The 144,179-nt window shown below is 43.3% G+C and overlaps 2 protein-coding genes across 2 annotated transcripts in view; both read left to right on the forward strand.

The window, feature by feature from the left end:
* The first annotated feature begins 34,436 nt into the window (after positions 1 to 34,436).
* On the forward strand, positions 34,437 to 110,271 carry LRP12 (LDL receptor related protein 12). The gene is made up of 8 exons (XM_075825838.1): positions 34,437 to 34,546; positions 42,744 to 42,824; positions 86,070 to 86,126; positions 86,954 to 87,089; positions 89,590 to 89,792; positions 100,236 to 101,328; positions 103,086 to 103,218; positions 103,922 to 110,271. The coding sequence occupies exons 2-8, from the start codon at positions 42,755 to 42,757 to the stop codon at positions 104,771 to 104,773; spliced, it is 2,544 nt and encodes an 847-aa protein (XP_075681953.1). The 5' UTR covers positions 34,437 to 34,546; positions 42,744 to 42,754; the 3' UTR covers positions 104,774 to 110,271.
* Positions 110,272 to 134,947: 24,676 nt separating this feature from the next.
* Positions 134,948 to 144,179, forward strand: part of DPYS (dihydropyrimidinase) — a 69,145-nt gene continuing 59,913 nt past the window's right edge. Inside the window, exon 1 of the mRNA XM_075825839.1 lies at positions 134,948 to 135,410. Within this exon, the coding sequence (XP_075681954.1) occupies positions 135,156 to 135,410 (255 nt within the window). The 5' untranslated portion in view covers positions 134,948 to 135,155. The remainder of the gene's footprint in view (positions 135,411 to 144,179) is intronic.

Raw genomic sequence — 144,179 nt, forward strand, 5'->3', positions numbered from 1 at the left:
AACAAGTTGTGGTCTCAGCTGAGCTTTACGTTAACCATAAAAGAGTCTAAGAGAGTCAGGTGTTCCACTTCTCTGTACCACATTGTGAGCTGGAACCAAAAACATAAATAAAAATAAATTTGTGCAGAACACACAGGATGTGATCTATTACTTTGGACTATAAATTGTCGTTATTTAGATAAAAGTGGAAAAATCCTGCCATCTTATCAAGACAACACCCTTTTTTACAAATAAAGCCAGCCCGAGGATCAGCTGATCCAAATTCTTGGCAAAGTTGTGGCTGAAGTCGCCAGGTTGTAACTGGACATACAGGTAAAATATACTATACTTAGGGCGGATTTACACGAACGCGATATACGTCCGTGCCACCCGCATGTTTTTCACGCGTGTCGCACTGACCTATGCAAGCCTATGGGGCAGTGCAGACTGTTCGTGATTTTTGCGCAGCGTGAGTCCGCTGCGTAAAACTCACGACAGGTCCTGTTTTTCTGCGTTTTTCACGCATTACGCACCCATTGAAGTCAATGGGTGCGTGAAAATCACGCGCACCACACAGAAGCACTTCCGTGGGACGCCCGTTATTCGCGCAACAGCAGTCAAAAGTATGTTTGGAAACAGAAAAGCACCACGTGCTTTTCTGTTTACAAACATCCAAACGGAGTGTCATAATGATGGCGGCTGCGCGAAAATCACGCAGCTGCACATCCTATGTGATGACACACAGAGCTGTTAAGTGCCTTTTGCGCATGCAAAACGCAGCGTTTTTTGCGTGCGCAAAAACGCACACTCTCATGTAAATCATACACCATACGCCATACACACGAATGTGCTTTTGTGGCCGCAATTGCACACGACCGTGGTTTCCACTGTCCTTGCATGGCCCAGGAGCCTGGACCGCAGAAAGAATGGACATGTCTTATTACGGCCGTGATCTGCGGTCCGGGCTCATAGAAAATAATGGACGCGGCCATGTGCACAGCCCGCGATTTGTGGGCGGCTCGCGGGTGACACTCCGCGGCTGGCCGACCCGAAAATCACGGCCGTGCACATAGCTACGGTCGTGTGCATGAGGCCTTAAATAAATGACTGAGCATGTAATAACTTGGCAGGCTGAGGCATCATCCACACAACCGTAATTGTTTTTACTGTCCACAAATACGGATCCGTAGTCATCCGCAACTCATCCGCATATACGGATCGCTGTCCACAAATACAGTACGTAGTTCATCCGTATTTACGGATCCGCAAAAAATAAACCAGGGAGGAATCTTGGGTAATCCCTTGGTGTCACATAGCAATGCTTCTGCAATTACGGACAGCTAGGGATCCAACTCCGTAGCTGCCCGCAATTGCGGAAGCGCCCATAGACTTCTATGGGGAGTTCGTACCGCAATTGCGGACAAAAATAGGACATGTTCTATAATTTGCGGATCATTTCTATGGCATGGACACACATTCATATATATACTTAAAAGGTGTCTGTGACCAATAGGAATGAATGGATCCACAATCTCATCCGTAATAACGGATGAAAACTACGGTCGTGTGCATGGGGCCTAAGGCCCCATGCACACGAACGTGCTTTTGCGGCTGCAATTCCCCCGAAAATCGACGGGTGAATTGCGGCCCCATTCATTTCTATGGGCCCATGCACACGACCCTGGTTTCCACAGTCCTTGCATGGCCTAGGAGCCTGGACCGCAAAAAGAATGGACAAGTCTTATTACGGCCATGTTTTGCGGTTCAGGCTCATAGAAATTAATGCACGCGGCCATGTGCATGGTCCGCAATTTGTGGGCGGCCCGCGGGTGACACTCCGCGGCTGTCCGACCCGAAAATCATGGCCATTCACATGGCTACAGTCGTGTGCATGAGGCCTAAGTCTGCAAGAGCCACTCTGTTAGTAGCTCTCTGCTATGGTTAACGGGGACTCGAGCGAGGAACCCACTCTATGACATCCATATGTCCTGTTAGAAATACAATAGGAAAAAACGGGATACACGGCGCTGCTTAATGTAATTAATGTGATTAATTTAATAACGGAGAATGCTGCGCGTTTCGATGCCGGACCGGCGTCTTCATCAGGCATATAAACAGGATAGTACAAAAAAACACATATATATACACAGATGTAGAAAATGGAAAACAAATTCATTGGGCCAATTCAGACCAGCCTCCTGGCCAAAAAACCGCCAAAACCAGCAGGTCAAAGTTCAGCAATGTCAAAAATGTCAAAAACAAGGTAAACAGTAAAAGAGGGGTGAATACAGGTCACAAATGGGTTGCTAACAGACATTAATTGACATAAAAACGTTAACAGATAAGCGCTATGGAGAATGATCCGTTCAGTCAGAGAAAAAGGGGGTTAATACACATAATAAAAACATTATATTGTACATAAAAGTATATTATATGTGATATGTGAGAGGAATATACGATCTGGTGTTGTCAGGGAGATAATGAGATGATACGATGCCAAAAAACAGTACGGGATCTTAATAGAACGCATAGTGGAGCGTTGTCATGGTGACCGTAAACACAGACATACCGGAAGAGAGGGGAAAGGGAAAACTACCCCTACCCTTTACGGTCACCTTGACAACGCTCCACTATGCGTTCTATTAAGATCCCGTATATTCCTCTCACATATCACATATAATATACTTTTATGTACAATATAATGTTTTTATTATGTGTATTAACCCCCTTTTTCTCTGACTGAACGGATCATTCTCCATAGCGCTTATCTGTTAACGTTACTAAATGTGGCTTTTTATGTCAATTAATGTCTGTTAGCAACCCATTTGTGACCTGTATTCACCCCCCTTTTACTGTTTACCTTGTTTTTGACATTTTTGACATTGCTGAACTTTGACCTGCTGGTTTTGGCGGTTTTTTGGCCAAGAGGCTGGTCTGAATTGGCCCAATGAATTTGTTTTCCATTTTGTACATCTGTGTATATATATGTGTTTTTTTGTACTATCCTGTTGATATGCCTGATGAAGACACCGGTCCGGCGTCGAAACGCGTAGCATTCTCCGTTATTAAATTAATCACATTAATTACATTAAGCAGCGCCGTGTATCCCGTTTTTTCCTATTGTATTTCTACTACCTTGGCAACCCCGTGGGAGTTTGCGTTGGGATTGGCAGCAGCTTTTCTACTACGAATTACATGCCGGTAATTTACAACCTTGGAGGTGAGCATTTATGTGCGTTATCTCCGCTCATTATTTATTGATTCCGCAAGTTTTGGCGCCGTGTCCTTTTTGTTTCATTTTTCAATATGTCCTGTTAGGACATATCGTGAGACAACCCATTGAAGGCTATGTACACCTTCACAACCATTTTCTTCCTATTATTTCAATGCATCTAACATAAAGCAACTTTGCAAATATTCTTTAATAAAAAATATCCTACCGTTGTGTCCCTATGCAGACCTATGCGTCTCCATGGTAACAGACCACAAACCCTGTGCAGTCTGATACTATTTTCTTATTTCCTTCCATCTGTCCCCTACTTCTGCAAACCTATTGAAAGTGAGTTGCCATCGAGAAACATAGGTCTGTATAGGAGCTGTAGACACAATATGGAAGGATATTTTTTTAGTACAGACCATTAGCAAAAAAGTTGCTACTTTTTTTTATTATAAATGCATTGGAGCAATTAAAAAAAATTAATGCAAAGATTTTAGTGAGTGGCCATCGGGGCAAGCCCAGGAGCAAACTAAAATCACTTATTTAGTGGTGTATTGTATTATTTGGAAATTGAATTGCAGTATTACGTGGGAACTATATGGCAGTGTTATGTTGGCTTTTTAAGGGGAGTATTATTTGGATGCTGCATATTATTTAGGCACTATATAGTAGTATTATATGGGCTGTATAAGACAGTATGATGTGGGCTTTTTAATGAAGTATTATTTGGATGCTGCATATTATTTAGGCACTATATAGTAGTATTATATGGGCTGTATATGGCACTATTTTTATGGTACTATTTGGCAGTATTATGTGGACTTCAATTATGAGAAAAACCGCCCTCCTTTGCTTGTTGCCCAGGATCCCATCATCGTTAACCAGCTCTGGACATTGGACATCAAAACATTCTAGCCCAATGTTCAGCCTGAAAAATACAATACTTCTTTAACCCTTTTCTATGCCAGGGGCTGAAACCCAATTTGTGTTTAAGGTTTCACACTGTCTCACTTTCTACAATAACATAAGGGCATCTTGAGAACTACTTTAAATCGTGGAATCCTTTTTCCATTTCCCTTTTTGCCCATAGCCACTGAAAGCTATCACTTAAGTCTATTCTCTCAAAATTGCAGTCTAAAGCGAACACTATTTGGAAGGATAACATAAATTCTATTGTAGCCAGCCGCTGTATGGCTCGTAAATTAAAAAGAATGGAAGCGCTTCTATTAAGGCTGGTAAATCTATATAAACCACAGAAGGGCAAGTTCAGGACATATCTCACACTGTGTTCTACCGCTGCATACAAGAGAGCAAATCCTCTCATCTATTAAAATAGATTCAGTACAATGTTACAATGACATAGCATAACCTTAAAAAAACAAAGGCTGCATGGGATATACATAAGGCTCTGTTCACATCCATCGCAGATTCCATCATATTTTCCAGACAACAGAGCGCAGCATGCATCACTATTTTGTCCGGCAAAATGCCAAAACCTGACAGAACCTATAAAAGTAAATGGTTCCGTTGGGCGTCCTTGGTGTCCGTTATGCCACAGACGTAGCGCACAAGTTATTTTCATTGTTCTGCTCCTATTATCGAGCAAAACAATGGAAATAATGACGCAAATGTGGACAAAGCTTACACTCACTATTATGTGTGACACAGACTTTAGTTAATTCATTACTGTTGTTTTTTCTTAGGATTCTTAGTAGAGTGAAATGTCTTCCATCCATCATTTAAAAGTCCGTAGAATCCAATAATCTGCCACTTGTTTCCAGTGCAGAACTGCAATATAAGGTGCAATTCCATAATATGAGAAGCAGAAGAATGAGCAGAGGAAACCAATTCAACAACATTACACTTTTTAGAATAATGTTTTTAAAGGTCTTCTTGTGTTTTGTGATATTGATTCAGCCAGGGCCAATTTAATCATGAGGCAAAGGATGCACTTGCACCTCCATGGCAGTGGCACCATTGTCAACTGTATATGTGTCCACTGACTCCCTGCATCGCTATTCTGTATAGTAGGTCTGATGAAGCAGGTGTTTGGTTGCCTAGCAACCGGATGCGGCTGTCAGCGCTAATCATATAATAGTGTAGTAGCTCCTTGCTCCACTATTCACACTGACGCCTGCCGAAGGCCGATGCTATACATTGACGCCATTGCACCTGCCTACACCAAGCAACACACAGAACAGACCGGAGGTGACCTGCAGAGAGATCTCCTCCATTTGTCAAGGAAACGGCGCTAGGTGAGAATTGAATTATTTTTTAGAAAGCATTATGGGGATATTCTACTGTATGTGGGGGGCATTATACAGTGGGGCACTGGGGTTATTACAGTGTGGTGAGGCACTATGAGTCAATAAACTGTGTGGGGGCACGATACTATGTGTAGAGACCATATGAGGGCTTAATAATGTGTGGGAGCACTATGGGGGCAATATACTGTGTGGGGAGGCACCATGGGGGCATTATACTCTGTGGAGGCACTATTTTGCCTCTTGCCAGAGAGGTCCACTTATGACATCTTTGAACTGGGCAATCAATGTGTTAAAATGGCCCTAAATTCAGCTCTCAATAAAGTTCCTGGATTCAGAGTAGCATTTGTCCTTATGTAAATGTCGAAAAAAAGAGGCGCTAGTTTTCCAGTAACAAGCTGTACACAACCTGGTGTAGCTCAGTATCGTGCCGTATTTTGGTATCCTAAATACACGAAATTTCCACAGTGCTCGTTATGTGTCTCAATGTGTTCTTTCCTGTTGAGGATTCGGCACACCAAAAAGCAGAAAGAAAGGGCCACATTGCTCTCTCTTTATCCAGGCGGGCTTGTCTATATGTGCAGCCGTGTTTGGTACTGTAGCCTAGCCCTATTCACTTAATATTGCTCATCAGTTGTGGTCTGAGGGGCAGACCCACACTGATCACACATATTAAGGATAGATCATCAATGTATATTAAAGAAAAGCCCCTTTAACCTAACACATAAGACTATGTGAACATTAAAATAAGCACAAATTCAACTATGTTGCTAAATCAGATACTGTTGCGTCAATCAATACAAGCGTACTGGCATACCTCCCAACCGTCCCGGATTCAGCGGGACAGTCCCAGATTCCGGGCAGTGTCCTGCTGTCCAGGGCGGCCGGTGGTATGTCCCGGTGTCAACTGTATCTGTGTCCTTAGGATGCAGATACAGTTGATTCTAAAGCTCTAAGAAGGGAACCGCCAGCTTAGTACAGAGAGGAGGAGCAGAGGAAGCTTCTCCTCTCGTTGAGTACTCTCCAAGTACAGCGCTACTTTAAGCACTGAGCCCGGGGAAGCCCTTGGCGTCACTGTCCATATATGGACAGGGATGTCGGGCTTTCAACTATTGAACCCCCGGCTAGAGCAACGCAAGCTCTCTGGCTGGGGACTCCAGTCTTTGGAAAGCCCTTGACATCACTGTCCATATATGGACAGTGACATCTGTGGCTCCTCCAGGAGCGGAATCCCCGGCCAGAGTGTTACCGACACTCTGGCCGGGGATTCCGACATCTCAAAGCCCCTAACATCACTGTCCATGTATGGACAGTGATCTCATGGCTACTTCCCGAAGCGGAATCCCCGGCCAGAGCGTTGCTGATGCTTTGGCCGGTAATTCCGCTCTCGGCATCACTATCCATATATGGACAGTGACGCTAGGGGCTCCATCCGGAGCGGAATCCCCGGCCACAGCGTGGCCGATGCCCTGGCTGGGTATTCTGCTGCTAGAGGGAGTTCCAATGGTCCTATCTACAGGGGGGTGTAGTGCTATCTACAGTGGGTGGCACTATCTACATGGGGACTGTGGCACTATATGAGCACTTCCTACAGGGGACACTGTGGCCCTATCTACATTGGCACTGTCTGCATCGGAAATGGCACTTTATATGTGGTCTCTGGCAGTTAAGGGGGATTGTACTGTATGGGGGCAACTATGGGGCATTATACTATATGGGGGCAGCTAAGGGGGCATTATACTGTATGCTGGCAGCTAAGGAGACATTATACTGTATGGTGGCAGATAAGGGGACATTATACTGTATAGGGCTGCTTTAGGCGCATTATACTGTATGTGGCTGCTGTGGGGGCATTATAATGTATGTGAGCAGCTATGGGGCATTATAATGTATAGGGGAATTTGTGTGGGCATTATACTGTATGAGGGAATCTGTGTGGGCTTTATACTGTATGGGCAGCTATAGGAGCAATATACGGTACAGGGGCATCTGTGTGGGCATTTTACTGTTTGGAGCATCTATGTGGGCATTATACTGTATGGGGCAGCTAAGGGGGCATTATACTGTATGCTGGCAGCTAAGGAGACATTATACTGTATGGTGGCAGATAAGGGGACATTAAACTGTATAGGGCTGCTTTAGGTGCATTATACTGTATGTGGCTGCTGTGGGGGCATTATAATGTATGTGAGCATCTATGGGGCATTATAATGTATAGGGGAATTTGTGTGGGCATTATACTGTATGAGGGAATCTGTGTGGGCTTTATACTGTATGGGGCAGCTAAGGGGGCATTATACTGTATGGGGCAGCTATGGGAGGCAGCTATGGGGGGCATTATGCTGTATGGGGCATTATACTGTATGGGGAAATTTGTGTGGGGATCATACTGTCACGCTGCGGGGTGTGGATGTCACGATGCGGGGTGTGGACCCACTGGGCCGTACCGCGTAGCGGGGATGGCAGCTGGCCAAACCGGAAGGTACACAGTTCAATGGTTCAGCGAGAGTACCTGAGACAATCGTAAGGCAGTGGCGAGGCGGACACGTCCAGAACCAGGCGGTGGGAAGTCGTTCGGTGAGGTGTAGCAGGGTAGCGTAGACTGTAGCACAGCACGGCAGGTAGCACAGCACGGCAATAGCACTAGGTAGCACAGAAACAGGATACGGGATACGGAATACAGGAGCAAGGTACACTGGGAGGCTGGAAGACACTGGGAGACCATAAGCAAGACGAACAACGGGAAAACTAACAACGCTCTGGCAAAGGGCAAGGGGGCAGAGCCCTTTTTATAGCCCAGGGCATCCTGGGCCAGATTACAGTCTTTTACAAAAACGCGCGCACTGGCCCTTTAAGGCCGTGCGGGCGCGCGCACCCGCCGGAGACACTCGGAATCCGGAAGAGAGTGCCGGCGCCTGACTGGGGGACGACGCTGCAGGCAGGTAAGCTGTCCATGGCCACGGCCGTCGGGGTTAACGACCGGTCGACGGGCCGTGGCCATAGACGTTACAGTATCCCCCTCTTACGCCCCCTCTTCTTGGGACCAGAGCGAGAGAGAAACTTCCTCACAAGAACAGGGGCATCGATGTTCTCCTCTGGCTCCCAAGACCTCTCTTCTGGGCCGAACCCCCTCCAGTCCACCAAATAAAATGTCCTTCCTCCCACCTTCTTGGTGGCCAGAATCTCCTTTACCTCGAAAGTCCCAGATGGCCCGGCAGGGACCACTGTGGGACTAGGAGTCCTGGAGTAGCGGTTCAGGACCACCGGTTTTAGCAGGGAGACGTGAAAGGAGTTAGGAATCCTGAGAGTGGGGGGGAGCCGCAGCTTGTAGGATACCGGGTTAATTTGTAGCAGGACTTCAAAGGGGCCAAGGAACCTCGGGGCAAATTTGCATGACGGCTCCTTCAGCCGGATATTCCTAGAGGACAGCCAGACTTTAGTCCCTGGAAGGAACTGCGGAGGCGCCCGTCTTCTTGTGTCTGCCTTTCTCTTCATGCGGTCCACCGCCAAGAAGATAGAAGATCGGGTCTGTTGCCATATCTGTAGAAAGTCCCTGAAGGTGGAGTCGGCTGCAGGCACCTGGGACATAGTAGAAACAGGAAGAGGTATACGAGGATGTTGGCCGTAGACGATGAAAAATGGACTGGATGTGGTCGACTCACTGGTGTGGTTGTTATAGGAGAACTCTGCCCACGGGAGCAACTGTACCCAATCATCATGGCGCCTGGACACAAAGTGACGTAGGTAGTTCTCCATAATCTGGTTAACTCTCTCGACTTGCCCGTTGGACTGGGGATGATAGGCCGAAGAGAAGTCCAATTTCACACCAAGGAGCCCGCATAGTGCTCTCCAAAACTTCGAGGTAAACTGGACACCTCTGTCCGAGACAATATGCAGGGGCAATCCGTGCAGACGGAAGATGTGCTGTATGAAGAGGTCAGCCAACCGCGTAGCAGACGGCAGAGCGGTCAACGGGATGAAGTGAGCCATCTTGGAAAATCGATCCCCCACCACCCAGATCACACTGCAACTCGCAGAAGGAGGAAGATCCGTGACGAAATCCATAGCGACATGTTGCCACGGGGCAACGGGCACAGGCAGTGGTTGGAGCAAGCCCGCAGGTCTGGAGTGAGCAACTTTATTTGCTGCACAGACTGGGCACGAGGAGACAAAGTCCATGACATCTTTGGGCAGCGTGGGCCACCAGAACTGACGGGTGATTAAATCTTGGGTCTTACGAGCACCCGCGTGACCTGCCAGCTTAGAGTTGTGACCCCAGCGAAGAATTATTCCTCGGTCAGCCAGACGCATAAAAGTCCTACCCGGAGGAATGTCTCTGACTTGCAGGGGATTCACAGAGAAGATACAGGATGGGTCAATGATATTCTGTGGAGATTCCATGGCGTCCTCAGTTTCGAAAGATCTAGACAAGGCATCGGCCCTCACATTCTTGTCGGCGGGACGGTAGTGGAGTTCGAACCGGAACCGAGCAAAGAACAACGACCACCTGGCTTGACGAGGATTCAACCGCTGGGCCGTCTGTATGTAGGTCAAATTCTTGTGATCCGTGAAGATCAGGATAGGGTGAACCACGCCCTCCAGTAGGTGTCTCCACTCCTGCAGAGCCAGTTTGATGGCCAGTAACTCCCGGTCCCCAATCGAGTAGTTACGCTCTGCGGAAGAAAACAGCTTGGAATAGTAACCACATACCACGGCCTTGCCTTTCGGTCTTTTCTGGAACAACAGTACACCAGCACCCACCGAGGAGGCGTCCACCTCTAACGAAAACTGTAAGGACACGTCCGGATGGTGCAGAATGGAGGCAGATGTGAAGGCTTTCTTTAAGGATTCAAATGCGGCTTCAGGCTCCGGGGTCCACAACTTGGCATTCATACCTTTCTTAGTGAGGGTGGAGATAGGTGCTGTCAAAGATGAGAAGTTGGGGATGAAGAGTCGGTAGAAGTTGGCGAATCCTAGAAAGCGTTGGATGGCCCTTAAGCCTTGGGGGCGTGGCCACTCCAGGACGGCCTTTACCTTCTGGGGATCCATCTTGAGATCCTGATCTGAGATAATATAGCCCAGGAAGGATAGAGACTTCTTCTCGAACACACACTTCTCCAATTTGGCGTAAAGTCGATTCTCTCTTAGACGGAGCAACACCTGGCGGACATGACTTCGATGAGTTACTGGGTCTGGGGAAAAAATCAGAATGTCATCGAGATACACCACAACACAAACATACAGGAGATCACGAAAAATGTCATTGACAAATTCTTGGAATACTGCGGGAGCGTTACACAGGCCGAAGGGCATGACTAAGTATTCGTAATGCCCATCTCGAGTATTAAAGGCAGTCTTCCACTCGTCACCTCGACGAATCCGGATCAGATTATAGGCCCGCCGCAGGTCCAGTTTAGAAAAAAAAATTGCCCCCCGTATGCGATCAAACAGTTCCGAAATTAAAGGCAGAGGGTACCTGTTCTTCACCGTGATCTGGTTTAGGCCTCGGTAGTCGATACATGGTCGGAATGATCCATCTTTCTTTTTAACAAAGAAGAACCCTGCTCCGGCCGGGGATGAAGATTTACAAATGAAACCCCTCTCCAGGTTCTCCTTGATGTAAGCCGACATGGACTGGGTCTCTGGCAAGGAGAGAGGATACACTCTACCACGAGGAGGAGACGATTCCGGAACCAGGTCGATTGGGCAGTCATATGCCCGGTGTGGCGGCAAGGTCTCGGCCTCTTTTTTATTGAAGACATCGCCGAACATAGAGAAACAGAGGGGCAAACCTGCCAACGACTGAAGAGGAGCGGGCTGTGGCGACTGGATGTGACTCAGACAGCGGTCAAGACACTTCGGGCCCCACTGGAGAACCTCTCCAGAGTTCCAATCCAGGACGGGGGCGTGCAGACGAAGCCAAGGCAACCCCAACAGCACGGGGTTGACAGCCTTGGATAGGACGAACAGAGAGATGATCTCAGCATGAAGGGCTCCCACTTGGAGTTTCAACGGCTTGGTTATGGATACAACTGGGTCTGGTAATGGCAGTCCATCCACCGAGGCAACGATCAACGGCCTTTCAAGCGGGATAATGGGCAACTGTAGGAGATCCACAAGATCCTGGCAGATGAAGTTGGCTGCAGAGCCGGAGTCCAGATATGCGGAGACCTGATGAGACCTCTCGCCAGCAATAATGGTTACAGGAATAAATAGTTTGGAGGAGAGTTCTTGCTTTAATGTGTTGACGCCCAGGGTTGTCTCTCCAACCAAGCCTAGGCGCTGGGTTTTTTTGGCTTGTGAGGACACAGACGCACGACGTGGCCAGCGAGGCCGCAATATAAGCACAGTCCAGAGTTGCGCCTGCGCTGTTTCTCCTGGACTGATAATTTTAGTCGGTCAACTTGCATCGGAACCTCAGGCAAAGCGATAGAAGCAGGCAAGAGGGGTTGCTGAAAGTTGGGCGCCAGTCTAGGACGCCGGTGCTCCTGACGAACTTCATGGGATCTCTCCCTCAGCCTTATGTCAACCCGAGTGGCAAGCAGAATCAAGTCGTCCAACGCGGGAGGCAGGTCTCGAGCAGCCAGTTCGTCCTTGATCTCGGGCGACAGACCATGCCAATAGGATGCCACAAATGCCTCATTGTTCCAGGATAGCTCTCCTGCCAGAGTCCGGAACTGAATAGTATACTCGCCCACGGAGTTGTCCTCTTGGCGAAGGTTGAAGATTGCGGTGGCGGCTGATGAGACTCGTCCTGGTTCCTCAAAAACGGTTCGGAAAATTCGTGCGAACTCCTGGAAGTCTCGGGTCTCGGGTCCCTGACGTTCCCAGATAGGGTTAGCCCATGCCAGGGCCTTGCCGGTCAGGAGGGAGATGATAAATGCGATCTTGGCTCCATCTGACGGAAATGCCCGAGAGTGCAGGGTAAAATGAATGTGGCATTGGTTCAGGAACCCCCGACAAGCACTGGCGTCTCCATCGAACCGAGAGGGCAATGGCAGCGAGAACCGAGGGTCCATACAGGAACTGCCAGGAGGAGCAACAGGAGGGTCGGCTTGAGGAACTTGCACAGAAGCAGGAATGGAGGCAACTAGCGTCCCTAGCTGCTGCGCCATAGAGTCCACGGCCACGAGGAGCTGGTCCTGCCTAGCTCGGAGATCCAGCAGATCCGCCTGCATGGCTTGGGAGGGTGACAAGCCCTTGAATTGGCCAGCGGGGTCCATGGCCAGAGCGTACTGTCACGCTGCGGGGTGTGGATGTCACGATGCGGGGTGTGGACCCACTGGGCCGTACCGCGTAGCGGGGATGGCAGCTGGCCAAACCGGAAGGTACACAGTTCAATGGTTCAGCGAGAGTACCTGAGGCAATCGTAGGCAGTGGCGAGGCGGACACGTCCAGAACCAGGCGGTGGGAAGTCTTTCGGTGAGGCGTAGCAGGGTAGCGTAGACTGTAGCACAGCACGGCAGGTAGCACAGCACGGCAATAGCACTAGGTAGCACGGAAACAGGATACGGGATACGGAATACAGGAGCAAGGTACACTGGGAGGCTGGAAGACACTGGGAGACCATAAGCAAGACGAACAACGGGAAAACTAACAACGCTCTGGCAAAGGGCAAGAGGGCAGAGCCCTTTTTATAGCCCAGGGCATCCTGGGCCAGATTACAGTCTTTTACAAAAACTCGCGCACTGGCCCTTTAAGGCCGTGCACACGCGGGCGCGCGCACCCGCCGGAGACACTCGGAATCCAGAAGAGAGTGCCGGCGCCTGACTGGGGGACGATGCTGCAGGCAGGTAAGCTGTCCATGGCCACGGCCGTCGGGGTTAACGACCGATCGACGGGCCGTGGCCATAGACGTTACACATACTGTATGGGGCATCTGTATTGGCTTTATACTGTATGGGTGGTTCTATGGGGGAATTATACAGTGTGGGGGCAGCTATTTGGCATTATACTGTGTGGGAGGCACTTTGGGATATTATACTGTGGGGGTAGCTATAGGGGCATTTTGCTGTGTCGGGAGCTCTATGGGGGCATTATACTGTGGGGAGGCACTATAGGAAAATGATACGGTGTGGGCAGAATCAGGAGTGTATGGGCAGGGATTGGGTAGGGTTACTGGTAGGCTTAAAAGGAGAGAAAATTGCAGCGCTACACTCGCCGCATCGGTTGTCCCTCTTTGGGATATTTCATAGTTGGGAGGTATGAAACTGGATATTTACATTATACGTTGAAACCATCATGCAAGATAGAAGTCCGGTACCTGGTACTAATAGGATTACAAAGGAGAAGTCTTGATGTTTGTTGGCAATCCCGCACTTTTTAAATATTGCTTTTCCACCTAGTGTATACGAGTCAGACTGGGAACATTTTCACCCTTGACAGTGTGAAGCCTCAGAGATTCTGTAGAATTGATTTGCTACAATGTATCAATGTAGATAAAATGTATGAGCCTGGAGTCAAGGCTACTCATAACTCAAAGAGGATTGTCTAGCCTAGATACAACTGTAGCAAACCCTCAGCTGTGAGGAGTGTTAGCTCTACGCAGGTTTTCTGTTTTTGGATGCAGAACTTTTCATTATACAGAGATAAAGCCTTATTTGCAATAAACTGGAAACCACTATACGGCAGTGTAGATAATACCCTAATATATCACCTGGTATACCTCCAAACCAGACATTTAAAAGCAGATTTTATAAACGAATTGCAGTTGTTTACCCGGCTTTATCCTCTACTAATATGAGAAATACTGAAGTTAATAAACCTAATTTCATACTTTATACAATTTATTCTCGGGTTCTTATTTTATTGCTCATCTCTTAAATGCCTGAGGGTTTAAGTTGGCGAAATCCATTTAGTAAAAGCAAGACCGTGTGTACGATATTAGAATGGATACGGTTCTTCCCCGGACTAAATATTTTTGGAATACCTTTGCTCAAATTGTTTGTTTATTAGCTGTATTAAATTGCAGACAGGTGATTTATTAAATTGCCTCCATTTCCAAGCGGTGATGTAACATAATTAACAATGAACGGATGATAGTTGCCCTGATTACACAGGGCAATGATCGGGAACGAGAGTTCATATGAACGCTCGTTTGCCCGATCATTGGCCAGTGTAATAGGGCCTTTAGGATAGGTCCCAGGGGCGTAGATGAGAGGGGTTGGGCTAGCATGGCATGTATCCAGTTTGTTGAGTCCCAAGAGGGGCACCACCGTACCTCTGTGTGCCTCCAATTTGATACAGAATTCAACAGAAAAAAAACAGTGGCATGCTACTTCAGATTCCATAAGGAGCTTTTCTAGGGGAGAATAAATCTGTAATATGGCACCATACAAAATGCCTCAACTCTATAGTATGTATGTCATGTGTATGAGATCTTAAAATAATTCTCTCATTCTAAAACTCTCATTCACTTACATTTAACTTCTGGACACAGAACGTTTTTCACAACAAAGAAAGTTCTAAACATATTTATCAAAATCATAGCCTACTTCTAGGGGAGAATACAGGCTTGTCCACACAGAACGGAATTGCTGCGTATTTTCCGTCCGGTATTGCGGATAGAAAATTCGCAGCAGATTACATTAGCAGCAAAGTGGGTGAGATTTAACAAATCCCATCCACACGCTGCATAAAATTTCCAACCAGAAGTTCACCTGTGGAGCGTATTTTTTATTTCGTACCGCAGCATGTCAATTCCTTCTGCGGAAAATGGACTGAATTGCTGTGTTTTTAGAGGAGATGTCACCATCTCCCAGAATTGATACAAACAGCGTAAAATCTGCACCATTTTCTGCAGTAAAAAAAACGCAGGAAATGATGCGGTTTTTCACAGCGGAATGTCTGCTAGTTTTAACGAAAATGCTGCAGAAATTTTCTGCAGCAATTCCGTTACGTGTGGACAAGCCCTACAATACATAAATAGTAGTTTAAAGGGTTTGCCCCTTCAGGACAACCCTTCTCCAAATTAAAGCTCTTTCCACTGAAATCCCCAGCCATCAGTTATTATCACCAGGTGAAGTTGAAGGCTGCCACAAGTTTCATCTGCAAGTCGTATTTCTGAAGTGAATGAAATAAATGGTTGCACCAAGTTCTCTAGAGCTCAGGGGTTGTCCTGATGAGTTCACCCTTAAAGGGGGTTTTCCCAGAGTCATTATTTTTCATTTATCCACAGTATAGGTGATAAATATCTGATCAGTAGAGGTATGACCGCTGGGACCGTCACTGATCACGAGAACGTGCTTACCTTGACAATCCTGGGAGCCCCATAGGAATGGAGCGGTAGTGCGCATGCCTGACCACCACTCTATTCATTTCTATGGGACTGCCGAGTGCTATCTTTGGCAGCCCCATAAAAATGAATGGAGCGGTGGCCGAGCTGGCACACTACTGCTCTATTCCTCTGGGGCTCCCGGGAATGGCTAAGTAAGCCCGTTCTCATGATCAGTGGGGGTCCCATCGGTCAGCCCCAATCGTTTAGACATTTATCACCTATCCACACAAATATGAATCATGGGAAAACCCCTTTAAAGGCTACGTATACTTTTTGAAAGCAGAAATATATATTTTTTAACAAATCAATGTTTTATGTGATTTGAAACAACTTTAAATTGACTTATTAATGTTTTTTTTTTTTACATGTTTTAAGATACAGCTTCTATATGTCTTGCATACAGAGAAGATGTGTCATTCCGTCAAAGCCAATTCCGTCAGTTCAGCTGAAAGCTGGTCTTTCAAGTCTCAGACACACAGGATCCAGCTAATAACAATCACATCATAAACTTAGATTGTAATCCTTATTAGCTGGATCCTGTGTATCTGAGACACACAGAACCAGCTTTGAGCCGAGCCGTCAGTTTAGCTAAACTGACGGCCACAGCTTTGACAGAATGCAGGATACATAGAAGCTGTATTTGAAAAAGTAAAAATTTTTTAATAAAAGTCAACTTAAAAATAGTTTCAAATCACATAAAACATTGATTTAATAAAAAATTAAAAAATTATTTTGCTTTCAATGGTCAACATAAACTTAACCAGGGGCGTAGCTAGGGGGGCAGGCGGGGCATGTTCCCCGGGCGCAACTAAGAGGGAAGGTGGTGGGCGCCAGGGCCGCACCGTCCATCACGGCGGCATGCTGCCTCTCTGAGGGGGTGGCGGCGCCACTGAACCAGCCGCCGCCACCCCCTCCTGCACTATATGCGAAGAATGGCCGGGTACGTTCCATGCCCGGCCACTCAGCACCTTTCAATGGCCCAAGCGGCGCGATTATTTCTTTGCACTGCTTGTGTCGTTGAAAGGTGCTGATTGACAGGGCAAATCATAGTGCCCTGCCAATAAGCGCTTTTCATAGAAGCAAGCGGCACAATGACGTCATCGCGCTGCTTGCGTTGTTCAACCCCAGTAGACCAGCTCAGAAGAGAGCAGGTCTGCATTGTCACCAGACGGCGCAGATACGGAATTAAGGTATGGAATTTTTTATTTTTTTTAACAAAAATGAGTGACATTATCTACAGGGGGGACTCTATCTGCAGGGGGGGCTATATACAGGGGTGGGCTAAATGTGGAGCACTATAGGGGGAACTATATGTGATGCACTATATACAAGGGGGCTATATACAGGGGTGGGCTATATGTGGAGCACTATAGGGGAGCTATATGTGAGGTACTATATACAGGGGTGGGCTATATATGGAGCACTATTTATAGGGGGATATATGCAGGGCACTATCTACAGGGGTGGGCTATATGTTGGACACAATATACAGGGGTGGGCTAGATCTATGGGGGGGCTATATACATGGGTGGGCTATATATGGAGCACTATAGGGGTAGCTATATATGAGCCACTATATACAGTATTGGACTATATTTGGAGCACTATTTATAGGGGGAGATATATGTAGGGCACTATCTACAGGGCTGGGCTATATGTTGAACACTATATACAGGGGTGGGCTATATGTGGAGCACTATCTACAGGGGGGCTACATGTGGGGCACTATTTTCAGAGGGGGCTATATGTGGGGAACTATATACAGGGGGGCTATATGAAGGGCACTATCTACAGGGGTGGCTATATGTGGGCACTATCTACAGGGGAGGCTATATGTGGGACACTAGCTACAGAGGGCTGTTTGTGGGGCACTATCTACAAGGGCTCTATGTGGGTCACTATATACAGGGGTATCTATGTAAGGCACCATCTACAGGGGGCTCTATGGGGGGCACTATCTACATTGGGCACGGTGTGTGTGTGTGTGTGTGTGTGTGTGTGTGTGTGTGTGTGTGTGTGGGACACAGTGTTTGGTGCTATTATAATTAGAGGCACTTTATCTTTGTTTATAGGTGCAGAAATGTTTGAAAAGTGAGAAGCTGATGACATCTGAGTTGCAAACTGCAGAAATGGGCTGTGGCCAGGAGAAGTCGTCATAGAGGTCCGGACCGGATAGAGAAGAAAAGAGAAAAAGAACAACTAGAATCTGACGTCACCTGTGAGTCAATTAATGTAAATGTTTATTCTGCCTCTAATCAGTACTGTAGTCACTGTATGATCTGCAGTGAGATGATGGGTGGTATGATTTTTTTTTTGTGAAGCAGCAACTCCCAGCATATCCTTACCATCGCTTGAGACATGCTGGAAGCTGTATACAATTTAGTGCAAACCTATACGGAAGGGGTTGCACTAAATTGAGCTGTATTTGCGCTGGAGTTGTATTTATGTACTGAGCTTTGTTCTGGTACTGTATATATGTATTGAGCTTGGTTCTGGTGCTGTATATATGTACTGATCTTGGTTCTGACACTGTATATATGTACTGAGCTTGGTTCTGGCACTGTATATATGTACTGAACTTGGTTCTGGCACTGTATATATGTACTGAGCTTGGTTCTGGCACTGTATATATGTACTGAGCTTGGTTCTGGCACTGTATATATGTACTGAGCTTGGTTCTGGCACTGTATATATGTACTGAGCTTGGTTCTGGCACTGTATATATGTACTGAGCTTGGTTCTGGCACTGTACATATGTACTGAGCTTGGTTATGGTGCTGTATATATGTATTGCACTTGGTTCTTGTGCTGTATATATGTAATGAGTTTGGTTCTGGTGTTGTATATAGAACTATATTGCTTGCAGAATGTATAAATGGCTTTATGCTCGAGTTACATAAAAAAAATGTGGAAAAAAATGACACCTCATTGATCGGTAGAGAAAACAAACATGGCGAGGGGAAGGAGATGACGGGAAAGAGGTTCGGGTAGGGGGGCGCCAAACTGAATCTTTGCCCCGGGTGCTGGAGAACATAGCTACGCCTCTGACTTAACGTTGATCATTGTGATGTCATCACAAGTTGGGTGAAATGACGAACTCAGCACTAGTATGTGTCTTACATACTTTTATATGGTTCTAAAATGAGTTTTTGTCTCATACATCCATCACTTGCAAGGACTAAAAAATACCTGCATCCTTACCAGCCTACCACCAAAACTTCTGATGTTGCAAGAATACTTCCCTTCTCTATACCATTAAATAAGTGACTAGTTCCCTCTATACTACATTGATTTCCTTATTTTACTTTAGGACACAAATTGGTGAGAACTTACAATATAAAATTAAACCCCACACGTCATTAATTCTTGCTTCATATTTGTGTCGGTCCCTTGAAAATTACCATATAGTCTCCGAAATACAGACAATAATTTTGTCTTTTAAGGCACCCTCTTTTTGGAGGTTCATAAGGCTGTAGTAAGGACGCATTTAGGCATCTGTATGATGCTGGCAATACCCAGACCTCCTACAGTCGTACTAAACCGAGCTCAGATCACCGGTGATGTAAGTCCGGTTCAGTAGAACTGCTGGAGGTCTCACACTGCCCGCAAAGCTTTAAGGCTCCACAGTATGTGAAAGCACCATCAAAAAATGACCTCTGATGTTGTATTTATATGTAAATACTTTTCGCAGCTATGCAGGAATGTATGTTGGGTGAAAATACTCTTTAGTTGATGAAAGTTTAGATTTTAAGGATTTTTTAAGCTATTCAGATATTTGAGCTGCCTTAGGCAACATTGTGGGACAATATCATGGTTACCTGAATATGTGTCCATAGCTGTATATGTAAAATGTCTTCAGAAACCACATCAGATGAGAATATTGCTTAAATGTCAGCTTTGTTAATCCCTGCCAAAAGTAAGATGAAATCGCATTGAAGGGCACTGCAGTCACTCAGGGACGGAACAAGCTCTTTTGTTGCCAAGGCAAACTTGGCAAAATGTGATACCTCCCAAATAATAAACCAGCCCCAGTTCCTCTATAAGTATGCTAGACACAGTGCCCCCAATAAAACTGTGAACCACAGTGCCACCCATTGTAGATCTGTAAAATCCTCCATCTTTCTGTATGATCGTCAGTAGCGCTGTGTGGGGGCTTATGTCGATCAAGTTGCGGGTGCATTTTGATGCTCCTGTTAGGCAGCAGAGGTGACGGAGGGTGACAGCTTGTCCTTGATACCCCCTTGTCCTAATCTATCGCTTTTTCCGCTGCCCAAATTATGGGTAATTAACGTTTTTCTGAAACATCTTGGCCATTATGAAGGCTTTTTAGATGCTACAAAATAATAGAGTCCCTATGTAGACAATGTTTTTAAAGCCCCCAGCCCTGGGAAACTGATGCCCCCTCGCTGCCTTAGCCCGATACCAGAGGCACTGGTCCGTCTCTATAAGGGTTAGACCACCACAACTCTCCATGATTCTAGTAACCACTTTGGCCATACATATCAAAAACTTCCATCCATGGCATCTGTATAATGCTCCTCCTGGTCATCTCTACACACTTACTACCACATTACCATGCTGTGCAAAGTCTTGGAATGATCTTCTGAGTAACTGGACCGGTCATTAAATCTAAGGGAAGATAACCTTACATTTCAGGATTTATTTCAATATATTTAAATATCTTTCTTCAGCATATTGTTCTCCACATAATAATCACCCAGAAGACTCAGATGGAACATTTGCCATTGGAATAATATTTTCAATGCTGATAACATTGTAAGGGCCTGTTCACATCACCGTTCGCTCTCCGTTCCGGGGTTCCGTCGGAGGTTTCTGACGGGTGAACCCTGCAACGGAAAGTCAAACTGAAACCACAGCTTCCGTTTCAGTCACCATTGATATCAATGGTGACGAAAACATTGCTAATGGTTTCCGTTAGTCACCATTCTGGCAGGTTTCCATTTTAACTACGGAATCAATAGCGGAGTCGACTGCGCTATTAATTAGCAAACCTCCGACGGAACCCCGGAACGGAAAGCGAACGCTGATGTGAACAGGCCCTTAGACCGTTTTGAAGGATACTGCTCCTGAGTGGATGTAGCTCAGCATGTCATATACTATACTGTCTCAGCAGACCTTGACACAGTACAATAGCTTTATGCACTACCGCATGTTGACATAACAAGGTTATATTGCATTTCATTTAAAGTGCAACTGTTCCTTGTTATGGTCCCTCTTTTTTTTTTTTATTCAGGACTGTGTACACCCATGTCCCTTGAGTTGCATAATGTAACTAGCATGCTCGAGGAAGAAGGGGAATAACATCTGGGTAGGCAATGGTGGCGGGATGCATGGTCTGTATTGGGTCCCAAAAGCACGACAATGGTCAGTAAATAAACTTCTTCCCCGACTACTGTCATTGTCACATTGGTGGTTCAGTAAAGAGACAGTAGGAGTGGCATGAGACTAGCACAATTAAAGGCAAATTTAGATGGCACTGTTATGCGAGGGCACTATGTCTGGCAAGTGCATGTGAATCTGTGTTTATGATCCTATTCCCCCTATTGACGAAATCATGCAAACGCCTGTAACAAAACATTGCCAAGCACCTATTTACCATATCCAGCATCTTCTTTCAGCCATTTCCAGAGCTGGAGCTTCCTCCAATGGACGGGTGAGCTACCTCAAGTGGTCAAATGCAGTACTACATGCCGGTAGCGTACAGCGTGTGGAATTACCTCCAAACTAAAAGACCTCACTTTGTGTAAAGTGATTAAATTGAATTGCCTTTATAAGACTTCCTGAGGACTGACAGGTACCAGAGAATTAGGTCCCTTCCTGACTCCAACATCTATGTTTTTCCACAATACTTATCAAATCTAAGTTGACTAACTTACATTTGATCGGTATTAGGAGTAGACCGTGAGTCAGAGGCACACAGGAGCAGCTGTCAGCCGAGCCATCAGTCCAGCTCACTGACAGATTCGGCTTACAGCGGCGTTCTGCAGCTTTTATATAAAGAGGATACATAGCGGCTGCAATCAACTTTTTTTTATATAAATGTCTATTAGAAAAATGCTTATAATCAACATATACATAAATTAGAAAAAAAAAAGAAATGTCACCAAAGGTTTCCATAAATGTACTTCCTACCCTCTCGTTCAGTGTATCATTTACTGGCTCTACTTCTCTTCTCCTTGCTATTGGGGTTCCCCAGGGATCAGTCCTAGGTCCGCTCCTCTTTTCTCTCTACACAGCCTTTACTGGACAAACTATCAGCAGATTTGGCTTCCAGTACCATCTCTACGCTGATGACACCCAATTATATGCCTCTGCCAGTGACATCTCCCCCACTCTAATACAAAACGCCAGTGATTGAGGAGGCCTAATGTACGGCTTATCTGTGTCAGAACACATACTGGCTCATACATAGTTATTTGTCTCTCACAATTTTGTACAAAAGATGGCTGGACCATTGCACTGAACAAGCACTTTTTACATTTGTATTTCCTCATAGATTGTAAGCTCTTGTGTGTATTCTTGCGAGCTCTTCTTGTATGATTTGTTATTACGTTTTGTCACCATGTAATGTCTGATATTGTCTGTACATGTTCCCGCTGAGTTGTAACGTGCTGTGGAATATATTGGCGCTATATAAAGATTATTATTATTATTATTGTAGAGCTGAATTAATTATTAGATTAGATAAATGCTTTAACCACTTGCGGACTGCCCATAGACTATAAACGTCCGGGCGGTCCGCAATTAACTCGGCAAAGCCGTTCTAGAACGTCCTGCAGAGTTATACTTTTTTCCACTCTGTGGTGGCATTGAGCTCCATGATACAGCTGTCTCCAGACAGTTGACATCCTGGAGCTCTGCCCAGGGAACAATCAGCGTGGTCTCTGGGCATGTGATCATTGTGAGAACCTGTCACAATGATCACAATACATGCCCCGACGGCGGCGCTTCCCCATACTCGTGGCAGCCCCCGTGATCCCCTCCTCGTGGCACCCCCATTACTGAATTACGGAATGTAATTGCGGATCAAAATACGGACCCATTCATTTCTATTGCCCATGGACGCCTTCCCGTATAGTTATGGGAAGGTGTCCGGGCCGAAGAACTAACCCGCAAAAAAAAGGACATGTCCTATTTTTTGATTTTACGGACCGTGCTCCTGATTTTACAGTCCGCAAATGCACGTGACTCAACGGCCTTGATTATCGGCACGGCCGTGTGCAGGGGGCCTTAGACTGGGGCTACACGGCAAATTTGGCAGCGACACTGGTCGCATACACTGATCGCTTTGGAACCAGCTTTACAAAATTTGCTCTCCAAAAGCCAGTTTGCGCACCATTGATTGTAAGCTCCACCTTGCGCCCAACGTGTATGAAATGCCCACATATTTGATATCATTGAAGTCGGCAGAAGTTGACAAATATGTATTTAGGTGTGTTTACCCAGTGGCATGCACCAGATGTCAGAAAAGATCACCTGAATTCACATATTTGGGAAAAAATGACAACTTCAAAAATAGAGGGCTAAAATCTTTTATATGTCACTAATCAAATACCTTGGGGGGGGGGTCTAATTTCCTAAAAAATAGTAAAGCCTCTGATCAGGAAAGGTTAAACAGCAAATCCATTAATTGAATGAAGACCACAGTAATAATAGAGTTAGGGCATGTCCACACGTAACGGAATTGCTGCAGAAAATTTCTGCAGCAATTCCGCAGGAACTAGCAGAAATTCCACTGTGGAAAAGCCGCACCATTTCCTGCATTTTTTCCTGCAGAAAATGGTGCGGATTTTACTGCGTTTTTCTCAATGCTAGAAGATGGTGACATTTCCTCTGAAAAACACAGCAATTCATTCCACTTTCCACAGCAGGAATGGAAAATACGCACTGCAGGTGAATTTCTGCACTGAATTTTTTGCAGCGTGTAGATGAGATTTGTTAAATCTCACCCACTTTGCTGCTACTGTATTCCGCTGCGTTTTTTACGTCCGCAATTCGGGGTGGAAAATACGCAGCAATTCCGTTATATGTGGACAAGCCCTAACTAGGAAGATCAGGCAGAACATGTTGTGCCAGGTCAATGTGGTCATGTTGAAGGGGCTGTACACACACACAATATAAACAGTAGATTATTTTTAAAACTAGTCAGACAATCAGCGTAAAACCAAAAAATTACTCCAATAATAAATTATAGATGCTTGCTTGCTAAAAAGTTTGCAAAAGTGACATAATTTAAAACCATTTTTTCTTTGCAGCTTACTTCCTGCTGAGCAGCTGACCAGGGGGAGGGGTTAGCTGGTCCCAGGTGGTATAAATTAGGCCTCAGTACTCTGTAGAGCCTGCTCTGTGGGCTTGTAAAACAAGTGGTTTGTATATCAAGTGGAGTTACAAAAACCAGAGTTACAAAAAGAGGAGTTAAAGCCCTAGTAAGTACTCTTCTATTCTTTTTGCATTAACAACTGTTCACAGTTTTTTTGTAACTGGGATAATGGCCAGCAAGATTGGAGGTTTTCTTCAGTGCACAGTTTGCCATATGTATGCACAACTGGAGCCGGAGTTCCAGGGTGAATACCTCTGTGGCAGATGTGAGCATGTTGGTCACCTGGAAGCTCGCATTAGTGATCTGGAGGAGCAAAATGCAACACTGAGGGCAATAGACAATCTTGAGCGAAGCATGCTGCTCACGGAGCATGCAGTTAGTGGGTTAGAACTGGAGGGTGAAGAAATGGGTGAGCAGGATCAGGCAAGTAGCTGGGTAGTATCAGGCAATGTAGTTAGGGGCAGTAGAAATGGGTCAAAGAAAAGGAAGGCCGATCCGGTTTCTGACATTCCAAGCAAAATTGCCAAGTTGGGTGATGATGCGAGGGTGTCGGTCTCAGAAATGGCAGCCCTAGTGGATACTGATCTCCCTAACAGCCGGGAGAACAGCCCAGCTAGTAGTCGGCGGGATGGCAATGCAGGTAAGCCAAGGCAATTGATAGTCGTAGGGGATTCTATAATCAGGAAGACGGATAGAATAATTTGTCGCCAAGATCACCTCAACCGAATGGTTTGCTGTCTCCCTGGTGCCAGGGTTCGGCATGTGGTGGAACGGGTGGACAAATTGCTGGGAGGGGCTGGTGATGATCCAGCTGTCGTGGTCCATGTCGGTACCAACGATAGAATACATGGTAGGTGGAGGAGCCTTAAGAATAATTTTAAAGAACTAGGCTACAAGCTGAAGGGAAGGACCTCCAAGGTTGTATTTTCAGGAATACTCCATGTGCCATGCGCATCACAGGAAAGACAGCGGGAACTCAGGGAGTTAAATGCATGGCTTAAGTCTTGGTGTAGAGGAGAAGGCTTTGGGTTCCTAGAGCACTGGGCTGACTTTTCATTGGGGTACAAACTGTATTCTGCAGATGATTTGCACCTAAATGGAAGGGGGTCCACTGTGCTGGGGGAGAGAATTCTAGCTGGGGTGGTGGAGTATTTAAACTAGGGCTGAGGAGGGAGGTCAATTTAGAAAAAAAAGTGGTAGCCAGGTTAGAGAGGGGTCAGACTATATTGGTGGGGGGAGAAACAGAATGTGGGGAGAGGACTAGGCAACAAGATAAGGAGATCCTTTTGTTACAAAACATCAGTGTAAATAAAAATGCCCAAATAATGTCAAATCACATTTCTGATAATAAAAGTGAAAAACTGACAGGCAAGTTAAAGTGTATGTTCACAAATGCCAGAAGTCTAGCAAGCAAAATGGGGGAGCTGGAGGCCTTGGTACTGGAAGAAAATATAGATATAGTGGGTGTTGCTGAAACATGGCTGGACTCTTCACATGACTGGGCTGTAAATCTACAGGGTTTTACACTGTTTCGGAAAGACAGGACAAATAGGAAAGGCGGTGGTGTATGTCTGTATGTGAGAAATTATATGAAGGCGAGTGTGAAAGAGACAATAGTGGGTGAAGACTGTGAGGAGGTTGAAACCTTGTGGGTGGAACTAGAAAGGGAGGAAAAAACACTGAAAAAATTACTTTTGGTGTAATCTATAGACCCCCCAATATAACTGAGGAGATGGAAGGTCAAATATATAAACAGATGGAGCGGGCTGCACAGGCGGGTACTGTAGTGATAATGGGAGATTTTCATTTACGGGATATGAATTGGTGTCATGGTTCGGCTTCAACTGCAAAGGGGAGACATTTCCTCCACCTGTTGCAGGAACATTTTCTGGGCCAGTTTGTGGAAGACCCGACTAGAGGTGAAGCTCTGTTGGATCTGGTCATTTCTAATAATGCAGAGCTTGTTGGGATTGTCAATGTTCGTGAAAACCTTGGTAACAGTGATCATAATATAGTAATATTTTACCTATACTGTAAAAAACAAACGTAGGCTGGGAGGGCAAAAACATTTAATTTAAGAAAGCCAATTTCCCCAGGATGAAGGCTGTAATTCAGGATATAGACTGGGAAGAACTAATGTCAAATAATGGAACAAATGATAAATGGGAGATTTTCAAATCTACTTTGGGTTATTATAGTGCAAAATGTATTCCTATAGGTAACAAGTATAAACAACTAAAATTAAATCCCACATGGCTTACACCTTCTGTGAAAGGGGCAATACATGACAAAAAAAAGGCATTTAAAAAATACAAATCTGAGGGTACAGCTGCAGCCTTTGTAGATTATAAAGAGCTTAATAAAATCTGTAAAAATGTAATAAAACTAGCAAAAATACAAAATGAAAGGCAGGTGGCCAAGGATAGTAAAACAAATCCCAAAAAATTCTTCAAGTATATAAATGCTAAAAAGCCAAGGTCCGAACATGTAGGACCCCTAGATAATGGTAATGGGGAGTTGGTTACAGGGGATCAAGAGAAGGCAGAGTTACTAAATGGGTTCTTTAGCTCTGTATATACAACTGAAGAAAGAGCAGCTGATGTAGCCAGTGCCAGTGCTGTTAATATATCAGTTGATATACTGAATTGGATGAATGTAGATATGGTCCAAGCTAAATTAAATAAAATAAATGTGCACAAGGCCCCGGGACCAGATGGGTTACACCCTAGAATTCTTAAAGAGCTTAGTTCAGTTATTTCTGTCCCCCTTTTCATAATATTCAGAGAATCTCTAGTGACAGGTATAGTGCCAAGGGACTGGCGCAGGGCAAATGTGGTGCCTATTTTCAAAAAGGGCTCTAGGTCTTCCCCGGGTAATTATAGACCAGTAAGCTTAACATCCATCGTGGGGAAAATGTTTGAGGGGCTATTGAGGGACTATATACAGGATTATGTGACAAAAAATAGTATTATAAGTGACAGCCAGCACGGTTTTACTAAGGACAGAAGTTGTCAAACTAACCTAAACTGTTTTTATGAAGAGGTAAGCAGAAGCCTAGACAGAGGGGCCGCTGTGGATTTAGTGTTTTTGGACTTTGCAAAGGCATTTGACACTGTCCCCCATAGACGCCTAATGGGTAAATTAAGGACTATAGGGTTAAGAAAATATAGTTTGTAATTGGATTGAGAATTGGCTCAAGGACCGTATCCAGAGAGTTGTGGTCAATAATTCCTACTCTGAATGGTCCCCGGTTATAAGTGGTGTACCCCAGGATTCAGTGCTGGGACCACTATTATTCAACTTATTTATTAATGATATAGAGGATGGGATTAATAGCACTATTTCTATTTTTGCAGATGACACCAAGTTATGTAATATAGTTCAGTCTATGGAAGATGTTCGTGAATTGCAAGCCGATTTAAACAAACTAAGTGTTTGGGCATCCACTTGGCAGATGAAGTTTAATGTAGATAAATGTAAAGTTATGCATCTGGGTACCAACAACCTGCATGCATCATATATCCTAGGGGGAGCTACACTGGCGGATTCACTTGTTGAGAAGGATCTGGGTGTACTTGTAGACCATAAACTAAATAACAGCATGCAGTGTCAATCAGCTGCTTCAAAGGCCAGCAGGATATTGTCGTGTATTAAAAGAGGCATGGACTCGCGGGACAGGGATGTAATATTGCCACTTTACAAAGCATTAGTGAGGCCTCATCTAGAATATGCAGTTCAGTTCTGGGCTCCAGTTCATAGAAAGGATGCCCTGGAGTTGGAAAAAATACAAAGAAGAGCAACGAAGCTAATTAGGGGCATGGAGAATTTAAGTTATAAGGAAAGATTAAAAGAATTAAAACCTATTTAGTCTTGAAAAAAGACGACTAAGGGGGGACATGAGTAATTTAAATAAATATATTAATGGCACATACAAAAAATATGGTGAAATCCTGTTCCATGTAAAACCCCCTCAAAAAACAAGGGGGCACTCCCTCCGTCTGGAGAAAAAAAGGTTCAACCGGCAGAGGCGACAAGCCTTCTTTACTGTGAGAACTGTGAATCTATGGAATAGCCTACCGCAGGAGCTGGTCACAGCAGGGACAGTAGATGGCTTTAAAAAAGGGTTAGATAATTTCCTAGAACAAAAAAGTATTCGCTCCTATGTGTAGAAATTTTTTCCTTCCCTTTTTCCGTCCCTTGGTTGAACTTGATGGACATGTGTCTTTTTTCAGCCGTACTAACTATGTAACTATGTTTTATGTATTTGTTTTTATATTTCAAAACAAGTATCGTACAGTAAATCTGGCTAGCTCCCATATCCTGTCTAGAGAAGAGAAGCTTTGAGTACAAGGTTTTAACCATCAGTGAGCGGAGCAGGTATAAGAAAGAGTATTCGCAGGGTGACCTATATCCGCAGGCCCGTGCCTAGAAGCTGCTCTGTGAGAAAGTGCACCTGGTCTTTAGGGTCATGGCCAGTATAAGACACTTGGTTCTCAGTTACCCAGAGAAAGAACTATACTGGACCACACATTTCACACATAGCACCCCCTTTTTTCTGAGACTTTGTTTAGGGTCTTGGGGTGAATTTTTTAACCTTTCTTTGCCAGTTTTCTGGCTTGAAAAAAGCGACATTATATTCTACAACGCTGGTGCCGGTTCTGGATGCAGGAGCGTTGGAGATGAGCAGGACTCCCTGTCTCCTACTGCAAAGTTTTGAGCCGCCGGCAGAGTTAGAAGCTTAATCGCAAATACAAATTACTTTAAAAAAAAGAAAAGGTAATTGTGCACACTGCAGCACTATAACGTTTTTATAAACAATGTCTGTATAATTGAAGGTACCCTTTAATGTCATAGGTTTGGAGACCTGCAGTTCTTGAGTCAGCAGAGCGTTGGCGACTTTTATGCACTATGTTTCTCAGCAGTCAGTGACCCCACTTTGTAACTTTACGTGGTCTTCCACGTGCGGTTCTTCGGCCGGAATTACCCTGCGGTGACCAGGGCGGATACACAGTGTCCTTTTATGCACCGTATCCATCCTGTGTGAACATACTCTTAAAGTGAACTGACTGTGGGAGATTCCCATAGAAATGTCCTTTGTTTCCATCAGCTGTTACATACTGTAGTCTATTCAGATCAAAATAGTAAGGATGCACTCCAATTCGTTGGTGCTATTCAGGTTCGCATTACCAGTCTATGAAACCCCTGATGAAGAACCAGCGAAACGCGCGTCGGGTCTGGCAGCGGTCTCCCCTCCCGGTCCTGATCTCCTGCTCATTTTTCACTGCGTAGGTGTAGGTATACTGTTCATTATTTTGCCTATGACTGCACTTTGCATGTATTTTATTAGGTATCTATCTGTGCAAATGTATTATGCTTAGCACCTGCCTAAAAATATTTATGCACTTTAGCTTTTTGTGGGATCTTGTGACCATTTTAACATCTGGGGGGCCAGGCTGCTTTCATGTTCGGATTCTATCTCTTTATGAGGGTTCATCTTTTTTACTGTGTATAGTTGTAATGTGTGTTTTTTCTGTGTCTTATTGACTGAAATAAAGATTGTTTGTAATTTTGCAAGTACTTGGTCGTGACTTTTTTTCTTTTTCTGGTTTACCAGTCTATGAATCTACAAGCACCTGATCATAATGGCCATATGTACCTATCGTTGAAGCATGTCCTGCTCTTCATGCACGATATCTAAACTTACATATATGTTCATCGTTGTTACCCATTGGGATCATTCCTTTAAATTGAAATATAGAATGTATCATTGTTATAATTTTCAATATTTATTTTTTTGTCTTATACAATATGATATATGTGATTTTGTACTATTTGCTTTTCTTATAGCGATTGTGAGAAAGGCCTTGGTTGGGCCGAAACATTATAAACGCCTATCGCTTGCATTAAATAAATTTTGTTCCGTACAAATACCATTTTGGAATGAATGAAAATAAATAATTCTTCCTTGGAAATCAATTCAGTCGAGTATCTTTGGAGTGCTTTTGGGTTTATTCTATATATACATACTCTAGTCTAGACTTCTGCAGGCAACAGCAAAAGTAACATTTGTCATAGAAACCCACAAGACCATTTGCTTCCAGTATATAATGTGCTGGCAGCATCAGAATGAATAGGGGCTATTAGCCTGTTTACAGCGTAGCCCTCATGGTAACACGGCGCCCCCCCCCCCCCCCTCTCATTTTTTCCTCTTTTTACTATTCAGTTTATTATTATGGTCTTTGTTTAAATGTGGTTTGCTGTAACCCTTTTTCATTTGGTACTTACCTGTATCAAGTCAAGTTCAGGTCAGCGGTGCCCCCCTTTATTTTGGCACGCGCAGGTTCTGGATAATTCCATATTGTGGCGGGAAAATCCTGTGTTTTCAGTTTCCATTGGCTCCCTTTGGTAAAACGGTGGGAATATTCCTAGGTTTTTGAACGGTTTGGTGCCCGTCCGAGATGGACAAAGAAGAGGATCATCATCGCAGAAGAAATTCATCTGCTTCAGAATGGAAGAACTTCTGAAGGAATTAATTCGGAAGGCAGAGGGTTGCGGTGGCGAAGCTTGGCTCTGTAATTGTCTTAAAGCAGCTCCCGGCGCAGTGGAGAAAGTCGGACTTGCGTCACAGTCGACTACGCTATTGATTCCGTCAAAACAACGGAACCCTTGCAAAACTGAGACAAACAGAAACCATTGGCACCGGATTCGTCAGCATTGAATTCAATAGTGATGGAAAGGGAAACCTTTGGTTTCCGTTTGTGTCAGTCAGCGTCCCGTTTCGACAGAACGTCGGAACAGGACCCTAGCGCAGATTTGAACAAAGCCTTAGACTATTTTTTTATTATTTGGTCCGGTGGATTCACAAGTTTGTTTTAATCTGTTAAAAAAGTTCATACTAACACGGCGCCCCCCCCCCCCTCCCTCCTTTTTCCTCTTTTTACTTTTCAGTTTATTATAATGGTCTTTGTTGAAATGTTTTCTGGTTTAACCCTTTTCCCCTATTTCATTTGGTACTTACCTGTATCAGGTCAAGCTCAGGTCAGCGGTGCCTCCCCCCCCCCCCCTTATTCTGGCACGCGCAGGTTCTGGATAATTCCATATTGTGGCGGGAAAATCCTGTGTTGTCATTGGATCCCTTTGGTAAAACGGCGGGAATTTTGGGTATATATTACTAGGTTTTTGAACGGCCTGGTGCCCGTCCGAGTTAGATAAAGAAGAGAATCATCATCGCCCCGCCCACCATCCATTATATTTGTCCCGGTATTTTGTTAGTGGGGGTTTAGTCGCCCAGTTTATGGGTGGACAAGGTCATGAATTATTGGTATATTATTTATTGGTTTTTAATATTTATTAAAATATTTGGTATTTATTACAAGTTTATTATTTATTTATTATGTAACCCCTTAATAAATATTGCGGCCATTTTATTCTATATGCGGTGTCTCTTCGTTGTTTATATATTAGATAAGTTAGGGTGCGTGTGCTTTGTATGTTGGGTGGCGCTTGTGTTACCATGTATAATCACCAAAAAAGAAAGAGCTAATATATATCATTAAGATATGCAATCACTTTCTGACCAATGGGGGTCCTACTGCCAGGACCCCGAATCCCAAGAATGAAAAACGATTCTCATTGCCCACCGTTACTCGAGACCATGGTCTGTGCAGGAAACTGTAGCACGGCCCCACTAGAAATATTCACTAGAATAGAGATGCGTTGTTGTTCGCTGGCCAGGAGCGCCGCTGTGCAGGGAAAAACCTTCGTACTTTGGATCGGTAGGAATCGGACTGCCGATATGCCATCACTTCCTGTACCTTATAATTTAAAAAAAAGCTTTTTGTCGTTAAAGTATCCATGCACCATTTCTTAGTTATATCTGTTTGTGGGGAAGCTGAGTGACAAACAATATGGTCACCATGACTTCATCCACAAGGACTGTTACCCAGTTTTCCAGACTCCTTATTGACAACTCTGCAAAGTTTTGCAGCAATGAGAGCGAGTAGCGAATATATCGCTGTATAACAAAGCAAAATGAAAATACTGTGCTCCTTTGCAAATGAGTCCTCGGTAATGAATTCAATGAAGCGTAAGAGCAGACAATCTATTAATTGAACTAAGTTGTGCCTAGTGCAGGGCCGGAGCAGACGGGATCTTAGAATCTCGGTGTCATGCTCCGCCCCCTCAGGTCTAGGCATAACAGTGTATCAGTTTTGCTGAGTGTTCTTTTAAGGTTACAGCTCCACAGCAGCGTGGCTTGGGACCCCCTCTATTAGCCACAGTATTGAGGTGCTATCAAGCAGCAGCTTTTGCAGAACCCGGTCCATCCCAGTATTACATGGACGGCCATTCATCTGTATAACGACATGTAATAGTGCATGCCACTTGTATATCCAGCCGTATATATATCTCTGCCAAAATGTTGGGGGGTTTCAGGAGCCAAACGTCTAAGGCTATGTTCACACGGAGTATTTTGCGTCGCAAAACTCGGCAAAAACGGCCCGAAAACGGCACCCATTGATTTCAATGGGATGCATCGGCGTCCTTTTCCCGCGAGCAGTAAAACTGCCTCGCGGGAAAAAGCAGCGACATGCCCGATCTTCGGGCGTTTACGCCTCTGACCTCCCATTGACTTCAATGGGAGGCAGAGAAAGCGTATTTCGTGGTGTTTTATGCCCGCAGCGCTCAATGGCCGCGGACGAAAAACGGCGCGAAAATCGGCGTGCAGGGAGAGGAAAATCTGCCTCAAACTTCCAAACTGAATTTTGAGGCAGATATTCCTCCTGCAAAATACTCCGTGTGAACACAGCCTTACGATAAGCTGACCGTCATAGTGGCTCTCAAAAGGGTAATCTGTGAAGATACAACGCCTTAAGGGTTTAATTCCAACTCTTGAATTGTATAGCATACCAGACTTATTATAAGGACTTATTCAGAAGAACGTTGAATAAGTCTGCGTGACAGCTGTTAAAACAATGGCCGTCACACGGACGCTTGTATTTCAATGAGGCCGTTCCCAAAGGACCATGTGAAGGGTCTGTTGAAACATAGAACATGTCCTATTTTCACGGATCCCTCTATAGACTCGTCTATGGGGATCCGTGAAAACAGGAGCCGCACGGGGACAACGCGAAGGTGAAAAACGGCTGGTTTTCACATCCGAGTTTCCCCACATTCGTCTGAATAAGCCCTAAAAGTCAGATCAGTGGGGGGTCTAACAGTAATTGCAAGGCTGGATTCACACGAGCATGTTCAGTCTGTAAAGGACGGAACGTATTTTGGCCGCAAGTCCCGGATCGACCACACTGCAGAGAGCTAGGATTCCCTGCCTCGCTGCGGGACAACTGTCCCGTACTGTAATCATGTTTTCAGTACGGGACAGTAGTTCCACGGAGAGGCAGGGACTCCTAGCATCGTACATACCTATGATGCCCGGAGCCCGGCTCCCTGCAGTGTGTTCGGTCCGGGACTTACGGCCGAAAAACGTTCCGTCCTTTACGGACCGAACATGGTCGTGTGAATCCAGCCTAAGGGTGAAATAACATGTGGCGTACTGTATTAACCCAGCGTAAAATGCTGTGGAAGCCACACTGGACAGTACACTGACCCGTCAATGGAGCTATTCACACATCCATTTTTTGCTTTTTTACGGCGCGTGTATCCGTTGTGAGAGACTCTCATCATGCCCTATTTTGGTCTGTTTTAGCGGACCAGACTCATCCATTGAACTCTATGAGTGTGAGAGAAAAAAATAGCACACGGACGACATCCATGTGCTGTTCGTTTTTCGTGCATCAGTTGCTATAGAAATGCAGAGGGAAGAAAAGTGAAACCAGGAAGTGATCGCAGAGAAGAAATACGGATGAGACACGGACACCACACGATCATTCATATGCATGAAAAACGCTCCGGTTTTTTGCAGATGCAAATCGTAACCGCTCATGAAAATAAGGCCTAAGGTGCAAATGAAAATATGAAACTGCAATCTTCATCATTTTATACGGATTATTTACAACGTAGAAATGTTACACTACGTAGATATATATATGAAATAGATAAGATGTATCTCTGTATATTAGATCATATTATATACCGCAGCCCATGCGCCCGCCTGAGCCCCTCGCACTGCCCCGAGCCCGCACCCCTGACCTCCTGACTCCACTACAGTAACAATGCCCCAGCACTCAGTAACCTTCCCTCATTAGCTTTGTGTTCCCTATAGCCTTATAGTTCTACCGACCAACCACAGCTCTCCTTCCATCCTCCAAAGTGCCAAATGCAGATAAGCTGCGTTCTTCGATTGGTGGATTGCGTGCCCCTCGGTCATTGGTCGTGAGTGGGCAGATGGGTGGAATCAGACGCAGCAGGGAAGTGCTTTTGCAGGGCGAGTGTGTATCGCTCTCAGCATCCGGTCTATACTCCGTGCTCATCCGTTACCGAGCGGCGGACCGACCGCAGGACACGGCTGGGAGGTAAGTGCTGTCACTCCGGAGAGACGACTGTGTCTTATATATAGAACCCCATTGTTCCCCTAGTGCTGCAGTTCTATAGAGAACCCCATTGTATTCTGATATACAGCCAAACACATAGCACCTATTATACTCCAAACACAGAGAACCTCATTGTAGTGTCATGTCCAACCAAATACACAACACAATTGTCCCCCCTGTACCTATATACATTGCACCCCATTGTTGTTGTCCCCCTGTACATATATATATATATATATATATATATGTGGAGCCCCATTGTCCCCACCTCCTGTACCTAATATATGTGGAGCCCCCTGTACCCATATACATGGAACCCTGTTGTGTCCACTGTACCCATGTACATGGAGCCTTGCTGCCACCTCCCTGTACCTATATACATGGAGCCCAGTTGTCGTCCCCCGTCGTCTCCCCCCCCCCCCCCCCCAGGGTACCTATATTCATGGAGCCCCGCTGTCCCTCCTGTGTCGGTCGGTATACGTGGAGCACCGCTGTCCCCCTGTACCGGTCGGTATACATGGGGCCCCGCTGTCCCTTGTAATGTATGAGGTTGATACATATAGTATAGATATATCATCGTGTGTTCATTGGACCCTGAATGGGCTCCCTCATATGCCATTAGAGGGAGGGGGGGGTCCAGCATCTGGGGAACCTTGCTGATCCTACTGATAGTTTTCACCGAGACCCACAAACTTTTGCTGGGATCTGTTCTGGGACTTGTTCCTGCATAACCAGGCGCCATGGAGATGCCACTCTGCCCCTGCCAGGGTGTTACATACAGTGCTTGGGCAGTACAGTCATGTGAAGGAAATCCCAGCTACGGCTCTGGTCAGACCCCCCCCCTGACGTGTCTGATAGACATCTTATAAGTTATTGGATAATGCTGGAAGCCGCCGCTATTACTGATCAAAAATAATCAGATATAGGACATTTTGGCGTGTCCGATTTATTTTCTGACCAAACAAAAATATTCAGTCAGAAGCAATTTCCTTATTAGCATTGAATGGGAGCGGGTACGTGTAATGATTGCGTCGCGTACGTGTGCGCCCTGATGTCATCTTCGTGTATTATTTGTGCCCTTCTGTGGGTTTATCTTATAATAAATTGCTTTGTGATTCGCTGAACGGTCAGATACATCGGTAAATTGATTCCCCAGGATTGAGATTCATTTTAAAAGAATTTATATTGGAATTTATAAATCAACGTTAAAATTGAGAAAACAAAACAAATTGCATTTATTTACCTGAATTGTTAATGTGCCGTTCCCGCACCGCTGATCTCCGGTCCTTCCTGTTTGCTACCTGTACACAATAACGTGATGTCATGTGACGACATCTATTGGTGCCACGTGACCTCAGCATAAACATGGGACCATCAGGGTGGATTCACCCACGACACTGATTTGCCAACAGGGAAAGCGCTGCAAAATCCACATGTTTTCCATGCAGACCTTGATTTGGACTTTGTTGCGAAATCCGCAACTATTCCGCGGTAAATCCGTATCCAAATCCACATGTGGATTTTGTGGTGGATTTTCTGTGGCGTAACCGTGTAGCCTCTGGGGGAAGCAGGGACAAAGTGGCACAGCACTTACATCCCACCGCTGCCTCGTCCTACAGTAGTTGGACCCGTGCTGATCGGCTATTGATGGTATATACTAGTGATATGCCCTCCATGACTCCTGAGACAACCAACCCCTTTTAAACGTATTTATAAATCCCAGAAAAATCCTTTAATGAAAATCAGTCCTCGCATTGTACTCTATGGACTGGCAAATGTGTGAATGGGGCAGAACTATTCGCTGCTCTCTCCATCAATCTTATGTGAAGTAATGCCATCCTGCGTGTGGTGCCAACTCTTATATAGCAGTTCTGTGTATGAAAAGGCCGTCTTACGTAGCTTTTATATAACCAGCTCTACCGTCCTGATTATCAGCTACATCAATGTTTAAGAGTTTTGTGCCCAGTAACGCAACCTTGGTGTTTTAAGTTTTTATTTGCTGGTGGTATAAGTTTATGGTGCCCACTTAATAAGCTTGTGATGGGTTATTATCCGTGTTATGCTGCATTATGTATAATATACCTAGTTGTCCCAGATAATTTTTTACACTTGTGTGTTATTTTTGCCTTATGTCTTATTCTGTGATGCTACCCACTGTGATCTGATGTGCCCAGCAGTGCCACTCAGTATATAAGAGCCTTATGTGCTCAGTCATGCTGCTTAATATAGTGCCAGTGCTAGAAGACTAATGATGCCGTAGTCTGCGTTCACACAGCCATAGAGCCAAAAAGATGGATCAGTCCCTGTTATGTGTGTCTATATTTTTTTTCTTTTTAATTAAATAAATCTATCTATATCTCCATTAAAGCATTTGATCAGGCATTAAGCCGACCTGTTAGTTTCTGGATCATCAGGCTCTCCGGACTATCAGACGGTCACATAAAAGTTTAAACCATTTACTGTCCAGGAACAGACAAATAAGTGGGTCAAAATAAATCTTAACATGCTTTGGAAATTCTCACGTTCCCCTGTTGTTGCTGTCCAATTCCCCTCCCCGGTCCTCTGCGGTTCTCAGCCAGACTATTGGAAGAGGAGGGGAGGGGGGGTCCCATGACCCTCATATAGGGCGGCAGATGCAAATAAGAGGAAATGCATGTGTGCAGCTCTGTCCATTAAGAATGATGGAATACAGTACTAGCCGAGTGCCTCCATAACTCCCATAAGCCTCAGTGGTGAGAACTCCGCACATGTATCGCGCGTTTTTTGTTTTTTTTTCCTGCTGCAAAATGGGTTTTACGCTGGGTTTACACGACCTATTTTCAGGCGTAAACGAGGCGTTTGATGCCTCGATTTACGCTTGAAAATAGGGCTACAATACGTTGGCAAACATCTGCCCATTCATTTGAATGGGTTTGCCGACGTACTGTGCCGACGACCTGTCATTTACGCCGTCGTCGTTTGACAGCTGTCAAACGACGACTCGTAAAATGACTACCTCGTCAAAGAAGTGCAGGACACTTATATACATTATATGCGGGACACTTATATACATTATATGCGGGACACTTATATACATTATATGCGGGACACTTATATACATTATATGCGGGACACTTATATACATTATATGCAGGACACTTCTATACATTATATGCGGGACACTTATATACATTATATGCGGGACACTTATATACATTATATGCGGGACACTTATATACATTATATGCGGGACACTTATATACATTATATGCGGGACACTTATATACATTATATGCAGGACACTTCTTTGCAACGTAATTTGAGCCGTTTTTCATTGAATTCAATGAAGAACAGCTCTAAATTATGGCCGTCAATGATTACGGAGCTGTTTTCTCCTGTAAACAGCTCCGTAATTTCAGACGTAAATGCAGTTTACGTGTGCACGTACCCTTACAGGACCTCCGTTTTACCTAGAGGTGGGACCCCGAAGTACTAGACCATCTGTGGCATATCGGGCGGTTATGTCATGCTTGCATTGGGTTGTAATACCCCTTTAATTTGGTCTATCTCCCACCATTACGATTAGTAGTAGGTTGGTGGAGGGAAAAACAGATCTATCTCGGCGCTGCTTAGTGGTACAAGTCGGTGGAGAAACGAGTAGTCTCTTGTAATATTGATGAATGTTTTTATTGCAGTAGCAACGCGTTTCGACGCCGAACTGGCGTCTTCATCAGGCATAAAATTGTTTTAAAACAGGACAGTATAAATACACACCACTGAGTAGTGATTGGCCCAATTCAGATGAGGCAGAAGTTGACATAAAAAAACCGCCAAAAAACTTTGGGGTCAAAGTTCAAGATAAAAAAAGGCAAACAGAGAAAACAATATATACTGAGATTAAGTAATAAAATAATAAAAACAAACGGTACTTAGTTAAATACACAATTATAATGTATAACGGAGGATAAGCTGAAAGTGGATACGCGTCACATCTGGATTTGCGCAACTAATGGGAACGCAGCCTTTTATTGAAAAATAGGATATAGTTCCAAAAACAGTGTTAATAAACTTGGTACGGCAAGATGTGTGTTTATTGTTGTTTACTTCTCAGAATTAGATATTTAAATAGTGTGTCGGTTTTAGTTTCCTAGTGTTTGAATCGTTGTCAAGGAGACCATGTAAACTACGGTGGCCGGGAGGGACCAAAGTTAGAAGGTGGGGCGCATGTGGTGGAACGCATGATGGCCCGCACGTTGACACGCAAACCACGGGGGTTCGTGTGGAGGTAATAGGAGAAGAATGAAGAACCTCTGCTGGGGATACGTAGGTAAGGGGGATACATTGTAATACATCGTAATACAGTAATATATGTGTATATGGGAAATAGTTGTAGAGATGTTTTTACTCCAATTAACTGGAATTTGAATAACGGGAACAACGTAAGTTTTACTAGTAGTGTATTTATAACAAGTAGATGGCTATAGAATCGTGAAAGCATGAGGGATAGATGCTGCTGGTAGGGTTAGTCCAAAGCTGATTCCGATATGTCGTTCAGGCCCCTTGGATGTAGTGTGTCCATTTTAAAAATCCAATAATTTTCCCGTTGTTTTAGTTTATTGAACCTATTTGGAACATCTGGATGGATGTGTTCTATAGGAGTAATACTGATTAGGTTAAATTGGCATTTATGTATCTGGGCAAAGTGGCGAGATACACTGTGTTTCACGAAGCCGGTGTTGACATTGAAGCGGTGGTTATTGACCCGGGTTCTCAGGCATTGGGTGGACCTGCCAATGTATTGTAGTTGGCATGGGCATTCAATAAGGTAAACAACGTATGAACTGCCACAATTGAGGAATGTTCTGATAGGGAAAGATTCGTTGGTGACTGTGGATGTATATGTGTGTTTTTTGTTACTAATGATATTACAGCATAGGCAACGGGAATGACCACATTTATAGGATCCTTTCAGATCGGACAAGAAATGTGTGTTTGATGATACTTGCTTCTTGATTCTACTAGGGGCTAGAATATTTTTGAGATTTAGGGACCTCCTAAAAGTGATACTGGGTTTAGCCGGGATCAGGTCTTTCAGAAAGGGGTCACTCTCCAGACTATGAATAGGTCGTCTATATATCGTCTGTAAAGTAATATATTATATTACATCTGTAAAGTAATATAATATATTACTTTATAGACGACCTATTCATAGTCTGGAGAGGTAGCAACGAAGAAGCTTCCCAGTTCATTGAGAACCTCAATAGCAACAATTACGAACTAACCTTCACACACACATTTTCCCCTGTCTCCATTGACTTCCTTGACCTTACTATCAGCCATGATAGAGTTAGCAACCAATTCATTACACAAACCCACTTTAAACAAGTAGATGTTAATAGTTACATCGATTTCAGAAGCGCCCACTACCGCCCGTGGCTTTTAAACATACCTTTTGGCCAGTTTAGGAGAATCAGGAAAAACTGCAGTACAGATAATCATCACCAAAAAGAGTGCAACGTACTAGAAAAACGTTTCATCGACAAACACTTCCCCCTAAAACTAATAGAAGGTGCAAGAACTAAGGCCACTGAACTAACACAAAACTCCTGCCTAAATCCGCCCCTCAAAAACTCAAGACCTGCTAAAAACTTCAACACCAACTTCATCACCACGTATAACAAAGGAAACAAAACTATCAGGACAATTTTGGGCAAACATTGGCACATCATCAAGAGTGACCCCTTTCTGAAAGACCTGATCCCGGCTAAACCCAGTATCACTTTTAGGCGGTCCCTAAATCTCAAAAATATTCTAGCCCCTAGTAGAATCAAGAAGCAAGTATCATCAAACACACATTTCTTGTCCGATCTGAAAGGATCCTATAAATGTGGTCATTCCCGTTGCCTATGCTGTAATATCATTAGTAACAAAAAACACACATATACATCCACAGTCACCAACGAATCTTTCCCTATCAGAACATTCCTCAATTGTGGCAGTTCATACGTTGTTTACCTTATTGAATGCCCATGCCAACTACAATACATTGGCAGGTCCACCCAATGCCTGAGAACCCGGGTCAATAACCACCGCTTCAATGTCAACACCGGCTTCGTGAAACACAGTGTATCTCGCCACTTTGCCCAGATACATAAATGCCAATTTAACCTAATCAGTATTACTCCTATAGAACACATCCATCGAGATGTTCCAAATAGGTTCAATAAACTAAAACAACGGGAAAATTATTGGATTTTTAAAATGGACACACTACATCCAAGGGGCCTGAACGACATTTCGGAATCAGCTTTGGACTAACCCTACCAGCAGCATCTATCCCTCATGCTTTCACGATTCTATAGCCATCTACTTGTTATAAATACACTACTAGTAAAACTTACGTTGCTCCCGTTATTCAAATTCCAGTTAATTGGAGTAAAAACATCTCTACAACTATTTCCCATATACACATATATTACTGTATTACAATGTATCCCCCTTACCTACGTATCCCCAGCAGAGGTTCTTCATTCTTCTCCTATTACCTCCACACGAACCCCCGTGGTTTGCGTGTCAACGTGCGGGCCATCATGCGTTCCACCACATGCGCCCCACCTTCTAACTTTGGTCCCTCCCGGCCACCGTAGTTTACATGGTCTCCTTGACAACGATTCAAACACTAGGAAACTAAAACCGACACACTATTTAAATATCTAATTCTGAGAAGTAAACAACAATAAACACACATCTTGCCGTACCAAGTTTATTAACACTGTTTTTGGAACTATATCCTATTTTTCAATAAAAGGCTGCGTTCCCATTAGTTGCGCAAATCCAGATGTGACGCGTATCCACTTTCAGCTTATCCTCCGTTATACATTATAATTGTGTATTTAACTAAGTACCGTTTGTTTTTATTATTTTATTACTTAATCTCAGTATATATTGTTTTCTCTGTTTGCCTTTTTTTATCTTGAACTTTGACCCCAAAGTTTTTTGGCGGTTTTTTTATGTCAACTTCTGCCTCATCTGAATTGGGCCAATCACTACTCAGTGGTGTGTATTTATACTGTCCTGTTTTAAAACAATTTTATGCCTGATGAAGACGCCAGTTCGGCGTCGAAACGCGTTGCTACTGCAATAAAAACATTCATCAATATTACAAGAGACTACTCGTTTCTCCACCGACTTGTACCACTAAGCAGCGCCGAGATAGATCTGTTTTTCCCTCCACCAACCTACTACAAATCAGCGGTTTCCCTCGGTAACCGGATTGGATCTGGCAGCAGCACTCGTGGTTTACCCGCTTTTAACCTATGGCAATCTGGTGAGCATGGTTTTTTATTCCTCCATCAGCCTACCTTACTGAATTACACTATGTGGCGCCGTGGTCTTTTCTCTATACCCCCCACCATTACGATTAGTTTGTGTGAAAACCTCATCAGAATTAACTGGATCTGCCAATGACTATCTTATGTGTGGCCGCCTGAAGTGCTCCCTAGGACAGAGGCTTGGCGTGCCCGCTGCTATGCGCTTACATCATTGATGTGACTTGTCATTTGTGTTGGTTGCATATTCTTAACAACTCATGTGTACGGCTAGATGAACCCAAATAATACTGCGCCCCACGTACAGCAAGCATAATATATGGCTGCAGATTTTTTGGTTTGAGTTCCCCTTTAGGTAAAATACTACTACTACTTCTACTACTTCAGTTCTTGTTTCTCACTTGATGCTTCCTCTTGTGCCTTTTTCAGGACTGGAAATAATTAAAAAATATTGGTGACCTTCTAATTCTCCTCTACAGTCCTGGAAATTGGCAACTTCCCCCTCAGTAATACAGACCGCAGTAATGTTGGTTGTGTGACGTTTATTTCTGCTATAATGACTACACTGGTCTCCCGTGGAGCATGGGGATCCGGAGTAGTCACCCATTTGCTGCAACGCCTGTCATTGGGTAAAAGTCCTCAATTATCTGTGCTCTCTCTGGTAAACATGGCTATTCATTTTAAAGAGCTTGTTTTTAGAAAGATACTCCTGTCCCTGTGACCTTTAGGGACCACGCAGGAGCGCCCATAGTATTAGATCAAGCGGGCTGACCAGCACCTTTTTTGTGTACCACAGTATGTATTCTAACAGCCTGTATATGATCAGTGTGACTTTGCTATCGGATAGTGTCTAATGGTTTGTTCTCCGACAGGCACATTTGTCATGGGACTGGCTGAGCAGTCTCTACAAGGATGGGTGTCCTGGCTGCTGCTGTGTCTGCTCAGGATGGCTGGTGAGTATGAATCCTGCTCTGTCATCTGGTTATGATCCGTCTTCCCATGTGTATTTATGGCCGGCGTTTAATGAGTGTTGTCCATAGCAGATGATTAAGGTGCTTTGGTTGCAGTGATCGAGTAAGGGTTCTGGAGCTGGCATCTCCATCTATGCCCTGAATGAAGGGGGCGCCGCTATGGGTACAGGTCTTGAGGAGTCTGGTGACTCTAATAGACTCATTGAATTCTGTAGCAAATCAAAGTTTTAAATGAGGCACACAGGGTTACCCCCCCCCCCCTTACCCAGTGCCAAGATCCCTTTGTTTAGGGCGTGATCCATATTCTCATATGGCTATAGGTGACCACTGCAGAACTGACAGCTTGGACTCCACTGATCATGAGAAGAAAGTATCGGCTGTATTTGGTGGAGAGATGCAACACCTTTTTGCTCCGACCTGGCACAGCGCCCCCTTTGTCTGCATTCTGTGACTAGTATTGCAGCTCAGGCTTATTTAAGTTTTGTTTTTTTTCGCTCTTCCTTGTTAGGGAGACCAGTTCTGTCACATATACCTACATTGTTAGTAAACCAGACTAGTAAGGAAAATGGGTGATACACCTGGAAGCTCAGAGGCATCCTTGTCCTTGTAAAATCCACAGCCCTGGACAATCAATGCCACTCTCCAACATGATGCCCCTTTTTAGATGGCCAGTGCCAATTATTCAAAACCGTGGCCTACAATTTAAGGTTCACACGGGGAGAATGTCATCAAATCATAGTGAGAGTTTGTTCTCGCTTTCACTTGGGTTTATCACGGTTTACGATTTTAGATTAAAGTGGCGCTGTCTCAAAACTGAAAACTATTCATAGATTTACTCCTGTGATTACATCTGTTTTGCCACCTGGCACAGTTACAGCATCGAGTGGCGTAATATTGTTTTGCAATGTTATGTCTTGGAAATATTGGAGTAATTATTTTAGCATGTTTTTTGATTTTTTTTTTTTTTTTCAATAGAATTGTCTAAACAGTGTATGAAATATATCCAATAATCCTTATCCATACACGCCAATGTAGAGGTTGTACGCTTTGGCAAACTTTTTGTTAGAAGGGTCCAACGACTATAATCTGATCACCACAATCCTTTGTGATCAGCTGCAATCAGCGGAGATACCTGGCAGAATATGTTCGATTACCCTGCACCGCCACCACAGGAGAAATGAAGAATTACACAGTGCCAATTCAAATCAATAGGCTGTCTTGTGTGATTCGGAGGGAGAGATTCCCTATGAAGCTGCTGTCTGCTCCGTTAACTGTTGGATGTCTCGAATGCTAAACTAAGGGTTTTTTAAACCAAATAACTTTTCCAAGGCTCGTTGACACTACCATGTGATATGGATATTGTTGGGTCAAATGATTGACCGTTCGTGTAATACGTAGTTGTTGGGAATGCCACGGTAGAAGTCACGGATACTTTGCTCTCTGCGCTTGCTCGTAGACGGGGTAGCTAGTGTGAGAGCCTCTATGTCGTTTATTTGCCTTAATAGGCCAAATGGAAAGGGGTTTCCTCACGATGACTACCTCTTTACCTGTGGCCAGGTGCACATAAAAACTGCCTAATAATGTGTCTAAACTTCTGTCGTTGAATCATGCAGCATTGCCAGTCCATTTGGACCGCATTAGGCCACATTCACACGGTAGTATTTTGGTAATTATTTTTCAAGTCAAAACCAGTTGTGGGTCCAAAACATGGAAGAGGTGCAAATCTTTCCATTATACTTCTGGTTTTGTTCCACTCTTGGTTTTTGCTCTCAAAAACATACACAAAAAACAAACATTGTAGTGAGTTTTTAAAGTTTACTATAGACTGGTCTGCAGTGTGAAAAAGACCACAAAAAAGCTGCGTTTTTCCAAAAAACTGAAACAACCCCAAGGCTCCATGCAGATGACGTGTATTACATGTGGCTTTTCTGCGTGGATTTGCATGTGGTAAATCTGCAGCGTAATACAGTACCAGCCTAGTCCATTAGATTCCAGGAAATCTCATCTACACGCTGCAGTATTTTTCGGGATGTAAATTGACCCACGGTACGTATTTTAAAATCTGCAGCATGTCAATTAATCTTGCGTTTCCACTTGCAAATTGTATCTGCCCGGTGCTGTGGGAAATCACACCAATGGCCATCGAGGGCACAGCCGAACGACTCCTCACAGGGTAAGGAAATGGGACTTTTGTTTGTGGGAAACCACAGACTGACCGACATATCTGCTGCAAGTTACAACAAATGGTGAAGTCCCACAAGTAGGTTTTGATAAGGGAAACGTTAGCAGTGCGGGTCCTGGAGCTTGAGTATTTTCACATGGCTTATTTTCAGCCGTTTTTCGGGCTGTAAATGCCCAAAAAAACAGCCGAAAAATCCGAAGCAGAACTCCTCCAAACGTCTGCCCTTTTTGAAGACCGGCCGCGTAAATAAACGCCCGTGAAAAAGTGCATGTCACTTCTTGAGCCATTTTTGGGCCAGTTTCTCATTGAATGTATAGAAAAACAGCTGTAAAAAACGTGAGTTGCTAAAAAAAAAAAAACGCTTGAAAACCTTCCTTGAAAACCGCTCCGTATTTTCAGACTTTTTTGAGTTTGTGTGCGCACATGCCCTAAGGCTTAATTTTCTGCCGGCTTGTATTGTGATGCTTATGTTAAAATGTTGGTGTGAAAATAATGCTGCTATGTAGGTAATGGTTATGTAGACCCTGTTACATAGTTTGTACGGTTGTAAAAAGACACATGTCCATTAAGTTCAACCAAGGGACGGGAAAAGGGACGGGAAAAGGGAAGTAAAAAATTTCTACACATAGGAGCTAATATTTTTTTGTTCTAGGAAATTATCTAAGCCTTTTTTAAAGCCATCTACTGTCCCTGCTGTGACGGCGGGGTTTTACATGGAACAGGATTTCACCATATTTTTTGTATGCGCCATTAATATATTTATATAAGTTAATCATGTCCCCCCTTAGTTGTGTTTTTTTAAGGCTAAATAGGTTTCATTCTTTTAATCTTTCCTCATAACTTAGATTCTCCATGCCCCTTATTAGCTTCGTTGCTCTTCTTTGTATTTTTCATCCTTTCTATGAACTGGAGCCCAGAACTGAACTGCCTATTCTAGATGAGGCCTCACTAATGCTTTGTAAAGTGGTAATATTACATCCCTGTCCCGTGAGTCCATGCCTCTTTTAATACACGACAATATCCTGCTGGCCTTTGAAGCAGCTGATTGACACTGCATGCTGTTATTTAGTTTATGATTTACAAGTACACCCAGATCCTTCTCAACAAGTATTTGTATTTTTCAAATGCCCTTTTTTTGTCATGTATTGCCCTTTTTACAGAAGGTGTAAGCCATGTGGGGTTTATTTTTAGTCGTTTATACTTGTTACCTATAGGAATAAATTTTGCACTAGAATTACCCAAAATAGATTTGAAAAAATTTCCCATTTATCATTTGACATTAGTTCTTCCCAGTCTGTCCTGAATTGCAGCCCTCCTCCTGGGGAAAGTGGCCTTTCTTACAGTATAGGTAAAATGTAACTATATTATGATCACTGTTACCGAGGTTTTCACGAACATTAACGTTCCCAACAAGCTCTGCATTATTAGAAATGACCAGATCCAACAGAGCTTCACCACTAGTCGGGTCTTCCACAAACTGGCCCATAAAATTTTCCTTCAACAGGTTGAGGAAATGTCTCCCCTTCGCAGTTGAAGCCGAACCATGACACCAATTAATATCCCGGTAATTAAAATCTCCCATTATCACTACTGTACCCGCCTGTGCAGCCCGCTCCATCTGTTTATATAGCTGACATTCCATCTCCTCCGATATATTGGGGGGTCTATAGATTACACCAAAAGTAATTTTTTCAGTGTTTACATCCCATTGTAATTCCACCCACAAGGTTTCAATCTCCTCACAATCTTCACCCTCTAATGTCTCTTTCACGCTCCCCTTCATATCGCTTCTCGCATACAGACATACACCACCGCCTTCATATCGCTTCTCACATACAGACATACACCACCACCTTTCCTATTTGTCCTGTCTTTCCGAAAAAGTGTAAAACCCTGTAGATTTACAGCCCAGTCATGTGAAGAGTCCAGCCATGTTTCAGTAACACCCACTATATCTATATTTTCTTCCAGTACCAAGGCCTTCAGCTCCCCCATTTTGCTTGCTAGACTTCTGGCATTTGTGAACATACACTTTAACTTGCCTTTCAGTTTTTCACTTTCATTATCAGAAATGTGATTATTTGACATTTTGGGTATTTTTTTTTTATTTTCACTGCTGTTTTGTAACAAAAGGATCTCCTTATCCTGTTGTCTAGTCCTCCCCCCACAAATATAGTCTGACCCCTCTCTAACCTGACTACCCCTTTATTTTCTACATTTGACCTCCCTCCTCAGCCCTAGTTTAAATACTCCGCCACCCCAGCTAGAATTCTCTCCCCCAGCACAGTGGACCCCCTTCCATTTAGGTGCAAATCTGCAGAATCCAGTTTGTACCCCAATGAAAAGTCAGCCCAGTGCTCTAGGATCGCAAAGCCTTCTTCTCTACACAAAGACTTCAGCCATGCATTTAACTCCCTGAGCTCCCGCTGTCTTTCCTGTGATGCGCATGGCACAGGCAGTATTCCTGAGAATACAACCTTGGAGGTCCTTCCCTTCAGCTTGTAGCCTAGTTCTTTAAAATGTATTCTTAATGCTACTCCACCTACCATTTATTCTGTCGTTGGTACCTACAAGGACCACAACAGCTGGATCATCACCAGCCCCTTCCAGTAATTTTTCCACCACATGCCGAACCCTGGCACCAGGGAGACAGCAAACCATTCGGTTGAGGCGGTGTTGGCGACAAATTTTTCTATCCGTATTCCTGATTATAGATTCCCCTACGACTACCGATTATCTTGCCTTACCTGCATTTCCATCCCACCGACTACTAGCTGGGCTGTTCTCCCGGCTGTTAGGGAGATCAGTATCCACTAGGGCTGCCATTTCTGAGACCGACACCCTCGCATCATCACCCAACTTGGCAATTTTGCTTGGAATATCAGAAACAGGATTGGCCTTCCTTTTCTTTGACCCCTTTCTACTGCCCCTAACTACATTAACCCAGCTACTTGCCTGATCCTTCTGGCCCATGTCTTCACCCTCCAGTACTTCCCCACTAACTGCTTGCTCAGTCAACAGCATGCTCCGCTCAAGATTGTCTATCACCCTTAGTGTTGCATTTTGCTCCTTCAGATCTATAATTTGGGCTTCCAGGTGAACAACATGCTCACATCTGCCACAGTGGTATTCACCCTGAAACTCCGGCTCCACTCGTGCATACATATGATAGACAGTGCACTGTCAAACCTCCAATCTTGCTATCCTTTATCCCAGTTACAAAAGAACCGTGAACAATTGTTAAAGTAAAAGAAGAGTACTTACAGGGGCTTTAACTCTGGTTTTGTAACTCCACTTGATATACAAACCACTTGTCTAGCAAGCCAAAACAGAGCAGGCTCTGCAGAGTCCTGAGGGCTAATTTATACCACCTGGGAGCAGTTAACCCCTCCCCCTAGTCAGCTGCACAGCAGGACAGAAGCGAAGGAGGACAAAAGGGTTTTAAAGAGGCTCTGTCACTAGATTTTGCAACCCCTATCTGCTATTGCAGCAGATAGGCGCTGCAATGTAGATTACAGTAACGTTTTTATTTTTAAAAAACGAGCATTTTTGGCCAAGTTATGACCATTTTTGTAGTTATGCAAATGAGGCTTGCAAAAGTCCAAGTGGGCGTGTATTGTGTGCGTACATCGGGCCGTTTTTTACTACTTTTACTAGCTGGGCGTTCTGAAGAAAAGTATCATCCACTTCTCTTCAGAACGCCCAGCTTCTGCCAGATCACGCTGTGACGTCACTCACAGGTCCTGCATCGTGTCAGACGAGCGAGGACACATCGGCACCAGAGGCTACAGTTGATTCTGCAGCAGCATCAGCGTTTGCAGGTAAGTAGCTACATCGACTTACCTGCTAACGCCGATTCTGCTGCAGAATCAACTGAAGCCTCTGGTGCCGATGTGTCCTCGCTCGTCTGACACGATGCAGGACCTGAGAGTGACGTCACAGCGTGATCTGGCAGAAGCTGGGCGTTCTGAAGAGAAGTGGATGATACTTCTCATCAGAACGCCCAGCTAGTAAAAATAGTAAACACGCCCCGATGTACGCACACAATACACGCCCACTTGGACTTTTACTTTTAAACACGCCCACTTGGACTTTTGCAAGCCTCATTTGCATAACTACAAAAATGGTCATAACTTGGCCAAAAATGCTCGTTTTTTAAAAATAAAAACGTTACTGTAATCTACATTGCAGCGCCTATCTGTTGCAATAGCAGATAGGGGCTGCAAAATCTGGTGACAGAGCCTCTTTAAATTGTCAGTTTTGCCTACTTCTTTTAGCAAGCACTCAATTCATACATCACACACCGTATCCCACACTGTATGCCACACAAGAACTCAGCAAGTCAATCCGGTTTTGTAACTCCACTTGATATACAAACCACTTGATTTAGCAAGCCAAAACAGAGCACGTCACATTTGTGATATATGTTTAGCGTGTATGCCAGGAAAGCTCCCGACGAACACGCTAAACATGTCCATAGGGCTTCATTAGCCTGACGGAGGCAAAAAGTGTCCTTTGGGCCTCCTCCGTTGAGCCGGTATGCATCAATACATTTTTTTTTTTTTTTTTAAATGGATGAAACAGTATAGCATAGTAGACGGTTTCATACATTGGATAGCGCAAAAAAAGTTTACTGTGAGGTATACGTTATTAACATGGCAGCCTGTAGGTGATGTATAGCAGACTAAAAAAATGGACAGAGGCAGCACTTCCAAAAAGTATCAGCAATTTATTGACCCTTTCTCAAAGGTCCTGTCTGACTGAAACGTCGCACGGGTGAATAAATTGCTGATACTTTTTGGAAGTGCTGCCTCTGTCCACTTTTTTTTTTTTTTTTCGTCTGCCTGATATTGAGGACCGTGGACAATGTCCAATTGAGGTGTGCACCCAGTTGCGGTCCAGTGCTGTGGAATCTGTTTTGTGTAGGTGATGTGGGGCATCCGTTAAATGTAAACACTGTGAGATTTTCATGAAGTATACGTTACACAGATGTCATAATAGGCATCCCTCACCCATAGACTATTATGCCATCCGTTTAACATATACGTTATGACCGTTCAAGATGGATCCGTTCAATGTATCCCATAATAGTCTCTGGGTGACGGATGCCTATTATGGCATCTGTGTAATGTATACTTCATGAAAATCGATTGAAAAGCTCGCCACCGTTTAACGTATATGTCGGGAGCTTTTCGCTGTGTATATGTTAATTGTTGGCCAAAAACATGATCTGAACTGCGCCTAAATGTGGTGTCTATAGTCGTCTATGCTTTTCAATACAGGGGGGGAAAAAGAGTTTTATACTGTCCAGCATATACGTCCAAAGGACACTCTCTTGGCATACATCTCCGGTTTATGGCTATGTCATAAAATTAGGTCAGGTTCACACATTGGGAGCCCAACTGGTAGGGTGTAGCTGAGAACTGCACCTCTCTAGCCCACCGAAGACTTCAACTAAACTTCCATGTTCAACATGAAGCTTTGTCTGCAATGTTAGGGATGTTTTCAGACCACCTACATGTATTGTATTTGACAGTAAAAAAAAAATCAGATTTCCACTGGTTTATGTTGTGACTTTTTAACTCAGTCAATCCAGAAAGCGCTTTAGGCTATGTTCACGCGCTAAACAAAAAACCGGCTGGAAAACCGCCTCAAAATAAGCCGTGTGAACATACCCTTACTTTCACCGATTGGGAGATCCAAATTATTGGCGGTGACTGGCAACATTATTATAGGTGCATCTCGGTGACTTTGGGGCCTACAAAGATGCAAAAATTTTAAGTTTTGTGTCTTTTTCTCATTGCCCCAGGGGCTGAAAGAAAAAAGACCCCAGTATGTAAGGCCTCAGTTGTGCCCATAATCATGGGACCCGATTGCGGGCACGGCCGGCAATTACAGAGAATTTTTATGGTTGTGTGCCTGGGGCCTAAATGGGTAGTGTTATAGTCCTGGGGATAGACGGGAGGGTTGCTGTTCACCCTGTCTGTGCCAGAGCAGGGCATGGTGCCCGCACATGATGTCTTTTTCTGGTGAATCAGGAGAATAGTAGCCTCACTCTACAATTGTCTCTCCTCACTAAATAAATAGTGAATAGCCCGTATGGGATTTTTGCATTATTGTATCGTTTTGAAAACGAGCCTGACAAATTGTATTAACCTTTGTTCTTTATGGCCGGAATTGCCCTGCAAACTATGCGATTACCTTCAAAAAACTTAGAAACCTGATGGAACAGAGTTTGGTGGTGTGAACAGAGCCTAATAGCCCTGGTCGCACCACCTGCTAAAAAATACGCCTTGTTCTATAGTATGTGGCCTGTTGTTCCAAACTGCAATATGCCCTATTCTTGTATTCTGGTGCAGTTTATTCCACGTTCTCTTCAGTAGGTATATAAAGCAACCGAAAACCTGTCAAAGCGATAGTTAAATGTATGAACATGCAGTGTTTGGTTTATTTTAGCTATTGGAATAGATGTATGCTTCTCGGCAACAACCCTACCCCACAAATAACAAAACACGTATTCATTTTCTGTTTACTTCAGAGAAGGACTTGGTCCCGGGGACTGTACGGTGAATCAGACAGGACCATGTGCTTTCTATTACCATATTAGTGGAAGGAATGTTTCTGCTTTGGACAACATCAGTAGAATGTGAAATGTGTTTCCGTGGAGGAGAAGCGTTGTTTCCAATATTTTTCTGGCTGGTGAGTTATGGAAGTGGAATGGTGTTTCCCAGTAGAGTTCAGAGGCTTCTCACGCATGACGCTGTACAGTGAGGGTTGTCAGGGCTTCTCTCTGTATTTCCCATAACACCATGTCTGGAATTTCTAAGTTCCTCCCAGACTTACTAATCTTCTACTGAACTTGTTGTATGACTCTGCCTTACACAGAAGCAACAGTAGTAGGATTCACAGATCTTTTTTTTTAATTTAAAGTCTACGTAAACCTTTGCACACTGTTTTTATTTAAAAAAAGGTTCAGGTCAGCAGGACTCGTGGCTTCGGTGACCATGGTAGACACGCAGGATCCACCGGTTACCGATCACATCTAAGTTCATGACGTGAACATGGCCTAGAGAGGTTGTCCAGGATTCCAAAAATGGCTCTTTAGTGATATTCCTGTAGTGATTATTTCACTGAAGCTGTATCTGCCGTGTTAATCAGAGCTACCTGCCATGAGCTGATGAGTGCAAAGAAGGGTGGAACAGATTGCAGGCCCACCACACATGTAAAACTGCCCAGGGCTTCCAAGCTCTTTCATTCTTGTGCTGGTTTAATTTTGGAAATGTAAGGCCCAGTTCACACGGATGTTTTTGTCGCGGGTTTTCTTCCTGTCCACGTCTGAATGTCTCTCTCTCCTTCCTTTTTTTTTTTTTTTTTGCACCAGCTGCTCTTTGACCGCTACCGGGGAAAAAAAACGTGGCATGCTCTTTCTTGGAGCAGTTTCCGCCTTTGATCTTCCATTGAAATCAATAAGAGGCAGAAAATATACGTGCTGCTTGTTTGAAGCTTTTTTTTTTTTTTTTCTTCTTTTTAACAAAAAACACCCGCAGTTTTTGCATTGTCATAAGAAAAAAAAAAAAAAAAAGCACTTGCCATTTTAAAATCTGCCTGAAGGACTCTTGAGGCACTTTTTTATTTTATTTTTTTTTTTTTCACTTACACTAAGGACCCATGTACACGGCCGTGTTTTCATCCATCCATAGTCATCCGCAACTGATCCGCATATAGGGAACGGTATCTGCAAATACGGTCCGTAGTGCATCTGTATATACGGATCCGCACAAAGAAGAAAACCACAAACTATGTGCAACATCTGCAAACCTGTTGTCTCCTAGCAACTTCCGTAATTACGGACGGTTATGGGTGCAACACGCCAATGGACTTCTATGGGCAGTCCGTGCTGTAATTACAGACCAGAATAGGACATGTTCTATATTTTACGGATTGTTTTTACAGAATGCATTCCTGTTCGTAAAAATACGGAAAGGTGTCCCTAGCCCATAGAAATGAATGGGTCCATAATTAATACGGTCGTGTGCATGGGGCCTTAGAGCTTTCTTATTGAACGTTGCTTCATGAGTTGCTAAGCGCCGGACTAAATCAATTACCATAAACTAAATTAATAATAAAAGTAAAGAGTAAAACCGCGCTCAGTGTTTGCCAGTCTTGCATAGAATAAAGCTGTTCATTTCATCATCATCCCTCCCATTTCCCTGGTATTATATTGCAGTTAGAGCAGTGGGGGAGAGCTTCCATTTCAGACAGGTGCCTTACAGCCAGACCGAGGTTTGTGAGAAGTGGGTGGGGTCTAATCTCCTGGGCACAAATTTAGGGGATTTAAAAAAAATATACTTTAATGTATCATTTTTTTTTTTATTGTTTTGATTACAATATGAGACTAGATCAGATTAAAAGAGAAGCGACTCTTAACGGAGGAATTTAAAGTGATATATTTTTGTGTACTTATAATTTTATTTGGTTTTACAACTGACTTACGGTGGTGTCAGGTTTGTTTCTACTATTGTGTAATGGGGTTCTTTACTACCGTGGGCTCCTATACAAATGATTGTCTCATTTGGAAACCCATTTTTCTCATTACCCCCCCTGGCATTTTGTTTTCAAGAAGTCTTATTTCATGAGCGATTTACAGTAAACTGATCAATGCACAAAAAAGCAACATTACTGCAACAGCGGTCAAATTGAACTAAATAAATTGTGATGCTGCAGGGACCATTAGACGCCACGTCCGGGATATGCCAGACTTTTGTTCTAGAGTTACAAGGACAATTGACTGCTTTCTTTCCTATTTTTGCTTTGTTTTATACCTCCAGGCTTTATACTTGTGTGAGATGATTAGAATTGTTACAACACCATCGGTTATTGGGTGATTTAGGTGATACTATGTAAAAGGTTTTGGGTATATATTTTTTTTTATTTTTGTATCTTCCTAGACTTTTTTTTAAAGTCTGCGTGATTTATATAGTTTTCCTAAAGGATCTGTTCTGAGACTGAGCCGAGTGCAGGGCCTGACTGGGTGGCGCATGACACGGATTCTCTCCCTATGGAGGTGCTAGAATTTTTTGTGAAATGCACCACCCAATTAATAATATTGAGGCATAACCTTGTGAGCGGGGGAGGCTGGACCTCGGGCAGCAAGTGAATTGGGCTGTGTTGTAGTTCTCTGCACAGTTTTTTTGTGCAGGAAATTAGCCAAAATATAATCCAGTCCCTTCGGTCTCGTGATCGGTTGTAGTCCCAGAGGTCAGGCCATCACCGATTTTTAGTATGTTGTAACACATCACAGTGACCTTGTAAGATTAGCCCTCGACCAGTGGCCGCACGACGTAAGATCACAATGTCACGCTGCGTCATCACAACCAATGATGGTGGATGTGTTGCAACCCACCCGCAAGTTACCGCGACACGACTGTCTGTAGAAATCTGGTGTACAGTATTTCAGCACAACCACGTTCACCTTCATTAGTTGTTGATTTTAGCCGCCGTTACGTTATGTCGCACGGCCACAAGTCGCTGTGTAGTCCTAGCCTTATTGTGAGGATCGGTGGGGTTCTGGCAGTGGAACCCTCATCGATCAGTAAGTGATGGCATATCCTAGTGATAAACCGTCACCTCTTGTTTTTGATTAAGAACCCCTCCGATTTACATCAGCCATTCATCATCACCTTTTGCACGTTTCCTATCGATGGTAATGATAAACTATAAAACCCATTGTTCTTGATCATGTGGCCGTTAAAAATCATTGATGTTGGTGGCATGATTATTAAATGTTGTTGCTCGTAGTGACCTTTACAAAGGACATTGCTGCCTACCACGAGGCTCTTGCAAGATCTGTCACTAAGCAACAATGACTTCATCAGATCCTCGGACGCAATTTTGTAAGACTTTCCACCATTCATTTGAAGAATCACTTTTAAGCTCCGATCTTCAGAAATTCTCCAGCCAGTTGACGACAAAAGACTATGGCTTATAGTTTCTTAAGAAGGGCAATTCTTTCAGACTCTTCTCAGAGGAATACATGGGTTTTGCTCAAGGCCAAATATTTGACCCCCCCCCCCCCCCCCCCCCCCATCCTATTACATGAAGGTTTTTTCTTTTCTTGTCCACCTAAATTTCTCCTTTTTTAGACTTTATCTATTTTGGAGGAAAAGCATCAGTGACAATTAGGACTCATACTGTAGATAAGTTTCTGCTTCTGACAATCAAAGTAAATTTTCGAGCATACAATTATGCAATCCCTCGCAATTCTCAGAGCCGCGATCTTTGATATAACTGCCGGTGTATGGCCAGACTTTGGGGCAAATGGTATTTCTGAATCAACCCCTCATAGATTCACTGGTTCTGAGTGCAAAGTGAATGTCCTTCACTCCAAAAACAGCAAGTATCCTGTGGCCAAATTGGTGGTCTTTGATATATACATATCCCTATTACGAGGGACACATTGTATGGAAATATCCTACCAGATTCAACTTCCATAACGCCATCATCCTTAAACGTGTTTTTTTTTTTTTTTTTTTTTCTGCTGGAAATCTAGAGCTATGTAGCTTACAGGTGTCCTTACTTATTAGTCAAGCAAATTTGGTTAAATGTGCACAAATTTTTTTTTTTTTTTTTTTACTTCTCTGTGTGAAGTTACTGCCACTAGGTGTCTCCCTTCCTGTAATCCGCTGTCAAGCAAAATCTGTTCGGGACGGACTACAGGAAGTGGGGGGGGGGGGGGGGGTGTCTTCATTTCCTGCCTATACAAGTCTATGGAGAGTGGAGAGACAGACATGCAGACTATAGAAGCCTATTCAGGGGGAAGCAGGAGGAGTGAGTAGGAGCAGAGCGAGTGAGACATAGATGCTTCCCATACAAGTCTATGGAAGGGGAGCAGGGGCAAAGAGGAGACACATGCAGCAGCTTCCTGGTAAGTGTTACTGCCTCACCCCAGTTCTGGATTTTTGGCTACACTGCTCATTACTGCTATATAATCCCCTCCATGCTGCTTCTATATATGGGGTAGATCGAGATCGGAGACCAGGATGTTCTCTTCTATGTGTGCAGTGCATAGAAGACATGATAGCAGTTAGGATCCAACCACTAGTTTAGAAACAACTGAGAGTTAGAGCCTGCAGTTGGAAAAACTGCTAAATAATGCAGAATAGAAGTCGGATAATGACCAGAAATCGTGTTATTCCTGATGGACACACATATGAGAGCTTACTCTGCAAAGTAACCTGAAAAGTTAGGTACACTTTAAGAATTTTCTCAGTCTCCAGCTTCATAACTGGTCCCCATACATATGTGTCAGTAGTTTTAAGATGCATCTTGCAACGGACATACAAAAATGCCCAGCGTGAATTTTATTCCGAAACTGCCTTCGGGGATAGGATGTGAAAGCTGAGCCGTTATCTACTCGCTGACGGTAAGACAAGCAGAGGCCTGTGTACTGACACGCACGCTCATTAAGCTGACTTCATTCAAGATGTAGTCCCAGATATCTGAACAATTCCCTTGTTTTTGTTCTGCGCTCTGACCCCCCGAGAACTGCCGTTGAGGTAGCTTTAATTTGTATAGTTATTCACTCCACGATCCGAGGACAATGACTGAATGTCTTACATCCAAATGTCAAGTGATTTCTTTCGTGCATGATATGCCCTTATGATCTACGTACAATTTAATATTTGCTAAATGTTTTTTTGCATATTTTTTCTTTTGTCTTTATTTTAAAACTGAAACCTTGCTTTCTCGCTCTTTTGTTACGTTATGCATCACGCTTGCCTTTTTTCCTCCAAGATATTCACATTTTTAACTAGTCTAGAAGCTGCAATGTAATGACAATTCATTTGTTTAGTGCTTGTCCAGCTGTGGGGTGCCCCCCTGTACTTTTGGGGCACCGCATCCCTCTTAAAGGGAACCTGTCACCAGCATTTCACCTATTGAACTTTACTTATCCCTCGCTGGCGGCTGCTGTCAAAAGTTCATTGCCGTTATCCCCTCTCCTAAACTCCTCCCCCGACTGTAAATAACGGACTGCAAACATTTTGCGCCTTTTAGCGTAATAATCCGGTGTTCCTTTTTTCGCACACCCCAGAAAAGGACATCAATGCACAAGCGCGGGATTTTGTGTGCTAGGGGAAGGCGAGGAGCTGTCAATCAAAAGTAAGGAGGCCGGGGAAACTCGGAAAGAATTGAGGAATGAAGATATGACTTTTTTCAAACGAAGATTTGATTCCCTTCAAATGAAGATTTTATTTATTTTTTGATTATTTTTTTTTAACTGCTCCTTCGCATACGGTGTGGGAACACTAAAAAATGGAATACTAAAGCTATAGAGCCGACTGAGGGTATGTTCACACGGGATATTTTCGGCAGTTTTTCGAGCCGAAAAATCGGAAGCAGAACGCCTCCAAACATCTGCTCATTGATGGGAAAAACGGCGTTCTGTTCCGAAGGGCTGTTTTTATTGGGGTTATTTTTTTTTACGCGGCCACTTTGGAAAATGGCCACGAAAAAGTAGTGCATATCACTTCGAGACGTTTTTGGAGACTTTTCGTCTTTTTTAATCGACATAGCTGTATGAGGACTTGTATTTTTTAATGGCACCATATTGGGGTACATATAACTTGATTAACTTTTTTCGGGGGGGGGGGGATTAGAAAAAACCCAGCAACTTCGCCCCTTTTTTGCATCCTAAATTTACACCGTTTACTGTGTGGTATAAATAACACAATAACTTCATTCAGCGGGTTATTATGATTGCAACGATACCAAATGTATGTCGTTTTCTTATGTTTTACTACGTTTAGGCTGTGTTCATATCTGCGTCAGGGCTTTCCGTCGGAACGGAGCCCTGATTGACACAAACTGAAACCTTAGGTTTCCATCACCATGGATTACAATGGTAACGGATCCGGTGCCAATAGTTTCCATTTGTCTCTGTTGTGCAAGGGTTCCATCGTTTTGACTGAATCAATACTGTAGTTGACTAAGGCCCTGTTCACACAGAGTTTTTTTGACGCAGAAACGGCGTCGGAAACTGTGCCAAAAAACTGCCGGAAATGCCTCCGATTGATTTCAATGGGAGGCGGTGGCGGTTTTTTACTGCGAGCGGAAAGACCATCTTGCAGTAAAAAGCATCATGCCCTATCTTCGGACGTTTACGCCTCTGACCTACCATTGACATCAATGAGAGGCAGAGAGAGCATGTTTAGCTGTGTTTTTTTTGCCTGTAGCACTCAATGGTCGCGGAAAACAGCGTGCAGGCACGTCAAAATCCCAAACTGAATTTTGAGGCAGAATTTTCCTCCTGCAAAAAACTCCGTGTGAACAGGGCCTTAGGGGAAAAAGTGGGGTTTTTCATGTGTTTATTATTTTTTTACTTTGGATTTTTATTTACTTTAACTTTTATTTTTACTTTTATTAGCCCCACTAGGGGACCTCACTATGCGATCATCCAATCGCTTATATAATACATTGCAATACTTCTGTAAATACTTCTGCAATACTTCTGTAAAACGGACCGGCATGGCCTATCAGGCATTAACTAGAGGCAGAACTGGGGCCTTTATTAGGCCCCCAGCTGCCATAGAAGACACCGGCAACCTGCGATCGTATAGCCCGCTCGCTATTGAGCGCCACATCTGAGGGGTTAAACGAGCAGGATCAATACTGATCTTGATCTCGTCCATTCGAGTGAGGGCAGGGAGATTTAACTGCTCCCTGCTTCTACTTATTCCGATGCAGCGCCGTGAAAAGGATACTGCATCAGAATAAAGCCCGTTAGTGGCCGCTGTAAAATCACTAATGGGTGGTCGGTAACTGGTTAAACACACACCGGATTTATCTGCAATATCTTTTGGAATGAGCGGTATACATTCTTCTGTTATATTCTGGTATGGGATTTTTGTGGCACTTTCATCTTTCTCTTTATAAATGGGTTGTCTGGACAACTTGCTATAAGATTTAATGTCCCCGCTGATCATGGGGCGGGGGGTGAACCGTCTCCTTGAAGCGGTCACAATGAAGGGCAATGCTGTGAAATTTCTAATGTTCCCATTGCTGCATGGAAAATGAAGGGTGTCCGTTATTTGCAATTATGTCGGGAGCCAGAGGTCTAGTAAATAGGAGGGCGTTTTATATTAATAGGCCCTAAAAGATCATATGGAAAAGTGTTGAATGGGGTGATTTTGTATTTTACGTGTGACATGTGTGGACTCAAACCTATGTAAGTTGCTGAATAGTCTGATGCTACTATATGGTAAGGGTCCATTCACAGTATTTCACCAACATATACTTCTGACGGATGCCACTGTATAGGCATATATGGAATAGCGCAGCAGACTTTACAGTTTCAGACAAAAAAAAAGGTATACCGACGTACACCAGCCCGATGGAGGACAAAAGAGTGTCATTTTGGCCTCCGTCAGGTGAATTGGGGCCTATGGATACGTTTGCTGTATACGCCGGGAGATTTCCCAACGCAGACACTGCAAACAGTGTGAATTCCGCCTCACATGACTAGTACTTAGTGTGGTACTGCTGTATAGTAACGTGATGGCAGTATGTATAGGCTGGTACTGCTGTATACTAACGTGACGGCAGTATGTATAGGCTGGTACTGCTGTATAGTAACGTGACGGCAGTATGTATGGGCTGGTAATGCTGTATAGTAACATGACGGCAGTATTTAGAAGCTGTTACTGCTGTATAGTAACGTGACGGTAGTATGTATAAGCTGGTACTGCTGTATAGTAACGTGACGGCAGTATGTATGGGCTGGTACTGCTGTATAGTAACATGACGGCAGTATTTAGAAGCTGGTACTGCTGTATAGTAACGTGACGGCAGTATGTATAGGCTGGTACTGATGTATAGTAACATGACGGCAGTATGTATAGGCTGGTACTGCTGTATAGTAACGTGACGGCAGTATGTATGGGCTGGTACTGATGTATAGTAACGTGACAGCAGTATGTATGGGCTGATACTGATGTATAGTAACGTGACGGCAGTATGTATGGGCTGGTACTGATGTATAGTAACGTGACGGCAGTATGTATGGGCTGGTACTGCTGTATAGTAACGTGACGGTAGTATGTATAAGCTGGTACTGCTGTATAGTAACGTGACGGTAGTATGTATAAGCTGGTACTGCTGTATAGTAACATGACGGCAGTATGTATGGGCTGGTACTGATGTATAGTAACGTGACGGCAGTATGTATGGGCTGGTACTGCTGTATAGTAACGTGACGGCAGTATGTATGGGCTGGTACTGCTGTATAGTAACGTGACGGCAGTATGTATGGGCTGGTACTGATGTATAGTAACGTGACGGTAGTATGTATAAGCTGGTACTGCTGTATAGTAACGTGACGGTAGTATGTATAAGCTGGTACTGCTGTATAGTAACATGACGGCAGTATGTATGGGCTGGTACTGATGTATAGTAACGTGACGGCAGTATGTATGGGCTGGTACTGCTGTATAGTAACGTGACGGCAGTATGTATGGGCTGGTACTGCTGTATAGTAACGTGACGGCAGTATGTATGGGCTGGTACTGATGTATAGTAACGTGACGGCAGTATGTATGGGCTGGTACTGCTGTATAGTAACGTGACGGCAGTATGTATGGGCTGGTACTGATGTATAGTAACGTGACGGCAGTATGTATGGGCTGGTACTGATGTATAGTAACGTGACGGCAGTATGTATGGGCTGGTACTGCTGTATAGTAACGTGACGGCAGTATGTATGGGCTGGTACTGCTGTATAGTAACGTGACGGCAGTATGTATGGGCTGGTACTGATGTATAGTAACGTGACGGCAGTATGTATGGGCTGGTACTGCTGTATAGTAACGTGACGGCAGTATGTATGGGCTGGTACTGATGTATAGTAACGTGACGGCAGTATGTATGGGCTGGTACTGATGTATAGTAACGTGACGGCAGTATGTATGGGCTGGTACTGCTGTATAGTAACGTGACGGCAGTATGTATGGGCTGGTACTGCTGTATAGTAACGTGACGGCAGTATGTATGGGCTGGTACTGCTGTATAGTAACGTGACGGCAGTATGTATGGGCTGGTACTGCTGTATAGTAACGTGACGGCAGTATGTATGGGCTGGTACTGCTGTATAGTAACGTGACGGCAGTATGTATGGGCTGGTACTGCTGTATAGTAACGTGACGGCAGTATGTATGGGCTGGTACTGATGTATAGTAACGTGACGGCAGTATGTATGGGCTGGTACTGATGTATAGTAACGTGACGGCAGTATGTATGGGCTGGTACTGATGTATAGTAACGTGACGGCAGTATGTATGGGCTGGTACTGATGTATAGTAACGTGACGGCAGTATGTATGGGCTGGTACTGCTGTATAGTAACGTGACGGCAGTATGTATGGGCTGGTACTGATGTATAGTAACGTGACGGCAGTATGTATGGGCTGGTACTGATGTATAGTAACGTGACGGCAGTATGTATGGGCTGGTACTGATGTATAGTAACGTGACGGCAGTATGTATGGGCTGGTACTGATGTATAGTAACGTGACGGCAGTATGTATGGGCTGGTACTGATGTATAGTAACGTGACGGCAGTATGTATGGGCTGGTACTGATGTATAGTCACATGACAGTATTTTTATTTTAAAAATGTGTTGTTTTTTTGAAAGCTGGAAATACCAAATAAATTTATAAGGTTTCTGGGATTTGTGTTCGTTCCAGAAATAGCTCCACAGTTCTCAGCACGTGGTTTTCTGTAGACTGGTTGGTTTACTGCATATTGTGCTTCTAAATCATGATGTCAAATGAAGCAGACAATGCAGGTGTCATTTATTTTTAGACCATAGTCTGTCAGCCGTAAAAAAATAAAAAAAAAATAAAAATTTTATTGTGCCGAATGCGGTTTCATTTTGTTATGAGTATGTAAAGCTTCTCGGTTGTTTGTGTGGGTGTTTTTTTAGTTTTTTTTTTTGTTGTTTTTTTTAATGGTCCTTTTTTACTCCTTGTTCATTTTGCAAGTACCATAGTGATAGCATCATAATTTATGCAGGATTTCTGGGAAGACCAAAAACCCCCTGAGTATTTAGGTTAATGCACGGAGGCTGTATGGTGGCACATGTCTACTACAGAGCTGTGGGCACTCCACATGTTGCCATATACCACATCGTATAATATAGGGGAGGAATATAGCATCTCATTAAGTATTCCACAATTATTATTTTTTTCCTGTATTATACGGAAGAAGCAACCTCCATATGAAATAGAGGCACAGTAGGGCCCGATAGTTTGCTCTACATGCCGTATTACAGCTTCGTACAACTCTGAAGTTGGGCAGGTTTTTCATTTGGTTACAGCTGTGATCCCTCCAAAAATATCCCGCCGCACCACTGTGGGTAAATATCCCGCCGCACCACTGTGGGTAAATTGGCAAAACCTGACCCATTGCATCCATTCATTATCTGACTTGCTTATAACAGTATTTCCAGTCCAACCACCATCATCACTATGACTAACAAGGGAAACTAGTAGAGATTTATTTCCCATCCTAAGAAAATATTCCAATGTAATAAGAAAACGTTGTTCTATTTAGCAGCAGAGGACGTCACCTCTGCTACATCGACATTCCCTGCATTATTGTGCGCACTCCATAGTAAACAGGGGTAACACCACCCTTGACAACACTGTAATTGTGTATTTGACTAAAAAAATTCTATAGTCTTTGTAGGTACCACGATTAACCCTTGTAGTAATTTTTCCCATACAAGAAGTTGGTGGCCTGTTATCCAATGTGATTGTGAAAGGATCCTTTAAGGTGGTAACTTTGACACATATTGGGGTTTGCTTTTTTGACTCGGTCGGACAAGTATGGCATTTGGTGTCTGTTTTTGCCATTTGGCTCGGTAGGACTCTCCTGTTATGCGTAATTATCTTTTGACCTATGACAACTGTTGCTGTTATTAATGACTCCATGGCTGTCACCGAGGTGTCAAACTTTCCAAGATATGTGATAAATGTAAAACAGTGGGTTTCGTTGGGTATACGCCCTGGTGTCTGTCGTTTTTCTGTAAAAAATAGCTCTGCATACTGTGCTATTTTGTCTGTCATTTTTGACCGGATCTGTGACAGAGGCCCCTAGCAGAGCAGCCAATGCAGATGTGAACGAGGCCTAAGCCATTCATTCAGTTGTACTCGAGCTTCTGCTCTCATTCGGTTTCTTACTGAAGAGACGGCCGGTGGTCTTATGAAGTCTTTGCTGAATGTGGTTGAGGTTCCCTGTGCTGAGCACTTGCAGAAGAAGCCGCTGATATAAGGGTTTTACCAAAACTCAGACGCCATTCATGGTCCCCTAGATGATTCTCTTATTGTCCCACATTCCTACACTGATTTTTTGTTTGTGCTTGGGCCTTCTGCCTGTGTTTAAATCTTATATGCCCCCTATGCTATCATATATATTTTTTCTCCTTTAACACTGAAGCGCCGGTTATGTTGCACCACGGCCAACCCAACGGATGTATTTCATTGGGTTTCCGTTGGGGTGTCTGTGGTTTTACCGAAAACAAGTTTCTGGTATTTTCAGTCGGAGCCTCTAACGCAGGTGAGAACCGGCTCCAACCAAAGTAAAACAAAAAACAACGCTCGCATCATAGGAAAAAAAAAATGAATGGGAGCACAATCAACATTGGCTAAAAAAAAAAAGGGCTCGGCACTCATCCGGGGTCAAATAAACCCTTTGTATCAGCGAATATTTCTATAGACCGCCCGCTCTTTTCTAAATTTAGACCTAAAATATTGCGGGACATCTATTTTATTTATAGCAGTTATCATAATCAGACCTGTTATACTACATAACATAACGCGACCCCGTGACAATCATACGCGGTAATTATAATAATATATGGGGGAGGTGATATTGTTGGCACCAGGACGAGAATTGGTTGCAAAACGTTGTGGACTTTTGCAAGAGTTTTTTTTGTTAATTTTTATATTAGTAAACCAAACTACTGGGCCAATCGCCAACTAACTGGATGAACGTGTTTGAGCTACTGACTGGATCCGTGTACCCGGCTGTAGTCTCACGCCGGCGTTGTCCTGCGAGCACGCGCTGCTACAGCTAGAAACGTATTGATCTATTAAATAGTAGTGAGTTCAACGGTGGGGGGTGGGTGTATTTACTCTACCATGAGTAACCCTTTCAGTACTCTAAGTATTTCACACCATATATCCCTGTGGGTAGTGGTGGCAGATGTTAAAGCATATGTGGATGTCCAATAAATGGTCTCCGTGTATTCGTAGTAGTCCGTCTGTTTAGACTGATTTCTAGCAAATTGATAACCACTCCTGCAAGCAGTTTCTTCAGTGACTGTCATGGAGCTGTTATATACACGATAAACTATAAGGCCCTGTTCACACTGTTTTTGTAAAAAATCTGCTTCAGAATTCCTTCAGGTTCTTTCTGCCTCCCATTGATTTTTCAAATTTTGGTCAGTGGTGGCAAGAAAGTACATGACCGCCCGAATTACGCCTGAAAATAGGTTGTGTGAACATACCCTAATAATTTTACCTTCTCTGCTGAGAATTGAATTCAGAAGTGACAACCAATATGGCAGCACTTCCTGTTGCCTTTTTCATAACTGGCTGCTTGAAAGGGGCCGCGCTGCAATACCAGGCACCACCCATTGTGGTGCTATTTCTTGTAACCTACTAATATCTAATCTCAAACAATTAGTCACCTAACTTTATTTATTTTTCGAATTAACCCCTTAATGAACAGGCCATTTTGCGCGTTAATGACCAAGGAATTTTTGTTTTCTTTTCACTGTTGCATTCTAAGAGTCGTAACCTCCTTTTTTTTTTTTTTTTTTTTTTTTTTTTTCTCTCTCTTTATTTCATCAACATAGCTGTATATGCGCTTGTTTTTTGCGGGACGAGTTGTATTTCTCAATTGCACCATTTTTGGGTGCATATAATACATTGATTTACTTTTATTAATGTTATATTCAATTCCTTTCCTAAAATAAACGGCTACTCCAGCATTGATTTTCAGGTTATAAATTTATGCCTTTCACTATTCGGCATTAAATAACATGTTGCCTTTTTATTTTATGGGTCGGCACGATTAAGCGAATACCAAATATGTAAAGGTTTTATGTTCACCTACGTTTGCAAAATAAAAACCCTTTTACAAAAACAAAATAAATTTATTTTTTGCATCGCCACATTTCGATTTTTCCGTCAATGTAGCCATCTGTGGGCTTGTTTTTTGCGGGACCAGGTGTAGTTTTTCATTGGTAGTATTTCGGGGTACATGGGACTTATTGACTAACTTTTATTTTTATCTTTTTATGGTGGGAATGGGAGAAAAATAATTTTTGCGTGGTGTTTTTGGACGCCGTTCACCCGTCGGTTTAATTTATGTGTTAACTTTATTGTTTGAGTTGTTACGATCACGGCGATACCATATATGTATTTTTTTTAATTATTTTTTTTAACACTTTTTTTTTTACTAAATAAAAACACTTTTGGGGGAAAAAAGTGGTTTTGTTGTTTTTACTGTAATCCTTTATTTATTTTTTGGTCCCACTAGGGGACTTCACTATACGGTCTGCTGATCGCTTATATAATGCTTTGATATACTTAGTATACCAAAGCATTATTGCCTGTGTAAAACGGACAGGCGGTCTATAGGCAGTTGCTGAATGCAGACCTGGGGACCTTTGTTAGGCCCCCGGCTGCCATGGAAACCCAACATCGCCCTGCGATTGCTTTGCCAATGGGGTGACCGAGGGAGCTCCCTCCCTCTGTCAATCAAACACATTCGATGTCGCTATTGACAGCGGCATCTAATGGGTTAAACTGCTGGAATCTGAGCGCGATTCGATTCTGGCAGTTGGGGCAGGAGCCAGGATGTATACAACAGCCATGCTCCTGCCGCTGAACGCGTGGGTACACTGACCGTACCCACCCGATCAGAGTGACAGATATATGCAGGAACGAATGCCTGATTGCAACTGATATAGTCATCGCTCCTCGTTAAGGGGTTAAAACCAAATAGTAAAGCATTTTAGGGCATGTCTCCTTTTTCCCACGAGCAGTTTCTCCACTCGCGGGAAAATACTTCTCCGCCTCGCATTGAAATCAGTGGGAGAAATTTTCAGCCGTTTTTGACGCGGTTTCCGATGAAAAAACGTGTCAAACTACGTGTGAACTGACCCTTAGGCCACTTCAGTTTTTCATCAGGGTGCTATCCCTTTTCTTAACTGACACATTCATTTCAATGGGGCCAGTGCGACCGTTCCGTCAAAAGTAGTGCAGGTCCTACTCCTGCCTGTTTTTGACGGAACAGTCTCGGCCTTTGCATTGATTTGGTCCGTGAAACAACGGGCTGCACACAGAAGCCATCGGTGTGTCGTCCGTGATTCACGGAACCGTCATTAGCGGCCGTTCAACGGCACGCTGAAGTGTGCATGGGGCCTTACTGTTGCGAGCAGTTCTTTTCAAAACTTGCCAAAGCGTCAACCGCTCCAGACTGACCGACGCAGTAGCAACATCATCAATACCGGGTAACGTCACACATCTCACAAGAGAAGCAGGTCCAGACATCACATTAGGGGTGAGTTAAATAAATGTTTGACCAAATATAGCAGGCTCATTTTTAAGTTGATGATTTTGTATGGCCTGTGAATTTAGAAATATCCAAATGGCCCTTGGCTGAAAAAAGGTTCCCCACCCCTGATTTCTACAAATGCTTTACAGCAGCCATATGGATCGTATGAAATAATAGTCTGGAGATGACCCATTGACTTCTATTGGAGAGTGTTGTGGGCATGCTCTGTAACATTGTAATTATGTATGTTACCTTTCATTGTAATCCTGCCTGTGATAATGAGAAAACCTAAAATTTGTTTGTCAATCTCTTGCTTGCTTTTCCTCTGCTAATGATGTAATTTACATATGACTATTACGTTTTGTTTTTTAAACACTGACTCGCTATATATTTTGAAAAAAAATATAATTTTTTTTTAACCTAAAAACTTGGTTTAAACAGTTAATTTTCTATTGTGCTGTACAGGTCTCACATTGTACTTGCCTCAATCTTTCCCAACCTTCCTCTTCTAGCCCTTGTTTCATCCTATACTGGACCGTTGTTCCTTAGAGGATTGGGAGTTTGCGTAGGAAAAGCACCTCTGCTAGAGACCAAGTGCTGATCGTGATGTCCCATTGTTAAAAATGCGTGCGTCCACCTCTATTTCATATCTGGATTAAAGTCCCTATTCCATCGTCCAATTTTGACCGATGCAACGAGTGCCAATCAACGGGACAACACGTTGATCGGCTTTCGTCTGCTCCTGTCACAAGGAGCTATGGATGGGGACAAGCTCTCGTTACTCCAATCACTCGTCCCCATACATTATCAGCATTTTGGCAGCACATCTCCCCGTTGACACAGGGAGATGTGCTGCCAACGACGACAATATTTCAGTTTTCTAAAGAGTTACGACCAGCAGATGAACGAGCGTTCTATGAGCCCACGTCTGCCTGATAATCGCCCAGTCTAAAAGGGCTTAACGTGTTCTCTTGCTCCTTGGGGTTCCCAGCCCCCCCCCCCCCCCCCTAATCTTATCATAGAAGTGTGTTTTTTGGGCAAACCATTGACTTGTGCTTTACACATTTTCACGCTAGATTTCTTTTTAACTGTTCGGTTATTTGTATCCGGCTATTTATTCTACCCACCACCTGCTGCAAATGTGAGTTGTAAAACCTTGTTTGCATGGTAGTTGTAGTCTGTTTTTTCTCTTACGTAACGTTCATTGTGTTTGTGCTTCGGTGACACTTGGAGAACAGGTGTGCTTTAACTAATCTACAATACTGGATATATGTCCCATACATTATGATTATCATGTCTACGTTTGTTACCATGATGCTCTGCACCTCTCTAACATTTCTTTCATCGTCTATAAATCCTGGATTCCTTCGGCTTTGATCGGGGGTTTTCCAAAAGAGAACACTACTCTCTCCTGATTCTTCTGGATCTCTCTGCAGCCTTTGACACTGTAGACCACGAACTCCTACTTAAAGAGGCTCTGTCACCAGATTTTGCAGCCCCTATCTGCTATTGCAGCAGATCGGCGCTGCAATTTAGATTACAGTAACGTTTTTATTTTTAAAAAACGAGCATTTTTGGCCAAGTTATGACCATTTTCGTATTTATGCAAATGAGGCTTGCAAAAGTACAACTGGGCGTGTTGAAAAGTAAAAGTACAACTGGGCGTGTATTATGTGCGTACATCGGGGCGTTTTTACTACTTTTACTAGCTGGGCGTTGTGTATAGAAGTATCATCCACTTCTTCTCTTCACAACGCCCAGCTTCTGGCAGTGCAGACACAGCCGTGTTCTCCAGAGATCACGCTGTGTCGTCACTCACAGGTCCTGCATCGTGTCGGACGAGCGAGGACACATCGGCACCAGAGGCTACAGATGATTCTGCAGCAGCATCGGCATTTGCAGGTAAATCGATGTAGCTACTTACCTGCAAACGCTGATGCTGCTGCAGAATCAACTGTAGCCTCTGGTGCCGACACGATGCAGGACCTGTGAGTGACGTCACAGATCTGCACTGCCAGAAGCTGGGCGTTCTGAAGAGAAGTGGATGATACTTCTCGTCAGAACGCCCAGCTAGTAAAAGAAGTAAACACGCCCCGATGTACACACATAATACACGCCCACTTGGACTTTTACTTTTCAACACGCCCAGTTGTACTTTTGAAAGCCTCATTTGCATAAATACGAAAATGGTCATAACTTGGCCAAAAATGCTCGTTTTTTTAAAAATAAAAACGTTACTGTAATCTACATTGCAGCGCCTATCTGCTGCAATAGCAGATAGGGGTTGCAAAATCTGGTGACCGAGCCTTTTTAACATGCTCCACTCTATTGGCCTCAAGGACACGGCTCTCTTGGTTTTCCTCCTATCTCTCTGACCGCTCGTTCAGTGTGTCATTTTCCGGTTCTACTTCTCCTCTTCCACTTGCTATCGGGGTTCCTCAGGGCTCAGTCCTAGGTCCGCTCCTCTTCTCTCTACACAGCCCCTATTGGACAACCCATCAGCAGATTTGGCTTCCAGTACCATCTCTACGCTCCCAATTATATAGCTCTTCCCATGACGTCACCGCTGTTCTAATACAAAACACCAGTAATTGGCTGTGTCTAACATCATGTCCTCTCTCTATCTGAAACGGAATCTTTCTAAAACTGAGCTCCTTGTGTTCCCACCATCTACCAACCTTCCTAAACCTAATGTCTCCATCTGTGTGTGGCACTACCATAACTCCTAAGCAGATTTAACATCTCCAGAATCCGCTCTTTTCTTACGGAGGAAACCGCCAAAACGCTCACTGTTGCTCTGATTCACTCTCGTCTTGACTATCGGTCTTCCCCTCACTAAACTCTCTCCCCTCTCCAATCTATCCTCAATGCAGCAGCCAGGCTCATATTTATGACCAACCGCTACACCAATGCCTCTAATCTGTGCCAGTCACTGCACTGGTTGCCCATCCCCTTCAGAATAAAATTCAAACTTCTTACTCTCACCCACAAAGCTCTCCACAGTGCTGCACCTCCTTACATCTCCTCCCTCATCTCTGTCCACCACCCTACTCGGGCTCTACGTTCTGCCAACGACCTTAGATTAAAATCCTCCATAATCTGAACCTCCCATTCCCGTCTCCAAGCTTTTCTCGTGCTTCACCCGTGCTCTGGAATGCGCTACCCCGGACAATCCTATTAATTCCCAATATCCACAGTTTTAACCACTTCCCGCTCCTTGACGTACTATTACGTCATGGCAGCTGTATCGTTCGCGCTCCATGCCGTAATAGTACGTCTCGGGAGTAACGGCCGTTTCGGCCGTCCTCCCGACACATACAGGAGCTGTGACGCTGCTGTCTTGTTCAGCAGCTGTCACAGCTCCTACAGCGGGGACCGATCGCTGTGTCCCCGCTGATTAACCCCTTAAAAGCCGCGTTCTATAGAGATCGCGGCTTTTTAGGGGTTAAGCTGCCATCGCCGGCCTGCTACGCGATAGCGGCCGGCGATGGTGACTATGGCAACCGGACACCAAACAATGGCGTCCGGCTATGCCATAGACGGAAGCCTAGTGGGTCCTGACAACGTCAGGACCCACTATGCTTGCTGTCAGTGAGTAGCTGACAGTTCTAATACACTGCACTACGCATGTAGTGCAGTGTATTAGAATAGCGATCAGGGCCTCCTGCCCTCAAGTCCCCTAGTGGGACAAAGTAATAAAGTAAAAAAAAAGTTAAAAAAAGATGTGTAAAAATAAGAAAATAAAAGTTTTAAAAGTAATAAAAGTAAAAGTCCCCCTTTTTCCCTTATCAGTCCTTTATTATTAATAAAAATATATAAACAAACAAATAAACTATACATAATTGGTATCGCCGCGTCCGTAACGGCCTGAACTACAAAATTATTTTGTTATTTATCCCGCACGGTGAACGCCGTAAAAAAAAATATTAATAAACCGTACCACAATCACAATTGTTTGGTCACTTCACCTCCCAAAAAATGGAATAAAAAGAGATCAAAAAGTCGCATGTACCTAAAAATGGTACTGATGGAAAATACAGTTCGTTACGCAAAAAATAAGTCCTCGCACGGCTTTATTGATTGAAAAATAAAAACGTTCTGGCTCTTAGAATAAGGTAACACAAAAAGTGAATGATTGTTTACAAAACGTATTTTATTGTGCAAACGCCATAAGACATAAAAAAAAACTATAAACATCTGGTATCGCCGTAATCGTATCGCCCCGCAGAATAAAGTTAATATATCATTTATAGCGCACGGTGAACGCTGTAAAAAAAAAAGTATACAAAAACAATAGTAGAATTGCTGTTTATTAGTCACCACGCCACCTAAAAATGGAATAAAAACTGATCAAAAAGTCGCATGCACCCCATGAAAACTACAATGGATTCCTCAAGGGGTCTAGTTTCCAAATTGGGGTCACTTTTGGGGGGTTTCCAATGTTTTGGCACCACAAGACCTCTTCAAACCGGACATGGTGCCTAATAAAAAAGAGGGCTCAAAATCCGCTAGGTGCTCCTTTGCTTCGGAGGCCGGTGCTTCAGTCCATTACCGCACTAGGGCCACATGTGGGATATTTCTCAAAACTGCAGAATCTGGGCAATAAGTATTGAGTTGCGTTTCTCTGATAAATCCTTTTGTGTTATAAAAAACAATGGTATAAAAAGAGTAAATTTCACCTCTACTTTGCTCTAAATTTCTGTGAAACACCTAAAGGGTTCATAAACTTTCTAAATGCTGTTGTGAATACTTTGAGGGGTCTAGTTTCTAAAATGGGGTGTTTGATAGGGGTTTCTAATATATGGGCCCCTCAAAGCAACTTCAGAAATGAACTGGAACCTAAAAAAATAAATAAATGAGGCAATACTTCGCTTCTTACATTATACTGATAATGAGCCGTGCCCACCCCGAGATGACCCCAGTTTTGACCGTTTGTATAAACGGGGACCCCTATTAGACCGTTCCAGTGCCCGGTTTTCCCAAGCATACACCCCCGAGAAGTGTTTTTCTATTGATGAGTCCCTGGTACATTTTAAAGGGAGGGTTCAATTCCGCCAGTACCTGCCAGGTAAGAGGGCAAGGTATGGCGTGAAGATGTATAAGCTGTGCGAGAGTGCATCAGGGTATACCTACAAATTTAGGATATATGAAGGAAAGGCCACCCCCAAACCAGACTGCATCCTGGACTACAATAGGTATATGGGAGGGATGGACTTGTCAAATCAAGTCCTGAAGCCCTACAGCGCCATGCGGTGTGGTATAAGAAGCTGGCCGGGCACATCATACAGATGGCTTTGTACAATGTGTACGTGCTACGTCGATGTGCAGGCCAGAGGGGAACTTTCCTGGAATTTCAAGATCTAATCTTTAGGGACCAGGAAGGGGGGGCACCCAGTACTTCTGGAAGCGAGGCCACACGCATCGTACCAGGGCAACACTTTCCAGGAGAAGGTCCCCAAACCGGTGGAAAGGGAAAGAGTCAAAAGAGGTGCAGAGTCTGCTATAAGAGGGGGATAAGGAAGAACACAATATACCAATGTGACACGTGTCCCGAAAAACCAGGGCTCTGTATAAAAGATTGTTTTAAAATGTATCATACATCCCTTGATTTTTAATTTACCCTGATGCACTCCGCACAGCTTACCCCCCTCATCTTTCCCTTCTGAGCCCTGCCGTATGCCCAGGCAGCTGATAACAGCCACATGTAGGGTATTGTCGTACCCAGGAGAACCCACATTACAATTTAAGGGGTGTATATCTCCGGTGGCGCATGCTGGGCACACTATATTGGACACTGAAATGGCATATACATATATAAAATTGCAAATCTCACACTGCACCATCTGCTGCGCATTATCTTTTACACAGTACCTGTGGGGTCAAAATTCTCACTACACCTCTAGATGAATGTCTTAAGGGGTGTAGTTTTTAAAATGGGGTCACTTCTCGGGGGTTTCAACTGTACTGGTACCTCAGGGGCTTCTGCACACATGACTTAGCACCAGAAAAGCTCCAGTAGGCCAAATGGTGGTCCTTTCCTTCTGAGCCCTCCCATGGGCCCAAAGGGCAGTTTATCACCACAAATGGGGTATTGCCGCACTAAGGACAAATTGGGCAACAAAATGGGGTATGTTGTTCCTTGTGAAAATAAGAAATTTTGATCAAAAATGACATCTTATTGGAAAAAATATCATTTTTTTCATTTCACAGCCCAATTCAAATAGGTGCTGTGAAAAAAACTGTGCGGTCAAAATGATAACAAAAACCATAAATGAATTCCTTGAGGGGTGTAGTTTCCAAAATGGGGTCACTTCTGGTGGGTTTCCATTGCTTTGATACCTCTGGGGCTCTGCAAATGCAACATGGCACCCGAAAACCAATCCAGCAAAATCTGGACTCCAACAAACACATAGCGCTCCTTTCCGTCTGAGCCCTCCCATGGGCCCAAACGGCAGTTTATCACCACAAATGGGGTATTGCCGCACTAAGGACAAATTGGGCAACAAAATGGGGTATGTTGTTCCCTGTGAAAATAAGAAATTTTGATCAAAAATGACATCTTATTGGAAAAAATATAATTTTTTTCATTTCACAGCCCAATTCAAATAGGTGCTGTGAAAAACCTGTGCGGTCAAAATGATAAAAAAAACCATAAATGAATTCCTTGAGGGGTGTAGTTTCCAAAATGGGGTCACTTCTGGTGGGTTTCCATTGCTTTGATACCTCTGGGGCTCTGCAAATGCGACATGGCACCCGAATACCAATCCAGCAAAATCTGGACTCCAACAAACACATAGCGCTCCTTTCCTTCTGAGCCCTCCCATGGGCCCAAACGGCAGTTTATCACCACAAATGGGGTATTGCCGCACTAAGGACAAATTGGGCAACAAAATGGGGTATGTTGTTCCCTGTGAAAATAAGAAAATTTGATCAAAAATGACATTTTATTGGAAAAAATATCATTTTTTTCATTTCACAGCCCAATTCAAATAGGTGCTGTGAAAAAACTGTGCGGTCAAAATGATAACAAAAACCATAAATGAATTCCTTGAGGGGTGTAATTTCCAAAATGGGGTCACTTCTGGTGGGTTTCCATTGTTTTGATACCTCAACACCTCTTCAAACCTGGCATGCTGCCTAAAATATATTCTAATAAAAAAGAGGCCTCAAAATGCACTAGGTGCTTCTTTGCTTCTAGGGCTTGTGTTTTAGTCCACGAGCGCAGTAGGGCCACATGTGGGACATTTCTAAAAACTGCAGAATCTGGACAATACATATTTAGTAGTGTTTCTCTGGTAAAACCTTCTCTGTTACTAAAAAAAAATTGAATAAAATTGAAATTCAGCAGAAAAAATGAAATTTGCAAATTTCATTTCCACTTTGCTTTAATTCCTGTGAAATGCCTGAAGGGTTAAAAAACTTTCTATATGCTGTTTTGAATACTTTGAGGGGTCTAGTTTTTAAAATGGGGTGTTTTATGGGGGTTTCTAATACATAGGCCCCTCAAATCCACTTCAGAACTGAACTGGCACCTTCAAAAAAAGGCTTTTGAAATTTTCTTAAGAATATGAGAAATTGCTGTTTATGTTCTAAGCCTCGTAACGTCCAAGAAAAATAAAAGAATGTTCAAAAAACGATGCCAATCTAAAGTAGACATATGGGAAATGTGAACTAGTAACTATTTTGGGTGGTATAACCGTCTGTTTTTCAAGCAGATGCATTTAAATTCTGAAAAATGCTTTTTTTTGTAAATTTTCTCTAAATTTTGCAATTTTTCACAAATAAAGACTGAATATATCGACCAAATTTTACCACGAACATGAAGCCCAAAGTGTCACGAGAAAACAATCTCAGAATCGCTTGGATAGGTTTAAGCATTCCGACGTTATTACCACATAAAGTGAAATATGTCAGATTTGAAAAATGGGCTCTGAGCCTTAAGGCCCAAACTAGGCTGCGTCCTTAAGGGGTTAAACGTGCCCTGAAAACACATCTATTTAGACAGGCCTATAACATTCCCTAATCTGACTCCTTTCCATGGCCCTCCTTTTAGATTAGTCATCAGAATAAGATTCCCTCACACTCCTTCTCTTCATGTCCGTCATACACGGATACTGGCTGGTGACCGGCTCATGCAGCTTTGTTACCACCGCATGTGTATAAAAAGATGGCCGGACCATTGTACAGAACAAACACTGTTACACTTTGTGTCTCCCTTATGTCCTCATAGATTGTAAGCTCTTGCGAGCAGGGTCCTCACTCCCCAGGTTTGAATTGTAAATTAACTTTGTCACTATGTAATGTCTGATATTGTTTGTTTTCATGTCCTCTCTAAATTGTGAAGTGCTGCGTAATATGTTGGCGCTATATAAATAAAGATTTAATAATAGAGCTGTCACTTTTTTACAGTAGGACTAACAAACTTATTTCACGCTGCTCATAGGGGGCTGGCAAAAGCCGAAAACAACCAAAATTTCGAATGCTTAAAGGGGTAGTCCAGGAAAAAAAAAAATCGAAAAAGTGTCCCCCAGCCTTGGTTTGCCTTCCCTAATACCCAATATTAAACTTCTAACCAGTTTCTGTTTGATTTCCATCGTCACTGCTGCTCTTTCTGTTTGTTTACATCCCTTACTGTCTCCTGTCTTGTAACCCACCATACCCATGATCCTCTGTAATGTAGATGTGACCTGCAGTCCTATGTAACACCGCAGATAACACAGTGATATCTCTGAGTACAGATAGTAGTGTTACCTGCAGTCCTATGCAACACCACAGATAACCGTTATAACTCTGATTACAGATAATGTGGTAGATGTTGCCTGCAGTCCTATGTATCACAGATAACAGTGATAACTCTCTGAGAATAGATAATTTAAGACACACACACACACACACACACACACACACACACACACACACACACACACACACACACACACACACACACACTTCTGTGACATATACACATACAAGGACAGAGACACACACACACACTCCATGTCTCCTTGCTGACAGCATCACCGATCAGCACGGGCTGTGGGTGGAGCTTCCTCTTCTGCTTGTCGGCTGTATGTAACAGCAGAGCACAGTAGAGGCAGAGCTGGAAGGGTGCAGCACAGGAGTGGGCCTGTCCCCTGACCTGAGTCCTCTGACCTCATGTCACCGACGTAAGGTGACTGGACTGGTCCACTCCCTGGCCGTCACAAACCCCAGTCAGAACGCCGTAATTTCCTGGCTCTTCCTAAAGCTGCTGCAGGTGTCCGACATACGGGGCGCCTGTCAGCAGCGATCAGCTGCTCTTTGGCGACCCCCCCCCCCCCTGCACCGAAGGAAGTCATTCAGAAGACTTAGAGCTAGACCTCCGACTGTGGAGGACAACAAACATGGAGTTTAATTGTGTTTTTAGACCCTGCCTCTCAAAACCGGTTTCAAGAATTTGCCGTATAAGGGGCGTTAAAGTTGTCATATGGCGCAAAATGTTGGCATACATGTGGCATAAGTAAGAGAAATGGATCTAATATGCCTAGCGAGATGTGATTAATTTATAATTTATCATGCTCTTTTAATAAATTTAGTGCAGTCTTCGCGGATGAATTAATGCACCCTATAACCGTATTGCTAAATCCTACCCTGTGTATTTTATAGAGTGGGGAGGGCTGATTGGCAGGTCAGATAATGGCGCACAATAATAAAAAAATATATATCTTGTTTTACGTGTGTAAATTTGGTGCACGTACTATATAGAATACGATGTATTACTGGATCTTTGTGGCGTTAGCTCGTTGATTGTGTTTAGTCTCCTTTCTGAACGCACTTTCTATAAGACACGATGACCCGCCGTGACCTTCCCGAAGACTCCAGTGTCTGGCTGGATTACTCTGTGCGCACTTGCTCCTTATATTGTGGCGGCTGCGCAAACTGTAAAGAATTGGGAGGCTGCACGTGTAATCTTTCTTCAAATTTCTTATGTTCAGTGTCAGCCACTTCTTTCTCAACTCTGTCTCGTGAGATCTCATCCTTGTCTGGTGGAAACTATGGAGCCGCACATTCTGAAACCGTCCATAGGTAGATTATGAACTAGTCCATCGTAGTGTGAATTGAGGTCTGTATTACTTTCCACTTTTTTACTCAACCTGTCACATGTCCACCAAATCCTCGGTTCCTTGTGAATAGGTAAGTGAGCAGACATATGGGGGTTGAGATAAGCTAGCTGTATGTTGGGGCTATCAGACGGCCATTTTCTAAATGACTTGTCATTCATGGTTGACCTTTGAAGGTTGTTATGGACGACAACGCCGTAAGTTAAAACCGCAGATCCCCAATCTATTTTTGCCTTGATCTGTAGGCTGGTCTAGGTCTGAGATGTCCGATAATGTATTGCGTTACAGTTTTTTGATAAGAGACCCATTTTTTTTTTTTTTTTTTTTTTTTTTTTTACATATTTGATTTCTTAATTTTTATATATATATATATATATATATATATATACATTTTTTTTTTTTTTATTTTTTTATTTTTTCCGTTTTTGTCATTTTTATCTCTGCCCATGATTTTATATTTACTACATCGGAAAGAAAAATGCACTTGTTTCTGTGCCAAGTCCTCACTCTCTTTAAATGTTTAATATTCTGTTTGCAAAGCTGCAGAATTGACATTACAAGTTGTTCTCCCGGGCAGCTGTCTATCCATGTGCAATTCATATTTTTAGCTCTTGGCGCATTTTGCCGAGACCCCTCTCCTGCTATTGCATGAAGCCTCCATGTTGTCTGCGTGAGCTGTCAGTCACCCCATCGTATTTGGCAGCTTTACCTGCAGAGTACTCACAAAGCAGGGGATGATCACAGAATATACTTTGTTTTTCGGTATGTTCTTGGTTTTCGTTTTTATTTATTTTTCACGTGGTGTTTTTATAAAAATGCAATTGATCAGATGAAATTTCAGATATTTTCTCTAAATTTACTGTCTAACCTGTTGAAGAAAGCCCTTTCACTGGGGTCAGGAGCCGGCATTACATTGCATAGTTTATGTAGATAAAGCTTTTATGTTTAGTGTTACTTTTTTATGTATTTGGATGGCATATTATGGACTTTATTCTGGTTTGCATATTTTTAAATGCTGCAGATTTCATCTCTGGTACTCGCCATCAGCTCCTCTGCAGTATGGCAGGTGATATCGCAGGCCATAGCAATGCCTACCTCTTTTCCCCCGTTAATTACAGTTGGGCCTAATGTTCTTTTGCCCCTGCGGTCACCCACCCCCTGAGTACCCAACTTACCTCATACCATGGGCACAGCAAAAACTTTACTTGTTCCCTGCTGAAGGGACAATGTCTATTAAAAAAAACAAAAAAAACACCTTGAAATTCTTAACTTGGAGTTACAAGCCACATGTTTGTCTGCAGAGGGAACTTGGTATCTGATAAAGTATTGTGATCCCAGGCATCGGCATTGATTAAAGCAGAAAGCCGATCTCTCCCTGTCTGCAATGTGAGCGGGTAGGTGGTGGTAAGTGTAATGGGAGTGAGCAGGCTTAGACAGTGACTGTGACCGGGCTGCTGCTCCACTGTATGTTAGGCCATGTTCATATCTGCATCCAGGGCTCTGTGTCTCAGACGACTGGCACCTCGCTGGAACCTAAGAGACACCATTGTTGGGGTCCGTCGGGCTCTGCTGGTATGCTTCATCCGGGCTTTGTCGAGTTCCATTTATAAACAGAAGCCACGATGCAGATGTGAACAGAGCCTAACGTGGCAGACCATTTATAAAAACATCCTGTGAGGCCTCATGCACACGACCGTGCTCGTAATTACGAGCATGGCCGGCCACGGGCAGCCGGCCGCTTTTCCGAGCCGTGCTGCCATTATAAAGTATAGCAGGACGGCCCGAAAAATAGAACATGTTCTATTTTTTTTAGCGGCATGGGCAGCTTCCCGTGAGAAAACGGGAAGGTACCCGTGGCTAACAGAAGTCTATGAGCCCGTTATTGCGGGTTGTACTTACGACCCGCAATAACGGGTGTTTTTACGGTCGTGTGCATGAGGCCTTAGGCCTCATGCACACGACCGTATTTTTGTCCACCCGTAAATACTGGCGTAAATACGGGTCCTTGGTCACACGTATTCGACCCGTATTCCATCCGTATTTACGGCCACGTTTTTGGCTGCAAAATTGCACTGCACTAATCGGCAGCCCTTCTCTCTATCTGCAGGATAGAGAGAAGGGATAGCCCTTTCCGTAATAAAAGTAAAATAAATTCATACTTACCCGGCCATTGTCTTGGTGACGCGTCCCTCTCTTGACATCCAGTCCGACCTCCCTGGATGACGCGGCAGTCCATGTGACCGCTACAGCCAGTGATTGGCTGCAGCGGTCACATGGGCTGTAACGTCGTCCCAGGAGGCCGGACTGGAGGAAGAAGCAGAGAGTTCTGGGTAAGTATGAACGTTTTTTTTTTTTGTTTTTTTTTTTACAGCTTTATTTATATTGTGATCGGTAGCCCCTGTCCAGGGTGCTGAAACAGTTACTGCCGATCGTTTAACTCTTTCAGCACCCTGGACAGTGACTATTTACTGACGTCGCCTAGCAACGCTCCCATAATTACGGGTGCACACACGGAGTCACCCGTAATTACGGGAGCCCCATAGACTTCTATGGGCTGCCCGTGCCGGAATTACGGCCTGAAATAGGACATGTTTTATCTTTTTCAACGGCACGGGCACCTTCCCGTAAGCATACGGGGAGGTACCCGTCACCAATAGAAGTCTATGGGCCCGTAATTACGGGAGTTTTTACGGTCGTGTGCATGGGGCCTTAGGCCATGTTTAGATCTGCATCCAGGGCTCCGTCTCTCAGACGACTGGCACCTCGCTGGAACCTAACAGACACCATTGATGGGGTCCGTCAGGCTCTGCTGGTATGCTTCATCCGGGCTTTGTCGAGTTCCATTTATAAACAGAAGCCACGATTCAGATGTGAACAGAGCCTAACGTGGCAGACAATTTATAAAAACATCTTGTTAGTGAATTAGGAAAGAAGAATCTTTTTTTACAAAGCTTCTGTAAATGAGGACAGTATAAAGTGTTAATACAGGGATTTGTCCGACTTCGATCGAGGGGGACTGTTAGAATTTTTACAATGACAAGTGAATCTTTGTCTGTCCGGAGTGGTTTTCGCTTTCCTATGAGTTAGTGGGGGTTTAATATTTGTTTCCTCCCCGTTTTTTGTTAGTGGGGGAGCAAAATGCAAACAAGGCAAAATAATTTCATACTTTTTTCTAGAACTCAGTCTTTAAAACCAAATGTGCCGCCAAGTTGGGACTTCTTTTCCGACTGTTCCCATGGTGCCGCTTGGTTAGAATTCAATTCACGGTAATTACAATTACATAAAATATTTACACGGACAAGATAATGGGAAAGAAAGCCCGGCCCAAACCAGCTTAACTCAAACTATGTCCATTCAATGTGACGTTTTAGAGCGGTGCTGAGGTGCGTTACTGCGTTTTACATTCTGTTCAGGTCGCTGCTTTTTGTTGCACCGGGTTAAAGAATAACTGAGCAGCAATATATTCCATAATCCTTTGTAAACTAGGTGTTTAAAAATGCAGCAGCCCTTGGGCAGACACGCAGTATGTTGTACTACCTCGTACCTGAGGAATCTGCACGTTGAATTAAGGCCACTTAGAATTTCAGCTTCTCTTGTATTCTAGTTTCTTGTTTGCTTTTATGCTTTCATAAACACATATTTTCTTCATGGTTCTTTTTCTTCAGATGTTTATGGCAAAACAGATTTTCTGGTAAAGCAGAACTTCCTCATGGTAATATGGTGGAATAAGTAAGCATTATGCTACGGGCTGATGCAAACAAGCAAGTACCTGTACGGCAGTATACGGAGGCCATAGGTCTCAGTCGCATGCCCTCCGTGAACTAGGCTTTGTCATAAACGCAATGGGGAAGGTTTAACAATGTATTTACACTAAGTGACTCGTTTTATAATAGTTTTACAACAATTTGTCGGAAAATAAGTCTATGCTCTAAAGTCTATGCGCTATTGCTTTATCTCTGTGACCTATTCATCAAAAGACAATCAATAAATCTCTCCAATAAACTTCATGTATGACAATTGTCTGACAGAAAAACAGGCCTGGTTACCCATAGCAACCAATCAGCCCTACTTTAATTTTTCCACAGCAGTTTAAGAAATTATGCTGAGCTCTGATTGGTCGCTATAGGCAACAAGGCCAGTCTTTCTGTTTGTTTTGATAAATCTCCCCCAATGTTTCATAGCTGGTCCAGCTCCTTCCTCTTCCGTCATTACATGGCTAGAACGCTTTAAGATGTTTTCCAATCTTTGATATTTATGGCATGTCCTCAAGATAGGGTAACTCTCATACACCTTTTCTGCAAGCCAAGGGGTATGGCAGTGACTACATCCAGGAGAAGCAACCTTGCTCCACTGTTCCAGTAAAATGTGTGGTCATTTCTCCATTCAGGCGCCTCCACATGCAGAATCGGGTGTCAGACCACTGGTCACCCCGATCACACTTTTTTTACTTTTTTTGTGTTTTTTTTGGCGTATCCTGTGGACGGGCAGCACGGTGGCTCAGCGTTTAGCACGATTTCCTTGCAGCATTGGGGTCCTTGATTTTGATAACGACCAAGGGAAACATCTGCTTGGAGTTTGTATGTTCTTCTTGTATTTGGATGGGTTTCCTCCAGGTATTCTGATTTATCAGAATACTTATAGGTTAATTGAGAAAGGGCCCCAGTGGTGATAGGGACTTGCATAAGGAATGAGTATTTCTAGTGCTGCAGAATATGTTGGCGCTATATAAACCACAGACCTCACTAAATATGCAGTAAATGTCTAAGGTGGGAAAAGTCCTGTCCAGCGTCATCGCCTTGCAATATTACATACTGTCAAATGAACTTTCTATGGAGTAATCCAGTTAGATGTGATGTGACAATCCGATGACTAATGAATGGTGGTCCTGGCGGCAACATTTAGATATGTCTGAGCTACAAGTCCCTTAACGGCTGAGTGACCACTCCAGAAGTTATGCTTTTCACATAGACGTGTCCTTTCATACCTTTTCTCTTATCTCAACATATCCTAAAACGCGTGGCGCGAGATGTCCTGCTTTAGAGGAAAAGAACATAATTTTGTGTTACTCTATCACGAGATGTCTATACTATGTGTGTGTGGCCACCCAGTGGTTGTGATAGGACTTGCACTCTGTCGTGCGAAGATAAGAGTGGACATCTCTGTAGTGACAGGTTGACTTTATTGCCAAAGTAATTCAGTCCTTGGGCTAACCCCAGCACTGGAAGCTCTAGTGTTTTTCGCCCTTCCGTTCCATCCTAGGAAAAAAGAGAGGTGCCGGAGCCATCACATGAAGGAAAGTAACGGCGCTTGATGGACCCCATTGACTTTAATGGTTTCCGTTAGGGTGTCCATCGTTTTACTGGAAGAAACAGCACAGTGTGAATTTTTACCAGATGTGAACTTGGCCTTAAAGTATTTTGTTGGCTGCAGTAGGGGGCATGCCACTTGTGATCACTCAACAAATACAGTGCCAATAAAATTAAGTTTTATCTTGATTTGGTCCTCGATCCTACAAAATGTTAAGTAACTCTATAGACGCCATTGTGTTGTGTGTTGAACTGATCCTGATTTTTCAGCTTGTATTATACTCCAGAGCTGCATTCACATTTCTGCAGGCTTCAGAGCTGCAGTCTCCCAGCATTCCTCACTGGCTAAGTGTTTGCAAAGATTGCTCATGTGACTTGGAAAGTATAGTTTTTACACCTGGAACTGTACAGTAATTGAACGAAAAACGAACTCTCTGTCTATTTTAGAAACTTTTCAAAACTAAGCTGTGTGTCGACAAATTTGTCGACTGTTTCCAATAACCACCAACTGAACTTTGAAATCGGCTCTCAGCTATAATGTAGGCTGTAACTTAGGATACATACAAGAGAAATACTGTTTGTATAGCATTGTTACTCCACTTTCTATGGAGTGGCCGCTCTCGTAAGGTACTGTTCCACCATAGAGACCGTATTTTGGTTTTATTTTCAGTGTGCATTTCCCTAAAAACTCCTTGCCAGATCTCTGCAATGAGAATCGGTACCTTCCGAGAGCCTGTACATATGGCATCTCACACAGGCAACCAGAAAACTACTCTGCACTGATGAGGAGCAACAACTGAGAAACTGTGCTGTCTACGAATGGGTGTCTCTGGTCTGGATGATGATGCAAGTAATGTTTCAAGGCTCTTTGAAAGGTTGTCACCTATAGGTGGCACTAGAGACAGCTCTCCTCCAGAAGGAGGTATTTTGTATATGCATGGTGCTCAAAGATGAATGTGTTAAATTTACCGTAGTTACATTAGTTTATCTCCATCACATGTTGACTTTCTCCATAATGTGCAGGGGGAGGCACAGGTCACACTATAGACTTACATAAAATGTATTCTTTAGTGGTGGGAGTTATTCATACAACTCTCTCACGGACCTTTTCTGAAGTCTGGTTGGTGTCCTACAAGTGTCGGTATGACCTGTGCCCTCTCCCAGGCTTGTCAAATTCTCCAAGTGTAATCTATAACTTCATACATCCGGCTTCTTACCTTTCTTAAAGGGCTATTCCCATTCCATTGATCTAATTTAAGAGGTTTCCCCACCACATAACAAGCATTTTAATGGTCCTGGGAAACTACAAAATTTACAGCCGTTTTGTGCAGGAAACAAGTGCCAGATTATCAGACTTCCTTGCATATTGGATGCCAGATAAAAGGAATGTCCGTGTTCTTTCATTTTAAAATTTATTCTTCAACAAATAATAAAAATAAAACTATCCTATTAGCAAATGCATTTAGTTTTTAAAAATGCCCCGTTCCCCAGATTTTGCTTACTTTGATTCCTGTGGGCATTTTGTGTCTGGCAAGGTACTCAGGAGCATATATGACATGCGCAGTAGCTTCCAGCCTGGCCACTTTTGCGATGTTTCATTCAGATAAATAGGATCGTTCCTGGGCATGCGTAGTAAACCGGGATCGGGCCTGTTCGGTTATACTCAAAATTTGGACTCCGATACGAGTACAACCGAGCGTGCACAAAAAAGGAAACGGGCTGGGTTGTAATACCAGCCCTGCTGCGGCGAGGTCACGTGGGCTAGGGCTTCAGTACCACACACATATTGGAAACTCACTGGTGGCGAGGAGTGGCATGGAGAAAAGGAATTATACCAGGTTTTGGCTGCTTATCAGTCGAGGCAATTTGCAGGATATACAGATAATTGAAGCAGGAAAATGGGAATACCACTTTAACCCTCGTGTTGTCCTTACAGCCTCTGATAATTCTAAGGCGATCGTCACACAAGCGTGACAGATTTACGTGCGTAAAAACGGCAAGTACATCTGTCCGTGTGCGTTGCATTATGCACCAGTGTGCTTTGCGAGTGGCATGGGTTTTTCTCGCACCCGCAACCACTTTTGATTTTGTTTTTTTTCGCTATGTAACTGATGCGTAAAACACATGCATCTGTGGGCTGTCCGTGGTTTTCACTACAAGATTACATGTAACTCCAATGTCTTCATTTGGACTGCAGCGCAATAGTAAGTCAATCCGAGCTACAAGAATTCTAGGTGTAGTCCTGGCCTTGTACATGTACGTGCCTGTGCAGAAGGTCGATTTTATTGCAAACATGCCGAGACGAGTTGCCAGAATCAATATTTCCCTGAAGATCTAATGTGTATGCGGCGCTCATCATAATATGGGATCACACGTGCTCTTCAAGACCATTACAATTCGTCCGGGCACAGTCCGTGACATGGGTCGTCTTGTACTCTTGTGTTAGGCCTGAGTTCACACAGACTGCTCTAGTAATACTTTATTATTCAGCTAAAAATGATAGGAGCCAAAATGGAACTCGTCTGGATTATGATATTTTCCTGGCTCTGATTTAAATTTTTAAATTTTGGCTTCTTGAACTTGTCCAGACGTGGTCTCCATGAAGAACGAAGTGCAGTTGATGTGTACAGGTTTGCGTCGGTATCTGCAACTGAAATTGTCCTCTGCATCTGAACACCATTATCTTTGACCATAACCACCTGTATGAACAAGCTTAGGTTTCCATTGCCCGGCCAGTTTCACACAAGCATAATACGGCTGCATATCCCAGCCCGACCGCGGGTCACGTGATACGAACTAACAGCATTGTGTGAACCTGGCCTATGGGCGTATAGGAAATCTGAGACTGTATACTAATCCAATGGGGCCCACAATCTAATTTTCTTATCTCAGATTTACACACACTTAGAGGCTCTGTCACCAGATTCTCAAACCCCTATCTCCTATTGCATGTGATCGGCGATGCAATGTAGAGAACAGTAATGTTGTTTTTTTGGTTGTTTTTTGTTTTTGTTTTTAAATCGATCATTTTTGGCCAAGTTAGGAGCAATTTTATATTTATGCAAATGAGCCTTTCTAATGGGCAACTGGGCGTTTTCTCTTTCCAACTGGATGTGTATTGTGTTTTTAGCAACTGGGCGTGTTTACTTCTTTCACTGCACAATCACACTCTGCTGTGGATCTTGCTGGGCTGGAACAATGAGAAGTGTAGGACACTGATTGGTCAGCCTCACACTCCTCTGTACAACACCCAGTTGGTAAAAAGTAAAAACACGCCCAGTTGTCCATTGAGAAACTCATTTGCATAAATCTAAACTAGCTCATAACTTGCTCAAAAATGATCGTTTTTCAAAATAAAAACCACTGTTCTCTACATTACAGCGCCGATCAGATTATGTAGGAGTATGGGCACTTATAATGTGGTGACAGAGCCTCTTTAAGGTCCTATTACATGGAATACATGAAAACGAGCGCCGATTTAAACTGCTCGTTGATCGGCACTCGTCTGCTCCTTTCAATCTATGGGGGCGAGTGCTCGTTTCTACGATTGCTCGTTCCCATTTCCATCATGTCGGCAGCACGTCTCCCTGTTTAGGCTATGTTCACATATGCCGTTTCCCATGGAGCTTTCAGTTTGTGTCAGTCAGGGCTCCGTTCCGATGGAAAGCTCCGTCGGAATGGAGCCCTAACGCAGATGTGAACGAAGCCTTATGCAGGGAGATGTCCTACAGACAACGATCATATTTATTGCTGCATAATCTATACAATCAACCTATGAACGCTCGTTTGCCTGATTATTGACCCGTGTAAAAGTGCCTTTAGGCCAATTTCATAGGAAGCCAGGTATGTGGAGTGTGGGAGCGAACAATAAAAATCTAAGGGGAGAACATCCAAACGTCATACAGATGTCGTCTGTCTGAACAATATTGGTTGTGACTCACCTTTTCCAGAAACAGACGAAACGAAACTTTTTGTGATGCTGCGTAAAATGTTCACTTTTTATTTTTTTTTCCCCCTCTAGAATATGGCGCCCATGCTGAGCACTCGGAAAATGTTCATCTGTCAGGGATCCCACTGGGTAAGTGATGTTACAAATGACTGGGCAGACTGTATGCACTAGGGAATAAAAGTGTGCCACTTGCCGAGAACAAGAGCGTTTTGTCCTATAAATAGTGGCTGGGATCTAGTTTATTGCTGCGTGCTAGAAATGAAGCTGGTGAAAATATTCGCAAAAGATTAAAGTGACATCTGCCTTGCTCTGAGCACATTTCACTTAACTGAATCGACTGCCTAATTTCCTGCCTACGTAAACCCGGCATTCGCTGCTGTGGGGAATGTGGATGTATTCAGCGATTCCGTGAAACCAAAATTGTTGGTGGATACTTGGAAATGGAAGAGACTAGCAAAAGCGCCCGTTACTTGGTTACAGATTTAAGACGATACATTTTCTTTACAGATCTATTACACACACATACACTATATGGACAAAAGTATAGGGACACCCATAGGAGCATTAATGACATCCCATCCTAAATCCATAGGCATTAATATGAAGTTGGTGGTGGTCGTCCCCCTTTGCAGCAATTACGTATTCGAGCACGTGGACGTCATAGTGTAGAGTCCCGCACAGCTTCCGTTCTGGCAGACCCTAGCTATCTATCGGCGGACAGTCATCTGTAATGTGACGTACTAGACTGCACAGGATGTGTACGTTGATGTGAGCTCACAGTGCCATCTGCTGGTGAACACAAGACTTGTACTAGACCATTCCGAGTTTATTGGATCAGCACTAAACATTTGCTCTTGGCTTTTATCTCTCCCATAGTATCACGAACAGACTACAGAAAACCATTGCCTGTTGCTGTAATTAAAGGAAAAATATATGTTCTTGTCTCCTTGTTCTAGCTTGTGGAGGGATTCCCGAACAGATAAGACAACCTAGTGGCGTCATCACTAGTCCGGGATGGCCTATAGAATACCCGTCCAGAATAAACTGTAGCTGGTACATCCACGCCAACCCCGGAGAAACCATCACTATCCGGTATGCAGCGTGCTTTTACAGTATTGTATGCGCCTGGCTTTACAATGTACATGGTCTAGCGATGCTACTTACTACCTTACCAGAAGTACAAGGGTTAACCAGAATGTGACCATATTTACATTCTGCACCGCCTCCTCCTACATATAATCACAATCCGTCTTTGTTTTGATAACCCCTGTATAGTGCTAAATATCCATTTATAGTAACATCCCTGAGGTCTAGGGCAGTGAAAGGGTTTATTTCTGGTGGTCTGTAGCAGAATCGGTTACTGCCAGGATCCCGCGTGGTTTAGGGGTTATTCACATCCCTGGTGGTGTAGGGCAGTGAACCAGTTAATGACCTCCCTAGAGGTCTAGGACAGATAAGGGGTTAATACCTGGTGATCTAGAACGGAGGGGGTTAATGTTAAAATTCCTGGCAGTCCAGGGCAGAAAAAGGGGTAATGTAAAAATCCCTTGTGGTGTAGGGGTTAATCTTTCATGCCTGGGATCCAGTGGGTTTCAGGGCTCCTAACTTGATCGTTCAGCTTCCTGTTCTCGGATCATAGAGGTGAGTGCAGGGAGGGGATAGAGCAGCTGTAGGATGCTTCATGATCGCTCTGCCTGATCTCTAAAGGGAGAGCTCTAGGCGGGAGCAAACTTTTCTTACATGACACTTTGACTCTAACCGCGGATTCCCAGAAATTTTTGAAGCGGGGCCCTCCAGCTTTTATTTAAAAAAAAAATGAAGTGTCTTTCAGCAGCTTGTCTCCCTCACCCTGTTTAAGTAGGCACGCTCAGCTGCGGAGATGACTTTCTTATATGTGTGACCAGCTTTACACAAACGGCAAAATATCCAGCTTTGGGGTGCAGTCACACGTGGTGTATTTGCCTTCTGCTTCTCAAACGCTGCAATTACTTTTTCCCGCAGCGGTTTTACCTCCTGATGTAGTGTTTAAACATTGATTATACCAAAGTATATGTGCACCTGCGGATTTCCAGGCGGTTTTAGGGCTTGTTCACACGTAACGGAATTGCGTGTTTTCCGCCTGGAATTGTGGACAGAATATACGCAGCAGAATAGTGAATGAGATTTAACAAATCTCATCCACACACCGTAAAATTTCCGTGCAGAAACGGCCCTGCGGTGCGTATTTTTCCGTAGCATGTCAATTCCTACTGCGGAAAGTGTCCAGAATTGCTGCGTTTTTAGAGGAGCTATCACCATCTCCCAGCATTGAGAGAAATTCTGCAAAATACGCACCATTTTCTGAAGTAAAAACTGCAGGAAATGGTGCGTAGTTTCTGCCGAAATTTTCTGCAGCAATTCAGTTACGCGTGGACAAGCCCTTCGTTTCCGCTGAGTAAACTATTTACAAACCGCGCCAAAACAAATCTGTTGCAGAATTTATTCTCTCCATTCAAGTCTATAGGGCAAACCCGCAGCATCTCCGCACAGAACCCGCAGCCTCAATTGACACGCTGCAGAATTCAAAGTCGCACTGCAGAACACTTTCCGCACAATGTTTTCTGCAGCGTTTTTTCCCCCCGCAACACGTGGCTGAGATTTGCTAGATCTCCTTCACTTTTCTGCGACTGTGAATGTTGAAGAATTGTCGCACAGAGTCCCGTTGCGGAAATTCTGCATAGTTTACGCTGCGTGGGAACCCGGCTTTACTCAGAACCCCGTACACCTCCAGGGAGAGGAATTTCTTTCAGCGCACATGAGCTATGGACATCGTGGTGCGGTGCGTGGAGACTCTCCAACGTATTGGAAAACGTGTGTGGCGATGATGAGGCATTTGAGAAGTACGGACGTGTATAGCCAGCGTTATAGACCTTATTCTTCCACTGCATTGTAGGAAAAAATTATCGCCACTTATTTCATACTAGCAATTAGTTTGCGCTGTAACTCTAAGGGCTTATTCACACGAACGTATAATACGTCCGTGCTACGCACGTGATTTTCATGTGCGTGGCACGGACCTATGTTACTGAATATGGCCGTTCAGACTGTCAGTGAATTTCACGCAGCGTATGTCCGCTGCGTGAAACGCACAACATGTCCTATACTTGTCCGTGTTTCGTGCTGCACGCACCCATTGAAGTCAACGTGCAAATCGCGCTCGGCACACGGAAGCACTTCCGGGTGCCGCGCGTGATTCGCGCAACAGCGGTAAAAACAATGAATGAAAACAGAAAAGCACCACGTGCTTTTCTGTTTGTAGACCTATAACCAGAGTGTCATCATGATGCCGGCTGCGCAAAAATCACGCAGCCACGCACCATATGCTGATGACACACGGAGCTTTTGCGCGCGCAAAACGCACACGCTCATGTGAATCCGGCCTAACTCCGGTTCTAAACCCCTGTCAGACACAGCCTTACCAGCAACTGTGAGGATGGTTATGCTTGTGTTTGTTCTTCTGTATATATGATATAATGTACTAGAAATTATCGGTCGGCCTTCCCTTTTTTTAATTACCATTTTTACTTATTTTCTTTTTCTCTGAAATTTTCAGTTTCCAAGAGTTTGACCTTCAGGGATCAGCCACCTGTGTTTTCGACTGGTTATCCATAGGTCCGACTCAGAATTCTGATGGGGCGAGGGCGTGTGGCTCTACAATCCCAGCACCGTATACTTCTATACAAGACCACGTGTGGATCAAGTTTCATGCAGACGACCGTATTTCAAGAAAAGGATTCCGCCTATCTTATGCTGCGGGTATGGCTTGAAGAAATATATGCAAATTTGAGTCAAGTGGCTACCTAGTAGTTTATAGGGGAGGATTCTGGTAAATATCACAGGATTGTGCAGCACAAAGGAGTCCGGATACACATGGCCAGAGAGCTGGTTGGTGCCCTGTGAATTTACTTGAATTCTATTTACTCCTTCCCTCACAAACACAAAACCCCTTTCCATGGAATTGAAATAGCCGCATTGACATGAGATACAAGTATTGCTGTAAGACTTTGCCCAAAGCGATTTGCAGCTATTGTACCGTTTGTACAACTGAATGTATTTCTATGCAATGTGGCTTTACAAAGCAAACGTACACTGTTTTTTTTTTTTTTGTTTTTTTCCATTAAAAAAGGCTCCCAAATATATAAATATAGTACTACCCATTACTGGGATATTCCGCAAATAACTGTAATGAGTAGGGGAACCTGGCAGCAAGTGTTCATGTTCCCTGCAGTGCCTCCACAGGGGAAATGAAGCATTACACAATTCTCATTGAAATTAATGAATTGTCTGTGTAATCCGCGATTACGTTGGGTCCTCTAGAGCGAGACACACTCTATGTAGCCACTCTCCAGTCTAATAGATGACCTACCTGAGCCAGACAACCCCCTCTAAATTCATAATCCCTCTTGAACGTTTAGTTTTGTGCGTTGCGATGTGTTCTATTGTTCCCATGCTTGGAGAATGCCACGCTAGCAGTTGCAATATGGTGTAGGAGCACATTTGCTATTTAAAATGGCTTTATTGGAAATCAACAGAATTTTATGGTGTACTTTTTAAAGTAGTCGCCTGTGTAATTCTTAATTTAGTCACCGGTGGCGATGCAGTAGAATTGACCGCTTGCAGCCAGGTTTACCCGCAGAATGGTTGTTCACTAATATACTTGTATTCTTAACCCCTTCCCGACATTTGCCGTACATGTACGTCATGGAAAGCATTGACTTCCCGCATCTTGCCGTACATGTACGTCAAATGCAGAAGGGGTTACCGTATCAAAAATAAAAGTTTTAAAGTAAAGATGGCTGCTGTTCATAACAGCAGGACATCTGTACACGATGCCCAGGGGGGTGTCGCCTCCCCCCCGCATCGGCGATCGCCGCCATTGGCCGTTCAATTCAGACCGGCCAATTGCGGCTGTTTGCGGCTTTTGCCAATCACTGTGCCACAGGGCACAGTGATATGGTGGTGATTGGTGCTGTCTAGGACAGCACCAATGACTACCATGTTCCATGTAAAAAATGGCGGTGATGCCAGCCCCCAGATCGCTATGGTTGGTCGGTCAGCACCGACCGACCAATCGCAGCCATGGCGGGTGTTTGAAACACCCTACACCAGCCCTGCCCACCTCATTCCGGTTAGGAACGGTGAGCAGAGCTGGTGTGACCGTCTGTGAAGCCATCTTACCGAATCTGAGGCCTTCTGTGCTGCGATCCTGCTGTGACGTCTTCATCCGACTGCTTCCTGCAGAAGAGTGAACCGTCATCATCATCAACTGTGCTGCTGCTGATTTTTTTTTTTTTTAGCAGCAGCACTTGTTTTTTTTCCTAAACTTCTTATCCCTGTACCCTCCCCCCCCCATCCCACCCTCCCCATCTTTCCCTTTTTACGTCCTGCGGCCGCCGAGTGCGGATCAGTGACCGCCATCACTGACCGCCAATTTTTGGCACAGGACTTCCTTTTTTTTTGTATTTTGCACCTCCCTGTGTGCGCCCTGCGGCCACTGAGTGCTGATCAGTGACCGCCATCACTGATCAGCATCCGTGGTAATTTTTTTTATTTTTTGGCCTTTTTTATTACTGCACCTTTTTTTTGCGTGCGCCCTGCGGCTACTGAGTGCTGAGTCTAATAATCAGCCTCAGTGGTAATTTGTTTACGCAGGTTTTTTTTTGGCCTTTTTTTCTTCATTTTATAAAACTGTAAAAAAAAAAAGACTAGCATTAGAGTAGCGGACGTTTACTGACGTCCGTTTTGTAAAAAAAGATATATAGCAGAAGTTCTAGCTATATATTTTTTTATACAGTTTGAATAAATTGACTTCTTATAGTTAGCGTCCATTTAGTGACGGACATTTAGTTCGTTCACTAAATTTTTGATAGCGTAGCGACAGTTAGTATAAATTTATAGCGTTATAGTCAGCGTCCGTTTAGTGACGGACATTCAGTTTTTTTTAACTGAAGTTCGTTCACTAAATTTTTGATAGCGTAGCGACAGTTAGTATAAATTTACATCTTATAGTCAGCATCCGTTTAGTGACGGACATTCAGTTTTTTTTTAACTGAAGTTCGTTCACTAAATTTTTGATAGCGTAGCGACAGTTAGTATAAATTTATAGCGTTATAGTCAGTGTCCGTTTAGTGACGAACATTCAGTTTTTTTTAACTGAAGTTCGTTCACTAAATTTTTGATAGCGTAGCGACAGTTAGTATAAATTTATAGCGTTATAGTCAGCGTCCGTTTAGTGACGGACATTCAGTTTTTTTAACTGAAGTTTGTTCACTAAATTTTTGATAGCGTAGCGACAGTTTTAGTATAAATTTACATCTTATAGTCAGCGTCCATTTAGTGACGGACATTCAGTTTTTTTTTAACTGAAGTTCGTTCACTAAATTTTTGATAGCGTAGCGACAGTTAGTATAAATTTATAGCGTTATAGTCAGCGTCCGTTTAGTGACGAACATTCAGTTTTTTTTAACTGAAGTTTGTTCACTAAATTTTTGATAGCGTAGCGACAGTTTTAGTATAAATTTACATCTTATAGTCAGCGTCCATTTAGTGACATACATTCAGTTTTTTTTAACTGAAATTTGTTCACTAAATTTCTGATAGCGTAGCGACACAGTTGTAGCTCAGTTTTTTTTACAGTTCTATATTGAACGTTCAATAAATTTCTTTCTCCTAAATTTTTCTTATTCTTCTCTTCTTTTTCTTTTTTTTTTCCTATAAATTTCATATTACACGTGTAAAAGCACAACATACAAAACCACCTCTATAAAGAGTATTACACGTGTTGAAGCACTACATACCCCCCTAATAAAAATGGCCCAATCATCTCAAAGGCTCTACTCCGCTGAGGAGGCATACGCCATCCTGGCCTCTGACACTGAATCGGCCAGCGAGGGAGAAGAGGAAATTGCCCCATTCATCTTGACCTCATCATCCTCATCCAGTGATGAGGAACCCCCGCAAAGACGCCCCAGGACATCAGCTGAGGCAACCCCCCAAATGAGCGATACCCTGTGGAACCCACCCCCTGATAATTATGAGCCTCACATTCCAGATTTCACAGGGAGCTCTGGAATTCTATTTGAGACTGTAGGCCTCGCAGAAATTCACTATTTCAATCTGTTTTTCACTGAGGATTTTGTTAATGTAATGGCGGCCCAAACAAATTTATATGCCCAACAATTTTTAGCCCAAAACCCCACGTCATCATTTGCTAGGTGGACCCCCATAGAGGCAGCGGAGATGATGAAATTTTGGGGCCTTGTCCTACATATGGGCCTAGTAAAAAAACCAGAGATTAGGCAATACTGGAGTGCGGACATTTTATACAGCACCCCATTATACCACATGGCAATGACCCGGGCACGATTTGAAATTATTCTGAAATTTTTGCATTATAATGATAATGCACAGTGCCCGCCCCGTGATGACCCCACATACGACCGCCTATTCAAAATCAGGCCAATGATTGATTATTTCTGCACCAAATTTCAGGAAGTGTACACCCCCGAAAAGAACATAGCAATAGACGAGTCCCTTGTACATTTTAAGGGGAGACTAAAATTCCGCCAATACCTGCCAAGCAAGAGGGCGAGGTATGGAATTAAAATGTACAAGCTGTGCGAGAGCAGCTCAGGGTACACCTACAGGTTTCGGGTTTATGAAGGGAAGGACACCAGGATAGAACCTCCAGAATGCCCCCCTGTCCTGGGAGTTAGTGGAAAAATAGTGTGGGACTTGATGCACCCACTGCTGGACCAGGGTTATCACCTTTACGTGGATAACTTCTATACCAGCATCCCACTATTTAAATGCCTCTCCACCAGAAGTACTGTAGCATGCGGCACCGTGCGCAAAAATCAGAGAGGCCTCTCTAAAAATCTGATTGGGCAACCCCTAAGAAAAGGAGAAAGCAGGGCACTACACAGCGATAACTTGTTGCTGGTCAAGTATAAGGACAAGAGGGACGTCCTTATGTTGACCACAATACACGGTAGTGGCATCACCCCTGTCCCTGTCCGAGGTAGCACCACAATGACCCCCAAGCCAGACTGCATCCTCGGCTACAATAAGTACATGGGAGGTGTTGATCTCTCTGATCAAGTACTGAAGCCGTACAGTGCCATGCGTAAAACAAAGACGTGGTACAAAAAGCTGGCCGTGCACGTGGTACAGATGGCATTGTATAACGCTTACGTGCTATACCGATGTGCAGGCCGGACAGGGACATTCCTTCAGTTTCAAGAAGCGGTTATCAAGGCCCTTGTATTTGGGGACCAGGAAGGGGAGAGCCCCAGTACTTCTAGAAGCGATGGTCCACGTATTGTACCAGGGCAACACTTTCCTGGCGAAATCCCCCCCACTGGTAAAAAGGGAAGGAGCCAAAAAAGGTGTAAAGTGTGTTACAACAGAGGGAGAAGACGAGACACAACTTATCATTGTGAAACCTGTCCCGACAAACCTGGCCTGTGCATAAAAGAGTGCTTCAAAGTTTATCACACATCCATGGATTTTAATTGAAACATTTTTTTAAATGCTCACTATACCCCTAGATAATTTACTCAAGGGGTGTAGTTTCCAAAATGGGGTCACTTGTGGGGGGGTTCCACTGTTTTGACCCCTCAGGGGCTTTGCAAATGCGACATGGCCACCGCAAACCATTCCAGTTACATTTGAACTCCAAATGGTGTTCTTTCCCTTCTGAGCCCTGCCGTGTGTCCAAACAGCCGTTTATGACCACATGTGGGGTACTGTTTTACTCAGGATAAACTGCTCTACAAATGTTGTGGTGCTTTTTCTCCTTTAGTCCTTGTGGGAATGAAAAAAAATTTTGCTAAACCTACGTTTTATTGGTTAAAATTTACATTTTCATTTTCACGGCCTACTTCCAATAAATTCTGCAAAAAGCCTGTGGGGTCAAAATGCTCACTATACCCCTAGATAATTTACTCAAGGGGTGTAGTTTCCAAAATGGGGTCACTTGTGGGGGGGTTCTACTGTTTTGACCCCTCAGGGGCTTTGCAAATGCGACATGGCCACCGCAAACCATTCCAGTTACATTTGAACTCCAAATGGTGTTCTTTCCCTTCTGAGCCCTGCCGTGTGTCCAAACAGCCGTTTATGACCACATGTGGGGTACTGTTTTACTCAGGATAAACTGCTCTACAAATGTTGTGGTGCTTTTTCTCCTTTAGTCCTTGTGGGAATGAAAAAAAATTTTGCTAAACCTACGTTTTATTGGTTAAAATTTACATTTTCATTTTCACGGCCTACTTCCAATAAATTCTGCAAAAAGCCTGTGGGGTCAAAATGCTCACTATACCCCTAGATAATTTACTCAAGGGGTGTAGTTTCCAAAATGGGGTCACTTGTGGGGGGGTTCCACTGTTTTGACCCCTCAGGGGCTTTGCAAATGCGACATGGCCACCGCAAACCATTCCAGTTACATTTGAACTCCAAATGGTGTTCTTTCCCTTCTGAGCCCTGCCGTGTGTCCAAACAGCCGTTTATGACCACATGTGGGGTACTGTTTTACTCAGGATAAACTGCTCTACAAATGTTGTGGTGCTTTTTCTCCTTTAGTCCTTGTGGGAATGAAAAAAAATTTTGCTAAACCTACGTTTTATTGGTTAAAATTTACATTTTCATTTTCACGGCCTACTTCCAATAAATTCTGCAAAAAGCCTGTGGGGTCAAAATGCTCACTATACCCCTAGATAATTTCCTCAAGGGGTGTAGTTTCCAAAATGGGGTCACTTGTGGGGGGTTTCCACTGTTTTGTGCCCTCAGGGGCTTTGCAAATGCGACATGGCCTCCGCAAACCATTCCTGCTAAATTTGAGCTCCAAAAGCCAAATGGGGTTCCTTCCCTTCTAAGCCCTGCCGTGTGTCCAAACAGCAGTCTATGATCAAATGTGGGGTACTGTTTTACTCGGGACAAACTGCTCTACAAATGTTGTGGTGCTTTTTCTCTTTTAGTCCTTGTGGAAATGAAAAAAAATGAGCTAAACCTACGTTTTATTGGGAAAAATGTAGATTTTCATTTTCACATCCTACTTCCAATAATTTCTGCAAAAAATTTGTGGGGTCAAAATGCTCACTATACCCCTAGATAATTTCCTCAAGGGGTGTAGTTTCCAAAATGGGGTCACTTGTGGGGGGTTTCCACTGTTTTGTGCCCTCAGGGGCTTTGCAAATGCGACATGGCATCCGCAAACCATTCCTGCTAAATTTGAGCTCCAAAAGCCAAATGGGGTTCCTTCCCTTCTAAGCCCTGCCGTGTGTCCAAACAGCAGTCTATGATCAAATGTGGGGTACTGTTTTACTCGGGACAAACTGCTCTACAAATGTTGTGGTGCTTTTTCTCTTTTAGTCCTTGTGGAAATGAAAAAAAATGAGCTAAACCTACGTTTTATTGGGAAAAATGTAGATTTTCATTTTCACATCCTACTTCCAATAATTTCTGCAAAAAATTTGTGGGGTCAAAATGCTCACTATACCCCTAGATAATTTCCTCAAGGGGTGTAGTTTCCAAAATGGGGTCACTTGTGGGGGGTTTCCACTGTTTTGTGCCCTCAGGGGCTTTGCAAATGCGACATGGCATCCGCAAACCATTCCTGCTAAATTTGAGCTCCAAAAGCCAAATGGGGTTCCTTCCCTTCTAAGCCCTGCCGTGTGTCCAAACAGCAGTCTATGATCAAATGTGGGGTACTGTTTTACTCGGGACAAACTGCTCTACAAATGTTGTGGTGCTTTTTCTCTTTTAGTCCTTGTGGAAATGAAAAAAAATGAGCTAAACCTACGTTTTATTGGGAAAAATGTAGATTTTCATTTTCACATCCTACTTCCAATAATTTCTGCAAAAAATTTGTGGGGTCAAAATGCTCACTATACCCCTAGATAATTTCCTCAAGGGGTGTAGTTTCCAAAATGGGGTCACTTGTGGGGGGTTTCCACTGTTTTGTGCCCTCAGGGGCTTTGCAAATGCGACATGGCATCCGCAAACCATTCCTGCTAAATTTGAGCTCCAAAAGCCAAATGGGGTTCCTTCCCTTCTAAGCCCTGCCGTGTGTCCAAACAGCAGTCTATGATCAAATGTGGGGTACTGTTTTACTCGGGACAAACTGCTCTACAAATGTTGTGGTGCTTTTTCTCTTTTAGTCCTTGTGGAAATGAAAAAAAATGAGCTAAACCTACGTTTTATTGGGAAAAATGTAGATTTTCATTTTCACATCCTACTTCCAATAATTTCTGCAAAAAATTTGTGGGGTCAAAATGCTCACTATACCCCTAGATAATTTCCTCAAGGGGTGTAGTTTCCAAAATGGGGTCACTTGTTGGGGGTTTCCACTGTTTTGTGCCCTCAGGGGCTTTGCAAATGCGACATGGCATCCGCAAACCATTCCTGCTAAATTTGAGCTCCAAAAGCCAAATGGGGTTCCTTCACTTCTAAGCCCTGCCGTGTGTCCAAACAGCAGTCTATGATCAAATGTGGGGTACTGTTTTACTCGGGACAAACTGCTCTACAAATGTTGTGGTGCTTTTTCTCTTTTAGACCTTGTGAAAATGAAAAAAAATTAGCTAAACCTACGTTTTATTGGGAAAAATGTAGATTTTCATTTTTCACATCCTACTTCCAATAATTTCTGCAAAAAATCTGTGGGGTCAAAATGCTCACTATACCCCTAGATAATTTCCTCAAGGGGTGTAGTTTCCAAAATGGGGTCACTTGTGGGGGGTTTCCACTGTTTTGTGCCCTCAGGGGCTTTGCAAATGTGACATGGCCTCCGCAAACCATTCCTGCTAAATTTGAGCTCCAAAAGCCAAATGGGGTTCCTTCCCTTCTAAGCCCTGCCATGTGTCCAAACAGCAGTCTATGATCAAATGTGGGGTACTGTTTTACTCGGGACAAACTGCTCTACAAATGTTGTGGTGCTTTTTCTCTTTTAGTCCTTGTGGAAATGAAAAAAAAATGAGCTAAACCTACGTTTTATTGTGAAAAATGTAGATTTTCATTTTCACATCCTACTTCCAATAATTTCTGCAAAAAACCTGTGGGGTCAAAATGCTCACTATACCCCTAGATAATTTCCTCAAGGGGTGTAGTTTCCAAAATGGGGTCACTTGTGGGCGGTTTCCACTGTTTTGGCACCGCAAGAGTCCTTCAAACCGGATATGGTGCCTAAAATATATTGTAATAAAAACAAGGCCCCAAAATCCTCAAGGTGCTCCTTTGCTTCGGAGGCCTGTGTTTCAGTCCATAAGCACGCTAGGGCGACATGTGGGATATTTCTAAAAACTGCAGAATCTGGGCAATAAATATTGAGTTGCATTTTTCTGGTGAAACTTTCTGTGTTACACAAAAAATGGATTCAAAATGAATTTCTGCAAAAAAAAACGAAATTTATAAATTTCCCCTCTATATTGCTTTCATTCCTGTGAAACGTCTAAAGGGTTAAAACACTTTCTGAATGCTGTTTTGAATACTTTGAGGGGTGCAGTTTTTAAAATGGGGTGACTTTTTGGGGGTTTCTAATATATAAGGCCCTCAAAGCCACTTCAGAACTGAACTGGCCCCTGTAAAAATAGCCTTTTGAAATTTTCTTGAAAATGTGAGAAATTGCTGCTAAAGTTCTAAGCCTTGTAACGTCCTAGAAAAATAAAAGGATGTTCAAAAAACGATGCCAAACTAAAGTAGACACATGGGGGATGTTAATTAGCAACAATTTTGTGTGTTATAACTGCCTGTCTTACAAGCAGATACATTTAAATTGATAAAAATGCTATTTTTTGCAATTTTTCACTATATTTTGGTGTTTTTCACAATTAAATACTGAATGTATCGGGCAAATTTTGCCAGTAACATAAAGTCCAATGTGTCACGAGAAAACAATCTCAGAATCGCTTGGATAGGTACAAGCATTCCGACGTTATTACCACATAAAGTGAAACATGTCAGATTTGAAAAATGAGGCTTGGTCAGGAAGGTCAAAAGTGGCTAAAGAGGGAAGGGGTTAAAATTGCACCGTTTGGGAAGGAGCAGTAGAGTAGTGAAGAAGCGGCCTGTTAGCAGACTCGAGCTGTTTTATTACGCCTGTGTTTGCTTCAGCACAGTCAAAATACTGCCTTCTTTTAGTGACCTGTTGATTTTTCCGGTGTTGTGCTTTATTAGAAACCTCATCCCCCTTATAACGGGAAGATTTCCATATTTTTGCATCTAGTTTTATTTACTGGGATGTCTAAAAAAAGAGCAAAGTACGAGCTCGCTTTATTTGATCTGGCCGCTAGCAATATGTACAAATGTGTTCGAGACCATTTACGTTGTTTAGTCTGTTTGCTGCTACTATCGAAGAGTAAACATTCATTTCTTCCACGTTTGTACTGCCAGGTTAAAATGCAATCCACTACTAGCGTAAGGCTGGATACACACACACGGTTTTCATGGTGTCTGTTTTTTGCTGCCCGTTTTTTTGGTTATTAGAGATTCAGAATATGAATTTCTCTGCACACACACGGGGAGATTTATCAAAACTGGTTGCAATGGGCAACTACTTGACTCCTGCTTTGCACCAATCAGGTTCAAGCTCTCATTATTCAGAGACCCTTTTGAAAATGAAATAAGCACTCCACTTTTTCCTTTGCACCAGTTTTTCATAAATCTACAACACTACCATAGTTTTTTTTTTTTTTTTTTTTATGTATCATGATCTTAGGTGTGGTGTGTTTTTTTTTTTTTTGTTTGTTTTTTGTTTTTAGTATTTTTTTTTTCCGTTTCCGGGGTTTTTTTGTTTTTAGTTTTTTGAGTATGTGTACATTTTTTGTGATAAATAAAAGGATTTTAGATCTCGTCTCTTTACCTGAATAAGTGCAAGTTGCACTCTGCTGTTGACTGATTCCTATTTTAATAATTTTATTTCAAGACCGGTTTTCTCTGATCTGTCTGCTTGTGGAATTGCAAATTCAGAGTTAAGTGGGCGTTCCCTGATAAGCATCTCTTCCTAGTCACTAGAACAGGGGTCCTGAGCCCACCCCTCCCTAGGAGTCTGAATGGAGTGGCAGTAAAGCATCCACCCTGCCGCTCCGTTCAATGTCTATGGGGCTGACTGAGACAGACGAGTGCTGTACTATAAATTAATTTTAGTAAGACTATTCCATATTTGTTTCTAATATAATTTTTCTTTTTTTTTAATTTTCTTTTTTTAAGGAAAAAAAAAATGCGAAAGGAACAGATTTCACTGTGACAATGGAAAATGTATTTCCGAAACATTAAAATGTAACCGCATGGATGACTGCGGTGATGGTTCTGATGAAAAACTGTGTGCCAAGCTTAATCACCCGACAGAGGCCGCCTTTCAGCCGTGTGCTTATAATCAGTTTCAATGCCTGTCGCGATTCACGAAAGCCTACACGTGCCTGCCCAACTCCCTGAAATGTGACGGGAACATTGACTGTCTGGACTTGGGAGATGAGATTGATTGCGAATTACCAACTTGTGGGCAGTCACTGAAATACTTCTACGGTGCGTTCAGCTCCCCCAACTATCCTGATTTCTACCCCCCTGGCAGCAACTGCACGTGGCTTATTGACACAGGAGATCGGCGCAAAGTTATTTTGCGGTTTACAGATTTTAAACTGGATGGCACTGGGTACGGGGACTATGTTAAAATCTATGATGGGTTGGAGGAAAACTCACGGAAACTTCTGAGAGTTTTAACCGCTTTCGACTCCCACGCTCCTCTCACCGTAGTCTCGTCTTCAGGGCAAATCCGGGTCCATTTTTGTGCCGATAAGGTCAACGCAGCCAGAGGGTTTAATGCCACATATCAAGTGGATGGTTTTTGTCTCCCATGGGAGATCCCCTGTGGTGGTAACTGGGGCTGTTACACCGAGCAGCAGCGATGTGATGGCTACTGGCACTGCCCCAATGGAAGGGATGAGTTGAACTGTTCAATGTGCCAAAAAGATGAGTTTCCCTGCTCTAGAAATGGGGTCTGCTATCCGCGCTCTGACAGATGCAATTACCAGAATCATTGTCCCAATGGTTCCGATGAGAAAAACTGCTTCTTTTGCCAACCTGGAAATTTTCACTGCAAAAATAATCGATGTGTTTTTGAAAGTTGGGTATGTGATTCCCAAGATGACTGTGGTGATGGGAGTGATGAGGACAATTGTCCAGTTATCGTGCCCACGCGTGTGATCACGGCAGCGGTGATTGGCAGCCTCATTTGTGGGTTACTGCTGGTTATTGCTTTGGGATGCACCTGCAAGCTCTACTCTCTACGCATGTTTGAACGCAGGTAAATTCAAACATATAATATATGTATACATTTATTTTGTTCTTTATTAAAATGTTAGGTTTTCCTGTTTTTTTGGGGGTTTCTTTTCTTTTTTTTTTTTAAGTATAAAAAAGTTAGGTCCACAGTGAGTGCCCTAATAAAACCTCTACTGGTCTGGAAGGGTCTTATGCCAAACCTAAGCCCTAATGTACATGACCGTGTGTGCCGCCCAAGTCCTGTCCGTCGTTCACGGACCTGATTCACCCACTAAGGAGAATTGTTCCGTAAAAGAGCTCTTAGAATTAAAAGGGTATTTGGATATCTAAGCGAGGGAAGAAAAGTACTGCCAACCATTTAGCACGCAAAAAAAAATACACCGCTTTAATTTGTTTAACGTAACTTAGTTTGGAGTGCTGTCTTTTTATGATGGCCAAGATGGAAGGTAAAGGCAAGTGTTTTTCACACTATTTCGTACAGCACCTATTGAGCAATGTGTGTATTACTGGGTGCAGTGCCGCAGCATCCAGTATATAACCCGGGGGCTTGTCGAAGAATCTCTACCCTTTAAGAACATTTTCTTTTTTTTAAATCTGAATAGCTCCAAATTTCTGTACCAATTAATTTCATAGTCCCTCAAGGCCTGTTTTGTACTTTAGGACATGTTGATTTTATTGGTTTTTGTTTTTTCCCACTAACATAGCTGTATAAGGATTTGTTTTTTTGCAGTACAAGTTTTTTTTTAATTGCATCATTTTGGGGGGCATATGCGTTGTGTATTCTAAAAACATTTTATTTTTGACAATCACTGGACGTCATAAATGAGGTGGTAACGTTATTCTGCAAGTCAGAACAATTACGGCGATACTAAATTTATAGATTTGTTGTTTTTTTTTAGTTGATTTTATTTTTATTTTATTATTTATTTATTTTTATTATTTTTTTATTGCAACCATTTTCAGGTACACACACGTTTTTGATAACACTATTTTCTATTTTTGGAAAGCAGAATGTACAAAAAACAGCAATTCTAACTTCTGTTTTTACAAAGTTTGCAGTACGGGTTAAATGTGATAATTTTAGAATTTAGGTCACCTATATCAATTAGGTGTGTTTTATTTTTTTTATGTTGACTTTATTATTTTATTGGGAAACTTTAAGTCTCTACAGAGGACTAGACTATGCAGTTGGTTGATTGCTGATGTAATGCACTGCGCAATCAATAGGCGTACTGATGGCAGATATGGGGGGGGCCTTCATTAGGCTGACTGCCGTGACTACCCACCAGCACACCCCCTCCCTTGCTGTCTTACCACTTAGATGACGCGGTCAGCATTGACAGGAGCATCTAAGGGGTTAACTGCCAGGAAACTGAGTTCTCTGATCCCGGCCATTACAGCCAGGGGTTTGCTTTATAATACGTGTGCTCGCACAATCACTATGTGGATTCGGGAACTCTGTTTGAGAAAGACAGAACTCCAACATGAATATATTAAGAATGACGGACCTAAAAGCGTGACGTTAAAAGGGTCGACATTTAATTTATACTAACAAATGTTTTAATTAAAAAATAAAACCGATTTTTATCACCTGATGGACTAAAAATCAATAAACAATATCTGGCCAAAGGGACAGAGATTATTTTGAGTTCATTACAAGTTTCTGACAATTGCTCCATGCCATCTGCAGTATCACAATACGTTGAAACACACATTGCATTACTAAAACAAGGACTGTTTTGTCATTCAAAAAATGTTGTAATCTTTGTCTCCTTCTCAAAGGTCCTTTGAAACGCAACTTTCACGGGTGGAGGCTGATCTATTGAGACGGGAAGCCCCGCCCTCTTATGGGCAATTGATTGCCCAGGGTTTAATCCCTCCAGTGGAGGACTTTCCAGTGTGCTCTCCAAACCAGGTAACATGTCTGCGCTCTTTAGGACCTCCCTATACCTTACATTAAAGGGATTGTCCATGATTAACCACAGAAAAAGGGTTTTCTTTTGTTTCCAAGAGTCACCTTTTCGATGGATTGTGTCTGGTATGGCATCGCAGCCCCAATCACTCGAAGGCGCTGCAATACCAAACCTAAGGGGATTGGTGGTAATCATTTTAACTCTTGAGTGACCACAGCAGTTCACAAGATTGCACGCAGCTTGATGTACCGCAATGTACTTATTTGGACTGCAGCTGTAGCTCAAGAGTTAGAAATCAATCCGTGGCACTACAAAAAGTTCAGGTGTAGCCCGGGTCCATTGGCCTATGACTGTTGCTAAATTTGCTTGATTGTTGTCCTATCCGTTTATATATTTGTATCCATGGCAGGAATTTAAAAAAGTTTTAATGAAATTAACAATACTTTTCGATTTTAAGATCTAACATTATCCAACACTTCTCACAGCTGTGGATTTGTTACAATGCAATCTAAGCATATCAGTGTCTCAAATCTCTCTTGCCTGACCTGGAATGCCGGCTGATTGCCATTACCCACACTGATACATTGTAACAAACGGAAGCTGTGTGAGGACTACATCAGTACTGACTATAATGTGTTTCTACCTCATGAATATAAACTTTAAAAATTCTAAGCATATGAAGGACTATAATTACTGTTTTTACAGGCCTCGGTTTTGGAAAACTTGAGAATTGCTGTCCGCTCTCAGCTGGGATTCACATCCATTCGACTCCCTATGGCCGGCAGGTCCAGCAACATTTGGAATAGGATTTATAATTTTGTACGATCCCGTAACTCTGGTTCTCTGTCTTTGGTATCTACAAATGGAGATAGTTCCACAAGCCAGGGAGCTAACCGAGAAGGAGATCGGGGAAACCCAAACAGAGGACTCTTCTCTGTGGAGTCGTCTGATACTGATGGGGAAAATGACAGAAGAGATGTTCAAGGGGCTGTTGGCGGAGTTGCTGCTCCTTTGCCTCAGAAAACGCCTCCTGTTTCTGCGGTGGAAGCCACAGTTAGTGGAAGTGGGAGCTCTTCTGCTCCATCATCTAACAGTAGACCAGCAGATCACCTCAGGGAGACCCCTGCTCCAGAACCTCCCGTGGTAAGTCCGGCCCGCCAGCAGCTCAGCAGCGCTATTAGTAGAATGACTCAAGGTTTGCGTTGGGTGCGAATTACTCTTGGGAGGTCAAGCTCTGCAGGTCAGAACCAAAGCCCCCTGAGGCAGCTTGACAGCAGCGGAGGTGCAAGAGAAGATGACGACGACGATGTAGAGATGTTGATTCCAGCTTTAGACTTTGACCTTAATGACTGCACTAGACCATTACTTGATCTTGCCTCTGATCAGGGGCAAGGACTTGCACAGCAAAGTGCAACATCTCAAGGAGCAAGGCCCTGCGGTCGCGATGGTCCTTGTGAGTGCTGTGGTATTGTCCACACTGCACAGATCCCAGACACCTGCTTGGAAGCCGTGCTCAAGAATGAAACTAGCGATGACGAAGCACTGCTGCTTTGCTAGACACTCGCTTGGGAATCGTGTTTGGAGCAATATCTAGTCACCGTTTTGTACTTCACAGAAACCAACAAATGCTTGGAATAATCAGGCAGTAAAAAAAAAAAACCTAAGAGAAGAACTAGTTCTGCATCTTGGCACTTGCGGTTATTACCGCGAATGTCTGTCTGCGGAAATATTGGTGGACGATCCGTGAGCTTTTAACGGTACAGAGTCTAGTTTACGCTGTATAATTAGTTGTGTATGTGGCTCTGTGAGCAGAAGTTACTTGCACCCGAACACAACTAGAGACTCTTAATGGGTGTAAAGCAATGACCTCTGGTACAAAAATCTAATTTGCAGAATATGATCCCCGATCAGGTTGTGTAAGAAAGTTTTTATTTTAATTTTATGTATGGAGTTGTGTTTTTTTTTTTTTTGTTTTTATAACTTTATTGAAGTGTACAATATATCATTTTCTATGGGTTAGTCCGATCAAACTTTCGATTCCCCTCCCTCTTTATTTTCTTAAACTGTATAAATGTTTTTTGTTTTTTTTGTATATTCTTAGTGTGGAGCTGTCCCCCAGGCACAGATGCAACCATTGTGTGCTAACGGAATATCTAGTCTACAAATTTGCTTGGACGTGGCCCACTATTTTGTTAATATTTGGGGGCTCCAGCATGTATTTCTGGCTTACGGTTTCCTCGTGAATGAATAATTACAATGTCGTGAAAACTGGCTTGGCTAACAAATTTGCTGTCTCGACTGTCGTGAGTGACGGGGTCCACTTGGAAATGTGTTACTTGAAATCGGATATATCAGTGGGCACTTACAGCTTGCGTTGATGGTACTTCCAAATGTTTTTGTCCAGTTTTGTCAGTGCTACGTGCTATAAAGAAGGTACAGTATACTGAAGAAAGCCCAGTATTAGGCCTTATTCACACGAACGTGTCCGTTTTGCACGCGTAAAAACGCAGCATTTTTCTTGTGTTGCAGTACCGTGTGACATCCATGTACTGTGCGTGTCTGCGTTTTTTACACACATGTCATCCGTATGTCACGCGTTTTTACGTCCACAAAATAAACTGAAGGTGTTTTATTTTTTCCTCATTTCTTTAGCAACTGTTGCGTGTGCATCCGTGTGCTGTCTGTGATTTTCACGCACCCATTAAATTCTATGGGTGCTCGATGTGCAAAAAACGCACAAGTATAGGACATGCAGTGAGTTGTTTTAACACGGACGTGAAATACGCTCATGTGAATAAGGCCTTAGCAAGATAATTAAGTGTCCCTACGATTCCAACCGAATGCTCAATCGGAACAAATACTTTTTATGTGGTCATTGGGGTTATACTTAAAAGGGGAAAAAACTAAAGTGCTCATTGTCTAGTTGCCTAGCAACCACTTGACTTGCAGTGTAGGTGACCACAATTTCAATACATGAAGCAACGTGCATAGAAGTGTTACCTTCTAGGAGGATACATTGCCGCACTATAGTATACAGTCCTGGTATTCATTCCCTCACATAATCATGCTGCCTCGGGATAAATACAAGCAAGACCGATATGTGGTGTTCCTGCAGATTTTCTCGAACTTGTGTGATCTGTACCAAGCGAAAATGGCCAGACCGCGTACTAGCCGCACCTCCCCTTACGCTCAAGTAATAGTGTGTGAGTGGCGGACCGTGGCACACTAGCCTGAGGCCGGCTCCGACCCAGGATGGTGAATGAGGGCTGCCTCGGTAGTGGATCGACAGCGCAAGAGCCTTCATGGCAGGTAATACTTCAGGGAGTGTTCGGAGTCTGGGCAAAATGGAATATTAATTGGAAAATATGGAATTATATTTAAGTGCGGCAAAAGATACTGTATTAGATCATGTATTGGGGAATAGTATACATATTTAATATATGCATCAGGAAAAAATGTCATAAAAATATGTAAGGTTATGTTTTTCATATCATGGTTTACAGAAATAGGGCCCATTCTGCTCATGCGTTGTGCTTCGGGTGGCCATGCCGATATGTACGACTGTCCGTTTTGTGGGTTGGGCTAGCTTGCACCCGATCACTTTGCTAAAATTGAGTGACCATACATTAAGTTTGATGTGTATCCTACTGAGGACACTGATCTCGCTATGGGTAGGTGGCTGTTTTTGAAAAAATTCTGGAAATTGCTCATGAATTTGTTAACAGTAGAGAAATCGGTTTTTTTTTTTATGAGGGGCAATCGGGTTTACTCCCATCATCCTTCAGGAACCTTTTGTAGTGTTAGGCCTCATGCACACGTCCGTGCCCGTAATCACGGCCCGCGATTGTGCGCACGGCCGCAGCCTGCATTTTCGGGTTGTTCTCCGATAAAGTATGGGAGCACAGCCCGTAAAATATGAAAACTAGGACATGCTCCAAAATTCTTGGCACAGACCTCTATCCGTAGCGATACGGAAAGGTGTCCGCGGCCAATAGAACTGAATGGGTTTGTAATTGCGGACCGTATTACGAACCAGCTCGGAGCTTTGTTTCGTGTTCTTTGCTTGTTTACAATGGCGTACACCTATTTCTATAATAGTTTTACATCTGAATGAACTTGAATTTGCATTTATTTGTAATTTAAAGGGAAATTCTCCAACATAAACTGTTTTTGTGGTTTTCATAATGATTTAAAAAATTTCTAAATTTGGTTGATCATGTTTCAGCATCCCTCAAAAATAGCCCTAAAGACAAGTCCAAAGGCAAAAGTACAAGCAAAGGGAAGTGTCGCAAAGGGGTTGTCTGTTTTCAGAAAATAAATGTTACACAATTTTCCAAAATATTTGTCAATTTCCGAACTTTTTTTTTTTTTTTGAAGATCTCTGCTTGCGGTCATTCAATAGGAACCTTCATTGGTGATGAGTATATTGGAAAATCACTTTTTTTCGTTATGCAAAGAATAACATTTATTTGCTGGAACCGATCTACCCTTGCAAGAAACAATTTGGAAAAGCCAATGGCCCACATGTAATAATGGGCACTTTTTTTGGCGCATCAACTCCAATAGTCAGTGAGTCATGTATTAACCATTTGTGCCATAATTTAGTGGCATTTGCACCATGCACACCAGTTTCTAAAAGCGGAGTAAAAAGTGCTTACTGCTTGTCCAGAATTCGGGCACCTAAGATGCTACTTTTTTTTTTTTCATCTTAAAAAGACACTGACATAGGAAGTGGCGCTGTTATTTTAGCCGGTGTGAAAGTGATGGCAGTGATGTATGTTGTAACCGTTTTTTTTTTTGGGGTTTTTCTTTTAAAGAAGGCGCATGCAGAAATTTGTCGCCACCTATGTCAATATATTTAGCCAAGCTTTAACATTGGCTAAAATAATGCCACTTTTGATAAATGTGGGCCATTGACTATTGGCATGGGAGTTGGATATGACCACTGTAGATGGAGGCTTTGGTCCAATGGTTGCCTGATTAATCCATAATTCTACATATCTGGATCTAGTGTATAACATATATAACAATCAATATCAAATTGGGAAGAAACACTACGATATCTCCCTCTTCATATATACTACACTGAGGGCTTTCTTTGCTTTTTTTGTAGTGTATGACTTTGTGAAGAACCGTGACAAGCTACTAGTTTAAGTTTAAAAAGAACAAAAAATAGGTTTTTCAAGACTCTTATTATTGGCTGATTTATAGACCAATACCTGATTGATTGTCAGTCCAACTCCTGGCAATCCCGCCGATCAGCTGAATCACGGGGCGACCGCACTCCTCCATTGTTCACCTGGACACAGCGCTATACATTTGGGATGTGACTGTGTCTGGTACTTCAGTTCACAGCAGCTCGGTCCCATACAAATGAATGTGACTAAACTGCAGTACCAGATGCAGCCACAACCAAGTGTACGACACTGACTTTGTACTACAGGACAAAGATGGGCAGCTCAGTGGTTAGCGATGTTACCTTGCAGCGCTGGGGTCCTGGATTTGAGTCCAACCGAGGGCAACGTCTGCATGGAGTTTGTATGTTCTCATTTTTGCGTGGGTCTTATCCGGGTGCTCCAGTTTCCTCCCACACTCCAAAAACAGTGATAGGGAATTTAAATGGGGACAACGAGTGATGACTGAGTCTGTAAAGTGCTGTGTAGTATATAAATGCTATATAAGCAACAAATAGAGTACCCTTCATGCACCTGATGGAGGAGCAGTTCGAAACCCTACCAATTAGGCCTATCTGTTAGTCCTGGAAACCCCATTTTAATGCGACCTTCCGGTTCACAGTAAATATTTCACTATGTGCAGAATGTATAATTAATATATCTGGTGCCCTCCTTTTCAATGTTGCAGCCTTGGTTTTGTCCCCTTTTTGTGTAAGTAAAATGTCTGCCAGCGTCCCACAATGCCCTGTGCACAGTGGACCAAGTTAGTCTGAGACACGCCCTCCTCTTGAGAGCGGAGGGGGCGTGTCTGACTACCAAATCACACTGCACAGGGCAGTGTGGGAAGCTGGTGGCTATTTTACATACATGGAAATTGGACAAACCGTGACCGCAACAATATAAAAAAAGGCCCTCCAGTTTGTTAACCCTACACACTCTGCATGTATAGGGAGATTGCTGTAAAACATAGTTTTTTTAAAAAAAAAATAGGTATTTGGTCAGAGCTGATTTTTGCTCCTCCATACCTTTGCTAGCAGTAGCAGGCCTTGTCTTGCACAAGACGGTCTGTTATCCACTCACGTCCAACCCTTTGACCACTTCTTTAGTTCAGATTGTTCCACCATTGGCCGGTCCCCCTTCTGTGTGATTGTACTGGGCATGTTCTGAACTGGGAAGTCCTACCCGCGTAAATCATGGATTTGAAGGGAAACCAGAGAATACTATGCATTGCCTTGAATTTTTAAGTAGGTCTTAAATCTTTTTAATTTTGGGTGATGTACTTTGGATTTTATTTATTAGTATATCTATATACTACTTTAGTCTAATGTCTTGCTTGCTATTTGGTGGTTTGCTATGTCAGAGCAGAACTATTGATGTTTTTAAGGTCTCTCCTGGTGTTTTCTACATGCACACTTCTGTGAATCGGTGGATGTATATTCCTATATACATGCACGAACAAAAACACTGCGCTTTTTTGGATATATTCAGGTGGTTTCTGCTTTTGCTACAGACTGATTTGCTTATACTAATACCATTATTTTATCTGGGTTCTTACTGGTTCATTGCTGGTTATAAGGAATTTTTCACACTGTCTTTTCTATATTTTGTAATGTACAAATTTTACCATGTAATATGACAAACCTGCATTTACATTGGAAAAATTCTGCTGTTTTTTTTATTCTTTTGACATTTTTCTTTTTCGGACGTATACTGAACATTATTAATATGAAAGTTGTGTTTGTGTCTTTATGCTATTTATTGAATTTAAACACTTTGAACGGCATTTTACAAGCATGTTTCAAGTCCTGTGCATATGTCCTGTGTAGTCAGTTAAACTGACAATGTTTTATGTATAAACATTAAATTTACTTTTTTGCTAAATTTTGTGTCTACCCTGATATTCTAGAATTCTGAACAATCAGCACAACCGCCGCTCATATGCCGTATTAGATCCTATGGATATCAGAGGGGGTCCTCTGCTCTGAGCCAATATGGAGAGCTGCTAACGAGAACTTTGGGGGGGGGGGGGGGCTTGGAACGGTCATGGATTCATCTGAATGGCCACCCTGTAATGCTAATTTCTGCTGCAGGGGAAATGATCAGGCAACTGCAACGTCCCTTGCAAAATCGTCTGTTTTCTGGGTGTCTCTGAACGCTGCAGCAGCTTTCACATTAATGTTTATGATAAGAAATACCCTTCAATTTAAAATATATAGTGATGGCGCTCTTCCTCTCCGTTCCGGTATTTGATATTGCCAATAAATTGGCATGCTAAGGGCAATTTTATGATTTACATGTAAAAACGCACTATATAAAAAATAAAAATAAATATTTGACATTTATTACAACAATGGGGTATATATATCTCTCTAGTGTCCCTTTCCATAACCCCCATTCACTTTAGTGGATAGTGATAGAGCATTCTTGGCCAGCCCTCTACTAGCGGCATGACCCCCACCAAGAATTATTTGACATTCCTATTGACTTACAAAACACGTTCTTGGCGAGAAAAAAAGCAAAACGTTTAAGGTATCGGCCATCCCATTACAATTGTATGTCTAAAAAAAAAATAGATCCACTTTATAATTCTTTTTCGGAGCGCCCACTCTCCAGCCTACGCTTCTTTGTCAGTTTTTGTTTCTTTAAACTTCTGGCTTTCACTCGTACACTTGAAATGGAAATACACTACACTGGTAACTAGTGGACTAAGCAGCACTCCATGTCAAGCAGCAGCTACAAAAGCAAACCAGGTTTAGGTATATAAATAAATAACTCTTGTAATATTGCCCCTCTATAATTCCCTTGGGGCTCATCTTGAATATGTGGTTCAGTTTTGGGCTCGACACTGCACACCCATTTCACGGCACAAATTTCCGCAAGAAATCTGCCGTCTGAGTATATCAGAACGATCTGATCAGTATTTTCCCTTTTTAGAGCTTATGAGCCTGCAATAACATCAGCAATGGTAAAAAAAAAAACGTATTCTACCCAACTTGTTGCTCTATTTTTATTTAAGGACAGTTTCGTGCTGAACCTTGAATGAAGGTGGCCTTGACACATTGGGTTGTTCAGGTAACCGTTAACCAGCTGCCTTAACTACTGTAGAGAATGGGTCCCTCCTACTAGAGTTCATTGCCTCTAAAAGTTCATGGTGAACGGCCGGCAAGTAATATTGTACAACTCTGTCCTTTCTCCTGCAACTGCCAGATATATCTGTTCTAGACCACGAGGTTAATGATTCCTACAAAAACATTTAAGGGCCTGTGCACATCTGCGGCGGGCTTCCGGTCATCCGTTTCGTTCGATCTTTCCGTCGGAGGAACCGATGAACGGAATGCCAAATGGAAACCGCAGCTTCCGTCTGCATTACTACCCTGATTCCACACACAAAAACCTGAAACCTTACGGAGTGGAAACAAACGGAAACCAATTGCACTGGAAGCATTACCATTGAAATCAATCGTAATGCAAACGGAAGCTATGGTTTCCGTTTGACTTTCTGTTCATTGGTTCCTCTTAACAGAAAGGTCGACCGGAACAGATTAACGGAAGCCCGGCACAGATGTGAACAGGCCCTGAGGAAGTTCTTCATCCATGTAGTAAAACGATGGAGATTTGTTGGGCAAAAGGTGCCAAATAAGTGGAGTACAGGGCGCGTACCAAATATTTTTTTAGTATATGTTTTAGACTCCGTTTTGAAAACTATTAGTTGGTGCAAACTGTCTAGGAAAAGGGGCATGAGCCAGAAGTTGTAAAATCTTTCAGTTATTAACAATGTACACTTTTTTTTTTTTCCTCCTTTTACATAAAACTTTGGTATAAAGTATGTCAGCCATGTGGTGGAGTAAGGAAGAGCAATGTCTAGCGAGTTGTGCCATATCTGTTATATCGCATACAGAGTCCGCTTTGCTATTTCAGTATGACAACCACTTGTCTGGGAAAAAAACTTGTTCAAAGCAGTTGTCGCTTCCCCTCCTCCACTCTGGTTGGCCAGTTTTAAAAATGAGCACTGAGAAAGCTCCTCCCCCTGGTAAAAAAAGAACCTCAAATCTCTATTTTGAGGCATGATGGGAATGACCAGATTTGTTAATGTATTGGTTTCAATATGAACTGTGACTGGAGTTATTCTATAAGCCGTATGCTAATATATCAGAGTAATCACTTTGGATGTTTCGCAGTGAAAACTTCTATAAACTTTATTTCAAAAGCTTGTCCTCCTCACCTCCAGTAGCACAATGTGAAATCATACTCCTCTATTCATGATTATAGGCTACTAGATTAATAGAACAATTTAAAGGGATTGTCCCATCAGGACCACATGGACATCATAGAGAGCTCCCCCTCTGAGCCAGAGCAAAGAGTCACTAACCAGCAGCAGCTCTTGCTCTGGCGGACTCGAGCCGTCTATTTATTACATGGCCATCCATTCTTTTGAGATGAATCATGTAATACTACATTTAACCTGTAGTGGCCGATGCAGGGTAAACAAGCAGCCGACAGCAACTTTCTCTGAGATGGTCTGTTTGCTGCAGGTCTCAAACTGGCTCTCATATTAAAAGGGTTGTCTGTGATGAGTTGTTTTGTTTTTTTTAGAAACTACGTCCCCTCCACCCCCTTCTTCTCCCCTTGCGTTAAATGAACATTTGCTTGAATTCTGTATTAATAAAAATAAATTTTATTGTTATTTTGGGTGGATCTGTGCGTACTCCATCCACAGCTGGTATTCTTTAATATCCTGAAATGGGTTTAGTATAATCCTATTTTCTTCTTATACAAAGTATTTTTTTTAACTAAATATTCATAGGAATGCTATGATGAATGCAGTAAATAATGGCTCACAAATTCAGCCCCTCATTAGAATATATTGAAATAGTCCAAAAAAAAAAGTCTTATTTTTAAAACATCAAGTGCCCTTTTAATCCCTAGATGATCACAATCGTTGTATTTGTTTTTTCCTGAGGTGGCAGGGAGCTAAAGTGATCCCTGCTGCAAAATTATGCTAAATACTGCTTAAAGTGAACCCTAGGTTTAACATAAAGAACCCGCACTTTGGGTTCTGACCTGACTCTATTAATCATGTGGAGGAGAGAGATTGTGGAAGGACGTGGTCTGTGTCCTCCCAAAATTTCTATGTATGTAGTTCCACTGGTAATAGTGATCTAATGGCCAGCAGGTGAGATCTGCAAACAGCAACGCTGGGATAACACCTTCCTTCTATCCAAGGAGAAAAATAATGACCTAAAAATATAGTAAAAATAAAACAAAAATCTTGTAAAATTTAAGATGCTAATACCGCCCGGAACCCGCCTGCACGGCCGGGGACCTTCCTCTATGACATGAAAGCCTAGACGCTGGGGCGGACATACTGTATGTGCAAACTGGGCCCACTGCCAACCTATAAGCAGTCAGCCGATACTGTCTCTTAGACTGCACGTCAGAGACCGCTCACGGTTATTGGTGGATTGTTAGAGACACGTAGCTGATGCTCGGAGTTATTGGAGAGCAAGAGCCCATATAAAGTTCATACACGGGCCCTCTGTGTCTGCCCCTGCATGGACTTCATGCATGCATATAATAACGGACCCTAATTATACGGAATATCTGTAATATGATAATGCGGATCATTCTATCAAATGTATGGTACAGAGTTAAATTTTTTAAATGTTCAATGTTTGGGATGGACTTTAATTACGTATTACCCAGAGATCTTGGAACTGTATGGGCAGTATGTGTATTGCTTTAGCGTTAGATGTGGACAAAGTTCAGTTCAATGTATGAGACCAGTCCATAGTGTAAACCTTACGGGTGAGCTGTATACATTTCTAAATCATTCACCTCCGTCCCAATCAAGTGAATGGGACAGTGGTGCAATATCATGCACAGCCGCTACAAAAGGTGCGTGCAATGGAGAGAAGAACCATGTAAACACTGAAGAGGCCGTGGTGCCATTAAAAACGGTGCCTTGTCGTGCAAAAAACAAGCCCTCATATGGCTATATAGACGGATAAATGAAAAAAAAGTTATGGCCTTTTGTAGAGCTGGGAAGAAAAAAGGAACATATATTGCAGCGGTCTCATTATCCTATGTATCACTCCAGATCAGAGACCTAACATGAATTTGGGCCCCAATGCAAAATCTGTAGTAGGTCCCACATCTGCTATGTATGATTTATAATACTAGTCTAATTATGGGGCAGATGGGCCTTTAGGACCCATCAGGCACCAGGGCTGATACATCGGCTTTCCGGAAAAAGCCGAACAGACACGAAGCGGCTGAGCGCTTACACGAGCGCTTCAGCTGGTTCGTTCTAGCGATTGGTGGGGGTCTCCGTGCTTGGACCCCCACCAATCCAAACTTCTGACATGTCACTATGACGTGTCAGAAGTTTGTCAAACGTTTAGCTACGCTTTAAGAATTGATAAGCGATCAGAAATGCAGATGGTCCAGGTCCCAAAAATTAAACTTTAAATATTGATGGTGAATTTATCATAAAAGATCAGTTATCTCTACCAGGCTTTATCCTAATACAGTATATATAGGTTTATTGAGGTGGTAAGTTCCTCTAGCTGACCATAAACCATGGATACCCATTGACAGCTTTTTCTTGACCATACCCTATCAACTTGGCCAAGTGGTAAAGAGGCTCTGTCACCAGATTTTGCAACCCCTGTCTGCTATTGCAGCAGATCGGCGCTGCAATGGAGATAAGAGTAACGTTTTTATTTTTAAAAAACGAGCATTAGTGGCCAAGTTATGACCATTTTTGTATTTATGTAAATGAGGCTTGTAAAAGTCCAACTGGGCGTGTTTAAAGATAAAGTACAACTGGGCGTGTATTGTGTTCGTTACATCTGGGCGTGTTTACTTCTTTTACTAGCTGGGCGTTGTGTATAGAAGTATCAGCCACTTCTCTTCAGAACGCCCAGCTTCTGGCAGTGCAGACACAGCCGTGTTCTCGAGAGATCACGCTGTGTCGTCACTCACTTCCTGCCCCAGGTCCTGCATCGTGTCGGACGAGCGAGGACACATCGGCACCAGAGGCTACAGTTGATTCTGCAGCAGCATCGGCGTTTGCAGGTAAGTCGATGTAGCTACTTACCTGCAAACGTTGATGCTGCTGCAGAATCAACTATAGCCTCTGGTGCCGATGTGTCCTCGCTCGTCCGACACGATGCAGGACCTGGGGCAGGAAGTGAGTGACGTCACAGCGTGATCTCTCGAGAACACGGCTGTGTCTGCACTGCCAGAAGCTGGGCGTTCTGAAGAGAAGTGGATGATACTTCTCGTCAGAACGCCCAGCTAGTAAAAGTAGTAAACACACCCCGATGTACACACATAATACACGCCCACTTGGACTTTTACTTTTAAACACGCCCAGTTTTACTTTTGCAAGCCTCATTTGCATAAATACAAAAATGGTCATAACTTGGCCAAAAATGCTCGTTTTTTAAAAATAAAAACGTTACTGTAATCTACATTGCAGCGCCGATCTGCTGCAATAGCAGATAGGGGTTGCAAAATCTGGTGACAGAGCCTCTTTAAGGTCCTATTACACGGCCCGATATGGGACGTGAAAATGAGCGGCGATAAACGAGGCAGCTCTTTGATCGGTTTTGTTTCTTTCACGAGGAGCAATTATCGGTTATGAATGGGAACGAGTGAACGTTTCTACGATCGCTCGTCCCCATACGTTTCTATCATGTAAGAAGCACGTCCCCCTCTTTACACAGGGAGATGTGCTGCCGACATCGATAATATTTTATGCTGCATAAATGATACAATCTGCCAGTCAAAGAGCGCTTGCTCGTGCATTCAGGCGAATGCTGGTGTGCCGATCGTTGACCCGTGTAAAAGGGCCTAATGACTATTTAGAGTGATGATATGAAGAGTAGGACTGGAACGTAAAGATAGAGCATTTGCCCAGTCATTCTGCTTAGATTTCCAATCAAGAAATGAGTTGGAAGTTCGGATGCCTGGGAGAGACATAAACTGCAGCTGTCTCCGGCTACCATCAAACTATGCAAGTTATCTGAAAATAGAAACAACAGATGGAGCAAAGAAGAGAAACAGCAGGAAAAACAAAGATGAAATAGAAAACGTGCTTATGGGATCACTGGTGGAAATATACTCAATTTCACCTTTTTTTTTTTAATATAATGGCACGGCCATGATGAACACTTGTCTTCCTTCCCGTTGCAGGTCTGAATAGGTCATTGGGTTTTGTAACTGTAATATAAATTTGATTATTTAAAGCTTATTGGGATCCTACTCTCTGTGTCCCCCTTCTAGGATCCTGTTAAGTTTCTCCCAAGAGTAGTGGATCCTCTAAGTCTAAACCGGTTTGGTGCTGGCTAGACTTGGGTGTCGAATAGGACCTCTCCGTTTTTCACCCTTAACCCCTGCAAGACGGTAAGTACTTTTCCGGGCGAATTCCCAGATTGCGGCCATCAGAATAGTGACCGATTGGTGGTGGGTGCGTAGGACTTGAACTAAAGTCATGAACATAGCGAGGGGTCGTCAACAGTTTAGCAGTCAGGATGTGGCAAGCTGGCGGATGAGACAGAACCATAGGCAGGAGTTGATACCAGGAGTAGAACCACAGGAACCAGGCAACAAATTCAAAGGAAGAGACAGGAGCATAATCCAAGAACATGGCCGTGGTGTGGAACAGGAGTTGAAAACGGTCAAAACAATATTAGGGACAATAGCCAGGCAAGGATGTATTGTCATGTGCAGGCAAGGAGACATGGCCAAAGTCTCTCTTAAATAGGCCATCTGGGTGACATCAGAGGGAAGTGTTGGTTGCCATGGCAACCAGAAACTCCCGCAGGAGAGCCGCGGCCAGATCTGCTAAACGGTGGCTGGAAGAAGAAGAAAGAGACCGCAGCGCATGGCAGGGCGTCCAGGTGAGGACAGGTGAGTTACAGATATCTAGTAATCAGTTGTAATCTGTTTGGAAACGGGGCAGTACAGACGTGTCCTTCCTTACCTTTCCTCTTGGCTCGACTGAGGCCCCATGCACATGACCTTAAAAAAACTGCACAATTACGGACCCGCCCGGTTCTATTGGCCGCGGACCTTTCTTTATCGCTACGGAAGGGTGTCCGTGCCGTAGAACCATGCCGGGAATTATGGAGCATGTCCTACTTTTCGATTTTTACGGGCCGTGCTCCCATACTTTGTATGGGAGTGTTAACGCAATCATGGGCCAAAATATATTAGACTGAAATTTGTAATGGGTATGTCAACCGATACCCGCCCTCCAGTAATTTATCCAGCTTCCAAATCATAGGTGATAGATATATATATCTGAGAGAAAAGACGACACAAGAGACCATGCTTGTATGCTCAAAATCCTTCTCTGCGGTTTATTGATCCAAACAAGTATATAAGTATAATGACAGGAATGGTGTAGGCTTTGGTTTCAGCCAATCATCTACAATATGATAATGACTCTGATTCAGCCAATGAGAATATTTCAATGCATTATAATAATTCTTCACCCTCCAAGCCCCAGGTGGCCTGAACCTTGTCCCATGGAGAAGACACACATTTCAGAGACACAAGTTAATTTGTCTCCTTCTTATCTCACTAGAGAATGGAGACTGCAGATAAGTTTAAATCATTTAAACAGAGGGCTAAATCCCCTCCCTCATGGTAAATAATGTCATTGTTCATTCGGCCAAGGCTATTTGATCTGCTCCTCACAAGAGTAATAAAACATTCAATTCAAGAACACAACATAGAATTGCTTCAAGACATCTGCTGACATATTACTTTTTACTTATTAATCTCAAGATGGCTCCTTCAGGCCAAAAGATGGATTCCAACGATCCAAAATGGACGCCTACCATACAAGATGGAGTCCATGCAAAATGTTATCTTTTAAACATATTCTAATCACTTTCACATTTCCCTCCTTTTGTTTATATGAGGATATTTTGCATCCACGCCAGGTACTTAAAGGAGGGCTCATCCCCCCTTGAGGACTCACCTAACCGTTTCACCTCATCCCCTGGGCATGTCAACAAAATTCCTTCCCATAATTGTTTCACTCATAGGGTACACTTGATCAAAAGATCCAGGATGCTGGGTAATCATTTTAACCTTTGCTGCGAAGCATTGCAAGTGTTTTGTCAGGCCTCAAAATATGAGCCTCAGAAGCAAATATAATGTAATACATAATAACACAACCTGCAGGACACTCTGGAGCAGACCCATTACTCATCCCCCAACACCCTTACACCAGTTAGAGGGATTGAGACATGACAACCAATCCGGCCACTCCAGGTTCAATCATCTTTAGAATTGTCTTTCCTGAACTCTTCCTTTATTTTCTCAGCTTTATCTCTGTCTTACTTGTCCTGGCTAATGCCAGTAGGGTCTATATAATGGCAACAGGCTGTATCAACTACTTGGCACATGCACACCCCCCCTTGGGCAGCATTAAAAACATCAAACACATAATCTGTGAAGTGTCCCATCTGTCGGCCACTTTCTCTATATTATGAGCATTTTTTACTGTTAAACCTACTAATATTGGCAATAATCCAAACTTCTCCTCTACGGTACTTGTATTGGTAATAATTGTTGCACTGTCACTTACTGTCCTAATGGGACTTTTACCCCTGCAGATATAACAGGTCGTGGGCAGCATCTTTCTCAAACCTAAAGACACCCAGGTCACATGACCTCCGGGCTCTCATTGCTGCCATGTACTTCTTACTTATGAGTGACAACAACCAGTGACCTTCACCTCATAACTCCACATAAAACACCTCAAGTTGTTATTCACAGTACCGTGGCATGTTTACATACATTATAATTATAAACCTCAGACAATATAAACAATAGGGCCTCAACTTATAAAATAATGCTATCACCAATCTCATACTATCACCCTTCTAGGTTTGGGTCCCATCAGTTTATTGCCAGTCCTGTACATCATCGTCCTCTTCTTCTTCTGTCTTCTGCTACTGCTGACGGATACACTCAGGTCTTTGGTCCTTACTTTGAACTTTGCTGATGTCATCAGGACTTGGTTTGGTCCTTCTCATCTGTCTGACACCGTCTCTTTTAGTTTACGTCACCGGGCTGTACACAGCACCTCATGCTGTGAGCCTGGGGTGAGATCCCACGTAGACGGATTAGTGGGGTTTTATTGTGACCACCACAAACCCTCCGTATCTGTCCTCTTCCTCCGGTAAGTTACTTGTCTGGGCGGCTGCTTAAAATTGTGACACTGCCGTCAGTTCATGACAAACGCGTTATACTGGCTCAGGCTGCACCTGCCGCATCTCAGTGATGGAGTTCATCATATTAAAAGTCTTCTAGTTCATGTTTACTGGCACTTGCTGGGGACGCAACCCTTGTCAATTGTTAGAATAAATTCTCATCTGGTGATAACATCATCCGCATACACTATAAACGATGTTCTAAGTACATACAATAATAATGACAGGCCCTTAAACTACATCAAACAAACACCTTTATGTAAGAAAAACTTCTCTGTTCCACTGGACAGTTACCTAGAAGATGTGTAGTTACTGGGCACATTTCATTTGCACTTGGTGTTTACACTTTTCAGCAGGATTTGTACCATATTCTGAGCTGATTACTTTTAACAGCTCCTACTCACATAAATATTCACAGATACCATACGTTTTATCTGACGAGTGTCTCAAACCAATTTTTTCCTACTCTGGTTTGTATTGCCTTGGAAGGCCTCTCAAGATCTGTTCTCTTCGTGGGAGGCGGGTATGATAAGGTTGGCACCGGTCTTCCAGGACTGTTCTGTAGGCAAATCAAACAGCTCTAACAGAATTTAGCAGCAACAGCTGTAAAGCCTGGGACATACCACTTAGATCTCACCAAATCGATCCTTGCAGTCTTGGGGCATATGTGAGGTCACACACCATCAATACAAGTGCCATCAAGAATGCCTACAGGTTTACCTTCCTTTATCCTCCACATTCTGTTAGAATCTGGTTTTCACGCCTTCCGCTCCCAGTTGGACACTTCCTGTGGAGAACAATCTTTTTCATCGGATAACCATTAATTGATCTTAATCAGATAATTCAATTGAAGAAAAAACATTAACAATTACATATTTATGTTAAATGTTCACACTGGGCAGTAACTAAAACTGATACATACAAACTGATTCTTCTTCTTTACATATTTTTACTGCACAGAATCCTTTCACAACAAAAATATTTTCAAATGGGAATCTACTTGCACTGAGAAGTTATCACTTACACAAACATAACACTGACGCCTCCAATAGTCCAATGCTAAGGCTGGTCCAGAACTTTACATAAAACTTAACCTCAGTATTTAATATTCCCACAACACTTCTTGAATACAGTTATTAACCAAACTAACTTTGGAATAACATCTAGAGAACTGCTGATATCTTATTGTACAAACACCACTTCAATACTTGGGATAAAAACGATTCCCCTGTCACTACACACAACTTCTGCAGTGGGGAAGATAAAGGCCATGCTTCAGGCCCCCCTGAGAACAGGTCTACACATACGAGCACATTGTCATACACTTCTACCTCGGGTAGTTGTATGTTCTGCAGTCGCTGGGACGGGTAATCTGGCCGGGCTGCACTTTTCACAGGTACCTTTGCTGTTTTATCTATATCACGCCGTGCACACATCATGCCGGCTGCTACAAACCTAGTGGTGGCATTATTGTATCCAGGGACAAGCCAATTTACTGACACCTGGCCGCACATACTCTATTTGCCAGGTCTTTCATCTCTTACGCTCTCAATTTGCTTACCCGATGATCCAATAAAGTTCCTACTACCAATTGGCCCATAATTGTGGGCGATACCAAAAGCGTACCTAGAGTCAGTGTAAATGTCGGCCGTCTTACCTTCTGCCAGGTTACAAGCCTCAGCGTGCACCTCCAGCTCCGCTCCTTGAGATGAACAAGAAGGTGAGAGTGGTTTCTGGGTAATTTACCTGGTGCCTCGTATCCTGTCTTGTACATACTGTATATGATGAAGTATCTCTACATTACAAATTTACATTAAACACCCATATCACATATAGATAGAACATTTCAAAGGGGTGGCGTCTTCATTCTCAAAAAAACAAATGTTATGCACTTCTCCACACTCATCTGATAATCCAGAACACTTGAGAATCCCACCCCCATCAGATCCTATAGATACCTGATTAATACCACAATAAAAATATTTTTACTAAAAATCTGGCATAAAATTAACAATGTTCAGATATTTTTCACCTCCTTCCCAACTAAATCTGTAAAAACACATGGTCTCTTACACAATACCTCATATTGGGTGGAGACTACAGAACAGCATACCCAGTTCCATATTTACCGTTCTGGAAGGATCTACACAGAAAAACCTCAACATTTAGGTTACTCTCATACACATTTAATCTGGATTACTCATTGGGGTCTCATACACATTTTGTAGACCTCCTCAAACCAAATTTATTAATTCCAAACAAAATAAAATTGTACCTTATCAGTCCCCTCACTACTCCTCCCTTTTTGGACTCTGCGAAAGTAATGTAGCAGGGTTCAAAACTACATCTCAACATAATAAGGTTGGGCACTCTATCTGTGCGGCACTCGTTTGGCCCCCTATAATACACAATAGCCTAAAACAAAAGTGACTTTCTCGTGGCAAAACATCATGTTCTTTTAGATACCTTGCAACCATTTACTTTTAAAACCTCATACATTTTCAAAAATGACATTTAGTCAGTGTACTATAGCACTTCTTCCTATGCATATGTAAAAACAAAAACAACTATAATTCTTTATCCAATAAAACAGCAAATAATATATCTGCTAATATTAATTACTGCAAACCAATAAACTCTATGTGGGAGTAGGGAACAGTAGGGGTACATACATCTTCAAGACCCCATGTCTCACAATATCTGTATTTTAATTCATTTGAATTAAGTTCAAAACATTCCAACGTTAAATCTTATCACATCATAACACATAAATATGCAGCGGAACTTTTATCTTTTATGCAGACAAATTCTGACATAATATTTTACACACTCGGTACTTACGGACAGCAGCGCATGCGCAAAGATAAGAAACATTCCTAACCACTGCAACCAGCGAGCGGCCTTCTCCTGTCTCACACATATAACCCCCCTTTCCTTCAGACCAATGCTTTTCTAAAATGACTCCAATTTAACCCTATACACAAAACATTAAAAATTGTACACAATATAGATCTAAAATCAGTGCAATATTGTAATTACTTGTCTCATCAGTCCATGCTCTATATATAAGCTTACATCAGTCTGCTTTTCAGACTTCACACTGCACACGTTATATCACACACATGTTAAATCACGCAGCCCCTCTCGTCACAATCTATATTTGTCATCATCATCATCAATTCCTTATATGCAGCACTCCGGATTCATTTTCTGTCTCTGTCTGTTCACAAACAGCCATTTATTAACATCCACCTACATTTTTGAACAATCAACTAATTTGATCACATTTCTCATCCTCCCCACTCAGCCATTCACTCTGTGGGCTGTAGTCCAGGGATTTGCTACGTATGTTGGTGATTTATTTCTTTAAGGGCCTCGGGTGTGCGCCAATACCAATGTCCCTTACTGTAATTGTGTAGGTAGTTATACTACTACGACACATGTGGGTCATTCTTTGCTTTGAACACAGATTGTTATGTTACAACGGTATTCATTTCCAGCGGTCTCATATTAATACAGACTGACTGACTTGGATGTTATACTACATCAAAAGTCCATACCAGATTATCAAATGCGTGCTAGAAATCAGTCTGTACTGATTCCCACCTTATGCCAGTCTGACAATGCATACAACTGGTTGTTAAGGACCCTTACACATAATATTACAAGCTGGCAGTGTGTGCTAAAAGTGTATCAATGATTATTCAAAACAACATTCAAAAAGTTTTCCTTATTTGCACTGGGTAATGGTACATACACCCTTATCACACATCTCACATGCACTTTCATATATATTCATTTGACTACTACAATCCTGACAAAGAACCTATTATTACAGAACCCCTTTTAGTTGTTATAGCGTCTTCCTTCCCCTGTTTGTCACAATAATCTTTGGCTGTACATCACACTACGGAGCTTCCCCTGTTGCTCTGCTCTCCAAGTTCTCCATTATCAGGACTTAACCACAGTAGTCCTTGTGGTACTAAAAGTACTACAGGATATTACCTACGAATATCCAACCAACCTTTGTCACCTACGGACAGATTCTGCCACCTACGGACAGATTGTGTCACCTATGGACACATAGTACCACGCCGAGCCAGGCGTCCCCGTCACTCGACTATCGTAGAGCAAGCAGGCAACAGGAAAACATTCCCCTTTGATCCTAAACAGTTTCTACACAACAGCCAAATAATAAATACAATTTTCAACAGACCTATAACAATTCACAGTTCATTGCAGGTTCACTACACAGCATCAGCTTCCTCATCTTACACAGACAGATGTACGCCATGGATTCACACTACTTCTACACAAGTTTCTCTCTTTTTTTTTTCCTCTTCCCACATCATCACATTTCACAGGAGGGGGTCACGCACTCACTCCTCACAGCTTCTGTTCTCAATCTTAACAATTTCAATGTTCAATACCGGCAAAAATTCTCCCATACCATGAACCTCCAAGATTCACACATCTGTACAACAACTCAAGATAACGTACGTATCTGCAATCATTCATCACACTAAAAGCGTTCAACATACCTGCTGGATAAACACTGCGTATCAGGAGATGTGACGTCATGACCGCTAATTCCGGCCTCGGCAATGAATGAGTGAACCATGTTTGTAAGAATAAGCTTCTTACGTACCGGCCGGTTTTTTATATTCACTGATGCAAATGCCGTCAGGCCTCCAGCGACAGCGTATCAGACGAGCAATCTCCCGCGTTTTCGGCACCAAAAACTGTTAACGCAATCATGGGCCAAAATATATTAGACTGAAATTTGTAATGGGTATGTCAACCGATACCCGCCCTCCAGTAATTTATCCAGCTTCCAAATCATAGGTGATAGATATATATATCTGAGAGAAAAGACGACACAAGAGACCATGCTTGTATGCTCAAAATCCTTCTCTGCGGTTTATTGATCCAAACAAGTATATAAGTATAATGACAGGAATGGTGTAGGCTTTGGTTTCAGCCAATCATCTACAATATGATAATGACTCTGATTCAGCCAATGAGAATATTTCAATGCATTATAATAATTCTTCACCCTCCAAGCCCCAGGTGGCCTGAACCTTGTCCCATGGAGAAGACACACATTTCAGAGACACAAGTTAATTTGTCTCCTTCTTATCTCACTAGAGAATGGAGACTGCAGATAAGTTTAAATCATTTAAACAGAGGGCTAAATCCCCTCCCTCATGGTAAATAATGTCATTGTTCATTCGGCCAAGGCTATTTGATCTGCTCCTCACAAGAGTAATATAACATTCAATTCAAGAACACAACATAGAATTGCTTCAAGACATCTGCTGACATATTACTTTTTACTTATTAATCTCAAGATGGCTCCTTTAGGCCAAAAGATGGATTCCAACGATCCAAAATGGACGCCTACCATACAAGATGGAGTCCATGCAAAATGTTATCTTTTAAACATATTCTAATCACTTTCACAGGGAGCATTGCACGAAAATGTAGCCCACGGCAGTCGGCGGCCAGCTATGCTCGCAATCGCGGGCCATGACTATGGGCACGGCCGTGTGCATGAGGCCTTATACGAAGATGTGTGGCGTGAGATAACCAGCTTTTGAAAAAAATATATATTTCGCTATACTCTATTGGAAGTTTATGCTATGTGTCTGTGTGGTCACTAAGTGGTTGTGACGTGCATGGCAGCCTGACGAGGGTTTTGCTAGCATGTCGCAATAATGTATTGAATTTGTATCATGAGAAATTGAAGTCCTTAATGAAACTCGCGGAAACGTAAGCGTGGACATATCTGTGAGTGATCAGTTTCCCTGCAGTGCCACCACAGAGAAATTAAGCAATACACAGTGCCCATTTATATCAATAGGCTATCTGTCTAACACAGGACAGGACAGGACCGGTCCTCCAGAACGAGAGACATTCTTGACTCACGTCGAGTCGTGTACCCCTATATGCATCCTACCTTTTAGTAAAGCAGACACCGAAACAGAGTTGAATTTTAATGGCCACAGCAGCCGTTTATTATTTTAATAACAAGGAATTTTTAATAAATTAAAATAACCTTGAATTCCCACAAAGGAATTCTTCATATAAATAAATAACAAACTGCGACCCTATCAGGGTCATAACATTTTAACAAACAGAATGACAGGGGCAAGTCCTTGAAGCCACCGATATTTTATTTACTGGTCATCTGCCCACCAATACCTTACCCCCAGCCGTAACCCAGCTTGGGGGCACCGATTACCTTTTTGCAGATGACCTCCACCATATATATCCCAGCCTTCAAAAGGGGTAACACCCTAAGAAGCCGTCTTCCAACTAATTGGGGGGTGCATCCTGTGCAACCACTTTTTACAACCTACTTCAAGGACTCCCCCCCGCAGCTGCAATGACACCACAACACGACCACATTAGACACCCACCACCAGCTTCAGCCCACCAGCCGGTAAAAAAAAAAAACAACCAGCAAAATTTGCAGGAATACTCCAATCCAGGGCGGGCGGGTGGGGCCATGTTCCTGTTTCAGCATCCTCGCGAGGAGAGGGAGAGAGACACCAGGGAAAAGGTACAGCCTCTAAACACCCCACCCCTTATCCCACTAGCCCTCCTACTATCCCTGTCTTAGACTTCCCATAGGCCAACCAACTCGCTACCCCTCCCATTTATTTTAGTCATGGAGGCCCTCCCTTATTTTCTTTTTTGTCTGCAGTGTGGCCTCCTCTTTATAACTGCTCTACACTCTGGCCAACTGATGAAGATCTGGAACAGAGAACCCCTCTCTATTAACTTAGAATTCCCTAATAAGGTTTATGAAAATTGATTTTCTAAGCTAGACATCTCTATAGGTTCAGGGAGAAAACATGTTACTTATGTGCCATATACGAGAGTCCTTTTCCTGCGTGATGCCCCCTTCAGCTCCAAAAGATGTCCTCCTGATCTGTCATTTAAATGACATCACTTCCTGTCCCATTGACCGCAAAGTATGGTCTTCCAATATACCGAACTGTCGTGGTCACCGACAATAATACACATATGGGGTCTGGCTGCTCTCAAAAAAGACTTACAGGGGAGTGAATCTTCCAAACGTGATGTGAAAAGAGCCTAAATATGTAAATGTAATATTAACGTCACTATTGGTCATGTGGGAGAACACATTTCTTATTACTGGAGATATCATTTTGTGTGTGAGCCAACTAACGTCCCAATAGCAAAATATATCAGACAGCTGGTCAGATAAGGCCAAAGTTATCCCACGTATGGTCAGCTTTACATGGCGAGGTTCACCCATTGGAGAAGATGACGCTGTGGATCATGCTGCGGTTGCCAGTCCAGGCCAGATGCTAGCTAGATTATGTAATAATCATGTCCGTCAGTAGTCTCTAAGATGCCCTGACAGCTGCAGGCTGGGAGTTGTCGTTTTGCAACAGCTGAAGAGCCACAGTTTGGAGATCCCCGATGTAGACGTTCTTCTCCTAATTTGTCCTAATTGAAGACACATTTAGATGGACGGATCAGTCTTCTCAGTTATTTCACCGTTTGATCGCTGTATATTGCACTTGTTCCAGGAATAGCATCACAGCCCGACAGTTTCTTGTATCACGTTGCCTAAATACCTTCAGCATAGTCACGTTGTTATTGCACTAACCAGGGGTGTAACTAGGAAAGACTGGGCCCCACAGAAAACTTTTGACTGGGGCCCCCCCTCCCCTGGGTGTCACACAACCCCCCTTGTAGATAACGCCATACAGCCCACCCTGTAGATAACGCCATACAGCCCCCCCTGTAGATAACGCCATACAGCCCCCTGTAGATAACGCCATACAGCCCCCTCTGTAGATAACGCCATACAGCCCCCCCTGTAGATAACGCCATATAGCCCCCCCTGTAGATAACGCCATACAGCCCCCTCTGTAGATAACGCCATACAGCCCCCCTGTATGTAACGCCATACAGCCCCCCCTGTAGGTAACACCATACAGCCCCTCTGTAGGTAACGCCAAACAGCCCCCCCTGTAGGTAACGCCATACAGCACCCCCCCTGTAGGTAACGCCATACACCCCCCCCTGTAGGTAACGCCATACAGCCCCCCCCTGTAGGTAAAGCCATACAGCCCCCCATGTAGGTAACGCCGTACAGCCACAACCCCCCAAAAAAATCCGACCTACAGTGTGTCCTACAAAAGACATGTATCCCCTATCCACAGGATAGGGGATACATGTGTGATCGCTGGCATTGATGGGGAGAACGGGGGACCGAAAGTCCCCCGAAGTTCTCCATGACTAACCTCTGACTTCCGGAGTCTGCGTAGCTCAATAAAAATGAAAGGAGTGCTGGTCACGCATGCGCACAAGCGCGACCGGCGCTCCATTCATTTCTACGGAGCTGCCGACACAGACCCCGGAAGTCCGAGGTTTGTGATGGAGAACTTCAGGGGACTTTCGGTCCCCCGTTCTCCCTATCAATGCCAGCGATCACACATGTATCCCCTGTCCTGTGGATAGGGGATACATGTCTTTTGTTTAATGGCAGAGCGGGGAGATACCTCCCTGGTCTGCCGTAGTGTTCAGTGGCGTCGCGCTGTAGCAGACATAGCGGCTGCTAGCGGAGCCTCCGGCCATGGTGGGGGCCCGTGCCGGCCGGCGACACGGGCCCCCTCATGCAGCGGGCCCCGTAGCAGCCGCTACGGCTTCTACGGCGGTAGTTACACCACTGGCACTAACCTGTTATTCCTTGATAAGGTGCATTTACATGAGACTTTTTTTGACCACACAGTAAAAACTGCATTGCAAATTGCTGAAAAACCGCATGCAGTTTTACTGTAAATTGCCACAGTTTTGCAATACGCTTTTCACCCGTGAAGTTTTTACAACTGAAGCTGTAAAATAAATGTGTTTCACCTGTAAAACCTGCACGGCCCGAAATTTGTATTACAAAACTACGGCAATTTTATCATAATTTTGTAATGCGCTTTTTTACTGCGCAGACAGAAACATTTCGTGTAAATGCACCCATATCCTGCTTTTTATAAATGTATTGTCACTGTGTGATTACTTTATTGTTTGATGTAAGACTGTCACGAAAAATTGCCTCGTTTCTTAAGGGTTAATAGCTCCTTCTAGGTATTTATAAAACAGTGGTTTCCAAAATCTGCTGAATAAATGAATTCAGAATATACAAAATGAGCACGCGACACTTGTGGCCTACATCACCAGTTACTAGAGTCCAGTTTGGGAACATTTTCTTATATATCCTGCACTACAGAGTTTATTAATAATAGGCATGACATGTCCAAAGCCAGGATATTGTCTACTGATGTGGTGTCTTTAACCCCTTGGAGTTTTTTCGTTTTACCATCGTCGCATTCCAAGAGCCATAACTTTTTTTTATTTTTCCGTCGACATAACTATATGAGGGCTTGTTTTTGTGCAGGACGAGTTGTAGTGTTTTAATGGCACCATTTAATGTACAATATAATGTACTGGGAAACTGAAACAAAATCTTTGTGGGGTGGAATGGGAAAAATACAGCGATTCCCTCTTTGTTTTTTGGAATTAGTTTTTACGGCGTTCACCATGCAGTAAAAATGACGTGTTGACTTTATTCTGTGGGTCAAAACTATTACGGCAAAATTAAATTTATATAGTTGTTTTTCATGTTTTACTACTTTTAGAAAGAAAAAACTATTTGTTAAAAAAAATGTTTTGTGTCACCATATTCTGAGAGCTGTAACTTTTTTTGTTTTTCTGTAGATTGAGCGGTGTGAGGGCTTTTTTTTTGTTTGTTTTTGCAGTGCAAAATTTTGTTTCTATTGGTACCAATTTGGGGTACATGTGATTTTTGATCACTTTTTTTTTAATCCATTTTCTTTGGGAATCAATGCAACCAAAAACAGCAAGACTTGCATTGTGATATTTTTTTTCCCCTACATTGTTCACCCGGCGAGTCAAATAACATGATATATATAATAGTTCTGACTTTTACGGACCAGCAATACTAATTATTTATTTTTTACTGCTTACATAATTTTTGGTGAAAATGGGAAAAAAAACTTTTTTTTTTAACTTTTAGTTATATTTTTTCTTTGTTTTTAAAATTTTAATTAAGCTTGTTTACTTTTATTTTTAGTACTGCTAGGGGACTTAAACATGTGATCTATGGATCGCTCATTAGATACACTGCAATACTTATGTATTGCACTGTATTGCCTCTATCTGTTCTTTACTATTAAGCCTTGCCCCTGGCAAATCACAGAAAGGTAAACTTGGAGGCCTTCAATAAGCACACCGTGATTTTGTTGCGGGGGGGTGGGGGGGGGATTGGGAAACAGAGGGAGTCCCCTTCCTTTGTCTAATCGGTCAGATGCTGTGGTCGCTATTAATTTGAGGGGTTGAAGGCCAGGATCAGAATTAGCTCTGATGCCGGCCGTTGCAGGTAGGTGTCAGCTGTTTGAAACAGCTAGCACCTGCTGCGTATGTAGTCCGCTCCATATGCGGCAAGTGCTAGCTGTGCTACCTTCTGTGCCCGCGCCGTATTGTAATGGTGTACATCCGTCGTAATAGTACGTCGGATCTCGCCATAGCGTAAACTATGTTCACACTGCAGTGTACGTTCAGCATATATGCCGGTAAAGCTCCATATGCCAATAAAGTGTCCTTAAAGGGGTTTTCCCATCTTGGACATTTATGACATATCCACAGGCTATGCCATAAATATCTGATGGATTGCGGGTTCCACCTATCTCTAAAACGTGGCCCACTAAACCCCGTTCTAGCTTACTTGGCTCCCGCTGCCTCCCGGCCACTTCATGGTTAGCTCGGCTGTTTCCATAACTCCTGACCACCTAACCACGAAGTGGCCGGGAGGCAGCGGGAGCCAAGTAAGCTAGAACGGGGTTTAGGGGGCCCCATTCTAGAGATAGGCGCGGGTCCCAGAGGTGGACCCGTATCTATCGACCATTTGTGGCATATCCTGTGGATATGCCGTAAAAGTCTAAGATGGAAAAACTCCTTTGTCAAGGTGGTATGCCTTTTTTTTAAAGTGTATTTAATAGCTTTATCAACTACACTATTCATTACAGAGGCATTACATATTTTCATAATGGGAGTGAATGGGTGACGTATTCAACTGCATGACATACAGTGTCATACCTTGGCAGCTTCTGTCGGACATACTTCACATGCAGTGGTGGATAAAGTAGACCAAAAGCCATGGGCTGCTCCACAAACTTGGGCCCCCTTTCCCACCGCCGCTATGCCGTGTCTATAGTGAACACCACCTTTCTGTGTGAGAAATGACAAATGGGTGTGTCCCTACATACTGACAGTCTCCAACCATCCCTGACCGTATCTCACTGTGTAGGGACACATCCTCTTGACAATGGGAATGGTAACACACATTTGTCTGTTATTCCTGGATACACAAAGACTTTATGTGGAATACAAGACATGACAGGAGAGGGGACAGATCCTCTATAGATCCAGTGACTCACAAGTGACGTCTTCTCTAATGGGAGCTGTTTTCTTTTCTTCTCCATCTGACACAGACTGCTATGGAGACTTCTCCTGATGAGACATATTTGCTCCTCGCTTCTGCAGCCATTTCCAGCCTCTATAGAAAAACAAAAACTCTGACACCAAGGCCCAGAACCATACATTAAAGGGGTTGTCTGGGCACGGACTGGTTTTTCATACTGATGACCTATCGATGTGCCCGGAAAACCCCTTTTACTCAGACTAATAAATTCGGACCCCAGAGTAGTTCATACTATACATACAGACCCCAGACCTTCTAAGCTGTTGCAGTCCCCAGACCAGACCCCCCCTAAATAAATACAGACCCCAGAACAAGCACCCTAAATACAGACCTCGGACCAGACCCCTAAATACAGACCCCAGACCCCCTAGAGTCTTGCTGCTGTTCTAGGACTTGCGGTCAAGTGACCAGCAGGTCTTTAAACCGTAACAAGAACTGCAGACATAAGGCCATGTGACCTTATGTCTGCAGGTCCTTTTGCGGGACATACACAATGAAGTTTTGTCATGGTTATTAGCGCGATTCACTGCAAAAATGTGACAAAACTGCATTGTAATTTGGGCGGCCATGGGCCACCCCTAACGCCCTAATGATGATCCGCCATTGTTCCCATGATATACATCCGACGTACACTACAAATTTAGTGTGAATAGAAGTGAATAAGCAAAAAGAATAAATAAAAAGTGGCTGTGTGGTCTGTCTCTTTCTCCCCTGTTGGATGAATATATAGTCCTTCACCTCGGAAAAAAATTAGTTTTGCCTTCGTACCAGAACTTCACCCATTTGGCCCAGTTGTTTTTAATTAGCAGGAGATTGCATGGGGGGGTTCATGCCTATGTGCTCCTAGTTTGTCCACTGAGACCACATGTAAAGGTCAGCTTTTTTGATCTGTCCACTTGGTTGTGGTGTTGTGTGGTAATTTTTGTTGCTGTGGTGCTGTCTGTGGGGCGATGTGGCCCAGAGCCAAATTGGCTTTGTCTGGCAGTATAGGTGCTGTTGGGCCGTTGAGTTGGGCAAGTGCTGTATCTGACAGATAATCTGCACCACAATTTAGTGCGTTTTTTTGGGCTAAATTGCCTGCGTGTTCTAGGTCAAATACTTTTACGGGGAAACCCATCATGCAAACATCTTAACAAAATCAACAAAACTAATATCTGATCCAGATGACAGTAATCAAATATCCTAGTAAGGCACAGTGGGTGATTAGTTATGCAACTGCTAAAATTCTCACCCCTTCAGTAGAACGAAAAGAACCTATATGTGACAATCGGAAAGCACATATCCTCTCTAATTAGTAATTGGGTGATAACATAAACAATAGTTCGTGTATTAGCCCACGGGGACACAGGAAGGATGTACAGGAGGGGAGATTACAGTAAAGGCCCATTAAGCCTTCAGTCACATCTGCGATAGTGCTCCATTCCGTCTGAGCTTTCCGTCGGAACGGAGCCGTGACAGACATGAACGGAAACGTTTCCATCACCACTGATTTCAATGGTGACGGATCAGGTGCCAATGGTTTCCGATTGTCCCTGTTGTGCAAGGGTTCCGTGGTTTTAAAGGAATCAATACCGTAGTCGACTACGCTATTGATTACGTCAAAATGACGGAACACTTGCACAACGGAGACAAATGGAAACCATTGGCACCGGATCCGTCACCATTGAAATCAGGGCTCAGTTCCAACGGAAAGCTCAGACGGAACGCCACGCAGATGTAAACGAAGCCTTACACTGGCCAATTATCGGGCAAATGCTCGTTCATCGGCTGATTGCATAATTTTAAATGCATAAACTTTTATCGTTGCCCGCAGCACATCTCACTGTGTAAACATATATTCTCCATACTAGCTCCTTGTGAAAGGAGCAAACGAGCGGCGATCAACGAGCTGTCTCATCGATCGGCGCTCATTTACATGGCCCACGCTGGGCCGTGTAATACTACCTTTACAGGCTGCGATCTTTCCTCCTGCTGTCCCTTGCAGCTCGAGTTCCCCTACACAGACACAGAACTAGGAAGTTAAACTTTTTTCCTAGTCTCCAAATTTAAACTCTCCAAGCTTGATTCTGGGCTTTAACATGGTGCCAAAAGCTTAGCCCTTAAATTTTAGTCAGGGCAATCATTTAAATATATGACCTATTACATAGATCTTTGGCAGTGACTGGGTTAATAAAGAACATCATAATGCTTAAATTAGGAGTTCAATGTGAACTGGAGGAGAAAAAGGGGAATGTGTTGCATGGTGCTATTTCAGGCAGATCTATGTAAAATGAGAATCTGTTTCTCATGGCATCAGAGAGATGATTCTTAGGGTGGGGGCTGGCCCAGTCCTATAGAAGGCTGGTGAAAGAGGGGTCATTTTTATATATCTTATGCCCTATGAGTAAGTGGAGTTTGCTTATACATGCTTCCCAACCGTCCCGGATCCAGCGGGACAGTCCCAGGCTCCGGGAGCTGACCCGCTGTCCTGGGTAGCTGGCGGCATGCCCTGGTTTCAACAACATCTGCATCCTCAGGACGCAGATACAGTTGAATCCAATGATGTAGCAGGGAGCCGTCAGCTCCCTGCTCCACCATTCGCTATGTAATGCCGGCCATGAGCGGCTTGGCGCACACAGGCATGATGCAGTGACATCATCGCGCCTAGGATCTCTTTTGCTCATTGTTGGAATGGGGCTAGGTGAGTGGTTTTTTTATTATTTTATTATGCAATATGGGGGCATTATACTGTGGGGGAGGCACTCTGAGGGAATTATACTGTGGAGGGCACTATGGAGGCATTATACTGTATGGGGGCATTATACTATGTGGAGGGCATTATACTGTGTAGGTAGGCACTATGGGGCATTATACAGTGTGGAGGGCATTATACTGTGTGTGGGTCACTATGGGGCATTATACTGTGGGGAGGCACTGGGCATTATACTATGTGTGGGGTACTTATGAGGGAATGATATTGTGTGGGGGAAACTATGGGGGCATTCTACTGTGTGTGTGGGGAGGCACTATGGGAGTATTATACTGTGCGGGCTGAACTGGGTGTCAATAGGTGGGCATTGGGTTGGCTAGAGGCATGACGTAATAATTTTTGCCTCGGCACGCTTCCTGCACTACAGCAGTTTCCAGTGGAGGGGACAGGGAACAAGGAGCTATATTTTTCATTTTTTAGAGACAGTTATGGGAATAAGGTCACCTTGCCAATACTAGACAGAACTTTGGTGGCATGCTGCCAATCGATTATCATTTTCCAACATCATCCTGAATTTTTATTTATTTTATAGAAAGCATGGGGAAAATGAAAACATGACCGATCACTCGTTCAGCAATTGTTCTCATAATATTTTCATGCTGCTATTTTGGCTTTATACTTCACCAGCTGCCAATCAGACCAGATTTACTCTGTTAGTTGGGACCACACACCAGGGCCTGGTTCAAGTTGTGACCAACTATTGCCATGCCAATCCTAGTGCTAACGCATTACTCAATAGACAGGTTTTTTAGGGGTTATGTTAATGGAAGTTTGAAAGATTTACCCAAGACCAAAAGGGCTTTTTAAGAAAATAAAAACTAAAAGTTTTGTAATATATGTACAGCTCAAAAAAATGTCTTGGTTCCTCAATGTGTTGCTAAAGGTTCATGCTAAGGTCAATATTGTAAATCATACTCTTTTCTGTATAAGTGACAAGTTTAGAAGAATGGTTAATCATACATAGTTGTACTGACTGAGTGTCCCGTAAAAGGCGGAGGAGTGGTCTGTGAATCCTGTCCATAATATTTAAAGCTGGCTCTGGTATGTGCTATGTCACATAACCGTCTATACTGGAGCAGAGTCCAGCAACAAACCAGAGCTGTGAGGAGTAGCAGAGGTCCTGGGTACAGTTACACATCTCTAATAGGATTGTGCAAAGAAATTCAAGTTTCTTCTGTAATATTTTAAAAATAATTTTTTTGAGGCCGAGACAATTTTCGGGAAAAAAAGACAACCAACAGAGAGGCATATGGCATCAAACCGGATTTTGATCAAAGGTGGTAAAATAGTGAACAGCGATTCGTCACAGATTACTGATGTTTACATTAAAGATGGGATAATCCAAGACATTGGAGAGAACCTGCAGCCAGATGACATTGCTGATGTGAAGGTCATTGATGCCACCGGTAAGCTGCTGATTCCAGGAGGCATTGATACCCATACGCACATGGAGTTCCCATTCATGGGCACATCTTCTGTGGATGATTTCTACACTGGGACAAAGGTAATGAATGACCTGTTCATTGACCGAATTGTGAAGGGGTTTTCTGGTTCTATGTAAATAACCCCTTTTTGTAACATAACGTAATAGTACAGTACGTTAATAGAGGGGGGTCCTCTAGCAGACTCCTCGGCACAGATGACACTAGGCATGGCAGATGACACATGGCACAGAGGATGAAGTGGACTCCAACACTAGACTTCATCCTCTGTGCTACACACAATTACTGGATACGTGATACATTATGGATACGCGGTACAGGAAACAGGATACCGGAACACTGGGAACAGGATACAACTAAGGGAACATTTGCAAACTAACATGGGTAGATACAACAACGCTGAGGCAAGGAGAGGAAAGAGCTATTTTTATAGTCCAGGATGTATTAGGGATTGGCCAGGGAACTCTGAACTGGTGCGTGCACTGGCCCTTTAAGGCCAGGAAAAAGAACGCGCACCCTACAGGCATCAGTGTGGGGGTTGCAGCCAAGGGTGGGGGATCTGGCCAAGTCACCCCTGGTCTCCCGAACGGGTTGTTAAAATTACAGCCGGTTCACAGAGCCGGGGTGAAGCGGGAAACCGGAACCGTTCCCCTGCACTCAACTGTATTTGCGTCCTTAAGACTTGTTGACTAGAGCTTTGTTCTGGTGCTGTATATATGTACTGAGCTTGGTTCTGATGCTGTATATATGTACTGAGATTTGTTCTGGTGCTGTATATATGTACTGAGCTTGGTTCTGGTGTTGTATATATGTACTTGGTTTTGTTCTGGTGTTGTATATATGTACTGAGCTTGGTTCTGGTGTTGTATATATGTACTGAGCTTGGTTCTGGTGTTGTATATATGTACTGAGCTTGGTTCTGGGGCTGTATATATGTAATGAGCTTTGTTGTGGTGCTGTATTTATGTACTGAGCTTGGCTCTTGGGATGTATATATGTACTGAGCTTGGTTCTAGTACTGTATTTATGTACTGAGCCTGTTTCTGGTGTTGTATTTATGTACTGAGCTTGGTTCTGGTGCTGTATATATGTACTGAGCTTGGTTCTGGTGCTGTGTATATGTACTGAGCTTTGTTCTGGTGCTGTATATATGTACTGGGCTTGGGTCTGGTGTTGTATATATGTACTGGGCTTGGTTCTGGTGTTGTATATATGTACTGAGCTTGGTTCTGGGGCTGTATATATATATACTGAGCTTTGTTCTGGTGCTGTATTTATGTACTGAGCTTGGCTCTTGGGATGTATATATGTACTGAGCTTGGTTCTAGTACTGTATTTATGTACTGAGCTTTGTTCTGGTGTTGTATTTATGTACTGAGCTTTGTTCTGATGCTGTATATACGTACTGAGCTTTGTTCTGGTGCTGTATATATGTACTGAGCTTTGTTCTGGTGCTGTGTATATATACTGAGCTTTGTTCTGGTGCTGTGTATATGTACTGAGCTTTGTTCTGGTGCTGTATATATGTACTGAGCTTTGTTCTGGTGCTGTATATATGTACTGAGCTTGGTTCTGGTGTTGTATATATGTACTGAGCTTTGTTCTGGTGTTGTATATATGTACTGGGCTTGGTTCTGGTGTTGTATATATGTACTGGGCTTGGTTCTGGTGTTGTATATATGTACTGGGCTTGGTTCTGGTGTTGTGTGTATATATGTACTTGGCTTTGTTCTGGTGTTGTATATATGTACTAGGCTTGGTTCTCGTGTTGCATATATGTACTGGACTTGGTTCTGGTGTTGTGTATATATGTACCGGGCTTGGTTCTGGTGTTGTGTATATATGTACCGAGCTTGGTTCTGGGGCTGTATGTAGGTACTGAGCTTGGTTCTGGTGTTGTATATATATGTACTGAGCTTTGTTCTGGTGCTGTATATATGTATGAGCTTGGTTCTGGTGCTGTATTTATGTACTGAGCTTGGTTCTAGTGCTGTATTTATATGCTGGAAATCCACACTAAAACATTCTGGACAAGGAATTTCTTTATTTAGAGTCCACTTTAATTTAGGGTGTATTTGGAATATCGTAATTGTTTTATTTTATTATTAGAATAATTTTCCATGGCGTGAAACACCGCGAAACCCCCCCCCCCCCCCCAACAAGTATGTCTTTGTCTGCAAAACAGGGAGCCTTTTGTTAAAAATTTGAATCCCACCCCTGGTTGCAGCCGTGTGTGGCGGCGTCTCTGGGGAGGGAGACGCCGGCATGAAGAGAGTGACCTGGGTCGCGGCTGCCGGTAGGTAGGATGTGCCTGCCGTCAGTAACAGCAGGCACAACAATTTACATTGCTGCTTTCTACTAGTAGCCCTTGGAAACAGACAGCAGTTTTGCTTCACTCTGCAGACAGTCATGTGACTTAACAGCTGAGTTGTAATGGCTACTAAACACGGCTCTGTTACGGCTCCAGAACAACTCCATGGTATACGGCGACATAATACGGCATCCATAGAAGTCTATGGTGCCTTACAGTACTGTACCCCTGTATGCCTCAGATTTGATGCGGAGGCATACAGAGTTTTTTCTGTCATATTTATCTGAGAAAAATAACGCAGTTTTATAAAAGCATTGCTTGTAGGGAAGAATATCTCTGTAATATTGTGTGATACGGAGAACCATAAAGCGGCAAACTGAATGCTTATGGTATTATGGAGCTGCCTGTTCAGTGGCGTCATAAAGGCTCCGTGCACCCGGCTGTAAATGTTATCTGATCTTCCACAATGCACTGCTCTCTGGTTATAGGGCAGGAATTTCTGGGCCCCATACAGACAAGCAGTCTGAGCCCTGCAGACCCCCAAATTAATAACACTTGTCAGCATCAGTACATTGTGAGCAAAACCACATCGTTAGTTACTTTGGAGAAAGGAACGGCCTCCATTAATTGCATGGCCCATTCCTCTCTCCAAAGTAACCTACCACCGGGGCCATGCTCACAAGTAGTTACTAAAGTAACGCGATGGATGACAGGCGGCCTCTGATGACAGTATCGGTCATACTCCCCTGATGGCAGCCCTGAGAAAACCAACAGAATTCTGAATTTCTTCTCCATTCATGTCTAAAGCAGAAAACATCTAATTCGATATCAGTATTATATAAGTAGAGCAAGGGATTTATAAAACTACTCAATAAATTGTCATTTTAAAATGTGAAATGTTAGAAATTGCTATTCAGAGACAGAATTTTTGCCCTGGTTTGGTTATTGCACCAAGAAAATTACCTTTCGATGACACAATCCATATAGTGGGAAGAAAGGTTAAAAAACAGGAGATTTCAGCGATCATCATTGTCAGTAGAGCATCTTACTGCTCGTGGCCAGCTTTCCGGTATTTAGGACTACTTATCTCTACAGAAGATTGACACTGCCGGCCCGGTCTCAATCACCGAGGCAGAAGAAAAGTTAAGTGAGGTCAGAGGAGGACGAAAGCTGAAATGAAAACATTTTTCTGGCAAGATAAATGCTGGTCATTCCTTTATCCAAGTGTAAACCAACAGAGGTACAAGGCCACTGGCCTCTCTGACAGCAGGTGGAAAATACGATTTACCGCGTGTGACAGATTTTTCTACCATTTACTTCCCTTCTTGAACCCGTGCTGACATTAAAAAGGAAGATATTTAAAAAAAAAAAAAAAAAGATTGTCAATCTACAGTAACAAAGATACAGCAGGAGCGAATGTAAGGAAGATTATGGAAGAACTCCACCTGGACTATATGGAAACATGAGCGCAATAACCCCTTGTGTAGAAGTACAGCGTGGGATTATAAGCAGATATCACAAGAAGTGTAGATAAGTATAGCCAAAATAACGACAAGACGCCTTGGGTGTGCTGCATAGATACATCCACGCATCTTTATTAAAAGTCAAAGCACGTTAGAGAAGTTAGGGTAAGTTCACACTGATGTATATGCTGCAGTTTCCAAACGGCAGAAATTCGGAATGATCAAATTTTATCCACATCGTGTGGAAAAACTCAGCACATAATACGTGCATAAATTGACCTGCAGTGCAAGTTATAAATCCGCAGCATGTCAATTTACGTTGCGGAAAGGCAGCGCATTTGTTGCAGTATTACCCCATTGAGTTTAATATGAAAGTAAATTTCCACAACAAATGGCAAATTCTGTAGGTTAGAAAAAAATCATAATAATAACAGTCAAAGTAAAAAAAAAAAATCTAAAAACAATAAAATACAGACTTTTACTCTACTGGCGCGCCCATAACAACATGTGCCTGCCCTTCCGGCTGCCCTGTGTTCAGCAAGCCTCCTGTGATGATCTTTTATTACATGTGACCCCTGTAGCCAAACAAAGGCAGCAACAGTCATGTGATGAAACGTCATCACAGGAGGCCGGCTGTACAAGGAGCAGGGCAGCGCCAGGAGTATAGGCCTTTTTTTTTTTTTTTGGGTAGGCTGTTTTCTGAACTTGTCAATCAGGCCAAATATCCACACCAAATTAAAGCACCATTTGGTGCTTATTTACAGACTTATGTGAACATACGCTTAATGGATATATTAAGAAATTAATATATACATTCAAGGGTCCTCCCATTCTCTTCAATGCGGATGAGCTACAATACTAGACACAGCCCATGGGCAAAGGTGGCGCTGTTTCTGCGGAAAAAAAACTGTGCTGAGACCCCAGTGATCAATTGTAATTTGGCATCAAGTCCTCATTTCTTCTGCAGCGCCATCACAGGGGAAGGGAGCATTACACAGTGTAATTGAAATCATTTGGCTGTTGGTGTAATGCACAGTTACGCTGGGTCCTCCAGAGCAGGAGACACTCTTTGTAATTGCTCTTCATCCTGATTGACAACATTTGAGGGTCGCGATTGGAGGACCACCTAAACGAACTAATATTAACATAATAGGGTATTTTAAAATGGTTTTCTAAACCAGAAAACCTATAATAAAACGACAATATCGACTTACCCATCAGCCAATCTTATCTTAACCCATTAGTGACCGCCCATTAGTGCTTTAACGGCGGCCACTAACGGGCTTTATGCCGATCCATACGTCTTTTTACGGCGCTGCATCGGAATAAATAAATAGAGCAGGGAGCAGTTAAATCTCCCTGCTCTCAGTTACCTCCAGGCTGGGAGCAGACCTGCTCTAACGGGGAGGTCGATTTCTGTATCGATCTCACCCGTTTAACGCCTCAGATGCGCCGCTCAATAGTGGTTTTGGAGGAAGGCGGTATTGCAGTGTATTATAAAAGTGATCGGAGGATCGCATGGGGAAGTCCCCTAGTGGGACTAATAAAAAAGTAAAAAAAAAGTTTAATAAAGTTAATAATAAATAAATAAGTGAAAAACCTCCTAAAAAAATGCTTTATTATTTAAAAAAAAAAAGTAAAACAGTTACACATATTTGGTATCGCCGCGTCCGTAACGACCCAAACTATAAAGTTATTACATGATTTTTCTCGCTCGGCGAACGCCGTAAAAAATAAAATAAAAAACAATGCAAGAATTGCTGTTTTCTGTGAATCCTGACTTAAACAAAATGTGATAAAAAGTGATCAAAAAGTCGCATTTACTCCAAAATGGTACCAATAGAAACTACAAGTGGTCCACAAAAGAAAAGCCCTCATACAGCTGCATCGGCGAAAAAATAAAAAAGTTATAGCTCTTTGAATGTGACGATGGAAAAACGTAAAAAATAGCTTGGTCATTAAAGCCTAAAATAGCCTGGTCAGTAAGGGGTTAAAACAGATCCGTAATATGGTACCATAGCCTGTTATGGGCCCATACTGCCCCTCTGTGTGTCTCCACCATTATCCATCGCATGCTGCATTATACAGGTATCATCCCTAAAAACATTGCTACTAGAGGAGAATACAACGCCTCACCAAGGAAATACATGACGGCACATGGATTGACTATAGGTCTGTAATATGGACCCATAGGGCGGCCGTGTGATGTCGTGCAGTGTCTGTGCACATGGGCCATGACTCCTCTGTGTGAATGAGACTTAACTTTTTGACCATATATTTGTTAAAATCAAGCATGCTCACGTGCCTTACATCATTACTGCCAACATGGAGGATGATAATATCAGCTTCAGAAAATTAAAGGAATTGTCACTTTTCAGCAAATTAATGTTATTTTTTGTATACATAAAAGTTATACAATTTTCCCATATGCTTTCTGTATTAATTCCTCATGGTTTTCAAGATCTCTGCTTGCTGTTATTTAGTAAGAACATTCATAATTTATTTCCAGTGGATAAAATTCTGTCCATGGTCATGTGATGGACACACAGGTGCACGGCTCGTTACAGTATGTGTATCAGACCTGTGCCTACTAATGATCCCAGCACCTGTGTCCATCACATGACCATGGACAGAATTTTATCCAATGGAAATAAATGATGAATGTTCTTACTAAATAACAGCAAGCAGAGATCTTGAAAACCATGAGGAATTAATGCAGAAAATATAGTGGAAAAATTTTTTAACTTTTAAAATATCATTAATTTGATGAAACCGGACAACCCCTTTAACTATTTGTCAACAAGATTTCTAAGACAAACCTCCAATCCGAACACAAAAAGTGATTCGATTCAATTGGCATATACTCTGCAACATGTAAGTAAAGCTCCATACTGGGCCCAGAACACAAGTGAGTGTCCTACTATCCATATAGTGGCAGAGAATACATATAGAAAGTCATGGCCTGAGTATGGGAATATCAAAAATACTATAAATCCTCATTTATTCCCATATTAATGGCCTCGGTTGCGGCGCTAATGCAGAACAAATGAGATAAAAAATCTTTTTATCTAAACCCATACTCGTGATACATCTTGGCAGAATATAATCAAACTAAAACTGGGTCACAGGAGAATTAATGTTTTACACTTAGGGTATGTGCACACACACTAATTACGTCCGTAATTGACGGACGTATTTCGGCCGCAAGTAGTGGACCGAACACAGTGCAGGGAGCCGGGCTCCTAGCATCATAGTTATGTACGATGCTAGGAGTCTCTGCCTCGCTGCAGGACAACTGTCCCGTACTGAAAACATGATTACAGTACGGGACAGTTGTCCTGCAGCGAGGCAGGGACTCCTAGCATCGTACATAACTATGATGCTAGGAGCCCAGCTCCCTGCACTGTGTTCGGTCCGGTACTTCCAGCCGAAATACGTCCGTCAATTACGGACGTAATTAGTGTGTGTGCACATACCCTTACAGGTACACACCTCCAGCGGGTCCAGGGTCAGGCTGACCACCAGAGTAAGGGTACTTTTACACCAGCCGGCTTTGGCTGTAAAAAGGAGTGCCAACTGACGAGACCGCTCGATGATCGGCGTTCGTTTGCTCCATTCACAAGGAGCGAAGTATGGGGATGAGCAATCGTTACTACAATCGTTCTTCCCCATTCATTTCCATCATGTTGGCAGCAGAGATGTGCTGCCGATAACGAATTTTGTGCTGCATAAACGATACGATCAGCCGATGAACAAGCGTTTGCTCATTCAGCGGCTGATCGTTGCCCTGTTTACACAGGATAATGATCGGGAATGAGCGTTCTTGTGAACGCTTGTTTGCCCGTTCATTGGTCTATGTAAAAGGGCCTTAACAGAGGATCCTCCGATGGACCCTGGCGCTGACACAATAATAGACCCCAAAGATCCAGCAGAAGACAACCCCATGTGGAGGTGACTTTGGAGAAAATCACTTGCTCCTAGCGTCTATTTCTTAAGGAATAATTCACAAATAACCTATTGGATCTTATAGATGACATGTCCTTTGTTTGCGATGATAAGAAATATTATGAAGCAATATAAAGGAGTCGTAGACATGTTCAGTAGAGATGAACCCTCAGATATAATTCTCTGGTGGACTCAAAGAACCCCCTGCATCCTCCCTACATGTGAATACTGAGCCTACTATATTAGTGACCCAACAAGCTAATTTCACAGTATCACCCCTACCACAGGGACGCCGTGGGATTCTGTGCACATGATTTCGCTGTGTGAAGAAGCCTTCACTTTAGTTTTTACCGCATACTTGTTGAGCACCAATTTAAGCATTCTCACCTTCCTTACATCATTACCCCCAAAGTGGAGGATCATAATATCTGTGTTACGGTCTTTTACCAGAAATGCGGATTCTAGAAGCCACATTCGATTTGGCGCTGAATAGACTAGGGTGCATAATCCAGGGGTTGCCTAGCTTTCAACTTTGACCTCAATAGTCATGAAAATAATGCAGGAGAAGCGTAGCCAAGGGTCAGAATCAGGAGTTGGACCACAGGCATGGCCGGCCTTAGGTACGTGTGACCAGTGCGGTCGCACAGGGCGCCGCCAGCCGCACTGTGAGGGGGCGCCACAGTGTGTGCATGCCCCGCACCATGGCCAATACTCGGGGCGCCAGCGGGTCTGGTGCCACTCACTTACTGCACCGACCTCAATACTGGCGGCCCCGCGCCCTGGACACCGCTCATCTTGTCCTGCATTCTGAATGACGAGACAGGCCTGATGACATCATTCAGGATGCAAGACAGGGAGGAGACACCGCGCTTCCTGTGCATTTCCAGGGCTGGTAGGGACACCGAGGGAACGTTTTCTCCAGGGCGGCTCCAGCTCCAGCAGGCAGTATTTGCCAGAAGCTCAGCAGGTCAGTCACTGACTGGACTTTGTTTGAATGGGGGAACGATGGGGTTCTAAAAAGAGCAATAATGGCAAATGGACAGAGGATTCAGTGCCACCTTGGTGCCCATTTGCCACTTATTACCTCTTTAGTGTCCTTCTATTCAGTGCCC

Source organism: Rhinoderma darwinii, chromosome 5, assembly GCF_050947455.1.
Source record: "Rhinoderma darwinii isolate aRhiDar2 chromosome 5, aRhiDar2.hap1, whole genome shotgun sequence".
NCBI classification, from domain to species: domain Eukaryota; kingdom Metazoa; phylum Chordata; class Amphibia; order Anura; family Rhinodermatidae; genus Rhinoderma; species Rhinoderma darwinii.

Excerpts from the sequence above, each read along its gene's own strand:
- LRP12 (XM_075825838.1), top strand. The coding sequence starts at position 42,755 with ATGGGACTGGCTGAGCAGTCTCTACAAGGATGGGTGTCCTGGCTGCTG. Across the intron at positions 87,090-89,589 it reads GGAGAAACCATCACTATCCG|TTTCCAAGAGTTTGACCTTC; the intron begins GTATGCAGCGTG and ends TGAAATTTTCAG. Across the intron at positions 89,793-100,235 it reads CCGCCTATCTTATGCTGCGG|GAAAAAAAAAATGCGAAAGG; the intron begins GTATGGCTTGAA and ends TCTTTTTTTAAG.